General features: G+C 42.5%; 2 protein-coding genes across 9 annotated transcripts; one reads left to right on the plus strand and one right to left on the minus strand.

Moving 5' to 3' along the window:
* The first annotated feature begins 33,569 nt into the window (after positions 1–33,569).
* On the plus strand, positions 33,570–102,153 carry TPP2 (tripeptidyl peptidase 2). Of its 8 annotated transcripts, none has more exons than XM_047853403.1 (31): positions 33,570–33,812; positions 40,954–41,082; positions 49,491–49,586; positions 51,333–51,437; positions 53,400–53,524; positions 56,433–56,596; positions 59,948–60,102; positions 60,717–60,793; positions 62,799–62,926; positions 64,990–65,089; positions 68,412–68,560; positions 70,347–70,462; positions 70,970–71,138; positions 71,822–71,979; positions 72,262–72,338; positions 74,306–74,412; positions 76,317–76,471; positions 77,840–77,956; positions 78,197–78,297; positions 78,915–79,011; positions 80,291–80,428; positions 81,758–82,002; positions 82,259–82,337; positions 84,499–84,537; positions 90,009–90,160; positions 91,295–91,391; positions 92,435–92,565; positions 96,793–97,000; positions 97,094–97,165; positions 98,728–98,847; positions 101,184–102,153. In XM_047853403.1, exons 1-31 carry the CDS (start codon positions 33,648–33,650, stop codon positions 101,271–101,273), a joined length of 3,861 nt encoding a protein of 1,286 aa, XP_047709359.1. In that variant the 5' UTR covers positions 33,570–33,647; the 3' UTR covers positions 101,274–102,153. The 8 variants fall into 8 exon arrangements, 7 of the variants coding, with proteins under 7 accessions (XP_047709359.1, XP_047709377.1, XP_047709388.1 ...); XM_047853421.1 differs by having other exon boundaries at positions 96,838–97,000; XM_047853432.1 differs by lacking the exon at positions 97,094–97,165.
* Positions 102,154–109,287: 7,134 nt separating this feature from the next.
* On the minus strand, positions 109,288–117,349 carry METTL21C (methyltransferase 21C, AARS1 lysine). The gene is made up of 4 exons (XM_047856716.1): positions 117,226–117,349; positions 113,744–113,895; positions 110,694–110,811; positions 109,288–109,682 (listed from the first exon to the last, which is right to left on the minus strand). The coding sequence occupies exons 1-4, from the start codon at positions 117,347–117,349 to the stop codon at positions 109,288–109,290; spliced, it is 789 nt and encodes a 262-aa protein (XP_047712672.1).
* Positions 117,350–144,179: the final 26,830 nt, after the last annotated feature.

The raw sequence follows: 144,179 nt of genomic DNA on the forward strand, positions 1-144,179 counted from the left end.
ATTTCTATATGCCAATGATGAAGCAGCTGAAAAAGAAATCATGGAATTGATCCCATTTGCAATTGCACCAAAAACAATAATACACCTAAGAATAAGCCTAAATAAAGAGGTGAAAGATCTATACTCTGAAAACTATAGAACACATCTAAAAGAAATTGAAAAGGCTACAAAGAAATGGAAAAGAATTCCATGCTCATGGATTTGAAGAGAAAATATTGTTAAAATGTCTATACTACCCAAAGCAATCTACACATTTAATGCAACCCCTATCAAAATACCAGCAGCATTTTTCACAGAGCTAGAAAAAACAATCCTAAAATTTGTATGGAATCACAAAAGACCCCAAATAGCCAAAGCAATCCCAAAAAAGAAAAAAAAACTGGAGGCATCATAATTCCAGATTTCAAGCTGTATTTCAAAGCTGTAGTCATCAAGACAGTGTGGTACTGGCACAAAAACAGACACATAAATCAATGGAATGGGATAGAAAACCCAGAAATGGACCCACAACTATATAGTCAAGTAATATTTAACAAAGCAGGAAAGAATACCCAATGGAAAAAAGAATCTCTTCAACACATGGTGTTGGGAAAACTGGACAGTGACATGCAGAACAATGAGACCAAACCACTTTCTTACACCATACACAAAAATAAATTCAAAATGGATGAAAGACTTACATGTGAGACAGGAAACCATCAAAATCCTAGAGGAGAAGACAGGCAGAAACCTCTTTGACTTTGGCCACAGCAACTTCATACTAGACACATCACTAAAGGCAAGGGAAGCAAAAGCAAACATGAACTATTGGGATGTCATCAAGATAAAAAGCTTCTGCACAACAAAGGAAACAATTAACAAAACCGAAAGGGAGCCTACAGAATGGGAGAAGATATTTGCAAACAACATATCTGATGAAAGGTTAGTATCCAAAATCTGTAAAGAATTTATCAAACTCAACACCCAAGAAACCCCAAATAAACCAGTTAAGAAATGGGCAGAAGATATGAATAGACACTTTTCCAGCAGACACATGAAAAACTGCTCAACATCACTCATCATCAGGGAAACACAAATCAAAACCATGATGAGATACCACTTCACACCTGTAAGAATGGCTAAAATCAGGGCACCTGTGTGGCTCAGTCGGTTAAATGTCTGACTTCAGCTCAGGTCATGAACTCGTGGTTCATGAGTTTGAGCTCCGAATCGGTATCTGTGCTGACAGCTCAGAGTCTGGAGCCTGCTTCAGATTCTGTGTCTCCCTCTCTCTCTGTTCTTCCTCCACTCGCATTCTGTCTCTCACTCTCTAGAAAATAAAAAATTTTTTTAAATTTAAAAAGAATGGCTAAAAATTAACAACACAAGAAACAACAGGGGTGTTGGCGAGGATGGGGAGAAAGAGGAACCCTCTTGCACTGTCGATGGAAATGCAAATTTGTGCAGTCCCTCTGGAAAGAGTATGGAGGTTCTTCATGAAACTAAAAATAGAACTACCCTACGATCCAATAATTGTACTACTAGGTATTTACCCAAAGGATACAAAAATACTAATTTGAAGGGACATGTGCACTCCCAATGTTTATAGCAGCATTATCAACAATAGTCAAACCATATAGAAAGCCCAAATGTCCACCCACTAATGCATGGATGAATAAGATGTGGTATATACATACCATGGAATATTACTCAGCCATCAAAAAGAATGAAATCTTGCCGTTTCTAATGACAAGGATGGAACTAGAAGTATTATGCTAATGAAATAAGTCAATCAGAGAAAGACAGATATCATTATGATTTCACTTATCTGTAGAATTTAAGAAACAAAACAGACGAAAATATGGGACCAGGGGACGGGGGAGAGAAGAGAAGGAAAAAACAACAAGAGACTCTTAACAATAGAGAACTAACTGAAGGTTGCCGAAGGACAGGTGGGTGGAGGGTGGGCTAGATGGATGATGAGTACTAAGGAGGGCACTTGTGATGATCACTGAGTGTGGTATGTAAGTGATCAATCACTGAATTCTACTCCTGAAACCAATATTGCACTGTTTGTTAACTAAAATTTAAATTAAATAAATAAACATAAAAATAAAAATAAACAATAGGAAGATCAGCCATCGGAATTATCCCCGATGATGTGCATTTCATAGCCAGTCCCTACAGACTGACCTCAATTCTGCCCTGCAAGCCAGTTTTCAAGGACTACTGAGACAACTAAAGGTTAAAACATTTCGCTAAGTCTTTGATGCTTAAAGTGTAGTCCCAAAGCATTAGCATCACCTGGGAGCTTGTTAGAAATTCAGAGTCTCAGGCCCAACCCAGACCTATTAAATCAGAATCTGCACTTTCACAAGATTCCCAGGGAGTCACATGCATTAAAACCTGAGAAGCATTGCCTAGATGAAGCTGACAATTCTCCAAAATAGAGTGATTAAATAGAAAGAAATTTAGAGAACAGAAAAGGCCAAAATCAATTCCTTCTACAAACCAAACCAGATCCATTCAAAGAAGCTCATAGATGTTCAGCTTCGATTTAAACCATTTCATTGAAGACACATTGTGTATATTAAACTTCTCTGAATTTTTAGAAACAAAATGATTGCTATTGAGGGGTGGCCTGTAAATAAATGCTTTTTCTTTTCATATTTACTCTTTCAATAAAAAATATATAAAGGCTATACCTAAGATTCAAAGTAGACAATATCATAGCTAAGAAAATTCTTAAGATCCAATCTTAATTTTGGACAAAATTTGTTTCAGAATTTGAGTCTAGATGACTTTCTGGTTCAATTTCGTCTGAACTGAACAGCTAGTTAACTGGATTCATTCATATAGGCAAGCTGGCCATTTAATTTTTATTTTCTTGTTAAAATATTATTTCACTGGGTTTTTTTCCTTCCTCTATATTTTCAAAGTGATATTCAGTAGGTCAGTAACACTGATGTAAAATATCTTGAGGTCATCATGAGAAGGAGCAGTTGCTTTATTTGTTCTACCTTCAGAGAGAAAAAACAGGGATGTTTGTGCAATGCGATTAAAAAATTATTTTGCTTTGATGGTGCTAACTGAAATACAGCAAATCCATTTCTGTTGCATATCTTACTTTTCGGATCTCATTTAACATTTCAAAATCCAAGCATCACATTTTAACAACCAGTAATTATGTAATTAGAGTCTGTGTATGTTTACATGATTGAAAGGGTAATGGCACAGGACAAATGTTTTATAATTAATTGAATGTTTTATATGAAAAAATAGCAAAATGACTCAAGGCTAAAATAAGGAAAACTTGCGATTTTTTTTGTTTTAAATAAATTCACTGCATATTCCATTTAGCTGTATAAGTGTAAGAAGGATGTAAATGGGAAATGGATAATTCAAGCAAATATTTTAAGGCTTATTCATGCAGAAGAGCTATCTGTGCCATTCTGGGTATAAGCAGGTTGCTCTGAAGATTTAAAAACAGGGTTTTTGGGGGGCGCCTGGGTGGCTCAGTCGGTTAAGCGTCCGACTTCGGCTCAGGTCATGATCTCACGGTCCGTGAGTTCGAGCCCCGCGTCGGGCTCTGTGCTGACAGCTCAGAGCCTGGAGCCCGTTTCAGATTCTGTGTCTCCCTCTCTCTCTGCCCCTCCCCTGTTCATGCTCTGTCTCTCTCTGTCTCAAAAATAAATAAACGTTAAAAGAATTTAAAAAAACAGGGTTTTTTTTTCAGGCAAAACTTATTTCCAATACTTATTTCACAATTTCCCTTCTCCTTCAAGTGCTCATCTCCAGGTGCCTAGGGATGCCAAGTGACTACATCAACCCTACTGCTAGCCGACCCACCAGAGAGGTCTGATACACTAATATACTCTGATGTTAGTAGCTCTCTAAGGTAAGTGCATTTTCAAGGCAGTCTTCAATGGTCTGCACTAAAGGAAGTACTTCAGCCCTGGCTCTCCTTGGCTTTTTCCCTGGGCCATTATCTGTACAGACCTGAGCCTCAGACCACTTTGGAGAGCCAGAGGAACTCCTAAAACCCTGTAATTATGAGGCTCCCAATAATAGTGCAAAGACCAGTCTCACACCAGTATTTCCACACAAATAGTTCAACCACTTCTTTTTCTCCTAAAATGTCTGCTGTACGGTTCTCCCCTTACCCCCTTACCAACTGACCATTTGGCTTGTTATCCATCAGCCATGGAAAGTGAATGTAATTCCCTGAAACTTAACTGAATGGGAAAGGGAATCTGAAGACAATTACCTGTTTGACTCAAACAAACAAATGCTTCAGTTGTATTACCTAATGGAAAAGAAACCAGACTAGGTGATTTTTGTGATAACAAAATAAAGTAAAAAATTTGGGCGTTACAATACCCAAGGTGGATTTTATCTTGAATTAGCCATTTGTGCTGCCTATTTAACCTAAATTAAACAAATAATGCTTAATCAACATCTCCCCACAACAGCTTGAATGTTCACAGGCTCCATTGTCTGATTATTTGAGGGAGATTGTTTCTGTCTTACACCATCTACACAATTCCCTTCCTTGTCTACTTCCCACTGGGACCATGGACCACCTGGGAAAGGCATCACATTCCATCAGTCTCCTTCCAACACAGAAATTACACAGAAAATAGCCAGCTACATCGTTAGTCCTTACTAATGTGACATGGAAATCCTGGTACTATTTAACTTGTAAATATTTCAAAGATAACCATGGAAATGTTTAAAGAAAAATTGAGCTAGGAAAAGTACATCGTGACTTCCTTTATTTTGTGTTGTTAATACATGTATTGAACACAACATGTCACAAACGATGCCCATGACGATGGACACAAAAGTACGGTCCAGCCTTTGCCTTCAAACAGTTCATGCTCTAGTAGATAAGATAAAACCAATCATTGAAGATGCTGACTACAAGTATACATAAAAATTCCCAGAGAGCTTTAGGAGTAGATTTGGAGGTCTCTATAAAGTGTTCTACACAGGAGGGTGGTTGAGGAAAAGGAGGTTTGAGTAGAGAACGGGGAAAAGAACTTGAAGATCAAGGGCAAGATATAGAAACTGTAATTAGCCTTGAGGCTTTCACAGTAGTGACTATAAGGGGGTGTCATGTACGTATTGACATGGCTAATTCGTTTTAAGAAGGGAAAGTACATGTAAGGTGATTTAAAGACATCCTTGAACCTGAGGGGTGTTTAAACATGTTAATTTTACCCTTTTAATATTTAAAGCCCAAGTGAGCCTTATTATGTATCAAGTTTCTGTGTTTATGGATCTCCCAAGGCTGTTTATATTAAACACTTTAGTTTTGGAATAGCTAATATTCTCCTGTATTTAAGTCTCTCTGCCATTAAAAAGCTCTCTCCCTTCACACATGGTTTCTCTTCATGTCTCTGCTCCCTGAGGTTAATAATAATGAGTCGATGTGAAACCTTCACAAAACACTTCAAATTGCCCTGGAAATGAAAATCTCAATTATTGTGATTAAATAATCCCTCTATAGAAAAATGAAGAATAATTGGGGGCTGCTAGCAAAGTTAAGCAAAACAATATCCTGAAACATGTTTTTTTAACATATTTTCAATTCCCATTAATATTTCCTGGCATTTTAACATTATTTTTCCTGAGTGTTATAGCCACTTTCTATGTCTCTTTAAAAAACCATAATAGCCTTAGGATATAGTCCAAAGGGAGCAAGCATTGGGATAGAGGCAAATAAGACTGGAAGCAATGGGAGGAATAATTCCAGAAAAAAAAATCACTAAGTAGAAAATTAAACTTGCCAGTTTTACGAGAGCTTTCTGAGAGAATAAATACTATTTTATCAACATGGGAACATAGAGTCCTATTGATGTTCTGATGGAATTACAGTGATGTAAACATACATACAGAAATACATATGTACTCTCTCTACAGAAATATATATACATGAATAGATAACTATATATACAATATACATATACACACATTTATTTACATATTACAATCTATACATACACACAGACATATATATTATATATGTTATACACATACATCATATGTGTGTATAGATATATAATTTTTTTAATATTTATTTTTGAGAGACAGAGTGTGAGCAGTGGAGGGGCAGAGAGAGAGGGAGACACAGAATCTGAAGCAGGCTCCAGGCTCTGAGCTATTGTGGGGCTCGAACCCTTTAACCCTTGAACCAAGAGATCACGACCTGAGCCAAAGTTGGATGCTTAACCAACTGAGCCACCCAGGTGGCTCACACACACATACACACACACACACATATATAACATATATAATGTATATGTCTGTGTGTATGTATAGATTGTATATACTTATATATATATATATATATATATACACACACATATCTTGCTATCATGTCACTGATCAGTTGCACAGACAAAATTTTACAGATTTTTTTTAAAGTTTATTTATTTTGAGAGAGAGAGAGAGTGCACATGCATGCGTACGTGCACGCGAGTGGGGAGAGGCAGAGAGAATCCCAAGCTATCAGCACAGAGCCCTACACAGGCCCAAACCCATGAACCAAGAGATCATGGCCTGAGCTGAAATGAAGAGCCAGATGCTTAACAGACTAAGCCATCCAGGTGACCTCCATTTTCATGACTAAGGAAGAAGAAAAGAAGAAACTATGAAATAACAGGTGGAAACATATCACAGCTGCAGGTTATTTGAGTTCCTGAAAACCATAGAACCGTTTGTTCAATAGAACCGACTGTTCAATAGACGAAACCTCACTCTGAACACAAAAGCCTATGCTCTTGATCACCAAAGTATAGGTCCTGGGATTGATGATAATGAAAGGTGTTTTTAGTAGTTACTAGTTTCCTGTTGCTATTGTAACAAATTACAACCAATGTTCACTGAAAGCAGCATATGTGTTATCTTACATTCTGGAGGCCAGAAATCTGAAGTCAGTTTCACCGGGCTAACGTCAGGGTGTCAGCAGGACTGATTTTTTTCTGGAGATCTAAGCAGGGGATCCCTTTCCTTGACTTTTCCAGCTTCTGGAAGCTGCCTGTATTCCTTGGCTTGTGGCCCCTTCCTCTCCAAAGTGCATTCACGCAGACCTCTGGTGCCGTGGTCACATCATCTTCTCTCTGACTCTGACTTCTCTCTCTTTCATCCAACTCTTAGGAGCCCTGTGATTCCACGGGACCCATGAGAATAATCCGGGACAATCCCCATCTCAACATCCTTAATCACATCTGCAAAGTCCCTTTTGCCATGATAAAGTAACACTCACATGTTTCAGGTATAAGGTGGACATCTTTGGTAGGCCATTGTTCAGTGTATCACAAAAGGACAATAAAGATAAAAGAGATCACAAACCACAGACAATGAAAGAAGACAAATATAAGAGGAACCTGGGTAAGAAGCTTTCTACAAATAAACATATATATATATATATATATATATATATATATTGGTAACTTAGTAGCAGTCAAAGGCAGAAGAAAATATAATGTATTTTGTTACCTGGAATAACATGCCAAGAAACTCAACAATTACAGAAGCAGAATTAATTTGCTTGCTTCCAGTTGCTACATTCATCAATGCCACCTACATTAAAGGTTAGGGTCGGAACTATAGACACGCATCAAATTGCCACACACCATCCCTGCTGACAAGCCTTGTGCGCCTCTGCCCTGACTGGCCCAGAAACCAGTCCCCCACAGCTTGCCAGGCCTGGTGTATGAAGGATAGAAGAGGAGAGAAGCCAGGGGAGGATGAGAAACCGAGCCTGTGTACATCCCTATTTCCTGAAACACCTCAGTTCTCCCCAGAGTCACAGCCTAGCAGGTCACAGAGGGCCTTGTGGGCCATTCTAAGCAATTAGGTGTCTGCTCAGAATGCTCGGTGGGGTGGGGGGGGGCAGGTAAGCAGAGAAGGGAGGCAACCTCAGATGGAGGGGGAGCAAGGGCAGAGCATGGAGAGTTAGGGGAAGCTCCCCGACGACGTGAGCTCTGCCCTTACCCATCCCCTATGCCAACCCATTCCCCACCAGCTCTCTCTGGATGACTGCACACGGTGGGTTTCAAGGTCCAGACACAAATCCCTCACAGCTCCAGTGAGTCTCCCGTGTGCCCCCAGCTTTGTCTTAACACAGACCGAACTCTGTCCCGTCCCCACTCTCCTACTAACCAGCTGGAGTGAGCTCCATGTTCTAGTCCATAAAATCCTACCTTCTTTCTCAGAGAAGACCATTCCCAGTCTGTGCACTATGTGCCCCCACACCTGAATCTGAGTGCCCCTGTCACGATTCTTCATGTCTCTTTATGTTGTTGCTTGTTACACAGAAAGATAGTCACCATCTCACCCACTGTTGCTGGATCTCTAAAACAGCATGGCCCTATGGTGGGAAATTTTGCAATATTTCCAAATTTACAAAGGTACTTTTCACTTCAGCCGGTAATCCCATGGCTAGTAATTTATATCCTGCAAACATATGAAATAACACGTATAAGATGGCTCATTCCTGCATGGTTTGTGATAATAAAAGATTGGAAGTGACCCAAGTGGTCCTCACTAGAAGACTTTAACCCAGAGGTTCTCAACCAAGGTGATTTATTTTTGGCTGTCACACCGAAGAAGGTGGTCCTGGCATCTAGTGGGTAAAGGCCAGGACTGCTGCTCAGTATTCTACATTGCAAGGGACAACCTCCATAACAACACTTATCACGCCTCAAATTTCAGTAGTGCCAAGGGTGAAAATCCCAGGTTAAAGAATCATACACAGAATGGATATTATACAGCTTTTTAAAAAAAATGTAATTCTAGTATAGTTAATATATAAAATTATATTCTGGTTATAGTTATGTTATAGTATGTTATAGTAATAGTTATGTTATATTAGTTTCAGGTACACAATATAGTGACGCAACACCATCACCCCGTGCTCATCATGATAAGTGCACTCAGTTCCCTCCGTCTTTAACCCATCCGCCTACCCACTTCCCTTCTGATAAGCCTCAGCTTGTTCTTTATAGTTAAGCCTGGGGTTTTTTGTTTGTTGGGTTTTTTTCTTTGTTTATTTGTTTTATTTCTTAAGTGCTACGTGTGAGTGAAATCATATGGTATTTGTCTTTCTCTAAGTGACTTATTTCACTTAGCATGATACCCTCTAGGACCATCCGTGTTGTTGCAAATGGCAAGATTTCATTCTTTTTTATGGCTGAGCAACATTCCATTATAGATTCCATTGTATGTTCCATTCCACTGTGTGTGTTTGTGTACATATATCACATATTCTTTATCTATTCATCTACCAGTGGATACTTGAGTTGCTTCCATAATTTGGCTATTGTAAATAAGGCTGCAGTAAACTTGGGGATGCATGTATCTTTTCAAATTAGTGTTTTCATATTATTTGGGCAAATGCCCACTAGTGGAATTACTGCATTATATGGTAACTCTATTTTTAATTTTTTGAGGAACCTCCATACTGTGTTCCAGAGTGGCTACACCAGTTTGCATTCCCACCAAGGGTTCCTTTTTCTCCGCATCCTCACCAACACTTGTTTTTGGTGTCAGGAACACTTGTTTTTGATTTTAGCCATTCTGACAGATGTGAAGTGATATCTCATTGTGGTTTTGATTTGCATTCCCCTGATGATTAGTGATGTTGAGCATCTTTTTGTGTGTCTGTTAGCCATCTGTGTGTCTTCTTTGGAGAAATGTTTCTTCGTGCCTTCTGCCCATTTTAATTGGATTATTTGCTTTTTTGGTGTTGAATTGTGTAAGTTCTTTGTATATTTTGGATACTGACCCTTTGTCAGATATATGCAGTCATTAAAATAGGGTAAGAAGACTATATACAGAAATAAAAAGATCTTTGGAAGACATTAAGTGGCAAAAGTAAGGTAAGACTGGTTTATGTGCTAACTTTTTTAAATTTAATTTTTTAATGTTTATGTATTTTTGAGAGAGACAGAGCATGAGTGAGCGAGGGGCAGAGAGAGGGGGAGACACAGAACTCGAAGCAGGCTCCAGGCTCTGTGTTATCAGCACAGAGCCTGACATGGGGCTCAAACTCACGAACCATGAGATCATGACCTGAGCTGAAGTCAGATGCTTAACCAACTGAGCCACCCAGGCACCCCATGTGCTAACTTTTTATGAAAAAGAAAATAAGAAAATATGTGTACATGTGTATTTGCTTGCATCTATATAATGCAACATTAAAAGGACATGTTAAATTAATAAAAATGATTACCAGCTTGGGATTAATGGGACTTGGAGCCGGGATGAGCGGAGACATAAGTAGGAGCTACACTTCTCAATGTAAATCTCAATACATTGCTTTAACTTGGAACCACATGTCTCTAGTACCTATTTAAAACAATACATAAAGATTTGGATATAAAGATTTTTAAAAATACATGTGAGGTCCTTGAAAATAAAAAGACTATGTCTCATTTATCTTTGTGTCCTAATTATCTGGAATTAAGCCTTCTCTAAAACAGATACTTAAATATTAGATTTAAATTATATTTATTATTTATTTTTATATTTTATATATTTTTTATATTTTATATTATTAAGTATATTAAATTATACTTAAAATAATTTAGTTGAATTTAAGCCAACAGCTTTCATACTATTAAGTACCTATATAAATACATTCATAAGCATGGGGCAAAATTAAAAATAATACATGAAAAGTGTAACCTGTAGCCTTTGACCTCATGAAGGTTACAGTACAGGTGTGGAAACAAACACATATAACAGTTAAAGAACAATACAATTTTTATATACCCAAAGAATACAAAAGTACTAATTCAAAGGAATACATACACCCCAATGTTCATGGTAGCATTACCTACAATAGCCAAATTATGGAAACAACCCAAATGTCCATTGACTGATTAATGGATAAAGAAGATGTGGTATGCATATACATATATATATATATATATATGTATATGCATACACACACGCACGCACAATGGAATATTACTCTGCCATCAAAAAGAATGAAAATCTTGCCATTTGCAACAATACGGATGGGACTAGAGAGTATTATACTAAGTGAAATAAGTCAGAGAAAAATAAATACCGTATGAGTTCACTCCTATGTGGAATTTAAGAAACAAAACAAAAGAGCAAAGAGGGGGAAAGGGGCGGCAAACCAAGAAACAGACTCTTACGGGGGTGGGGGATGGGTGAAATAGAGGGTGGAGATTAAAGACTGCACACGTGATGAACACTGGGTGATTCACACTGGGTGATGAACACTGGGTGATGAATCACTGGGTGATTTACAGAATTGTGGAATCACTATATTGTACACCTGAAACTAATATTACACTGTATGTTAAGTAACTGGAATTTAAATAAAAACTTTATTTAAAAAAAAAGAACACTCCATTTTTTGGGTGATTTAGTGGAAAAAAATGAATTTTTCACCATAATTTTCAGAAAAGTGGAAGTGAGCTAAATTAAGCTGTAAGCCAGTTTATCAACTGCTTCTTTCATTGAACATGCAAATTTGTCCTCTTTTAATTTACAAAGACATCTGACTTTGATTCATATGTTTACTATTTTAGTTAATGGAAGGAAGCATAGAATTAAAACAGTGACATCACATCACATTTGAATAGAGAAGACAGAGCAAACCAGCCAACATGGATTCACTGGAAGCTTACATCATCCCATCTGGGAAAATGACATTAAGTACTAAGGAGTTGCTGCCCCCTAGAGGTCAATCAAAAAACTCCAAAATTAAAAGGATGACATTTAATCATCAAAAGCCAAGCGATTAAAAAGGAATGACAGAGCATGAGACTTGTTTTATACAGGAGTGAGACCCAAATCCACTATTCTGGAAGAAAAAAAAAGGAAGGGAAGTTTTGCGCCCCTAAGAGTGAAGAAGTGTTTACAGCAAAGGAAAAATAAGCAAAAGTTTTTGCTCATTGCATCCAATGAACACCAGGGGCAATGGGGGGGGGGGGGGGGGGGGCGTTATTAACTTGAAAATTTTTACTTTTTTATTGCTTCTGCTTCATATTTCTCCACAGATGCTAGTGGTTAGCAACCACTAAACATAGCTAGAGGGCTCTGTGCTTGCTTCAATGTTTTGGGGAAAAGCTGTGAGCTTTGCTCTACTCATCAGTAGGCCAAAGCAGGGAAACCCCCAGCAAAATCAACTGTTGAATGCACTGGAAAGGAAAGCCTGCAGACAGAAGCCTGAACCACAAAGCTCTTCTTAAAATGGGAAGCAGAAGGAAGAAAGTCTGGGCCCCTAGGTGTCCACTAGGTATCCAATCTAGAGAAAGAATATGCGTTTTGCTCCCCAAAGCCTCGGATCTCTTTCACCTCATTTTTAAGCCCCTGCCTCATCAGAAATCCTACCAAGCCAATCCTACCAAGTTCTCAGATGGCTTCCAGTAATTCAGAGTTCAAGTTTTCCCAAACTCTGCTCTTACAACTGGAAAGGCTCTATTCAAACTTTATCAAATTGGAATTCATACGTGAACATTCATTTATGGCTGTGTAGATTGATGTACAGATACACTGTAGGTTCAATAGGTGTGTAGCAGATATTGTTTCTCTGAAGACCAAGAGCACGTTGTATACACTGTATGTTAGCCAACTTGACAATAAATTATATTTTAAAAAAAAAGAAATACAGTAGGGAAAGTGAATGGTTGTAGGAGGACCTAAGTTCATTCAATTTTTAAAAATGAAAAAATTTGTTTAAATTTCAAATTACTGACTTTTAGAAATTTCTGAAAAAGTGGAATAACCCAGTAGAAAGTCTTCAGGTTTTGGAGTCAAAGAGAGCAAATCCCAGTTATGATTCTGCCCTGTGTTCGTTGTCAGTTACCTTCCCTGAATTGCAGCTTCCGCATTTATAAAATATGGTTAATACTTACCTTGCAGCATTTCTGAAGGGGTTAGAGATGATATATATGATGCACACACAAAAAATATATTCTCAGGAAGTGGTAGCTATTATTACACAGTCAGGATTCACCTGTACCAGGCTACATAATGTGGGATCAAATTTAATTGATACCCCAAAATATTTTCTACGAAAACTGCAAGGCTACAGGCCATTAGGAAGGGGAGATCAATGTTGGCTAGAAATTTGAGTAGACTGTATGAATTACTGAGATGAAACCTGAGCAAAACTATGTAGTTCGTTTGAAAAAAAATGGCATTACCACCTTGAAATCTTTGCAGAGATCAAAGACACAAAGTGTCTAATGCGCTTCCAGGCTTGGCTAAACATTAAACTATTACAAAAAGACTTGTTGGCCATATCAAGAAAATGACTTTCGTCATGAGATTATACCTTCTGAATATGGCCATGATGATGACAAGTCCGTATACTTCTGAAAATGGTACTCTATTTTAAAGAGACATATGATTATGGGTAAGACTCTTTCTCTATTCAATTAAAAGCTATATATTGCTTCCCTGGAGCTTCTATAACAAATTACTACAAACTTGATGGCTGAAAATACCAGAACTGTATTCTCCCTCACTTCTGAAGACCCGAAGTCTAAAATCAAGGGTCAGAAAGCAACACTCCCTTTGAAGACTGGAGGAAATTCTCTCCTTGCACCTTCCAGTTTCTGGTGGTTCTGGAATTCTTTCATGTTCCCTGGCTTGTAGCTACATAACTCCAGTCCCTTTCTTTGTCTACACATAGTGTTCCCCCTGTGTCCCCATGTCAGATCTCCCTCTCTTTTATGGGCCATTGGATTTAGGGCTCCTCGTATGTAGGATGACCCATCCCCAAATCCTTTACTAAGTTACATTTGCAAAGACCTTTTTCTAAATAAGGTCAAGATCACAGGTCCCAGGGGTTACTACTTGGACACACCTTGTAGGGGGTCACCATTCAACCGACTACAAGTCATTTCTGGTGAACCTTGGCATATTGCTCTTATTTACATATACCCTCTTAACACTTTGAGTAGTTTATTTTGCAGAAGTCTCAAAAAATAGCAACCTGTTATCTGTGTAGGAATCAGAAAATCCTAGTATTAACTAGAACTTCCATGCAGTGGGAAAAGCATGTGTAAACACAGGTGGGTGGAAGGGGCCACAACACAGGCAGTGGCTGCTGAAGATAACTTTCACCAACACAATCAAAATGTATTTAGGATTCACGCTTACTGATCCATATCCTTGCCAACTTGAGCACTTTGTTACAAATGATTTTACTCTAATTATGGTTTACTTATGGCTTTTTCTGCCTGCCCTGACACCCCAATCCCACAATCCCACATTGCAGGCTCTGGTTACATTAAGTCCTTTGCTTTTTCCCCAAATATCCCAATACTCTGTTCAGCTCCTGTCCTCCAGGCACACTACGTGCCATTCAAGCTCAAGGCTGTACCTTATTTGCACAAAGACAGCATCCACTAACCAAGCCCAGTGCCAAGGGGAACGCATCTCCCCCGTGAGGTGCCTTCTTTCCCTCCAAAGCTTGAAGGAGGGCTAGTCAAACTGGCTGATGTGAGACCTGAAAACCCAGGACTGCAAAAGCAGAGCAAAGCCAAGGAAGGGAGAGGGGTTGGAATTAACAGCAAACAGATGGGAGTTTATGATGAAGAAAGAAGAAAAGGATCCAAGGAATCCAGAAGCCATGGTGAATTGATTTTAAGACAGATGAATAGATGGTAAGGATGGAGCCAAGAAAGTCAGAAGCAACAGCTGAGGACTGTCTAGGGAAAAAGCCCAAAATGAGTTATTAAATAATTTGCATTTTTAAACTAGTAGCTCACAACTGACTGATTCTAACACGGTTGTTTGGCCCTAACTTCATCTTTATCACATGGACAGAACAAAGAATAGAGTGGGTTATGTTCTTACTTCTACTTCAAAAAAAATTTTAAGGTTTATTTTTGAGAGAGACAGACAGAGACAGAGTGAGAGCAGGGGAGAGTCAGAGAGAGAGGGAGACACAGGATCCAAAGCAGGCTCCAGGCTCTGAGCTGTCAGCACAGAGCCCGACATGGGGCTTGAACTCACGAACATGAGATCATCACCTGAGCCAAAGTCGGCACTCAACTGACTGAGCCACCCAGGAGCACCTTCGTATTTCTACTTTAATCAGTCAGGTTTTTTTTGCCTTGTTGCATGAAGGATTTAGGAAGTGTGGCATAGTGCTTATGGTGTAGGCATCCATGCCAAATAGACATGATGTCTTAAGTTCTGTTTTTTGGAACCTCAAAATGAGATTCATAATATACCTTGCATGGTTATTGTGAAAAAAGTAAAAGACTATAATTTATGAAAATGTCTAATATAGTATCAGACTCATAGCTGGCCTTCAATAAACATTAAATTTGTTTAGGTTTAGGGTAGAAGTTCAGGTTATTAAATATGAATAAAAAGTTAAAATCAGAACCAATTAAAGTTTCATTGGAAGACTGTGCAGCGGGGGGAGGGGGGTGGACACTGGATGCAGGTGTGGAAGCCATAAGCGTTGTGGTGAACACACAAATGCACCACCAAGGTCCAATTTCAGTGAAGAAACTGCGGCCCAGCCAAGAGCAATGCTGTCACATTTTAGGAGTAGTCATCACCACAGTCGAAGGGGCAAGGTCAGAGATCAAGTACTGGAAACCAGAGAGAATAAGTATAATAGAAGAGTATTCTATTCTTCCTTCAGTAGAGGGACAAGGCCAACTCACAGAAATACAGAAGCTGTGGAAGTTGGTACCCTGGCCTTCCTCTCCTCTCTCCATCCCATCCCTGCCAGGGAGAGAAGCCAAAAGATAGAGGAAAGGGGCCCATGGGTGACAAGGTCTGTCTCCTGGAGCACAGAGAAGGACAAAGAAGAATAGAAAGCAGCCTTGGAGGAGTAAATGGAAAATATCCAGTGCACACTGACCCTTCAGTGTAAAAGCAGTCTTTCTTCTCTGGAGCCCTAAAGTCCCTACCCCCCCCCCCCCAAATGACTCTAAGGTTAATGAACCAGCTTCAACAAGCAGCAAGAGTGCCCCCTTATTCCAGCAGGAAAAGCTGTTTCTGAGCACATCTTCCCATAATTCTGGTGGCTTCATTCCTCCATGCCCCCCAGAGTTACCAGCAACCAGTTTCCCTAGAAAACTCCTATAACCGGTTGGCAACCAAATCCAGACTGCTTGGCTTCCAAACAGATGCTGTGTTCCTCATTGACATGGTTGCTTTTCCTCTGGCCTCATAAAACCCCTACTAGGATGCTCTCTGCACTGAACCTCAAACCCACGGTGTGTGTCCAGTGGACTGTGGTCCATCTCTCTTGGGATAATTGGAGAAAGATGAATGGGAGACTCATGCCTTCTCTTCATGACACTGCCTTGTTTCCTTTACTAAAGTCTGTTCCATATGAAGAGCCATCATGTAATTCATTATGAGTCCTGTTGTATGACAGTGACATCCAGTGTGGGGCACCACCCTACTAACCACTTTGCACTTGGTACAACCACCTACTGTGGATTTCAAAAAATGGTAGGTATATACTCTCCTTAATCTCTGCACTTCGCTGGTGTACATAAAGCAAAAGCCAGGAGTAGTGACTATGGCTCCTTACAAAACAAAATTTTTGTGACAGATATGGAAAGGAAATTTGGAATACAAATTTCTGGAGTTCTCAACTATGTATATGAAAATTGTAAATGAAGCTGCTTGTCATAATTGACACGAAAACAAATCCCAGTCAACTTAGCAAAAATCTTTTTAAGTATCTATTATACACTATGGCTTTTGGTAAGGACAAAAGAAACAAAAAATTAAAACTTAGAATTCAGTGAAAATAAAATTGAGGGCATTCAGATACAATAATGAAAGGAATTGACTTCCTGCCTCATGACTTGATACTTCTGTGCTCAAAATCTGTGATGTGTCCGGCAAACCCATGTCCCTCTTCCCAGGGAGCTGGCCAGGGTGGCGGTTCCATGTTCTCAGGAACGCCTCCCATCAGACCACAGCTGATGCATGCAAGGATGAGTTTGTGTGTTGAGCTGTCCAGTGGGATTTCCTTGGGAATTTTGACCGTCTGACTCAGAAATACAAATTAACTGCCACCTTCCCATTCCCCCAGCATTATTATCCAAAGACATTCAACTTAATACTGGACAGACTAAAGGATAATCTTTCCTCAGTGGAACCATGAGACATTTAGCTCAATGGCCATGTGCCCATCAAATGCAGGAAGTATATGAAATAAGAGAGGAGAATGAAGCCAACATACTGAGTAAAACAGAGTCCAGAGCTGGCAAAAATGGCCCTGGTGGCATTTGTGTCCCTGGTTCTGGTCAGTCCTCAGGCCCACCGCATCTCTTCCTTTCCTGAGGTTTATATGGTTGACACTTCCTTAGATTCCTTTGGGTCCTGCATCCCTCAACTAACTTGAAAGCCATTTTCTCGTTAATCTAATGACGTCCTAAGTAACTCAGAGTCCTCTTGTGCACACCTCAGTAAACAGAGGCATGTCTGGGGGTGTCTCTCCATAGTTGTGACACCCAGGGTGGCTGGGGAAATCAAGAATGGTTGAAGGCACCTCAAATTACAAGGGTTGCTTGTGCCCTAGTACAACTAGACCAGACAAGTTGGCCTCCCTCTGCAAGTTTCTTCCCACAGACTCCAGCCATTGCTTCCCTCATCTCAACACACCCCCCACCCCTACCATAACATTCTGCTTCCAGCCCTGCACCTGCCCTTTACTGCTGCACATGGTCCCTACCTCTCAACTCTAGCAAATAGGACACTCATCCCAGTATTGAAAGAGCAGTATCCGCCCAATGGGAGAAATCATAACTGCTCCAAAGCTGGTAGGAACACCACAAGTGTGTGAAATCACCCAACAAATTATAAAATGTAAGCCATGGTTCTGTGTCATTGAGTATTTTCTCATGATAGCAAGCAAAAATAGACTCCCAGAGCCATTTTGGAGAGAGACCTTCCACGAGGAAGATGTCATTACTCCAACACTATTATTTTATCCACCGTATACACCTGTGATGTCACTAGTTACTAGTTTATGAACATTCTCCTTGTCACAGAATAACTCATCTGGCACTAAGCTCCAACATTACTATCGCAGATAGCAATTTGGAGTAAATTCTCTTGTGTCACTAAAGCATTGGAAAGTGACCTGCTAATGCTCCCTTATCAAAGAGTGTCATATATTCTAAGTGAATTTATTACTTTATGAAGACATGAAGAGCTTGAATCATTCTCTATTGCTTAGAAGTAAAATTTCAGTTTATTACAAAACAAATTATGAAAATCCTCCTTTGGGGTAAACTTTGTTAAGTGGTATATTTTTGGCTTAGGGTGGGAGTTGATTTTTCTGCTAAACTAATACATCCATGTGTCTTCATGATCTTGGGAATACATTTTTTTTAATATTTGGTTACACTCTTATCTCTGATAATTAACACAATTTCTATCTTAAGCTAACAAAAATATGTCCTTACCTTCACATTTAAAAAATGCAACGTATAGGGCGCCTGGGTGGCTCAGTCAGTTAAGTGTCCGACTTCGACTCAGGTCACGATCTCACAGTTTGTGAGTTTGAGCCCTGCATCGGGCTCTGTGCTCAAAGCTCAGATCCTGGATCTTGCTTCAGATTCTCTCTCTCTCTCTCTCTCTCTCTCTCTCAAAAATAAACATTTAATAAAAATAAAATAAAACATGCCATGTGTTAAGTCCTGGGATCCAGAGATAGATTATAGATGTGAAATACCTTACTAAAAGGGAAGAGGAAGAAATGTCTACTTTAGAGTATACCCTGTTCCAATAAGCTGATTTAATGCCAAAGTGGAGACATTTTTAGCATGCTTTCCCAACGGAGACCAAACAGATGCCTTCCCATTTGAGGGGGTGTCACAGGGAATCGTCTGAGCAGTCAGACGATGTCACATCGTCACATATGTATGCTCAACAGAATTCAGCATAAACAATTGGGAAATTGCAGTCTGGTAGGAAATTTATGATATTAGATTGTTTCCTTGGGTATTTTCAGACTTAGAAATACAGAGTTGGCCAGTTTTGTCAGAACTTCCATTTCTCCAGCCAGAATGGTGGGCTTGCACTGATAATGTAAGTCCTAGAAACCAGCAATCACAAATATTTATGAAGTATCTATTGTGCTCAAATCCCTTGGCTCAGAAAATCTCTTACATCAAAGACTTCTTACAACACACAGCCCCTCTTGCTACAGAGCGTGGTGTTGCCTAACAGCAAAGAAGAGTCTTCACTGTGCACGCCATCTGCCATGGAAGGCACTTCCCAACCTAGTATGGGAGCCTGTACAACCCCGGAAATTCAGTGAAATGGTCAAATCTGGGAGGGAGGAAGGCAACCATCCAGCAGTGAAGGGCTGTAAACAACAGAAAAGACATAGGAACTGTGGATGACAGTCTACAAAGGAGCACGTGCAGAAAGTACATGGAAATCTCACAGGGACCCTTTCTCGTTCAAGGACTGTTGGTCCCAGTTCTGACACTGAGCCTCTCCCTCTGCCCTGGGAGCTAGATACCAGATACCACAGCACAGCATTCGAATGCTGGCCTCACCTAGGCAGTCACCCTCGGGCACCCATACTTGTTAAACACTTTCCTTACTTCTCCTCAGCTTTAGCCCTTAACCAGCACCTATGGACCTGCTTTACAAGCATCTGAATGCCTTATTTTTAAAAGGAAAGAAAAAGTCCCCACAAATAACACTTTTCCAGCCTATTTACTGTATTTGAAGAAAGTTTCTCCTCCAATCTCCGTTGAAGGGCGGAGCTAGTTTCTCCGGAAATACCACCCATTCTTTCTTTCTTGGCAGTTATGCAAAAGAACATTCAACACATACGGTATTTGTTTATTTTTTATTTTTTTATTTTTGAGAGAGAGAGCAAGACAAAGAATACGAGCAGGGGAGGGGCAGAGAGAGAGAGAGACACAGAATCCAAAGCAGGCTCCAGGCTCCGAGCTGTCAGCACAGAGCCCGATGCAGGGCTTGGACTCACGAGCCCTGAGATCATGACCTGAGCCAAAGTCGGTGCTCAACCAACTGAGCCATCCAGGCGCCCCTTTATTTTATTTTTTTAATGTTTATCACCCGAAGCAGACTCCAGGCTCTGAGCTTTCAGCACAGAGCCCAACGTGGGACTTGAACTCACAGACCTCGAGATCATGACCTGAGCCAAAGTCGAACACTTAACCAACTAAGCCAGTCAGGCACCCCATACAGTATTTTCCCCCTGTGCCTTCTCACTCTTATTATTTTAAGTTTATTTATTTATTTTGAGAGAGAGAGAGAGAGCAAACAGGGGAAGGGCAAAGAGGCGGGGAAAGAGAGAGAATCCCAAGCAGGCTCCGCACTGACAGTGTAGAACCCAATGCAAGGCTTGAGCTCACAAACCATGAGATCGAGACCTTAGCAGAAATCAAGAGTCAGACACTTCACCAACTGAGCTTCCCAGACACCTGTCACTCTTATTTTATCATGCTATACTGTAGATGTTCTCAGAGACTTTCAAAGAAAATCTCTTTAAGTCTCTCTGTTATTAATTTTAATAGCCACATGAGATCATTGAATGGTTAAAGTCATAGAGAATGGTTAAAGGAGGGCAGATAAGGAACTCGCTTTCCTTTTCTTTTTTTAGTTGATATACAACATTGTGTGGTTTTAAGGTGTTGATTTGATACACTATTGCAAAATGATTGCACCCCTAGCGTTAGCTACACCTGCATCACATCACATGGTTACCATTTCTTTTTTGTGGTGAGAACATTTAAGATCTACTCTCTCAGCAACTTTCAAGTATAGAGTACAGTATTATTAACTATAATCAAGGAACTCGCTTTTCTAAAGTAAAAAAAAAAATCTTCGCCAACTTGAGCATCTGGGAAGCTATAAATTGAAAGTAATAAAGATTGATCAACCTTCACTGGAAAAAACTCCCACAGACCTTGAAATACTTTTGTGTAGGAGATAAGTAAGACCTCTGACGAATGATCTCACAAATCCAAATATAGCAGGTGAACCGGAGATGCCTGTAGGTTCTTCTGTGTTTGGAGTATGGCTCAGGTCCTACTTCTCTGAGAGAAACCTATATTTACGTGCTCCCAGATCTGGTTTGTCAAATCCACTTTTAGCTGAGGTGACTAACTAAGATTCAGATAACATGAACGATTTTCACAAGTGTGTGTGTGTGTGTGTGTGTGTGTGTGTGTGAGAGAGAGAGAGAGAGACAGAGAGAGACAGATAGAGACAGAGAGAGAGACAGAGAGGGAGAGAGACAAAGACAGAGAGAGACAGATTTAAGAGATTTGCTTGCCATTAGATTTAGAGAAGGAATAAAAGGAAACAATAATTATCAATGTTTTAATATTCATTTATCAATTCAGGACTCAATTTTGGTTTCTGTGCCTCAACTGAGATCAGCTGGCCCTTTAAGTCAGCTTTATTTTCTGTTGAGAAGTTTGTTTGACAAGTTCAGAAAATAACAACAACAGAAAGGTCAGCTAAGTCTTTTAGGTGTCATTTTTACCTCAGAAAAGACCTCTGAATTATTGTCTATAATTGAGAATTGGTATATGTCTTTTGCTTAAAAGTATCACAATATGACAGAGGATTTCACACACCTAGATACTAGTTTGGTAAGCTGTTGGTGGCCTTAGCTACGGGGAAAATTTGCTTTCAGTACATTGTGAAAGGTTGAATAAATGGGAGTAAATAGTGTAGCTATAGTCATTGAATTTGAGGCATCAAGATAGGAGATTCTCAGCCTGAGAGTCTCAGTGTGATTGTCCTGATTATTTGTGAGGTTTGTCACAAATAAATTGTCACCACTAACAAATTGCCAATTTTATGTTAACCAGGGGCTGCTTGATAGGAAAGGAGTTTCTTATGTTTACCCAGAGACTGGATCCAAGAACAAACGCAGTGAAAACGTCCTTGAGCTTTTCACATTAGAGGGAATTCAAGGGTTTTCCTATAACAAAGAGACTCCCATTCATTCTACAAGTGTCTCTGAGAAAGTGAAGGAAAGTGAGAAATCTGGGGGACTAAACATATCTTGTACCTGAATTTAGCAGTAAGTAACCTTTACTATTGAATCTGAATAGTTATGTTGGGAACAAATTGCTGTAATGCATTATTTTTACCAAAAGTGGGAGAAGCTTTTGTGAAAATCTGGGTAAGCTTATGGCAAATTTTAACTTCATACTTCAAAAGGGGAAAGGTGAGGGGGTAGGTTTAAACACTGTCACTGTAGATGGACTCAAATGGCTATCTTCAAATGCTCTTATGAAAGCTCAGTAGATACCGTAGTGGCCCAAAAGAACTATCTTGGTCGTTCCTGACCTCCACATGTGCAAGGTTTTAAGACAGAGTTTTTTGGATATAATCATTTCATCTGGCCATTTCTGGCGACTTATTCAGTTCTATTGTATCCTTCTAAAAAACTTTTTAATGTTTATTTATTTTTGAGAAAGAGACAGAGACAGAGTGTGAGCGAGGGAGGGGCAGAGAGAGAGGGAGACACAGAATCCAAAGCAGGCACCAGCCTCTGAACTGTCAGCACAGAGCCCAACACAGGGCTCGAACTCACCAACTGTGAGATCATGACCTGAGCCCAAGTTGGGCACTTAACCGACTGAGCCACCCAGGCGCCCCCTATTATATCTTTCTAAAAGAGAATTGGCAAATCAGAAGCAAAGAACCATTCCAAGTTTAGACACATTCTTGGTTTATTTATACGTTTAGTTTCCTGCATTCTGAATGTTTTTTCATAATTTAGCACCTATCAGAGCAGCATCTTTAGTGGGTAGTCTCCGGAGATTGATTTACCATGGCTCACTCAAGTATCCCCTGGAACAAAATCACAATTTACCAGGCAGGATGGAACGAGCGTGAACAAGACACCTGCTTGTAAAGGCAAACTCTTACCAGAAGATGGCACTATTGCAAAACCAATGCTGAGTAGAAAACCCTCCCACACCCCCCCCCCCTCCAAAAATTACTTTTGAAACATAATATTTTCTAGGAGCTACTCACAAACTTCACACAAATAGATACTAAATCAAAGTTTACATGGATAAGAAAACAGAAATTTTTACTCCCATTAAGGCTAATTATAAAGGAATTATAATTGTAAAATTGAACACATAGTTTCCAACCCCAAAAGCATGCTTTCCTATAATATGTAGATTTGCAGTCTACTTTCCACTGTAGCCAATTTTTAGTTGTAAATACGACCACCATTTAAGCAAAGCAGGAAACACTTTTCTAGAAATCTCTCACCATGTGCCGGGAAGAGTTCTAAGCACCTTACACAAAGTCAATTAATCTTAATGGGCCACTGCTGAGGACACTTTTTTTTTGGAGGCATCCAGTGAGGACACACTGTGGCTATTTTCTACTACATTCTCCACTCTACCTGCCGAGCTGTATTCTACTATCTGAAAATGACCTTGGTCCATTTGGCTTGAAATTCTTTCAAAAAGCTGGCCACCACGGTTGTTTGAGAATAGTCACCTAATTAGAACCAATATGCTTCCATATTCATTTCTTGTTGATTCTTGAACGCTTTTTTCCCACAAGGTCAGGTTTTCAGAATTCAAATCTGAAAAATCTTTTCACGTATTTTGAGTAGGAAATGTGGAAATGTATGTACTGTGAGAAATTCCAAAATTCTGGTACTTTTTCTAAGGAAATAATCACAGATACAATCAAGATTTGGGTTTTGTAAGGATGTTTGTTATAGCATTGCTTATAAAGGCAAAACCTTAGAAACAATGTAAATATTCAAAAATAGGGAATGGTTTTAAAACTTTCAACATATTTATTGAACTATAAGTAAATCATGTTTATAAATAAGTCTTTAAAACTGCATATGTGAATAATATAATGTTAAATGAAAAGTTTGTATATGAAATTCTAAAGACAGTCTAATTTTGGTCTAAGAAGAAATCTAATTTTGGTCATTGATCTCTATTTAAGGGGAGTGGATTTAGGATGCTTTTCATTAAAATCAAAATCACAATGAGGTGTCACCTCACACCTGTTGGGATATTAAACAAACAAACAAAAAAAGGTAAGTGTTGGCAAGGATGCTGAGACTTTGGAAGCTGTGGATACTCTTCTGTTTCTCAGATTTTTGTTATTCTTTTTTTAATGTTTATTTATTTTGAGGAAAAGAGAGAGAGCACGTGTGTGTGACCTGGGGGAGGGGGTAGAGAGGGAGTAAAGAGGGGGAGAGAGAGAGGCAGGGGAGGGGCCGAGAGAGGGGGAGAGAGAATCCCAAGCAGGTTCCATGCTATCAGTGCAGAGCCCAGAACTTGATCCCATGGACCATGAGATCATGACCTGAGCCAAAATCAAGAGCAGGACATTTAACTGACTGAGCCACCTGGGCACCCCTATTATTTTAATTTCAGTATAATTAACGAACAGTGGTATGTCAGTTTCAAGTGCATTCACCAATTCTGTGCATCACTCAGTGTTCGTCACAGTAAGTGTACTCAGTCCTCTTCACCTATTTCACCCATCCCCCCTCCTCCCCTCTGGTAACCATCAGTTTGTTCTCTATAGTTAGGTCTGGGGGGGGGGGTGTCCCTTCTTTTTCTTTGTTTTTTTCTTGAATATGCGTGAAATCATATGGTACTTGTTTTTTTTCACATATGCGTGAAATCATATGGTACTTGTCTTTCTCTGACTGGCATATTTCACTTAGCACTATACCCTCTGGGTCTATCCGTATTGTGGCAAGGTTATTTCATTCTTTTTATGGCTGTGCAATATTCCATTGTATATATACACCACTTCTTCTTTAACCATTCATGTGCTGATAGGCACTTGGATGCTTCCATATTTGGGCTATTGTAAACAGCGCTGCAGTAAAGACAGGAGTGCATTATCTCTTGTCAAATTAGTGTTTTTGTATTCTTTGGGAAGTACCCAGTGGTGAAATTACTGGATCACATGGAAATTCTATTTTTAATTTCTTGAGGAACCTCCATACCGTTTTCCACAGTGGCTGCACCTCTTTGTATTCTCACCAACAGTGTGCGGGGGTGAGACCTGTGTGCATTCTCGATGGGAATGATAAATGGTGCAGCCACTAAGGAGAATAGTATGGAGATCCTCAAAAAATTAAAAATAGAACTACCATATGAACCAGCAATCCCACTTCTGGGTATATATCCAAAAGAACTAACACCAGGTTCTTAAAGAGATACCCAAACCCCATGTTCACTGCAGCATTATTTACAATAGCTGAGATATGGAAATAACCAAAATGTCCATTGACAGATGAGTAGATGAAGAAAATGTAGTATAAACATACAACGGAATATAGTTCAGCCTTAAAAAACAAAGGAAATTCTGCCATTTGCATGGATGGACATGGAAGATGTTATGCCAATGGAAATAAGTCAATCACGGAAGGACAAATACTGCATGAGTGCATGAGTCCTTTTATATGAGGCACCTAAAACAAAGATACGGAGGTAAGCAACAGAATGGTGGTTGTCTGATGAGGTAGGAGGATGTGCAGAGCTGTTATTCAATGGATATAAAGTTACAGTTACACAAGATGAGTACTTTCCAGGGATGTGCTGTCCAACATAGTGCTTCTGGTCAACACGAGGTAGTGCGCACTTATCAACTTGTGAAGATGGTTGAGCCGGTCTCTGGAGCTTGTCTAGAGCAGTTTCAGTTTGTTCCTAGAGCTGTTTCACAAAGAACCTTCTAATGGCTGAGACAAAAGGAAGGAAAAGGGTTCTGCCTCGCTGAACAGTATATTTAATTCACAGCCCCAATGCCTCACATCGTGTGGTGGTCAACACGAAACTGCAGTTTCTTGAGGACAGGGACGTCGTGTTCCCCGCGGTGCCTAATGCAACATTTGCATATGGTAGACGTTCTGTAAATATCTGTTGACAGGTCTGCCCTCGGAACAGTTCTAAATGAGATGCTGAGGATGCCCCAGATGGAGTGATAGCAGAAAGCAGTGTCTGGGTTTCAGTTCTAACTTTGTCATCAATAATAACTACTATTTGCCAAGCACTTACTTACTAGGTACCAGTCACAGCTGTCTTCCTTTATGTGAAGCCTCTGACTCAGGGTAAAGCATTTTCTGTGGACAGGTCAGACTGCCAGGTTAGAGGAGAGTCCCACTGGTAGTAGGGACACATTCTCCTCTCTGTGAGGTCTGAGCATCCAATACATGTGATGCCTCTGCCCCAGCTTTGAAACCATTGCCAGTACAGAAGCCATCCCTTTGCTGTGCTGTCTGTGGTTTTCTGTTATCTTGTCATAGCATCCCGCACAGACGAAGACAGAAGGTCATCTTGACAATAGCAGAATCTAGCCTATCATGATAGAGGAGGCTACTGTGTAACCCAGACAGACATCCTGTTGGCTCGAATGAAGGAGTTGGCAGTGAAGGCGATGACAAGAGATCAGACTCTAGGTGGATCTAGAAGATAAAGCCAACAGGTTTCACTGCCGACTTGGATGCATGAAGAAGAGTGAGGAGACAAGGAAGATTTCACGATTTCTTACCTAAGCGACTAGAAGCATGATGTTTCCAATAACTGCAAAGATCACTGGGAGAAGAACAGGTCCGAGGAAGATCAGCAGCTGAGTGTTGGAGCTTGTAAAGTGTTGATGTTTTGTTAGATAACCAAGGAGGTATCAAACAGGCAGATGGAATTTAGGAGACAGAGCCAAGCTGCCAACTCAGACTTGGGAATCTTCAGTGAGTAGACGATAGAGAGCCATGCCACAAGATGTCCTCATCAAGGGACTTCGGTGTAAATAGAAAAGAGAAGTCTGAGGACCAAGTGGGCTGGCATCTCTAATCCAGAGGTCAAGAGAAAAGGAGGAACCAGCAAAGGAGACATAGTGAAACAGGAAGGCCAGGAAGATAAAACCAAGGGTTGTGTTTTGAAAACCAAAGTCTGTCAAGGGGGACACGACATTTGGCTGTGTTGAATAGTGTTGTTGATGGTCAAGGAAAAAGGAAGCTACTTTCTGTTAGCCATGTGGAGGTCCTTGAAGTACATTTTCAAAAGTGGGGGAACTATCCTAATCCTAGTGGGTTCTTAAGAAGCTGGGAGGACTTCACTTGGAAACCACAAACATACACAACCAGCAAAGCTTGGAACGGTGGCAACCGGCAGGGGAGGCACACTTCCGGGGCCCAGCTCCCTTATCACAAAGCAGGGCAGAGCAGGGTGGGTCTGAATCTGAGAGGCAATACATTGATAGTTGGCCCCCTACCCAGTGGAACAAAACATCTTAAAGAAACTTTTCAGTTTTAATTCTCTGTGCTGCTGAGCTATCTTAGAACAGAATAGGGCAAATCTCCTAGAAGTAGAGTTTCCCAAACTTTAGTGATGAGAAGAATCGCCTGGGTCTTTGTTAAAAATACACATGCTCATGGGTACCTCCCCAAATGCCCCCTCCCCCCTAAGCATTCTGATTCAATGAGTTTGAGGTAGACACCAGGTCATCTGCATTTTTAACAGGAGCGCTGGATGATTCGGATCATTGGACCAGTTTAGAGACCTCGGTTGAAGAAATTTTTCCTTCGGTCTTCATGTGATAACTGCTTCCTGGCTTTGAATGTGTATGTGGTGTGTGTTTAAGTATTATGCATATGATGTGCTTTCGTTAAAACCTTTATCTCAACCTAACAAATATGTATTTAAAAGTTTTAGGAACTCAATAAAGACTTTAATTTTTTAAATTTTTCTAATGTTTTTTATTTATTTTTGAGAGAGACACAGAGAGACAGAGCATGAGTAGGCACAGAGAGAGAGGGAGACACAGAATCCGAAGCAGGCTCCAGGCTCTGAACTGTCAACACAGAGCCGCATGTGGGTCTCAAATGCATGAATCATGAAATCATGACCTGAGCCAAAGTCAGACACCCAACCAGCTGAGCCACCCAGGTGCCTCAAAAGACTAATTTTCTTAAAGTCTCTTCTTCCACCTTATTTTCTTCTCGATGCCTTTTATATTTCCTAAAGCTAGCCAGAAAAGCTAAAAGTGCTTTGTGATTTGTTGGGAATCTTTTTTCCCCCAGATTTTAGTCAGTTTCAGAAGACTTCAAAGAATTCTCAGTTTGACACCCCAAAATGCTACCACCAGTATATGTGGGTGCATGTGCGCGCACACACACACACACACACACACACCCAAACACGGATTATTATAAACTGTTCTCCATTTGTGTTTTCTTATTAGAGGAAAAAGAATAGATCAATAAGATTGGAAATATATCGTGTTAAAGAAAATTCCCCTGCTCACATGCGCTCCTCTCTCTTTCAAAATCATAAATAAACATTAAAAAAGGAGAGACAGAGGCATCTGGGTGGCTCAGTTAAGCGGCCAACTCTTGATCACGGCTCAGGTCATGATCCCACAGTTCATGAGTTCAAGCCCTGAGTCAGGCTTTACACTGACAGTGTGGAGCCTGCTTGGGACTCTCTCCCTCTCCCTCTCTGACCCTCCCCTGCTCATGTTCTTTCTCTGTGTCTATATTGTGTTTCACAAATTCACAAACTGACCTCCTTATCTCAAGGAAACAGGCTTTAAGGTTCTACTATATGCTACCTTGATTTTCAAAAACAGTTCTTGCAAACTACATATCCTTTGGGGAAAAAATTGCTTTGTCTACTTTATCGAACTCTCTAACTCCCAACGTTAGGTAGTAGGATGCCAAACGAGACAGCCAGGCCTAGTGCATACCAGCTACACTATACTAACAGCAGTTATTTATTGGCACCGTGGGGGGTTCATTTTCCCATTTAGTTCTGATAGAACCCTCAGATTTGTAGTTGAGGACCCTGGGGTCTTGTTAAATGTCATGAAGCTAATTAGTGGCAGAACTAGTCCTCGAAGAGACACTCCCTTAACTTCTAAGTGCTTTTCCCAGCCTATTTTCTGCCTTTCTTGCTCAAGTCAGGATATTCAGGATCATCGCTAGGATTCGCCTTTCGTTGGAATGCTAAGGCTAACATGTTTTTCTGGCACCCCAAGTCTGAGCCCCTGGGAGGAGCAGTGTCACTGCAAATGCTGCCCAGGATTTCAAAACCCAGCAGCTGGGACAAGGTGGATGCTTTCAAAATCTTAACAAAGTTTTGGAAACTTGATTAAAAAATATTCTCTAAATGGTGTGGTGCCACAATAGTTGCAAAGAAGGTGAGTCATGGGAAACTACTGCCTCTCACGGCCCCTTTGCATTGGCTTGCAGCCTGGATGGGCCGGGTGATGGGAAAGCAAGGAGGCAGACGGCAGGAACACCTGGCTTAGCACTTCCTCCTCCCAACAATGTTGTGTGGGAGGGTTTCGTGTGTGCAGCCTGTTGCTTTACCCCAGATGGGGTAATTGATGCCTTGGTCTGACCCTGTTGTGTCCTGTCCACCCCTTCCTCCTCCTCCTCCCATTCCTAAGCCCTTATTTGATTTATCTGTATCTTCATTGTTCCCTCCTAGTGTCCTCTACTTGTTTCCTTCCCACATCCAAAGAATCAAGCTGTTTGTCAAGTGATGCAAACTGACTCAGCATTGAAAGATTCCTCTTGACTGAGAATGTCATTGAATCAAAGGAAGAAGAGCGTAAACACAGAGTGCAAATACTAAGGATGTGACGACAGAGAATAAATGACTTTGTTTGGAGTTAAAGTGATTTCAGGGGTTATATGAGATAGTGGTTTTCAACTGTGGTGCAAAGTCACAGATAATTTCAACACAATCAATATCTAGACACTTAAAAGTCATGTCTACTCTTTTCTAAACTTCTCTGCTTAAAACTTATCTGCCTGTGGTGGAAGGTAATACCTACTCTCCTTTGCACCTGTGTCACATCTGGGTCTCTCACTTGTTAGTAGTAAAGACATCTTACTACTGGGCAGCGCCCACAGGTAAAAGAGACAGTGGGGCATCAAATAAGGGGACAGTTTGAAATATTGTCTGTGAAAGCGTCTTTAACCAAAGCCCAATAACATGTATGTCATGCACCTTTTTAAAAGCTACATTTTAAATAACATTTTTCTTTTTGTTCTGTAATTTGTAATCAAAGCTTAAGATGTATCCATATCATTTTGATCAACTTCCTAGTAATTAAAAGGTAACTTAATCCAAAAGAAAAATTTTGACACTTTTTTCCAGGAAAAAAAATTAAATATTAACACACATTTTTGTTATAGATCATAAATGATCAATAGGATTTTGCATTATAAATATAGATTTCATTAGAAAACTCAGTACAGAATGGAAATAAAGTTTCAAGAAAGAGTGATGTAAAACGACTGATTTTACATATGTTTTGGGGGTGCCTGGCTGGCTCAGTCAGTAAAGCTGGCAACTAACTCTTGATCTCAGGTTCATGAGTTCAAGCTCCATTTTGGGTGAAGAGCTTATGTAAAAAAATACATTTGAGGGGCACCTGGGTGGCTCAGTCGGTTAAGCTTCCAACTTTGGCTCAGGTCATGATCTCACGGTTCATGAGTTCAAGCCCCACCTCAGGCTCCGTGCTGACAGCTGGGAGCCTAGAGCCTGCATCAGATTCTGTATGTCCTTCTCTCTCTTCCCCTCCCCTGTTCATGCTCTGTTTCTGTCTCTCTCTCAAAAATAAATATTTTTAAAAATTAAGAAAAAAAATATATATATATATGTATATTTGAATGTGTCTTTGAATATGTCCAGATAGTTTATAAACAGACACTGGTAAGTATCAAAGAGTAGCATTCAACTGGATATATTTAAATAGGTGATGTAAAAAGTTTCATGAAAGAATGCCAAAATTTTAACATGTCAGATATTACATTCTTTTTTTTTTTTAATTTTTTTTTTAACGTTTATTTATTTTTGAGACAGGGAGAGACACAGCATGAACGGGGGAGGGTCAGAGAGAGGGAGACACAGAATCGGAAACAGGCTCCAGGCTCTGAGCTGTCAGCACAGAGCCTGACGCGGGGCTTGAACTCACAGACCGCGAGATCATGACCTGAGCCGAAGCCGGATGCCTAACTGACTGAGCCACCCAGGCGCCCCTACATTTTTTTTTTTAACTTTTTTAATGTTAATTTATTTTTGAGAGAGACAAAGACGGAGTGAGAGCGGGGGAGGGGTAGAGAGAGAAGGAGACACAGACTCTGAGCTGTCAGCACAGGGCAGCTCCCAGCTCTGAGCTGTCAGCACAGAGCCCGGCATGGGCCTCGAACCCATGAGCTGAGCCAAAGTCAGACACTCAACTAACTGAGTCACCCAGGCACCCTAGATATTACATTCTTTATAATTCCTTAAGCTTATGACAAATTTCAAATGTTATCTTAAAGCTGTACAAGAAGATACATAATTTTTCTAAAACATTTTTTATAGGACTCATAAGAAAAAAAATTAAAGAACACTGGTACAGGAGGCTAATAAGTATGCCATCTCATAATGAACAGTTCATTCCCCATCCAGTCGTTGGGTGGTACAGTAGAGAACAATGTGATAGGAGAGAAAATACCGAGGACTGTGAGAACAGAAATCCAGCTTTCTCACTCTTTTTGTTACTTACTGCAGTCAACCTTTGCAGTCCAGCTTTGTTTGCTCATCTGTAAAATGACAGAACTAGACTATGGTTCATTAAAAAAAATTTTTTTTAACGTTTTATTTATTTTTGGGACAGAGACAGAGCATGAACAGGGGAGGGGCAGAGAGAGAGGGAGACACAGAATCGGAAGCAGGCTCCAGGCTCCGAGCCATCAGCCCAGAGCCTGACGCGGGGCTCGAACTCACGGACCGCGAGATCGTGACCTGGCTGCAGTCGGACGCTCAACCGACTGCACCACCCAGGCGCCCCGACTATGGTTCATTTTAAACTGAGAGCTATTTCATTCTGTCACCAAATGCTCTACATTGGTTATATTCTTAGAGCTTGTCTTTCTCTTTTCTTTCCTGTTAATTTGAAGTTCTTTTCTAGAGGTAGCATACACAGTTGAGAACAGGAAGGAAAGCGTTAACTACTCTCTTCTTCCTCGCCACTAAAGAGAATACAGTTCTCTAAGACTTATGAAATGAATAAATGGTCAAATAATCATTAAAACAATCACACAGCCATTGTAGTCATTTCTGGGAGTGCATGGAAGATTTTCTAGACCCTGTGGATTGGAAAACGACACACACAGGGCTGGCTTCCCTTCCCATCAGGCATTCTCAGCCTTGGGTCCATGATGGAATCCAAGGGGTTCAAAAACTTGGGTAAGAAAAAGGGAAAAAAATACATCTTTATTTTCATGAGCCTCTTAAATCTGTTTTCTTCGGTTACACATGTAAGCAGTACGCAGAGTAGTTATTAGCAGTTTACTGTTTGTTACTTTGTCACGAACACAAGTATGCCGTGCTTGCTCTGTTATTTAATGTTTATTTATTTTGAAAGAGCAAGAGCATGAGCAGGGGAAGGGCAGAGAGAGAGGAGAGAATCCCAAGCAAGTTCCACACGGTCAGTGCAGAGCCCCAGTGAGGCTCCCTGTCACCAATGATGAGATGATGACCTGAGCCTAAATCAAGAGTGGGACGGTCGCTTAACCCACTGAGCCACCCAGGCGCCCGGGTTTTAATACTTTTGAAAACTATATTTCAACATAATTTTCTTTGTAATCCTACATATTTCATTTTATGCGTTTGAAAACGTTGCTGAAAAGTCCCTAAACTTCACCAGATTGCCAAAAGAGTCTTTGGCACAAACTAAGTCTAAGATTACTCAGGCGTGAATATAGACATAGATCATTAAAGAACCCGTAGTGCGGGCTGCAAGAAGCAATTGACAGCCACTGTGAACTTGAAAAAATGCAAATTGTTTCGATAATTGAGTGAACCTTAAAGAACAACCAGGAACTTCAATTTAAAGGGCCAAAAAGAATGTTGTTTAGAAATCTCTGAAGCCAAAGGTTAGCAATGATGATAGGAGCGGCCCGTTTCGGCCTCCTACCTTGTCACCGCCTAAGAGGCCGACTCAATGGCCAAGAACCCACTTCCTGTTGACAGAGGCTTGGGTCTAATCCACCCTGTTCCTCCCAGTCTGGGCCGCGATCAAAGGGGTACACAAACCCTACACCACAGAATCAAAAAACTGTCCTTCAAAAATGTATATCGGGGCAAATCGCCGATATCCTACGACTCCAGGGGGTTTAGCGTTCGAGAGTCGGCTCCCTTTCCTCGGGGCAGCTGGGACTCCTGCAGCAGCGGACCGAAAACTTTCGTCCACAACTTGAAGTTAGGAAGGGTTTCCGCTACCCCAGGCCGGCGGCTCATTTCCTTCCCTGTCCCTCGGAGAGGGTTTCTCCCGGGACTCACAGACCCTTCCCTCGGAACGCAGCCCTCCCCTAAAAAAAAAAAAAAAAAATCCCAAGTACAGGTCTCTTTAAGACCCCAAGTCTAAGAGCCGAAATCTCCAGCCCCGGAGCCAGACTCCGCCTCCTTCTCTGCGGCCCGGGCAACACTCCGGCCCAGGTCCTGAGAGCGGCGCCGTTGGGTTACGTAGCGGCACGTGATTGGCCGCCTCCCCCTGGCGGGCCGGGATTGGCCGGCGCCCGGCCCCGCCCCTCGCCCCCGCCCAGGCCCGCGGCCGCCCGGGTGTCCTCGCGCCGCTCGTCCACGCGCAGCCTGGCAGTTTGCCTCTTCCTCGTCCTGCAGCCTGCGTCCATGGCCACCGCAGCGGCCGAGGAGCCCTTCCCCTTCCACGGCCTCCTGCCCAAGAAAGAGACCGGGGCCGCCTCCTTCCTCTGTCGCTACCCAGAGTATGACGGGCGGGGGGTGCTCATCGCCGTCCTGGACACGGGGGTGGACCCCGGGGCTCCTGGCATGCAGGTGCGGCAGCCGCGGAGGGCGCGGGGGCGCGGGCGGCCGGCTGGCCGGCGGGCTGGCGGGGGACGTGGAGGGGACGCAGCCTCGCAGCGCGGCAGGCCGAAGCCCGCTCTGCGGCCGAGCGGGAGCCGGCACCGGGAGGAGGCATCGGGGCTCGGGCTGGGCCGTCAGCCCGGCCCAGACAAAAGCGGCGTGCCAGGCGCGGCCGGCCGGGGTGCCTGGGTCCGCCTTTCGCCCAGGAAGCCCCTTCCTGCCCAGGTGCTGCCAGGCCCGGGCCCCGGGGCCGCTTCCCGCCGCGCTGCCTTCCTCCGCAGGTCCCTAGTGTCTCGGGCACCGGCCCGTGCCTACTGTTTTTTAACGGGGATTTTACAATTTTTATTAGTTGTCGGGGGTGGGGGCGGGGAGGAAACAGAACAGTGGCGAACGACCTATCAGAACCTTTTTATTGCTGTTGTTCGGGGGATTTGGTTCTGGGGAGAATTGTTGGTCTTTAGCACCAAAGCCGGGTTTCGAGAAGATAACTCGGTCAACTTCCTCTGGTAGTTTCCTCTGGTAGTTTTATGTGTTCTATTTTTAAACCATCTTCTGCACTGTACTTGTTTAGGGTCATTGAAGCGCATGGCTTCGTCTTTGTTTTACGTAAGAACCCAATTTAGTTTGTTTTTGGCCAACTCTTCAGGCTCTATTAAATTAGGCTTCGTTAATTTTTTTTATCTCCAAATATAAGACAACATACTTTAATTACGATTTTAAAAAATTGCTGAATTTTGCCAGAAGCACCTTTGAAATCTTTAAAGTACTGTACCAAAAGGTAATTTTTTTAAAAATGTGTTTCTTGATTAAAAGTATTCCGTCTAAAGTCTTTGAAGTTTGGCTTCTGTAGATTTCGCCTTAGCATTTAACGAAATACAGTCATAAACAAAATATCACTGTTGAAGATCCATCTTTTAAAAATCTAATCTGGATGTAATCCTCTCCCTCTGGTCAACCCTTCATCTGTGTATCTTACTCTCCTTTCTTCACTATACTCTGAAGTTTAGTAATTCTCTCCCTCCCCCAAGTCCCCTCTGGCCTCTGGATCCTTTATTGTACTTTCCAATAATCGAGGAAGCATTTTGGAGGTTAAGATGTCGTGCTGGGGAGGGGGGGGGAAGGGGAACCAGTCTGACTGTACAGGATCCCTTTAGGAATCTTGCTTTCTCCTGTTAAGTCTTCAGCAGCACTCTGGAGTACAACACACCTTGGGCTTTTGGGACCAGGAAGCTTTGGTGAATCAGAATAGGGAGTCATACTGTTCCCTCCTGGTAGCTCTAGTGATACAGTTGTTGCATTAATAACTCTGAAGCCTTGCAACAGTGACAGCTATCACCTCATTGAGGCTTGATTGCAGAGTGGTCATGGTTTCCATTCTGTCCTAGGGTATGTTTACTTTTTATAGGGATAAGTGGGAGGAGAACAGCTGGGGTAAGTGGTTCACTGGTTCTTTTGTCAGGATAATAAAAGGATCAGGAGAGTTTGGAGGAGTACTGTCTCAGTAAAAATGCTTTTGTAGAATTTCCCAGTCTGCTTATCACTTTGTTCCGTTACTCTCTGTAAAGTAACAGCAGTTCTCAACACAGTGTTGCTGTGGACATTGATTGAGGAGATTAATTACATGTGACTTTTTCAAATGCTCAAGCAGAGTATTAAGTAAACACTGATTTTTTTTTTTAAGCCAGTTTATTTAGGAGTTTAGGCTGGGATTTAAATCACCCACTGTGTGAAGTATAAATACACACTAGATATTGGCATGTAATAACAAATGTTCAAGCAGTAAAATATTGAAATAAAATGAAAACGTAACTCTTGTCTTCCAACAACTTTAACTCTGAGATACTGACATAAATATGACCAGTTAAAGAAATTCAGTACAGTGGCTTGCACATGAGTGAATTTTCAAGGTTTTTTCCCCCTGCTTTTGCCAATTTATTTTGTAGTTCCGTGTATACATCATTAAGATAAGAAAGTGGATAGAAATAGGAAGGAAAGAAAAAAAGGAGTGGACATTTAGAATGCCAGGTGGGGTCTGCATGGAGGACCAGAGATACAAATAAACCCTTTGGACATGGCAATGGGGTGTCATTCTTCAGTGACTGCTTTGGGCCCAGTGGTCTTTTGTGACAGCTGTCTGGGCTTGTGAAAAGCAGAGGGTGGGGGCACTTGGATGCTTCAGTCGGTTAAGCGTCTGACTCTTGGTTTTGGCTCAGGTCACGATGTCACAGTTCATGGGATCGAGCCCCTCATGGGACTCTGCGCTGACAGTGCAGAGCCTGCTTGGGATCCTCTCTCCCTCTCTGCCCCTCCCCTGTGCATTCTCTCTCTCTCTCTCTAAAATAAATAAACTTCAAAAAAAAAAGTAGAGGGCAGACAGCATGAAAGGAGTAATAAGTGCATAAATGATTACATCTTTCCTCATCGAATATCCAGGCACCTGGCAGGTGCCCAAGGGTGAGTTAAAAGCCGTCCTCCTGCAGGCGTCACCAGGATTGATCAGGGGCCAGTGAGAGCTGGCTTTGAGGCCGAGATGGGACTTGCACTGACCTGGAAAGAATACACAGTGGCCAGTTGGTCTCCTGCCACCAGTCTTCTCTTGGCTCCACCCTTTACAATGCCAGATTATTTTCCTTAGAAAAAATAAGAAACTGCTTCTGTAACACCCTTGTGTAATACAAAACAAAGCACTTAATTTTGGCATTCTAGTTGCCTTTGCCTAAAAATTCCAGAATTTGAATTTTGTGTGGCGCTTCTCCGTGCAGCTTGACCTCCTCGTGGTGCTTTGCTTCTCACTGTTTGCCCTATGCTTCCATCCAGAACATTCCACCCTTTCCACTCACCCCGTGTTTCAGGCCTTTCCTCAACACATGAGTTAATCTGCCCGCAAGCCTTCCACCCTCACCTGTAACTTGCTTAATCCTTTAAGACCCACCTGGGTCTTGACCCTATTAGCTTTTGGGACCTCTACTGGCTGAATTAAGACCCCAGCATATATCTACACGTGTGTGCCCAGCATTGTGTTTGACCCGAGGCTTCAGGATGAATCAGGCCCATCCTTACCAACAGTTATTTGGGTGCTTTTTTTCTTTTTGCTTTCCTAGCAATGTGTTCATATCTCCCCTCCCCGCCCCCCTGTAGCGCTTAAAATGTTTCATTTTAGTATTTCTGTTTACGTAACCTTTTTTCCTGCATAAGTTAAAATTCTTTGACAGCATATGTCCAAATGCATTTTGTAGGAGACGTGCCTATCACATTATTTTTGTTGAATGAGAAAAAAAAAAATGTGTGCACAGCATGCATAATTTCCTCATGGAGAAAAAAATGGCTTGGGGAAGGTTACAAGTGGTCCTATAAAAATCTTTGTTTTTACATTTCCTGAATAAAGTAAATCATAGATACATAATTGGTTACAAATGTTGGATGCTATGCAGTTGGTTTTAATTTTTATCACCTTTCTCGCGGTTAGTCTTCCCTAATTCCCCCAAGCTGGGTTTTATATTCTTACATGCTTTCATACACACTGTCCTTACCTTTTTTATTTATTGTCCTGTGTTGCAGTTATCTCTTTACTAATCTGTTTTCCAACTGGATTGTAAGCTTTCTGAAAGCGGAGCCTGTCTGATGCATTCATCATTACATCCTCAGAATAAGTCATTTAATAGTACTTGCTTATGAAATATCTTCCCTTGCTTAAAAGAATATTTTCAAGTAAATGCTTCTACATTCATTTTGTTTTGTTCAGGATGATTTGCAACTCCCCTTTCCTGCTTTCTTCTGATCCTCGTGTTTAATGACGGGAGCTCCCAGCCCTCACCAGCTTCCTCACCATAATCAATTCAGTGGAGACACAAAGTGACTTAGAGTCTTGACGTGGGGGAAACCTTTGGGCAATTTCTGTTTTGTTTGTCCAGCATAGCCCCCTAGGCCTTTCTCAGTCCCCCACCCCAGTGCACACGGAGTACTACCCTAGCTCTGCTCATAACATCTTCCTCCTCCCCCTGCAAAGATGAGGGAATTCATTCTGATGGTAGCAGTTCACTGTCCTACTTCTCCCAAAGCTCCATTGCAAAATCCTCAGCCGGTTTGCCTTTTTTAACACCTCTCCTCCCTAACCCCAAATTCCCTCTTGTGTCTTATTGTCTCCAGTGGTGTGATTTCCTTTACCTAATGGAGAAAGAAGTACAGGGATAGAAAAGTGCATATGTAAGAAGTTGTAATGAAAGAGACAGACTAATAAGTAAAGCTGGTGGCAATAGTAGATGGTAAATAAGTCACCAAATCCCATTAGGTTTTCTTCCTTTGCTCACACACTGATAATGAGGTTTCTAATGAGAGGGATCTGTTGTCTGGCTTGTTAGTGATCTCTTGTGATTCTTGATCTCAAGTCACTGAAGTTGTTTGCTCGTTGAGAAGATAAAGATAGGTGATTGTGTTCCTAGTGCTATGGCTTAGCTTTCAAGTTACAGACTTCTTTGGAATACATTTTGAAATCGATTATTTTCTTATGTGATTTAGCTAGTTTTAATTTTATAAGGGAGTATTTCCATTTTGTATTTTGGTTGATTTTCTTATATTTTCCTTCATTTATTTTATTTCCAAAGATGCTTAGCCAATCCCTTCAAAGCCAGTAGCGGATTTAATCAGTTAATTTTATCATGATCTTATCAGAATTTGGTTTGACTTCCAAAGTCATTTTTTTAAACTGATTTTGAGCCTCCTGAGTATATTAGTTATTTTGTTACTAGTATAGACAATTTCCAAGAAATAAGCATCCAGCTTAAAGTTTCCATTAAAAAATTTAAAAAAGGCAGCTGTACCTGGGAGGCCTTTATGGCCCCAGGTGGTTGTATAGCAATGTAGTTGGAAGAAGATTTGGGGCCCGCCAAGAACCTCTTTGCTTCTGCCTCATAAAGAAAAATGTGTGCCTTTGTTTCCTCTACGTGGTAACTTTCCCTCTCCTCCCTTGGTAACCCTTACCTACAGGGCTTTGAGGACACTACAGTGGGAGAAGTGCCTGGAAAGACACACAGAGGGACACTTAGCTTGATCTTAAAGAGTGTGAATGTGAATTCTCTGGGTGGAAAGGAGTTGGAAGACCTTGTGCTTCTCTGATGCTCTTGGCATTTTTTTTTTGCGTTCCCTTTTTTCTCCGCCCCCCTCCTTGAGGATAGGCAGGGGGTTGTCTTTTTTTTTTTTAATTTTTTTTTTTTTTAACATTTATTTATTTTTGAGACAGAGAGAGACAGAGCATGAGCAGGGGAGGGTCAGAGAGAGAGGGAGACACAGAATCCAAAACAGTCTCCAGGCTCTGAGCTGTCAGCCCAGAGTCCGATGCAGGGCTCGAACTCACGGACCGCGAGATCATGACCTGAGCCGAAGTCGGATGCTTAACCGACTGAGCCACCCAGGCGCCCTGGGGGGATTGTCTTTTTTCGGTCATCTTTGTGTCTCCAAGCCTGACGATTCCCTGCTGGTAACTCAGTACCTCTATCTTGAATGCTACAGATTCCCTTTGCAAAGCAAGCCAAGAAGTGATTTTTCCAACAAAAGCAGTGTGGAAATACAGGACTGCTGTCACCTGTAGTAGTCTGCATGGCCCCAAAGAAAATTTGTGAACTGGCCAAGAAACCAGGCCTTAGAAAAATCAGTCTTAATGCTGAGCAGTTTGTGTCAGATCATTCAGTAATTAAATCTGTATTGAGCACCAACCAGGCACTGCTAGGTTTGGGAGAATTTGGTGAATAAAATAGACCTAGTCCTTGCCCTTAGGGAACTTACTTTCTAATAGTGGAAATAGATGAGGAATCAGCTAACTGTAGAATTACAAATTCTGTGAGGGAAACAAGGCCCAGTGAGGAAGAGTAAGGCTCAGGTTTAGGGTGGTGACTGCCCACAGAAGAGGTCATCATGGAGGCCTTCTGAAGAGGTGACATTTTAGTAGAAGGCCGAAAGATGAGATGGGGATTTCTATGGAACAGCTGAAGGGACAGACAGAGGATCCCAAGCGGAAGGACTGTGTGCACAGAGTCGTGGGACAGGGAAAGGCTGGCACGTGGCAGGAACTGAGAGGAGGCCAGTGCGGTTACAGTGGTCCAGGGCCGCGGTGGAACGGGTCGCTCAGAGGCTTTTGTGCTGAGTGCGGGAGCTCCATGGCAAGGGACCGCATGGGAGCTGGCGGCTGCCATCGCACAGCTTGTCCTCTTGCTTCTGGTGCGGGCCACGAACGCACCCTGGAGACCTGCACAGAGCATCAGTGTCACGAAGGCAAGAGGTGGTGGTGGGGAGAGGGTTGGGATAGTGGTGGCGAAAATCCAGAGAAGATGGACTCGAACTGTATTTTAGAGATGGAATGAAGATGACTTCCTGACAGATTTGATGTGGGCAGCAAACCAGAGAAAGGAATCCAAGAAGGACGTTGAACTCTCTGGTTTGAGCAACTGGGTATGTGCCGATTCCTGAGATGGCAGAGCCTGGAGGGAAGGAAGTTCGAATGTTAAGTTTGAACTTTGAACTTTGGACTTAACGAGGTTTGAGTGCCGGTGGGCATCCTGTAATGAAATGTCATTACATGTTTTCCCCTGAAGGTTTGTGCTTGTCGGGCCCAGAGCTTACCTTCTTCAGATCTTTTCTCAGATGTTACCTTCTCAGTGAGATCTTTCTTAACCAACCTAGTTACTGAAAACCCCACACTACCTCCTCCTTCTCCTTAATTTTTCTCCATAATAATTATCACCATCTGGCGTTAGGTATCTGACATGTTAATTGAGTAGAACAGAAGATCTGTGAGACCAGGGACTTCTAGGTATAGATTACTGTGTGTGTGTCCCCAACACCTAAACGAGTGGCCTGTGGTAAATGCTTAGTAAGTATTTATTAACTGACTGTGTAAAATCACTTGAAGGATTCTTTGTTTTTCATGAGTAATTTTTTTGTAAGTATCTCTCCAGCTTTTGGCTTAAAACAACTCAATTTTCTTTTTTAAATGAATGCAGATTTTATAGGGTATTTTATGTATGTGTACATGTGTGCACACATATATGGGGGTTGGCATTGCTTTTTATAATGATTAAGAAATCTATAATTCATATTTCAATTATCCCTTCATTTTCAGGTCACAACTGATGGAAAACCAAAAATCATCGATATCATTGATACAACAGGAAGTGGTGATGTGAATACTGCTACAGTAGTAGAGCCCAAAGATGGTGAGATTATTGGTCTTTCAGGAAGAGTGCTCAAGGTTAGAGCTTTAATCTTTTAATTGAATTTTTCTTTCCTTTTTTTGTACTGTTGCCTCAAAGCATTTAGTGTTTTTAGCTTATGTTTACTGGTAGGTTACTAGTTACCTGTTGCTGTGTAACAGATTACCCCCAAAACTTCATGCTTTAAAACAACAAACATTTATCATCTCACAATTTCTGTGTGTCAGTAATCTGGGTTTGACTTAGCTGGGTGCCTCTTGTTTAAGATCTCTCCTGAGCTTGGCCAGGGCTGCAGTATCATCTGAAGGCTCAGCCTGAGTGGGGAAGGGGAGTCTGTTGCAAGCTCACTCAAGTGGTTATTGGCAGGCTTAGGGTCCTCTCCACGGGGCTGCTATACGCCATGTAGCTGTCTTCCCCCTGGGTGAGTAGTCCAGGAGAGTACCCAAGATGGAGGCCATGGTCTTTTTACATATTAATCTTGGGATTCACATTCCATTGCTTCTGCCATTTTGTTTTCATTGGAAATGAGCCATGAAACCCAGCACACACTTAAAGGGGAAGGGAATTTTACGAGAGCATGAGGACCAGGGGTCATCTTAGAAGAAGTCATTTGTTGTGTGACAGTGGGCTTAGAATTAGGATATATTTTTCATTGTGGTTGCCAAATTCTAAAAATTTTTAAGTTTTGGATAGAAAGATAGGAAAAGTGACCAGGTTATAGTTTTGCCATGTTTCCTGTTCCTTCTGAGAACTTGAACAGGAAATATTTAGGATTTAATCATTGTGGACTTAAGTGACTGGCTTTGTGTTAACTCTATGTGCTTGGTAGAAAGGTGAGCTAACATGAAAAATGATTAGATTGCTAACATAAAGCAATTCATGAGATGTTAGCTAATGAGCTTATAGATGTCAAGAATTTGTGGTTTGATATTTTAAACCAATAAGCAGAATTAGTTTGGAAAATGAATTTGTGCTTATTTATATGTTTAAAGAGCTGTATTTAACTCTGGCCATCTTTTACCGTCTCTCTGAATTATGTTTAAGCATCCTCTTCTGGATAAGGTTGTTGTGCTATGTAGTGAGTTAACACAAATTCAGCTGCTTAAAGCTACATACATTCCTGCATTTATTATTTTACTGTTTCCACGGGTCAGCACTGCTTTCTGTGGTTCTCTGGTCAGTGTCTCACAAGACTGTACTCAGGGATTGGTTGGAACTGTGGTTTCATCTGAGGCTCAGGATCCTCTTCCAACTTCATTCTTCTTGTTGGAAGAATATATTTTTCTTGCAGCTGTTGAGCTCACCACAGTTTGCTTCTTCCAGGCCAGCAGGAGAATCTCTCTGACCATTGGGATGGCCCCTGTCTCTGTTTTAAGGAGCCTACCTGATTAGGTAGGCTCACCAGGGCAGTCTCCTTTTTTATTAAATCAGTCACCTGATTACAGACCTTAATTGTATCTGCACAATGCCTTCACCTTTGCTATATTACTTACCATAATACAGTCACAGGAGTGCTAGTCACAGGCCCTGCCTTTACCAAGGGGAGAGGACTATACAAGGGCATGGGTCTTCTTGAGAATCTGCTACCATAGGCACACAGCAGGCATTAACATCCAGGACTGAATTGCTTGTATGACCCCAAAAGTCATATGTTGAAGCCCTGACACCCAATTTGATAGTATTTGGAGATGGTGTTAGGGGTAGATGAGCTCATGGGAGCGAGCCCCTCATGACAGGATTAGTCTGTTCTCTCTCTCTCTCTCTCTCTCTACCGTGTGAGAATACAGTGAGAAGGCTGTGCCTGCAAGTTAGGAAGAGTCTCCCCAGAACCTGACCATGCTGGCACTCTAATCCCATGCCCCCAGCCTTCAGAACTAAGAAAATAAATTTCTGGTGTTTGAGCTACCCAGTATTCTATGGTATTTTCTTATGGTGCCTGAGGTAAGACACCATCTGCCAAAAGAAAGAAAGAAAGAAAGAAAGGAGGGAGGGAGGGAGGGAGGGAGGGAAGATTGTAAACTAGAGGGAAAGGAATTTCTGCACATCTGCATTATTCTGAGGTTTTGCCTGCCTTCCCCAAGTCTGTGTTGTTATTTAGACTATATTTCAGAGAAGACACATTGGGATTCCTGTGAGTTACATTCTTTGGGAAATTAGGGAATGCTTCTAGCAGGTTCCAAAGATTTAGAATCCTGTAAAGTTTTGTCCTCAATTGTTGTTGTTGTTGTTTTATAAGTTTATTTTATGAGAGAGAGAGAGAGAGTGTGCATGAGCCGGGGAGGGGCAGAGAGAGAGAATCCCAAGCAGGCTCCGCACATTGTGGAGCCCGACATGGGGCTCGAACCCATGAACTGTGAGATCATGACCTGAGCTGAATTCAAGAGTCGGACGCTTAACCGACTGAGCCACCCAGGCACCCACTCAGTTGTTTATTTTAAATAACTGTAATAGCCCATGCTTTAAACCACATGGACTGATAATACCACTCGTGCTCAAAGGCAGAAGTGGATGTACCATGTATATGGTAGGAAATAAGATCAGAAAATCGACAGATTACTACTTAAATCTTTTCCCAACCTAATGACCTACTTCTTTAGCTCTACTGTTAAGTATTCTCTGCCCATCAATATAGCAGGAGGTTTTAACTTAATTTTTTTTGTATTCAATGTGTCTTCAGAATTTAAAAGGACAAATGCTTGTCCACAGCTTCTAACAGGAGAAGCCGAGTGCGGTGCCCTGCATCTCCCCTTTCACCACCGATTCCCACTCTCCGAGAGGGAAGTCTTTGATGTTAGATTTTCTTCAGGGTTTTAAGTAACATGCCCTTCTTAATTCTTGAACTTTTATCTGTGGAATTAGCAGTGTGGAAGAAGAGAGTTCACTTTCCAGGTCGTTCGTTTCTGAGAAGTTTCCTGGTATTGTCTCTGGGGTTCTTCCTTCCACTGTTTTTGCTGTTCTTTTATCTGGAATCCTGTTAATTGGACGTTGGACCTCTTGAATTGATCTTCCAGTTTTCTTATGTTTTTCCACCCTCATTGCTTGTGTTTGTTTTTTTCCTTCCTGAGAGATTTCTGAGATTTCTTAGTATTCTTTGCTAACTCTCACATTGAATATTGTTAATTTTTGCCTATTATTTTTAAATGCAAGTCTGTTCATGTTCACTCAGAGCATATCTTCGTGTCAGGTATACAACATTTTATGTGGGAATATTGTCTAAATTTTTTTTCTAGTTTCTTCATCCTCTCTTTACTCACCTTCCTCTTCCTCCCATTCTCCTTTCCCCTTTCTCTTCCTTTTTCTTCACCCCTCCTGTTCCCTCCTCCCTCTTCCCTTTCTCTTCCTCCTCTTCTCCTGCTCCCTCTACCTCTCCCCCTTCCTTGTGCTCTACTTTCTGCCTGAGAGCTTTCCCCCAGCTGTCTAGCTACCCTGGCTGTCTCTTGGTTAACAAGGCACCTAAAGGGGACAAAGGTGCTCTCTGCCTTTGCAGGGCCTTGGGGTGTGGGTCTCAGTGATGCTATTGTGACAGACTCCAAAGTGGCAGTATATGGCATACTTTTTCCCATTGAGATATGCTCATTTACTTCCAAGAGGACTTGGCCAGTTCGGCCTGGGGTTTGGGGGAGAGGGAGAGAAGCCTCTCAGGGGCTCATGCCTGGAAAGGTGCCTGGAGAGATCTCTTGCAGACTCTTAAGTATGTCTCACCTCTCCGCTCTGCTGTGTGAATCCCTCAAGAAAGCTGACATTTCCATGTCTCTCTGGTTCAACGTCCAGTTGACTGGCTGGTCAGGTTTGGGCAGCACATGGGATGTGCAGCAGGTGTCTGATTGTTCCTCATACAGGCTTTCCACCAGTCTTCTTGGTGTTAGCTCTTTATCTGAACACAGAACATACCCACATACACGTTCAGCTTGTTTTCTTTCAAGGAAGTGCAGGTGTTCAGATACTTTGCAGTGGGCATCAGAAAGAATAGTGTTACTAGTCGCTGGTATTCTGGCTAGCTTGGATCTCTCAGAGCTCTTTAGCACACAGTTCTTAGCAACATAGCGAAGTGTTCAGGTTTCTTTGACTTGACCATGCCTTAAGATGAATTAAATAGCTGTATTTCAGCTTCTTCGAAATCGCCCATAAACTGTTGACAGTTAATGTCTTGCTTTCCCTGTTTGAGATGAACTACTGGTTAAGTGCTTTGAACATTCCAATAATCTCTTTCTCTAAGGAGGCCATTCCTAGGCCTTCTTGAGAAACTAGTGGTCAGTTACTTTGGAAAGTGACACTCCTATGAGCAAGTAGAGGCAAAAAAGTGAACAGAAGCTTAAAATCTTTTATGATGAAATGTACAGGCATAAAGGAAAGTGCATAAAACACATACGTACAGCTTGATGAATACTGAAGTGGATGCCACTTTATCTCCTACCCAGATGGGACAAAGAATATGACCATACCTCAGAAGCTTCCTGCATTCTCCCAGATCACAACCTACTTGGACTTTTGTGATGATCATTTCTGTGCTTTGCTTTATAGTTTTACCACCTCTGTGTGGATACGTGAAATATATTGTTGGTTTTGCCTGTTTGTGGACTTTATATGAATGACCTCATTTGTGTATCATTTTATATCAGTTGTTTGCAAGATTCTTGCCACTCAAGCCAGGATGTTGCATGTAGTAATGAGTTGTTTAATTTCATTGCTGTTCGAGATACCGAGGTTTGTATATACCAGTTCTGTCCACTCCACTGAGGATGAGCTGTTGTTTCCAGTTTGGGAGTCACTAACAGCTCTTCAGAGAACATTCATGTGTATGTATCTTTTGCACATGTGTGTAGATAACCTCCAGGATGCATACCTAGAATTGCTGAGTCTTAGAGATACAACTTAACTAGGTGATGTCAAACAGATTTTCCAAGTATTTGCACTAGCCTGCATTTCTACTAGCAGTGTGCAAGAAATTTGATAGCTACACTGGTAACAGTTGGTATTTTTAGGCTAAAATCTTGGCAAATATGTGGGGAATCTAGGTGTATCATGTTGTGGTTTTAATTCATATTCTCTAATTACTAATAAGATTGAACTCCTTTTTATATATTGATTAGACATGAGGATTTCCTCTCTTGGAAAGTACGTGTTCGAGTCCATTTGCCCTCTCTCCCCCAGTGAGTTGTCGTGTTTCTTACTAATTTGCAGAATTTCATATGTATTCTGAGAACCTGTCCTGTGATGGACTGTGGGTCAGGTGTCTTCTCCCATTCTGTATGTCTGTGTTCACTTTCTGGGCGGTGTCCTTTGAGAGCTAGAAGTCGTTTAATGTATTTGGATATTAGTCTTTGCCTTTTTGATTAGGGTTTTTCATGTCTTAATGACCTTTGCATGTCCTTCCTGACCCCAAGATCAAGAAGGTATTCTCCTCTATTATTTTCTAAAAACTTTTGCCATGTTTCTTTTCCTGTCCTAGAATTCAGCTGGTATTGATTTTAGGCTGTATCTGTTTTTCCAGCTGAAGACCAGTTGCTATAATCTCCCCACAAATTTTCAGTGTTGCCTTTTACTTTGCAACCTTCACAGTGGGGTGATATAGCTTCAAAGTCTCATTTCCAATTCTCTGTGTCCTTTGGATGTTTTTTTCCTCATTTTCCTTATTCTAACTTTAGTAGCCATTTGGAAGGGAGCACAGTGCTTTTTAAAATTTACCACATTTAACTTGAAGTCAGTCTTTAAATCATCAATATTTATTCATATATATATATATATGTAAAAAAGTCCAGGCCTAGTGAATTACTTGGCCAAATGTGGCACCATATTTAGATGCAGTGATAGCTGGCAAGACCATGAGGCTGACAAGGCTGACATAGAGTTTGAAGTTAAAAAAAAAAAAAAAAAAGGGACATTAACACTTATGATGACATTTGGCTTGTTAAGGAAATGTTCAATTCATTAGGCATCCCCTTAAAAGAGTCAGGGAAAAGAGGTGTAATTAGTAATCAAAGAGATTCTGTTTCTCTTATGAAAATGATCTTATTCCATTGCAGTGTTAACCTTAAAAATAAAACTGCCAGTTATTTACCAGCAAAAGTGGGTTTATTCCAGAATAGCAGAGAACTGCAATCCGGAATGAGCAGCCTTTGGCAAAATCGTAGACAAGTCCCCAGAACAAAGGAGAGGACTGCTATTTCATATAGAGGAAAGAGGCGAAGGCAGGAGGCCTGGTGGACACGAAGCGCCTCTTGCAGTAAACTGCCTCCTGCCTGGATGGGAAAGTCTGTGCACCCGCGAAGTCCCCCTCCATGAGTGGTAGTGCATGAGAGCACCCCCTGCTGGCCTCCTGACTCCATGCGAGCAGGTCTCTAGTTCAACAGTAGTTACCATGTAATAAAACCATTTTAAAGAAACCACTTAAGTGGTCAAAATATAAAGCTTGGATTCTTAAAAGAGACCGAAAATAAGTTCATGTGTATAAAATACTCAAATAGGCAAAATGACATACTCCATAATTGCTTCATAGGATAAAGTTAGCTTTACTCAAATTTGGTTAACTCTAGATAGCAGAACTGTGATTATAACATTTATGATTTTTGTAGTTGAATTTTTAATAAATAACCAGTCTGCCTTTACTATGAGGAAAATACATAGTAGTGATTTGAAAAGTATCTGGTTGTGTGGACACTGCAGATTTTGGTCTCATTTATGATTAAATATAAATTATGTCTATTATTTTTATTGCGTTACATATATTGTAAGTAATTGTGGTTAAATACGTGTTCGCACCTGTTGATCTTGCTGTTATTTCAGTCAGTCACTCCGTTTAATCCTCCGGCATTTCACGGCCTTTTATAATCTCCTTGTGCGAGAAGTTGCCACTAGCCTAGGGTTACAAGACCTGTGTAGTGGGACACCTGTGATGAAATAGTGTTTGAATTTGCCAGCCAGGGATTACTTTTTTTGTTGTTGCAACACTGTATTGTTGTGATGTCAAGGGCTACTGCAGGAACATTAAGAGTTAAGAATTCCTGTTCTCTAAAAGAGATTGGTAAATTGTGAATGAAAAGCACCAGTTTATATGCCATCATATACTCCAGACATCCATTCGATTCAGAAATGTTTACTGACATATGCAGGCTTTTAAAAAGTCGATCTTTGAAGTGCTGTGAATGGTGGGTTTTTTCCTCTATTCAGTCGTGAGAAAATTTCATCCAAAAGTTTCTTTCCTGGGGACTAACTTGATGAGGGACCAGGGGTGAGCCAGTTACAGATAACTACCCGAGTGAGAACTCATGAGTCAGCCACCTCTGGGTGGTTGATAGTTCAACCTCGTGTTTTATACACATTTGAAAGCTGTTTTTGATGACCGGGGGTCCTGTGATTACAAAGAGAGTGAACATTCCACATGTTCTTGATTGACATTTGAAGTTGGTTGATGTTTAGTGTATTTGTGCAAATCATAAGGTGGAGATTATTAATTTTTTTCCTTTTACACACCAGGAAGTAGGAACCTGTGGCTCCACTCTGGTTAGTGGTAGAGTTTGGATTCACAGCCAGGTTTATCTTTACACTGGATGTTTTGGTCTCCATGATAGAGCTAGATTCTAGCTTTCTTTTCAGCCTTCCTGTGGTTTGGGCAAGCAGTGTGATTTCTTTTTGTTTCTTTGCTTTTTCCATTTGTACACTGGGCATGCTGTTTACATCATTCTGTTAATTAGAGGCTTTAAGTGTTATTTTTAAATACTTTGAGATATTTAGAAAGACTATTATAAGATGTTATATATAATTAATGTAATCTTATATAACTTTTTTCTTAAAGAGCTCATTTTAAGTATCTAGGCATTATCCCTGTTGATTGTAGAGAATGCAGTTCTTAACAGGAAATCTAAGCATGGAGAGGGTCTGTTAACTGCTTCTCTTTGCCCCTAGTTGGGCAGTAAGTAGGTCTGAGAAGGGAGGGAGAGGTGAGGTTTCCTTGATGCTTGAGAACTAAAGATTGTAGCAGTTTAATAAGGTAGCTTATGTTGAAAGCACTTTATAGACCATGAAACATTGTAATTCAAAGGTATCTTGGGGCGCCTGGGTGGCTCAGTGGGTTAGGTGCCCAACTCTTGATTTCAGGTCAGGTCATGATCTCACAGTGGTGGGATTGAGCCCTGTGTGGAGCTCTGGGCTGAGCATGGAGCCTGCTTAGGATTCTCTCTCTCTTCCTCTGCCCCTCTTCCTTGCCCCTGCTTTCTCTCTAGAAAGAAAAAGAAAGATATCCTGAGTGAAACATATTACTTATGAATGAGAAAAACTCCAGAGAGATATTAAGTGGCATCTTAGAATATGAGAAATATTGCTCTAATACACAACCTTGCTTATCCAAGTTGAGCCATTAGGATAGAAGTGAAATAACCTTTCTCTCCAGTAGTAAATCATTGGAATTGGGAAGCATTTAGTGAGTCAACAATTTGCTCTTTTTCTATAGATTCCTGTGAGCTGGATAAATCCCTCAGGCAAATATCATATTGGCATTAAAAATGGCTATGACTTCTATCCAAAGGCGCTCAAGGAAAGGATACAGGTAATGTCCAGTCTAGAATCAATGACTTCTTCCTCAAATTTGTTTCCTACTGAAGAAAAAAATTTTTCATAAGATCCTGTTAACTCTTAATTATTGTGGAGACCGGGAGCCTTTCAGACAATGACTGCTTAAAGGTTCTGGTCAGTGGAATGTTACCCATTTAAAGTCACCATTCTTAATCTTGGATACATGGCTAAGTTTAGAGAATGTTGTGAATACATTGAAATTCAAGTTTTTGTATATTTGTGTTTTTCTGGGAGTTCGAATATAGCTTTCATTGGAGTTTTGAAGGACTTTTTTTTTTTTAATCTCCAAAAGGCTAAAGACTGTTTAAAGTTGATTTAAAGCCCTGGCCGACTTATTTATTCCTGGTCCTGTAGCTTCTATGATAATTTGTCCCATTTTTCTTAACCGTTTAAGTAGGCTTCTTGATCCCAGTTAGTCATCATTCAGTACTAAGAAAAGTGTTGCTCAGACCAAAGCAGCTGAAGTGTGGAAAACACAAGTCTGTCATTAGAGAAATAAGAATTGCAAATTGAAGAAGGAGGAGTCTGCTTTAAAACGGAGCTACTGAGTAAATCTTTCTGTGATGATGGAAGTGTTCAGTATCTGTCCATCATGGCAGCCACTGGCCACAAGTAGCTGTTGAGAACTTGAAATGTGACTAGTAGGAAAATTTAATTTTATGTAATATTTTAAAATTTAAATCTAAGTAGCAACACATGGCTCCCATATTTGCCAGTACCACTTTATTAGATTGCTATAATACTGGTAGCTGATACAGGTTCAGAGTTGCAACTGCAAAAGAAGATGTGACCCTTGAAAATGAGCCTGATGGGTAAGACCTATGGAACGTTTCATCTCATCATAGCATTGTTATTTGCTTCTCCACGGGGTCTGTGAACCATAAGAACTACTCAGCATGTTGCATATATAACCTTTACTTATTTGATTCTCATCGTTCTGCAAAAAATGAAGTTACAAAAAATGCATATAACTTACTGGATACTAATTTATTTTAAAATTTCAGGCTGAAATACACATAACAGTATTATGCACTATCTTAAATTTAATCAGTTATATCAATAAGATGCAAATTAACATGCAAATATAGAGTAAGTTAATATCAACCCCCTCCTTAGCTCAGTGGAGTTGATTGTTTTACTGGAAAGGATTTTTTTTTTTAACTAGCAGACCTCCACTGGGTGGCACTATGGGTTAAAGACAGCAGAGATGAAGGTGAGACCAATTTCAGTAACAAAGAACCCTGTCAAATCTAAGACAGGAAAAAAACAAGCCAGGAAGGGAGGAAGTCTAGGAAGCCTGCATGTCCCTCTTGCGGCCAGTCTTACTCTTGTGCTCCGCCTGCACGGCTTAAAGCAGTCCTCAGTTCCCTAAGGGCCAGCATGTAGTATTTGCTTTTATTGTAAATGCCTGGGAATTCGGGTTTTTTACCTGACATGCTGTTATTAATCCTTGGATGGGCTGAAATTGGGACATACGATGTTATCAAAATACATTTGGTTGTGCCGTGGTAAATGTGTTCTCTTAAAACCCACGTGTAGTGAATAGTTTTAGTAATTGACCCATTGCTTTATCAACTTGATGCTAAATGATTTTTTTAGCCTCTGTGTGAAAATTGTGTACCATCACAACTGATAACAATTAGGTCCATATATAAATGACTGGCTAGGTTTACCTGGATATTTGTCAACCTTGTTGTAAGGTAACTTTTCTGTCTTGCAGAAAGAACGGAAGGAAAAAATCTGGGATCCTGTTCACAGGGTGGCCCTTGCAGAAGCCTGTAGAAAACAAGAAGAATTTGATGTTGCCAACAATTGCCCTTCTCAAGTTGGTGCCAGTGGCTTTTATTTACACGTTACCACAGAACCATAGTTCAGTTCTCAGAGAATCGGCAGACTTTTTTCCACAAGTTTTAAATTGCTTAATTTTAGTAATTTTTCTTTTATTCTGAAATCAATTTACACGTTTATTTTTCACAACTTCTCATGAATTACCACAAATTGAACACTCCCTTCCATACCTCTTCCTAATCATTACTCCCTTCCTCCTCCAAAAGCAACCACCATTGCCTGTTTTAAATTTGCAGAATGGAATCCTACAGTGTGTCCTTTTACACGTCACTACTTTCAGTCAGTTATGTTTGCGACATTCATCCATGTGTGAGTGTGGAAGGAGTTTGTTCACTTCTCTTGCTTACGATGGATGCACCACAATTCATGCGTGCATTCTGCAGATCAATACTTTGTTTTCAGTTCTTGGCTCTTGTGGAAGATGCTGTTTTGAACATTCTCACGTGCATGTCTTTGGTGGGTCGTAGAGGGGTAGTAGCCGCGTGCATGTCTTTGGTGGGTCGTAAAGGGGTAGTTCCAGTTCATATTCCCGCAAGAAGGATATGAGAGCTCCCATTATTTCACATCGTTAAATAGCTGTTACATTTCTTTTAATCAGTTAATAAAATGAAGATAATGTCTTGGTTTATAAGGAAAACAATACGTGCTAGTTGCAGAAACTATTGGATAACACGGGTGTGTAAAGTAATAAGCAAGAGCTTCCAAAGTGCCACTCCCCAGGGGTGGTACCAACAACCTGATGTTTATCCTTCTGAATCTTTCTTTTAATGCATACATGTACCTTTTCTTAATCAAAAGTGGAATGGTATTGGTGGTTGTCAGCCCTGGCTGCAGATTAGAATCACATGAAGAGCTTTGTGCCCTAGAGAGGAATTAAATCAAAGCCTTGGAGGAAGGCTGGCATTTTTTAAAGCACCCTGGAGCTTTAATTAATGTGCAGTTAGGGGCGAGGACTACTGGCCTCAATAGATCTACGTACACATTTAACTTGCATTTACTTAATCTGTGTACAGCATCCCCTTTAATTGGGTAATTCACCCTCTTTAGCTGCATTATTTTCTGTTAGGTCACTGTTTGTCCTTCAGCCTCTTACTAGTCACATTAAGTGTTGTACTTCAGGCAGTACTCATATCAAGTCAACTTTATAAGAGGAGGGATCTAGATTTAATTATCCATTTGATTTTGTTTACCAACAATGTCTGTATAATTGTTTTTTTTCCTTTAAGGAGGAGTAAATGTTGAATATATTGAATAACTAAAAATGAAGCGTAACCAGATTTTTGGAACATACGGAAATTACATTTTAATTCAGTAGGACTGTTCAGGTGAATGTAGAGCAGTCTAATGTAGTACGTAGTTTAAACAAAAATCGTTGGCATGTGACAGTTCTCATGGTGATGGATCAGAATGGTTAAATAGTTTATCTGTACAAGGTCAGGAATATAGTATGTGTTTAGCATGTTCTAAAAGACAGAAGGTAATTTGTGGTTTCTCTTATTTATTTGGATTCTTAAACAGATTTCAATGGAAACAATCCTGATTTAAAAAAATCTAAAGGTCAATAGATAACCTATTTTATAGCAATTTTAGAGTTAATTTTGGAAATTAGTTGTGCAGATTATAGATACGTGACTAACATAAGTCTTGGTCTAATGATACCATCAACATGGAACACTGTGTCTTTCCCAAAGCGGATGGAATAAATAAATGAGAGATTGACTAAAAGAAGTATTATTTTTAAAGTATTCAATATATTAATTAATATCTGCATCATTAAATTGAACTACAAGTTGCATAGATATAAAAAAAATTTCTTACATTTTTCCAGAGTAAAATGGCTTTCCTGTTGGTCACACGGTGTCTTTGGTTACATGTTAATATGTTGTGTGTTTCAAGAGCACAAAATGTACTAATATTAATATATGTTCTTATTGATTAGGCAAATAAACTAATCAAGGAGGAACTTCAAAGTCAAGTGGAATTGCTAAATTCTTTTGAGAAAAAATATAGTGATCCTGGCCCTGTGTATGACTGCTTGGTGTGGCATGATGGTGAAGCCTGGAGGTAAATGTCATGTATTATATAGATCTTCACTTAAAGCTGTTTTTATCTACTCTGAAGAACATTAAATTCTCAGAACCGTCCAGAGAATTGGTTTAAATGACATTAATATCCCTAAGCAAAACTGTTGGAGAGACGAATTGGCTTTCGGGTAGTTTTGGATAAGCTCTTTGAACTTCTTGGTATTTTAGGTGCTAAACCTGTCCCTTGTGTGTTTTAAAGAAGCTTGTTTCATTAACCAGACAGTAACTTAACCAGATAACAGTAGGTTAATCATTGGTAGACACAGAAATGTTCCTGACCAGAGCTAGGCAGTTTGGAAAGTAACTGCAAGAGAATACTAGATACAGAACTGAGCGTATGTGGGAAATATTGGACAGGGACTTAAGGAAATATTCCAATATTAGCAGGGATGGGGTAGTGGGACAATAGGTGGTTCAGTTCCAATGTTTCCTGCATGTACTGAAAACACTGCCAACTTTGTCCTGAGGAAAATATGTTTCCAAGGTCCTTAAGGCAGTTGACAAAGGAAGGGATCCATGCAACGGTTTGTTGACATTATTCTAAGACAGCTTTTAGAATTTTTGCGTTGGAAATGAAACTTAGAGGAAATAAAATCTGAAGTCACTGGAGTAACACTTTAGAAAATGTTATAATTAATGAAAAATGGAGCAGAATTGTGGTTTCAGGTGCTACTGGAAGTAATTTTTCTGATTGCATCGTACTGTATACCGTGTAGGGCTTCGATTCCCTGCCCCATCTCAGGGTTAGACACAGAATTTTTTGAGGAGACTCTTAGAGACTCCAAATTACCTAAGGCGAATCTTGGCACTGTCATTTCAAAAATGCCGGCCACTTCTGAGGGGAGGTAAAGTGACCTCAAGTGCCTTGGTTTTTGTTTCTACAGACTGTCAAACCTGCCCTCCTCCTGCCACGCTTCCACTGTTGAACCCACATCACTACCCTTAGCAGGGAACCCAATAGAACCATACTCTTAAGTATTTGTCAGGATGTACAGGGTCAAACCCAGTCACTCTCTGTTGAGAAAACTGTTTACAGAAGATTACTTGAAGGAAAGAACTGTTAGTTGGTTTCTTTTCAGTGGTTTTTGACCTTGTTTTCCCAGGTTTCCTTTGAGTTGGATGAGAGCTGTGGACTTTTTTCATAGAGGATAGGATGAAGAAATGTATTAAAAATGTCCAGGAATTTTTAATCCATGCCCCCTTTCCTGCCCCCCACCTTCCACAAGTACTCTAATCCTATCTGTGAACCTCATCTCCATGTTCCCTTTCTGGTATGCTAACACCTGTTCCTTGAACTGAGCCAACCACCTTCAGAAAGTTATACCCTGCACCAATATGCATACTTGGCCTCTGTGGAATTACTTAGGGGAGTCACTCAGTTTTATGTTGATATTTTGATATGGTGCTTGAAGTGTTGAGTCACTGCATGTTGACGGTGGTTACAAGAAACTGATTTTTGGAATGTGTCACTGTATTTGCTATGAGAATGTTGTCAAAGATGTTGATTCATTCATTCTTTCATCATTGGGCAAATATTTGAGTACTTTTCTTCGTGCCAGGTAGACTCTAAAGAAGCTATTCCGTGGACTCTAGACTCTGTGAAAGCCAGTGTGAGAACATCTGAGCCCGTCCAGGAAGCATCAAGAAAGATTTTATTGAAGGATCAGCTCAAGTTAGCAGACAGGGAAGGGGCAGGGGTTAAAGGTCCAGGAAAAGGTCCAGAGGAGATGGAGAGACTTCCAGGGATGTAGAATGTTTCATGGGCTGGATGAAAATGGGGCAGGACTTCCGAGATGATTGCCGGGATGGAGAACTGGCCAGTTACATCTGTAACTTTTAAGAACCCCAGGTGTTACTGTTTTGGCAAATAGGATTTGGTGGCATACGTTTTACCTGTTGACCTCAGTCCAGATTCCATTTGACATGCTACTTGTTTCCTGCTTGCTCATTTCCATTAGTGTTCAGTCTCCTCTGTCTTGCTCTACTGTATGTCTTTTTTTGAAATGCCATAAATCATTTTAGCCGCACACTGATTGGGTATACATAAAAACAAACAGTTTCAGAGATCCTTCTGTCTAAATTGTCAAAGTTTGTTAATGAAATATATGCCTTAATATTTATAATAAATGTCCTGTCTGTACTAGTGGGCTTCCATTAATTCATTGTAGCAATTGTGATTGACTCTAGCTTGTTAAAACACAATTCTTCTTATCTAGAAAATGCACACAAAGGCCTAATAGCTAAAAACATAATATTGACCTTAAATGATGTGCATTCCACTTATGACTTTTATTTTAGATTTATTTAGTTTTAATCAGACTATTTTGTAGTATTTGGAATACATATTGTAAAAACTACAGAGGTAATAAAATGGGGAAAGAGCAGACAGGACAACCATAAAACTATGTAGAAAATGCTGTTTGTAAAAAGTAAATGTTTGCCTGAGGCTGTTACAACTATGGGGAGGGGATGAGGCAGTTTGTCGTTCATCTAGTGTCAAGAAACCTGCATACGCCATTGGATTCATTAAGCCAATTCTAAAAGAAGGGAGTAAGGCCTAGGCTGTAAATCGTGATCATCCTGAATTAGTCTGAAACTCTAGGCCAAGCTTTGGTGAAGTTTCTTAAGTAGTTAAATGGTTTTCTCCCTGGACTTTTGTGATGGACAGTGTTCCTAAAGCCTTTTATCCATGGCTTCATTTAAGGGCTGGTTCCTTTAAGCTTCTTACTTAATCATTACTGATAACTCTGAGACAGAGGACTCTAAACCTGGCAGTTACTGTGTTTGTTGTCATAAAACAGGGCAGTAAGAAGGTACCTAATAGACCATACCACATTATTTTTGGAAAGCCGAGAAAATAGATGAGTTTCACTATTCTCAATTTACAGAGCCTGCATTGATTCGAATGAAGATGGGGACTTGAGTAAATCTACCGTGTTGAGAAACTACAAAGAAGCCCAAGAATATGGTTCTTTTGGCACAGCTGAGATGTTAAATTACTCTGTTAACATATATGACGATGGAAACCTGCTGTCCATTGTGACCAGTGGAGGTATTTTGTTTCCGATTTGGTAACTAGAGATAAACTTGTAACGTGGTAAGGTGATAAATTTCTGTAGCCAAGAAGAAGCCTTATAGAGAATTTAACTTAGAGATTCCACCTAAAGAACTAGGTGTATGATAATAAATGGGATTTGATTCCCTGGCAAGGTGTTGTTTTCTTTAAAGTTGTAACCATGTAGGATCTATTCCAAGAATACAGCTGTAGTCCAGCCACAAAAAAAACACCCAACATAATTCATCTTATGAAAATTCTTTTGGAAGGAATTTTACTTCTGTGTTGCTGACTCTTGAGCAGTTCACCAAGTACAGAGTCGGGTAAAAAGATCCTCATGTGGCACTCTGTGTAATTTCAAAGAAGTGGGAAACTATCCATATACCCATGGACAAAAAAGTTTGTTTAAAACTGTGTATTGTTGGGGACTATTATATAGCAAAATGAATAAATCTACATATACCAGTATTCATAAATCTCAAATACATAAATTTTAAATAAAAATATATTGATAAAACATTTGTGTGAAATTGTAAAACATGCCAAATAATACCACACAGTGTTCATGGGTGTATGTGTTTGTATGATAAAAATACAGATGGGAAGAATCTACACCAGCTTCTACATAGTGGTTACTTCTAGGAAGGGAGCCAGGATAGCTTTAACCCTTTCTTACCCCCCTCTCACAGTATTATCGAATTATAGTTGAAGTACAATAAACTGCACATACATACACAATTTGATAAGTTTTGATAGACATGTACACCTAGGAAGCCATCACCACTGTCAAGGTAATGGACATATCTATCACCCCTCCCAGTCTACTTGTCTTCCTTCGTAATCCACCCTGATGCACCTGCCCCATATAGCCACTGAACTGCTTTCTGTCAGTGCAGATACTTTGTGTTTTCTGGAATTTTATAGAAGTAGAATAGTTCCGGTATGAAATCTACCCATATTATGGTTATAAATAGCTAATTCCTTATCACTGAGTAGTGGCTCATTGTGTGGATACACCAGGACTTACTTACCCACTCACCTGCTGGTGGACACTCAGATTTTTCCAACACTGGTGTGTAGGTCTCTGTGCAAATATGTTTTTGTTTAATTTGGACTGGTATCTAGACAAACCAGTTGGGTATGGTAAATATGTTTAACCTTTTAAGAAACAGTAGCTGTGCCCTTTTATACTCCACCAGCGGGGTGCGAGGGCTCAACAGCTCCACATTCTTGTGCACATGTGGTGTAGTCAGCCTCCTGTGACATTTAGATGCTCTGACTTGTAAGTGGTGATGTCAGGTGTTTTTGGGGGGAGCAGGGGCGGGGGGGATTACATGAAAATCTAGCTTCCCCCCTTTTTTTTTTTGAGAGAGTGCATGTGAGAGTGGGGGAGGGGAATGGAGGGAGAGAGAGAGGGAGAGAGAGAAAATCTCAAGCAGGCTCCATCCCAGCACAGAGCCCAACACAGGATTGAGTCTCACAACTGTGAGATCATGAGCCAAAATCAAATGTAGGATGCTTAACCGACTGAGCCACCCAGATGCCCCAAGCTTCCCTATTTTTAATTGGGAAAAATGAGAAAGGAAGAATGGGTAATATTGGGTCCACAAAGGGGACACTTCTGCGTAAACACATCAAGAAATAAAACATTGTCGAAGCCCATCATGTCTGTTCCTAAACACGCATCCTCTTAGAGTTAACCATGGTCCTGATTTTTTTTTTTTTATCACTGCATTAGATTGAACCATCCATTATTGCTGTTTTTATAGGTCAGAAATGATTAAATAGTGGCACTTTCACGTAGTTCAGTCTAACATAATGTGTTTCCATTTATATAAATGAGATTATTCAGTATATATCCTTTCGTATGTGGTTTCTTTAGAGCAACCTTATTTTTGTGTGCTTCATCTCATAGTGTTTAGAAGTAGTTGATAATGGGGCACCTGGTAGCTCAGTCGGTTGAGCATCTGACTCTTGATTTGGGTTCAGGTCGTGATCTAACAGTTCCATGGGTTTGACCCACGTCGAACTCTGCACTGGCAGTGCAGAACTGCTTGAGATTGTCCCCCTTTCTCTTCCCCACCCCCCTGCTTGCACTGTCTCTCTCAAAATTAATAAATAAACTTTAAAAAAAAAAGTTTAATATTTATTGCTGTGTGATATTCAATTCATTAATATACTATGTATCCATTTACCATTGATGGATCTTGGGGTTATTTCAGGTTTTGAATTTTGCAAGCAATGCCACCGTGAATGTTTTTGCACGTATCTTTTAGTGTACATGTGCACGCATTTGTGTTGGGTGTATAGCTGGAAGTAGAATTCCTGGGTTGTAGGGTATTCCTGTGTTCAGCTTTCTGTAATGCTGGTCTATATCCTGCCAGTAGTGTGTGGCTGTTGTCAGCCATAAAGTTTTAGCCATTCTGAAAGGTATGCCGAGGTATATCTCATTGTGGCTTTTTTTTTTTTAAAGGTTTATTTATTTTTTTTAATGTTTGAGAAAAAGGGTGTGAGTGGGGGAAGAGTTGAAAGAGAAGGGAGAGGAGCAGAGGATCCAAAGTGGGCTCTTTGCTAACAGCAGCAAGCCTGATGTGGGGCTCTACCTCACAAACCACGAGATCATGGCCTGAGCCGAAGTTGGACCCTCAACTGACTGAGCCACCCACGTGCCCTCTCATTGTGGCTTTGAACTGCACTTTCCAGATGACTCATGAAGTTGAACATCTTTTCGTATATTTATTTGACATTTGGTTATCATTTGTGAAATGCTTTTCAAGTGTTTTACCCATTTTTCTCTAGGATCTGAAAGATAATATGGATTTAAGCTCTTTGTCAGCTGTATGTATTGCAGATACTTTCTCACCTTTGAGACTTGGATCTTGTTCTCAATGGACAGGATAGAATCCAGGGTAGCAGAGTAATTCAAGGTTTCACTTTTTTATTTATTTATTTATTTTTTAATTTTTTTTCAACGTTTTTATTTATTTTTGGGACAGAGAGAGACAGAGCATGAACGGGGGAGGGGCAGAGAGAGAGGGAGACACAGACTCGGAAACAGGCTCCAGGCTCCGAGCCATCAGCCCAGAGCCTGACGCGGGGCTCGAACTCACGGACCGTGAGATCGTGACCTGGCTGAAGTCGGACGCTTAACCGACTGCGCCACCCAGGCGCCCCAAGGTTTCACTTTTTTATAAATTATTGAGAAGAGACTTAAGATGATAGTATACAATTAGATGTTAAAATGAGAGTATTTTTTTTAGATTATTTTATGCTTAATACATAAATTGAATGCTTAAAACTTGGAACCCATGAAAATATTTTGTCATCTTCCCCTCTTGCTGCCTGTAGGAGCTCATGGGACACACGTAGCTAGTATAGCTGCTGGGCATTTTCCTGAAGAACCTGAACGGAGTGGTGTAGCTCCCGGTGCTCAAATTCTTTCAATCAAGATTGGCGATACAAGACTAAGCACAATGGAAACAGGCACAGGCCTCATAAGAGCTGTGAGTGTTTGTGAGGTGTTGATTTAGAAGCTTAACGATGGATAGTCTTGGATATTTTTAGTCTTATGAAGTGTTCTTCAATTCACTAGGAATACCTTAGACTGTATTTGGTATATAGGACTTGGTTTTAAGAAGCAAAAATGCTTATTTCAGTTTTAAATTATTTTTATTAAAAATTACTCGATAAAATTTTTTGGAAAATATGAAAATATTATTTATGTTTTACTTTTCATTTCCAGTAAGCCCCCTGACACACTATTTTGAGATACTTTAAAAACCCCAAACAGACCTTTTCACCAGCTTGCTCCATTGGTCTAGGAAGAATTGAACTCATAGTCTGCGTTTCATTTTAACGTATGGATTAGATTTTACTTGAACTTCAGTGATTTTAGAATTCAATCAGAACCATTCCATTCTGCACCTGCTAGTTGTGTTTTTATTGACTACTTACTATACTGTGTCTCCACCTACCCTTTAAGTTTTTCAGCTTCAAAGTAGAACAGAAGTGGAAGTAGAATATGATTGGTTAAGAAACTGGGAGTCCATGCCTTTATTTTACTGGTCAGTCTTTCTGTAAATTGCTGCCTCAACTAGACTCTTCATCTTTTTAATAGATGATAGAAGTCATCAATCATAAGTGTGATCTTGTCAACTACAGCTATGGAGAAGCTACCCACTGGCCAAATTCTGGGTGAGTGTTCTCAGGCGCTCATGAGCCACAGGCTCGAGCCGACGAAGAGCATTAGATGTTTCTGTGCCTGGGTGGCACGCCACAGATGAAACCGGGCAGTCCCCTGGCTCGGTAATAAGGGCGGGTCTCGTGGGCTCCCGGCCCCCGTTCCCATGGTCCTGTGTGTGATGTGGTCATTCCCTCCCAGCCGCCGAGACCCGCCGGCCCACCCGTCCACTGCTGCACTTCCGCGTTCCCAAACAGTGTGCTTACCTGACGGAACGTAGACCGTGCATCTCGGTCGCTCAGCGTCACCTTTGATCATCTGCATGTACTCTTACATGGCCTGCATGGCCGTTGACACCGTCTATTCTCTTCAGAGACCTTCAGCGACCCTTCCTTTCTTCCCTCAGCTGATGTTCTCACCTCTTCCTTTCCCAGAGACGATAAAAGCCCTGAGAGGGGACTCCTGTCCTTCCTGCAGCCTACCCTGACCCCAGCCCCTCTGCCTTCCCTTCTTGTAGTAAATGAAGTGCCCGGGGTCAGAAGTCCCTCAAGCACTTGCTGTGTGGTTCCCATTTCCCCTCGCCTTAAAAACTCCCGTAACCTTTCCTGGATTAATACCACTCCACAGGCACGCTCTAGAATCTGCTGCCTTTGCAACAGACGGATCTGTTCATTTCACACTGCTTTCCCTCACTCCTCCAGCAAAACTTGGTTAATGGTGTGTATTCACCACTTCTGAGGCTCCTCAGCACATTTTGACACGTGTCCCGGGTCTTCCTGCCTTTCTGTGCATTGGTGTCTTCCTGATGCCAAATCCAGTGGCTCAGCCTTGGTCTGTTACCTCACCTTTTTCCCCCCCCAGGGTAATAACTTTGAAATTATTTAAAGTGTTTACTTACCTAGTCATCACCTCTCCCCCATTCCCATCACCAGCCCATCCATATCTGCGTGTCACCCAGTGTCTGAAGCTCTTTCATAAAGCCCTACCAAAAGGAAAACTTTACCGATCCTGGTTTGCTGTCCTCAAGCAACGTAATTTTCTCAGATAACCAGTATTAGATTTCTTGCGACACGTCCCTCCCCGCCCCACCGCCGTAACAGTCACCCTGTCGTGCTCATTTCTTTCCTGAATGTAATCTTGCCTTCTTCTCTTGCTTCAGTACCGTTGTCACCTAAGTGTGTTTCTTTCTCTCTTCCTTTGTTTGACCTTCATCCTATTAAAGCCACCTTTCCCTGATACTCTTCCCCTCGTACCCCGTGATTGTTGCGTCTTGGCCCTACGCCTTTTTTCCATTTCCTGCATTTCCCCAACTGTCTAACTTCGTTTCTTTTATTTAATACCAGTTTGCTTCTTGTTTGCTGTCAAGTTCTCGCCAGATTCTTTATTTTAAATCTTACTCTTAAGTTCTTCCTCTTGCCCGGTTCCCTTTCATCTTTGCCACTGCTCATAGATCTGCATAGGAATCCCCTGAGGAGTCACTTCTGACCAGATCATTTTAAGGGGAGGTGGGAGTCCAGCTGCCTGTTGCCCCACTGTCTGATCCAATCGCTGCCTGTATTTCAGTGTTTGCTTTTGGTCCTTTGGGTTTATTGTCCCTCCATCTATTCACCGTCGTGTCTAGCACTCTTCCCCATTTACTGCGGTCTCACGACTCCTTCCTTACGCTGAGACCCAGCTGGGGTGTGCCGCTTGGACTGGCCATGTCATGTTCCAGTGTTCTGGGGCTGGGTGTGCCACGGGTTACTTGCCCTGCATTCGAACAGCGTGGGGTGTTACAAACAGTGGGAATAAGGCTAAGCACGTATAGTTTGAGAACGTCCCCAGAGTGATTTTCATGCACGCCTTCTTGTAGCCACTGTTTGAGTTCTACTACTTGGAACCCATATTCTAGTTTGGTTTCTATGTACGCCATATTTGAAAACATCTTCACAGTATACTAAGACATTTTTTTGAAAAGTGGGACAGTTTTCTATGTCCAAAGGAATTCTCTCTCTCTCTCTCTCTCTCTCTCTCTCTCAGGAGAATTTGTGAAGTCATCAGTGAAGCAGTGTGGAAGCATAACATAATTTACGTTTCCAGTGCTGGAAATAACGGTCCGTGCCTTTCTACCGTCGGTTGTCCCGGTGGAACTACATCGAGTGTAATAGGTTAGTTTCCCGTTTCAGAGCTGGGCTTAAGAACAAGCCAGCAAACCCCTCAGTGAATGTGATGTTAATCGCATCTCTACTGCATGCAAGACACCGGGAACCTCCCGCGTGTGCCCTCAGGAAGCACAGGTGTAGCCAGACCCGCTGGTTCGAAGGCGACTGCAGTGAGTGGCTTATGGAAAGTACAGGCACAGCCGGGGCTCACAGAAGTGCAGTTGCTTCTGATTTGAGAATTTAGGTGAGGCTTTCTGAAGTGTGGCAGCGAGGATTTCAGTGAGCAGAAATGAGCAAGGGAAGGGTTTTCCAGACTGAGTGAACAACGTAAACACAGATGCTTGCTTCACTTTTTATTTACGGTGTATGGCGGCTAATTTTAGTGTAGTTTCCTCCTTTTCATTTCTTGTGGGACATACAGGAATAGTCAGATGTTGAGAAAGGGAGCTTTATTAATAAGAGCAGTTGAAACACATTTATTCCATGAATGTGACTTCCTTCCCGCTACTTGGTCTGTCGGATGTGATGCACTCAGTTGTTTGTTTCGCTGTCCTTGGAGGGGAAAAAAATGCCTGTCAACAAGAAGAATTAAGGGAAATCAAAATGAGTTGTGCTCATAATATTAAAGTGGTAAAATTAGCTGTAGCTGCCAACCTGTGTGAAAACACCCACAGAACATAACACCCTCCCTGTTTTGTTTTGTTTTTTTTAATGTGAGGCATGAATGAGGAGGATGAAACGAGAGAACAAATAGGTAGTAAATGATATCTGGAATTATTTTCTTTACTTTCACATTGAGAGCACTATAAGACTTATACCTCTTAGCATTTGTAATTGGATGCATGACAGTAGAAACTGTTTGGTCCCAAATAATTTTTCTGGTGTATACACAGTAACTGCTTGAATAGAAAAATATTATAGTTGTTACTAAAGGCATACAGTTACTGTAGATGTTATCGATACATAGTAACATCTGGGTATCAAAGTTTAGAAACTAGTCCTTTAAATTTTTTTTTTTTTTTTTAATCTCAAGCAAGGTATAGCTTATTTTGTATGATTTAAAACTTCTTGGTTCAGTAATTCTGTTAAATCCTGTGTTGAGACAACAGTACCTACCAGTGATCTGTCCTTTGTATTTTAGTTCTCGAGATATTTTAAATAAAATGAAACCAAATAGGTCTGAAAGGTACCTACAGATCAAAATACACTATTCTCCCACAATACTCAGTATTTTGTCATGTTCTTATCCCCAGATTCACTAGAAATTTGTAAACTAAATTTTACAAAGTGACTACAGTTTTGCGTGTCTGCATTGTTAACCTAAATCCTGTTAACTCACCTATTTTATCCAGTCTTCTACTCTGTGTCTGTGTTTGCTATAAAGAAGAATTAGGAGCTGGTGGACCTGGATTGTAAGTCTTTCTCCACCAGTCCCTGTGAGCTTAGTAAATTTTTTTCAGCCCTCTCGAGGCCCTGTTTCCAGATTTCTAGAATGAGGAAACTGAGTTTGATCCCTATAGGTCTATGAATTTAGAGTCTTTGTGACTAGTCTGCCTTTACACATTTATCTGAAACACCGAAGCATGTTAATGTCTCTGCTGTTTGCTTGTTTTTACAGCCGTTTCGGGGGAGGGGGTACTGCGAACTTTATGGGTAAGAATATTGGATGCAGAGGTCATTTAAAAATGAAGACCAACTAATTCCCTTACTTTCCTAAAGTTATAGTTTATAACACATTTATCTTTCTATCTTATACATACACACAGTTTTAGGTACATTATTATATTTGATTCACATAATAACCCTGGTAGATATTTTTATAGTCAAAACCAAAGCACCTCGTTTAACATCTGGTACATAGTAAACTTTCCTTGCTTATCAGATTTTCTTTCTTTCCATTTATGAGCAAACACTAGGTACAGGGTGACTAAGGGATTTACCCAAGTGAGTAACAGTGATTTGGAATGAAGCAAGTGAACACGTAAGTGACACATAAGCGAGTGAACAGTGGATTTGGAATGAAGATCTAATTTTGTGTCCTTTTGTTAACGATGAAATTCATCCCGTAGGTGTTGGTGCTTATGTTTCTCCCGACATGATGGTTGCTGAGTATTCCCTGAGAGAGAAATTACCGGCCAATCAGTACACATGGTCTTCTAGAGGCCCCAGGTGGGTTGAGAGTGGTGCACGGTCTGTTACATATATTTTGTTGAACTACATGGTGGGGAGGAACAGAGTTTTGATAACTTTACCAGTTCTCTAGGTTTTTACTTTTTCAAGATTATCATTTTGGTAAACAGTCTCATTTCAGGGAAACATCATTCAAGGAACAAATTATAATTATTTCATTGTTAACTGTATGACATACCTGTTCTGAGTGTAAGATTAGAAAAATTGGTTGGAACCTGGTCAAATGTCGTAATGCTAGATTCAAATCCTCTGAGTTCAGGGATCTTCGTAGTCTTTTCTCAATAATTTCTTCTTAAAAAATAAGCTTATTTCAATGGTTGACTGTAACGGTCATTGAAAGCAGTTGGGCTGTAGATCTCCATGGGGATCAGCAAGCTTTGCCTGTGCCATCACTGTAGACTGCCCACATCAGCCCACCTAACTGGCCTAAACGCTGCATCACTGCACAAGAGCAACTGGGGATACAGTTGGCAAAGATTTATGTGTTTTACATTCAGTTAACAAAAGTGTTACTAAATTTACTAACTCTCTTCTAAAGGTGATTTTGAAATGTTTTATAGTCAGTATAACACACAAAGTATTAGAAAATGTTTAAACAGACTTTGTTGTTAGTCTTATTTGCCCATAGAACTATAGAATAATTAAAGAATTATTTTAAGAAAATGAGTCAATTATGGGGGAAACTTGGATTAGGGAGATACTGGTTCACAAACCCAGTTATTCTAGGAATTGAAAATTTGTTTCATGTTTTTACTGTGCTATAAACATGGAATCGTACTTCAAATACATGGTTTAACTGTTAGATTTAATTATTAGGATATGAAGTCTAAAACCTTGACTCATCATCACTGAATGAAGCACATTCTGTGTACTATTTGAAAAATCTTCTTTGTCAGGAAAGGTTGTTAGACATACAGAATTTACTTGACTTCCTGGTATTTGCAAGTATGGCACATTTGGTTTTTCCTAACAAATTTTTTTAAGTTTATTTTTAGAGCATGTGTGCAAGTTGGCGGGGGGGGGGGGGGGGGGGGTGGGGTGGCGGGTACCAAGAATCCCAAGCAGACTCCATGCTGTCAGCACAGAGCCCTGCCGCAGAGCTCTATCCCATGAACTGTGAGATCATTACCTGAGCTGAGATCAAGAGTTAGACGCTTAACTGACTGAGCCACCCCAGTGCCCCAAATATGGCATATTTATTAAAAGACACATTACCAAACAAAGTCTACATAAGCATGTTTTGAATTTGTATTGCCTATTGTATTTTAGAAGAACATCATCACTATTTAAGGATACTTACATAATGTTTATGTAAAGTTTTTTTTTTGGTAAGGAATATGTAAGGTTTATATAAAGAATATTTATATGGGCGCCTAGGTGGCTCAGTCAGTTAAGTGCCCGACTTTGGCTTGGGTCATGATCTTGCGGTCCGTGGGTTCAAGCCCTGCATCAGGCTCTGTGCTAACAGCACAGAGCCTGGAGCCTGCTTTGGATTCTGCGTCTCCTCTCTCTTGCCCCTCCCCCACTCATGCTCTGTCTCTCTTCATCTCTCAAAAATTAACAAATGTTGAAAAATGTTTTTTAATTAAAAAAAAAAAGAATGTTTTTAAAGTAGACTCCATACCCAACACGAGGCTTGAACTCACAGCCCTGAGATTGAGTTGCACGCTCTATACCCAGTAAGTCAGCCAGGAGCCCCCAAATTTTATTTTTTTTTAATGAAAACTGTATTTACATATCATGGAACCCTTTTTGGAATACTTACTAAATGTTTTATGATTAGCCACTTTAACAGAGTAGTGGGAAATGACTACAGAGAAGCAGGAAGTAGTTAGAATTCATGACTTTTCTAGTTCTTTTTTCCAGTTGTGAAATGCCACATGCTCGTTGTGAGTATCGATAGACAATATAGATGGTGCAGATCACATGGGGACATTTTCAAGGACATTCTTTTAGTTACTCTCCTCCTGTACATAAATGCGAGATCACATGATTCAGGCACCTCCATAACCTTTGTTACTCAGTAATACCATATGAAAATCTTTCCAGGTCAACAGATATTTATTTACCTGGCGGTATTTGTTTTAAGGTATTCACTAAAGGGGGGGGGGGTGGGGGGCGGGGAGCACTGGCCTATTTCAGGAGGAGGATCTTATTTGCATTGCTTTCAGCTCTGTATAAATTTGAAACCAAATTGCACTAGTATTCCTAGCCAGGAATAAAAATAGTTCAGTCAGTGGGAGGAAGGGTGGTAGGAGGGAGAGGCCAACAATTTATGGGGAATTTATGGCCACTCTTCCAGAGAGGCCACAGGAGTGTGTCATGTTATTCCTTTGCTTGGGGCACAGGGCAAAGTTTGTGTTTGCCGACTGTGCGATGAGCTCTGTGGACTTTATCTCATTAGATCTTGTGCAGTCAAAGCCCTAAACAAGGTGGCCGTGTTGACTTGAGCTGTCCAGGGTGACAGCCACAAGTCCCACGAGGTTAGTCTGAATTGAGATGTGCTGGAAGGGTGTGTGTCAGATATTCAAGACTTATTTCAAAAAAGAATATAAATTAACTCATTTTTTTCTACCAATTACATACTGAAATTATATTTTGGATACATTGGTTTAAATAAAATACATTATTAAAAGGAATTTTACCAGTTTTCTTGTTAGCTTTTAAAAAAAATTTTTTTTAATGTTTGTTTATTTTTGAGAGACGGATGTGAGTGGGGGAAGAGCAAAGAGAGAGGGAGACACAGAATCCAAAGCAGGCTCTGAGCTGTCAGCACAGAGCCCGACACAGGGTTCGAACTTCTGAACCATGAGATCGTGACCTGAGCTGAAGTCAGACGCTCAACCAACTGAGCCTCCCAGGTGCCCCACATTAGCTTTTTTTAAGTGGGGCTTTTGGAAAGTTTTAAATGCCCCATGTGTCCCACATATTTCTTTTGGACAATGATGTATTAAATTTTAGACAAAGGCAAAGCTTCCACTTATTGCATACAATAAAATACATTCATTAAGGAATCTGAGCAATGACATTTATTTTCCCTCTGTAAATATACCTGATATCTTTTACACATAACCCCAGATACACACGGACACACACACAGATTTTGTTCATTTATAGGGAAAATAATTGCTATATAATGGAGAAATAGCTGTGCTGGTTATTTTTTTCCGATTGATTCTGATACTACAAATTATCCGTGGTATTGTACTCTAGATTTATTTGACCACTGGCATTTTCATGAATGCCCATGTTTATCGAGTCCTCAACCATCATAAGCAAACTTTAATGGCTTTTCATTCAGTGCCGATGGGGCCCTAGGAGTGAGTATCAGTGCACCAGGAGGAGCCATTGCTTCTGTCCCTAACTGGACATTGAGAGGAACTCAGCTAATGAATGGGACATCCATGTCTTCTCCTAATGCGTGTGGAGGCATCGCCCTGATACTTTCTGGTAAGGACGTTGCTTAGTGCTCTGCTCAGTCTGACTTGGTACTGTTTCTAAATTCCAGTAAAGTGATGGTGAATCTTAAGTCTATAGCATAATATGAAGTCAGGTATTAGCCATAAAAAATAATTGAACAAATTTACCTTTTTGCAGACAGATGTTTGTGTTTTCTGAAGTTCTCGTGGTGAGAAATTGTGTAGAATTGGTAATGTTCTGGCCCAAAGTAAAGTTTAAGGTGGAGAAAAATTATGTGATTATAATTATTTAAATGTGCATTTGTTCATTCAACAAATATATTTATTGGCTGTTAATGACCATTGAGCATTATTATGGCTCAAAAGTACTTGCCCCTGTGGAGTTTATATTACAGCTGTGGGAGACAGACTATAAACAGAATTACCAGTAGTTTATCTTATGTGTTAAAAGGTAATGAATATTGCCGTGGAGATAAGTAAAGTGGGAAGGGTGGTAGGAGTTCCTGGGGTGGTGTTCGGAGGCTCACAGGATAAATTGGGTGGCATGGGCATTGACTGGGACTCAGTTATGGTCACCGGGTTGTTGCAAAGATTCCACTTCAGGAGTGCTCCTCTCATGAAGTCCAAGGACCCTCTGCCCTCATTTCTAGCCCCTTTCAACCACATCAGGTATTTAAGTTTGCTCCATGCTTCCGGTCCTTGCACGTATTATTCTCTCTGCCCAGAACTCCTTTGTGCCATGTTTTGGCCTTACAGACTCATGTGCGTTCTGGTAAGATTCAACTCACATCTTCCTTCGCCTGATAGAGCTTCACCTTCTTTTGGATTCTCACTGACAAAATTAGCCACTTTCTTGATTTGCTCTGGCAGCAGCATCTTTCCACATTCTCATCTCCTACAGTATGATAAGCGCACACATGCTTGATGAGCTCTGCGGTTGGCAGGAATGCTATATTACTTGGGGTTCCTAGGTGGCTTGGTTAAGCGTCCAACTCCGGCTCAGGTCATGCCCTTGTGGTTTGTGAGTGCGAGTCCTGTGTCCGGCTCTGTGCTGACAGCTCAGAGCCTGGAGCCTGCTTCAGATTCTGTTATCTTTCTGTCTCTGCCTCTCCGCTGCTCATGCTCTGTCTGTATCTCTCTCTCTCTCTCTCTCTCTCTCTCTCTCTCTCTCTCTCTCTCTCTCTCTCTCTCTGTGTCTGTCTCTGCAAAATAAATAAACATTAGGGGGAAAAAAAAAAGGAATGCTATATTACTCACCTTTTATCTCTAACAACAATCTTCAACACAAGGCTGACAAATTGGTGACCTCCGTGTCCTTCTCACAGAACAGTCCTTCCCAGCTAGCTACTCCTGGCATCACCCGGGAGGCTGTTAGTATCAGTGCCTGGGATCCAGTCTCAAAGATGCTGAAGTAATTGAGCTGTAGTGAGGCCTCAGCATCTTGTCTCGCTTGTTTGTTTTAAGCTCCCTTGGCGTTTGTAACACGCAGGGAGGCTGGTGAGTGTTGGTACTGCTGGCGAGCATTGGACCAGCAGTGTTTTAATGAAAGTGTCACCTGAATGCCTTTGGCATCTCCTCTGCAGAGAGGGCACTAATGCCACAGCATAATGGGCATCAAGTGATTTTTGTTGAATGACATCTGTGCGTGATGCTAGCAGCTTGAGTCAGACTGTTGTAGTTCAGGTTTTTAAAAAAGATTAAGAAATGGGCATGTTAAAGCCGAGAAATGTGTGTGTTATTGCTGCTGGTGAGGGAAAGAGATTTCAAGTAGCAGACTCTCTAATACTCCTTTTCTTGCTTTTGCTTTGTCATTTCAGGTCTGAAAGCTAATAATGTTAACTATACGGTTCATTCAGTCAGAAGGGCTCTAGAAAACACTGCCGTGAAGGCTGACAATATAGAAGTATTTGCCCAAGGACATGGTATTATTCAGGTAGTGTTGTGTGTGTGAAAAATGGATTGCTAATCAAGATGCAGCCTTAGCTATTACTGGATAATATTTCATATAATAACAGTGATTGAATTGATCTAATTCTACGTTACGTGATCGTAATAGTTTCCGAGCTGGTAAGCAAACAGGGTATGAAGCAGATTTTGTAGCTAAGACAGATTTGTTGCAGTAAGAGAAATACAGTAGATGTAGGACACACAGGGTAGAAATTCAAAGCGAAGAGGTCAAGGGCAGAAGCTGTCACTGTAACGGCGTATGGAGGAGTCCCTAACTTTGGTCACTTGGGAATAGTGATGTGAGTCCAGAGAGTGGAGTGGGGTTGCGGGGGTGGTTGAACTGGTGTTGTGTCTGAAAAGGTAGACTTGTCCTCTTAGGCGAATGTACAGACTTTTTGCCTGTACTTTGCTACAACCGAAATCAAGTTGGTGATTTGTTAATATTTTCTTGACCCAACCATTGATGTTTTACTTTTTTTTTTTTTTTAATTAGGTTGATAAAGCCTATGACTACCTCATTCAGAATACGTCATTTGCTAATAAATTAGGTTTCACTGTTACTGTTGGAAATAACCGAGGCATCTACCTCCGAGATCCCGTTCAGGTGGCCGCACCTTCAGATCATGGCGTTGGCATTGAACCTGTATTTCCGGAAAATACCGGTAAGTAATAAATGGACAGTAAGCTGAGGTGCTCACATTTGTGGTTTGAATGAATAGTATCGTACGAGAGAAAGGCCATTTGGGTTAACGTTCTAAAGAGAAAACATGAATTGCCAATATTATTATCTTAAATCTTACATAGTTTAGGGAGATGCGATTGCAGGTAGGGTCCTGATATCATGGCAATTCAGTGAGTCTGGTGACTACAGAGGAAAACAGTAGCCTAGGCCTTCAGTGACCCAGAGTTGTATTAAATTGTGGACAATCAAGCATCAGGTTCCTTTTCTTTGCCACTTTGACTGCTTGGGTGTAAGACAGAGAGGTTCGGTCAGAGAGTGGGTGGCAGAAGCAGCTAGCCAGAACCACAGCTCTTGGAGGTAGGAACAGAATGGTCACCACTGTATCCTTGGCATCTTCCTTTGGGTCAGATGGCACATAGTCATGAAAACACCCTGTCGTGAGGCTGTGGCCACGCGGGTAAAACGTGAACAGATCACAGGTGCACTACAGCCTAGGAAGGTCCTGTGGCTGTTATTTAAGCTGTGTTTTAGAAGCCCATGTCCTAGTGCATTTTTACAATTGACTAAACTCATTCGTTAGGTTTTAAGAGAAGGTAGAACTTTTGAAAATGGAAGAAAAGGAAAAAAGTACTAATCTTTAATTTTTGGTCTTTTTAATGCTAGAAAACTCTGAAAAAATATCCCTTCAGCTTCATTTAGCTTTAACTTCAAATTCATCTTGGGTTCAGTGTCCCAGCCATTTGGAACTCATGAATCAGTGTAGACACATAAACATACGTGTGGATCCCAGGGGCTTAAGAGAAGGATTGCATTATACAGAGGTATTGGTGCATCTCCATTTTCCTTTCTAAATACTCTTTAAAATGTGTAAAAGTACCTTATGTGGCAGTCTGTGTTCCCATTGGTCTGAATTAGTTAAGGGTGGGTATGCATGCATTTGTTATTTTGCCATTAATTATGTGACCCGACATCAGAAAAGTGGTGTCCGCTCGTGCTTAAGGCTTTTAAGTTTTAATATTCGATTACTTTACTCTGTGAATAGATTTTACCTTTTTTTCTCTTGTAAAGGTTTATGGATACTGAAACTTCCTCTTTTTTTTTAGGTGTGTGGCTATGACATAGCCTCCCCTAACGCAGGTCCTCTGTTCCGAGTTCCAATCACTGCAGTGGTAGCGGCCAAGTAAGTAACGAGTTACCGCAGCTGTTGTTACATGGAACTTTTTCGTGGCTATTTATGGAAATAGGGTGAACTTTTAAAGGATTGATAGACCAGAATCAGGTAACTGGGCTTTAGTTCTGCTTCTTGCTCGAAGTTCAGGGTGGCACATAGTCTTTGTATCGCTTGTTGACTGTGAGAATACCTGGGGACGTCTCATGTGCCCTGCCCCAGCGCTGTGCCCGGTCTGATCCGTCTGCGGTTGGTGGTATTGTTTCGTCCCATCACCTACTGTTTCCAGACTCTTCCCTTCCCATCTTGTCTTTCACCCCAGAACCTAGGAACTCTGATCTGATCGTACCGCTTCCTGTTTAAGATATATTGGTGGCATTCCCAAGGATCAATGCTCTTTAAAACAGCAAGCACTGATCCTTCAAAACCAGCATTTCCTATCACCCCATCCACCCAGCTGCACGTTTCCACTCACTGGTGCCGTCGCCCAGGTTTCCTCAGACTGGCATGTTCCTGGTCATCCCCAGGCGAAGGCAGTCCCTTCTGGCTGCCTCATGGCACTTTTTACGTGCCTGCAGTACAGGCTTTAGCCATTATGGTCAATGTTAGTTTACCCCATTGGACTGTGAGCCCGCTGAAGACACAGGGACTGTATCCTACGAGTTCCTGTGTGGAGCCCATTACATAGTATATTCGGAACAAAACAAATTGTTTAGTAGATGAAGTATGAGATCGAGATGGGAATTCTGGAAACAACGGGAAGTTCTCAGTTAATGGTTTCTACTGAGTTAGTTACACTGGTAAATATTAAATATGCCCTAGGTCTCAGCCTGTAAGATACCTAGGATGAGATTCTGGAGATAAAAAGTGACATACACATGGAGAAATTACAGAACACTTAAATTCTCAGATTTTCCCTGGAAGTCCAGTAGGAAGTTAGACAAAATAATATAGAAGATTCAGGAATTTGCTGAGACATCATCTCCTTCAGGAAGCTTTTCCACGAACCAAGTACCTTTTCTTTCTTTACTGCTAACACTTCCTATCTACCCCAAGCATATTATGTTAAATGTTTTTGGTGGTTTTTCTGTCTCCTCCAGACTGACTAGGGCAAAGGAAAATATTTTATTCAGTGTTGTATTTGAAGCTCCTAACAACAGGACCCCATAGGTATAGTAGGCACTCATTAAATGTTTGTCACACTGACTACAATTTATCCTTAGCATACTCTTTAGGTTTCCATAGTGGGTAATTACATATTTGACTTTTATGTGTCATTGATTTCTTACAAAAATGCTGTGAAAGTACTTTTCTTCTTTACTGTGTCATTATAGCATGGCGTATTTTGAAGCTATATAAAGAGGTTTAATACCAGTCTCAGAGCTATAAGACAGTATCGGTGACGAGGCACCTGAGTGGCTTAGTCAGTTAAGCATCCGACTCTTGATTTCCACTCAGGTCATGATATCATGGTTTGTGAGATCTAACCCTTCATCAGGCTCTGTGCTGACAGCCTAGAACCTGGTTGGGATTCTTTTTCCCTCTCTGCCCCTCCCCCGCTCACACACTCTTTCAAAAATAAATAAATAAACTTAAAAAAAAAAAAAAAAAGACCATATCAGTGACACAAAACATTACGTTTGATTTTAATATTTAGGACTCACGATAGTTTAGATTCTAGTAATTGGGAAATCCTGTGAATGAAGGACCCATGTATGTGTGTCTTCCAGACAGATTGTAGCAGACAAGTAAATAGGAGAAAAATCACTATCCTGGGCTATCCAGAGCTTATCACTACTAACATGTTGCAAAAATGAGGCTACTGTGCTAACTGTTTTGTAACCAGCTTTTAAATCCCTGTGTTTATTTCCAATGAACTGTGTTTATTTCTAATGTTAAAATCTAGAGTACCGGTGGGCTTATAATATAAAGACATTTTTGTGACAGTGTCACATTTAGCTGTTTATTTTTATTTTCAGAGTAAACGAATCATCACATTATGATCTAGCCTTGACAGATATACATTTTAAACCTGGTCAAATTCGAAGGCATTTTATTGAAGTTCCTGAGGGTGCAACATGGGCTGGTAAGTAACATTTGAGTCCGTCCTGACCACTTACCTTTATGTACATTCTATCCTTGCTGGGATTGGACCACAGAAAGTTTGTGTATCTCTAGTATGGGCCTTTCTCCTGACAGTACTACCTCTGACACTCTAGATTTGCTGTTAGATTTAAAACATTAATAAGATCTTGTACTATTTTGCATTGATTCATACATCAAATCATCTAGGCTATTTTAAGATGTTTTAATATTCAAATTTTCAGCTTAGTTTAACATTTTTTATTCTTTGAAGAGACAGGGACAGAGCACGAGCAGGGGAGGGGCAGAGAGAGACAGACAGACACAATCGGAAGGAGTCTCCAGGCTCTGAGCTGTCAGCACAGAGCCCAACGCGGGGCTTGAACCCGCGAACTGTGGGATCATGACCTGAGCTGAAGTCAGACACTCAACTGACTGAGCCACCCAGGCGCCCCTTTTTAACTTAGTTTAGAATAATACTTTGTCTATTAATGATTAGAGTCAGAGCTGTATTGTTGAGAACTCTGGGCTACCGCCCATATAGGGCCCATGGAATTGTCTAATACTGAGCTCTGATAAAATGTACACTAATAATACTAAAGGAAAATCTATGGTTGATTAGTATTGAATCTGATATCTTTTTAACAGTTAATGCCAGTAATTATAATGCTCTAATTATGATTTGTTCAGGTTGCTATTGAAAACAGGGTTATTTTTATAGGAATTTATTGGATGATCCAGAATGGAAGTAGCTCAGAGCATATAGCAGTCTTAGATCAGCAGTTTGCTGGGGGAGGGCAAGGAAACGGGAAGATGGCAGTCAAGGGTACAGACTTTCAATTACAAGGTGAATAAGTTCAAGGAATCTAATGTCTAACACAGTAACTGTGGTGAACTGTTCTTTATTATGTATTTGAAATTTGCTAAAAGTCAGGTTTGAAATATTTTCACAACCACAAAACAAATTGGTAAGTGTGTGAAGTGATGGATGTATTAACTAGCCTTATTGTGATAGCCGTTTTACAATATATGTGTGTGTATCAAATCCCCACAGTGTACACCCTAAACTTACACACAATGTCATTTGTCAATAACAAATACACTGTATCTCGGTAAAATGGGGTGGGAGGTGGGGGGGGGGGCAAAAAACAACAAAACCCAGAAATGTACAACAGATGATTCCTATTTCAAATAATTAGAAATATTGTCCTAACACTAGGTTTTGTATTCTTAGCAATTGATTAGGTTCACAGAGCTCTGTGCCCACTTGACCTTGGGAACCAGAGACTAAGCCTTGCTCTAAGTTTCCTGTATTAGAGTGGGTGTTCATTAGATAAGATGCTGATTCTGCCTCACAGGGATTGTGGCTTTGCCTCCAGCTCAGCCTCAGAATAAAGCTAAGCACATGCAGTTCTGACAGTCATACTTTCTAGAAGCAGACGGGAGGGAGAGACTAGGAAAAGTTGTCAGTGAAGTTGAAGAAATAGATACTAATGGACTTTAGGTATGGTAACAAGTAGAGGTTTCCAAAATTAAAATCCTTTATCAGGAATTGATTGGTCCTCAGCTAAAGCAAGTTTCCTCATAGCAACAGAGGGGAGCAGTGTTTTGTGTAATCGTGTCCATCTGTGGACAGCTTGCTGTTCCATGGTGTTTGGAGTTTGCAGCATGGCGGCTGCTCATTTTAATGCTGTTCTGTTTCTTTTCCGTAGTCGAGTCTTCTACCCTTTTATCTTTATTCATTCTGTTGATTCTTTGTTTTTGAGAAAATCTGCGCATTTCCTTTGAGTATATTATTTTATTGGCAATAATGTCGTTTTCTAAAAAGTTGGCATTATTAAAATACTTGTATGTCTTTTTTTAAATCCTATCAGTTTAAAGCTTTGCTCTCCCCCCATCTGACTCTAGAGGTGACTGTGTGTTCGTGCTCTTCTGAGGTGTCGGCCAAGTTTGTTCTCCACGCAGTGCAGCTGGTGAAGCAGAGGGCGTATCGAAGTCATGAATTCTATAAGTTCTGTTCCCTTCCGGAAAAAGGGACATTGACTGAAGCTTTTCCTGTCTTAGTAAGTTTCAATTAATAGTTTGAAATCCTAAAATGATGTCGTTTTTTATTTTTGTTGTGGGCCAAACCTAAGTATTTGAATTTGGTTTTATAGTTTGTATAGAGCATATTGGGACTGCATATTTTATTGATGCTGAATAAGTAAAGTAGGAAGGTGGGTAGTCTTGGTGGGTTAGTGGAGACCAAGCAGGAGGTAAATATTGTTTGAACTCTTCGATAACTTAGTGAAGAAAAGTGCTGGTCTGCTAGGTTCTGATGCCTTGCGACATGGACCCCGAAGTGGATTGTTTTCCTTGTCACACAGATCATTTCCTCATTTACGTTTTTCTTCATGTTTTCTACTTGTTGCATTATTAATGCCCCGTAGTTAAGAATCCATGAGGCTGTTTTGCTGTAGAGGTGAAGCTGTTGCCACTTCCCACCCGCAGGGCTGCCGCGTGGCAGGGCCCCTCCTGCGTGGTGTCATTTGTCCTCTGCAGGAGCCGGCGTTCTTTCTCAGACCTGTTTCCGTAGTGTTTTCAGTTAGTTGTATCATCTTTCCTGGATCTTATGTTTCTGATTACTTTTTCTTGTATGTGTTAGTGTCCTGTGACCAATCTTTAAACTTTCTAACGCACCGAGTACTAGAAAACCTAATTTAAAACTCAGTGCTTCAAATAGTTTTTGCTTTTAATTTTTCTAAGAGAAAGATGTAAATGACCGTAGTTTCATTTTGCCTTGATTGCCAGGCAGCTCTGAGCCTGCAACTCAACTGTGGGTATTGAATAGGTCTTGCAAAGCTGAAATACCCCTCTTATCATTGTTCTTATAACTTTTCCTTTGGCCCTAAGTTTTTATTCCAGTTTGTTTTCATCATTGTTTTATTTCATGTACTCTGAAAAGCTGCCTCAGATCTTTTATGACAAGCACTGTAGGATTCTGAGTAAATAACTGTGTATTTAAATGCCTGTACTCTGGGGCGCCTGGGTGGCACAGTCGGTTAAGCGTCCGACTTCAGCCAGGTCACGATCTCGCGGTCCGTGAGTTCGAGCCCCACGTCGGGCTCTGGGCTGATGGCTCAGAGCCTGGAGCCTGTTTCCGATTCTTGTCTCCCTCTCTCTCTGCCCCTCCCCTGTTCATGCTCTGTCTCTCTCTGTCCCAAAAATAAATAAACGTTGAAAAAAAAATTTTTTTTTAATAAATAAATAAATAAATAAATGCCTGTACTCTATCTCTGCAACCATAATCGTCTAACTCCACACATAGCTGTACAAACAGGAAAAGTTTGAAAGCTAGAATTGCTTTAAAACACCTACTATTTACATTGTGTACTTTGAAGGAAAGTGAGAGAAAGGAATTATACATCTCTGATTTTCATCTTTCTTCACAGGGTGGGAAAGCAATTGAGTTTTGCATTGCTCGTTGGTGGGCAAGTCTCAGTGATGTCAATATCGATTACACCATTTCTTTCCATGGAATAGTGTGTACTGCTCCTCAGTTAAACATTGTAAGTTCCATGTTTCCATCATTTTTAACGTCACTTATTTGCATTAGGGAAAAATAATCTCACTAGTTGGGTTTAAATGTTAATGTGCAGATTACCTATGGTTCTGGAAATAACGGTAGTCTTTATTCATAGGTGTTTACAGACTTTGCGTTAGACTGTCTATTTTAGGTCCAAATGTTTAAAAATACGGTTTATTATCAACAAAGTTTGAGAATCTAACTTGATAAATATCCTTTGTAGCATGCGTCGGAAGGAATCAATCGTTTTGATGTTCAGTCCTCCTTGAAGTATGAAGATCTGGCTCCCTGCATAACCTTGAAGAGCTGGGTCCAGACACTGCGGTATCTTTAAATGTTTTAGGGCTGCAGATGTTGAGCATCGGTGTGGTGGGGAGTGGGGACATCTCTTACACTCTTTGAAAGGAGTCATCTTCTTAAATCATCTGAGTGCTGGAAATACAAATGCACTTTCTGACTTTCCAGCCTAGGAATCCTGGCAGCCCTCAAGGAGGCAGCCCCAGCAGTAGCTTCCAGCCTTAAATAACATGGAAGTAAAGCTCTGGGTGTGGCCCCTACGGGACCCAGCCTGTGATGTGTGCGTTGCCATCTGCAGTTTGGACAGGAGGGTGCGAGTCAAAACCTGTCTCTACTTCGACAGTGTTAGCAGTTGCCCCAATATTGGGATCTGGTTACGTGTTGACTATGTGTTGACATTTGAAAATGTTTTTGTAACCTCACAAGATTTAAACTATGTATTGCTGTGGTTCAGTCAGTAGAGAATTCTCTACGTGAATACTATATTAAAATACTATAAGATATACTGAAAATATAATAAGATATACAGAGCTTAAGAATGTTCATTGTCACTTATTGTGACACGTCATAGATTTTGTTGATTATAGTTTCATTGGTCTCAGTGAATGAACTCTTAAATCAGTTACACATTTGTCTAATTACAGACCACTGAGTGCAAAAACAAAACCTTTAGGATCAAGAGATGTTTTGCCAAATAATCGTCAGCTTTATGAGATGATCCTGACCTATAACTTTCATCAAGTAAGTGTTTATATAATGAAGTATAACCTTAAAATGAACTTCTGGGTTTTGTTCATGAATCATAAAGTCAAAAATGGAAGGACAAGGGATTGAGTGTGTGTGTGCATGTGCGTGTGTGTATCAAAGAGTCAAGTAATTAACTGTGGCTAATTTGGAATTATTCTTTGGAAAGTAATGATTTGTAACGATCTAAGTCCCATTTGGGTCTGAAGTCATAAACTCTAATTTAGTGGTAACTTTGCCTTTGAACCTTAGTGTTTGTAATCACTGATAACTGTTCAGTGGTTAGACGTCTCATCAATGCCAGATGCCTTCTGATTATGGCAGATGGCCTGACTGCTTTCTCTGAAGCATACATTAAAACCATGAGAAGTCGGAATAACTCTTGGGTTGAATGAGTAGTAAAAGGTAGTTGAGACTAGTGTAAATGTGGGATCTGAGAATTTATGTAGGACCAGTAAGATTTCAGCAGAATGCTTATTGGAACATAATATGAATTTGGTTTTAGTGTTTAGGAGATGATTGATTTCGGTGAATTGTCAAATTTCAGTTTTATCAAGTAATTAGAGGTCCTGAAGGATACATATTATATTCATTAATGCATACAAATAGCTGGGTTTGTATTTTTAAAAGCTCATAAAGGAGAAATATTTTTTATTACTGCCAAAATATTGGATGTTCTGCATTTTAAAAATCGGTTACCAAAAGGAAATGTTTTTAATACTTTTTTTTTTTACTTTTTTTTTTTATTGTCTATTTATTTTTGAGAGAGAGAGCACAGAAGAGGGGCAGAAAGAGAGGGAGACACAGAATCCAAAGCAGGCTCCAGGCTCCAAGCTGTCAGCACAGAGCCCAACACGGGGCTCGAGCTCACAAACTGAGATCATGACCTGAGCCGAAGTCGGATGCTTAACCGACTGAGCCACCCAGGCGCCCTGTTTTTAATACTTTTTTTTTTTTTTTTTTTTTTTTACATTTATTTATTTTTGGGACAGAGAGAGACAGAGCATGAACGGGGGAGGGGCAGAGAGAGAGGGACACACAGAATCGGAAACAGGCTCCAGGCTCTGAGCCATCAGCCCAGAGCCTGACGCGGGGCTCGAACTCCCGGACCGCGAGATCGTGACCTGGCTGAAGTCGGACGCTTAACCGACTGCGCCACCCAGGCGCCCCTGTTTTTAATACTTTTAATGTAAAAATCTCATCAATAACAGTTTTGCAGATCTACATCAGAAATCACGTAAATCATGTCAAGTAATCATTCGTATTTTTTTTGTAGCCCAAGAGTGGGGAAGTAACTCCAAGCTGCCCACTACTTTGTGAACTATTGTATGAATCAGAATTTGACAGCCAACTGTGGATTATATTTGACCAGAACAAAAGACAAATGGGTTCGGGAGATGCCTATCCACATCAGGTATGAAATCAGTAGTGATTTTTAGAATTAACAGAGGCTGTTTCCTGAGATAATGAATTTCTGATTTCTTGTTTATGGTAATTTGTGTTTTTCTGTTGTTTTTTTTTTTTTTTTAATCATATAGTTTTGTATTTACTTCTTTGACATACCAGTCGAAGCTCAGTTAGTTGTCTTGTATAAAATAGACTGTGACAACCTCTCAGCCATGTAAAGTCAGCTGATTCAAGTTTTGGGGTAGAGGAGGGCACGGGTGATGCCTGCAGACGCTGGCTGGCATAGCTTTTTATTTTAAGTATTTCTCCTTCCTTCCCACTGCTTCCACCCATCTGAAGGCTGAAAGCGGATCATCTAAGGTCATATGAGCACCTTGAAATGATCCCAGGTCTGAACTTGGTGAAAAGCACTACAGCAGTGTCTTCAGTTTACTAGAACTTTGACATTCATTTCTTCCTGACATGGCTGTTTACTCAGCACTTACTGTATGCCAAGCACTGTGCTTGGTACGATTGTCTCAAGGGGAAAAAATCTTTTATTCAAACAGTTTGTAGAAATTTCATCCGATTAAAATATCGTTACCAAGAAATGAGGTATTTCCTGTAACATCTATAATCTTATGCCAGATAATGAAAATAATTTGCGCAGGTTTTTTTCAATTCACTAGTCAGGAAATGATTTCCTTTTTCTCAAAGCAATCCCAGCCCCCCCCCCCCCCCCCCACCTCCTCAGTGCAGACTGGGTTACACGGTGCCATTACTTTATTGTTTACAATCTCCTCGAGAGAAAGTGCCGATGCAGGATATGGCGTTCCACGCTCCTGAACAGGCTGACTGGGTGAAACGTAGTGGATTTGTACTCCTCGATCTTTGCTGGCTCCCTGTTCTCCCTGTTTGGGATAAAGAGGCGCGGCGTTCTGGCTGTAAGATAAAGACGACCCGCTGTGTACGCACACACGTGCGCGTTATTGGTCTTAGATATTATACAGCACCTCAGTTTTGCTAGGTTTGGTGACGTTTTATCCATGTTCTAAAGACTCACAAACTAGAAAATCATGGCTCTCGTCAGTCTTGAGCAGACACTGGTGTAGCTGAGAGAATGAGCATAGCCTGTTGTCGTGGCAAAGTGAGGGCTTGGGAGGCATTTCCGCCCGCAGCTCCCTTACCCTTTAGTCTGCACGTGGCCGTGGACGGTTCACATGGTGCTCTCAGCCCTGGTGTGCAGGCAAGTGTGTGCATGCTCTGTGTGTGCTGATTGTTCCTGCTTATTCTCTTACTCTGAGTTCCATTTACTTGGCTAACCCGTACTTTTCCCAATGTTCTTTGTCTTTTTTAGTATTCTTTGAAACTGGAAAAAGGAGATTATACAATTCGACTACAGATCCGTCATGAGCAGATCAGTGATTTGGAACGTCTTAAAGATCTTCCATTTATTGTTTCTCATAGGTTGTCTAATACCTTGAGCTTAGATATTCATGAAAATCATAGCCTTGCACTTCTAGGAAAGAAGAAATCAAGTAATTTGACATTACCACCCAAATATAATCAACCATTCTTTGTTACTTCCTTACCCGATGACAAGTAAGTGGCAGCGTTGCTTACAGTTAATGTCTGTCCTAAATACTGTACTGTTTTTATGTGAGTTCATTACATTGGGCTAAATTTACAGTATATTGTCACATACTGTTTTAGACTAAGATGATTTCTCCCTTTGATTTTTGAAATCTGAGCTACGGGAATTATTTCAGATTACAGTTGTTTTGATGGTTTACTCCGATTACCTTTGTGAGACTTTTTCTTTAGTTCCTTTTTTTTCTCTTTTAAACTTTTGTATTAGAATACCTAAAGGGGCAGGACCTGGATGCTACCTTGCAGGATCCTTAACGTTATCAAAGACTGAACTTGGAAAGAAAGCTGTAAGTATCCATTTTTTTTAATACTGAAATTACCTATTCCAAAATTTCCATTTCTTTGAAAGATGGGAATTAATCCCACACTTTAGAATGGGTAAAAGAGAAAAAAGAGAAGATCTCCTTGGGGGGGGGGGAATTGGTAGTTTTTTTTCCCAAATTACTGGAAAAGTCAATTAATACTTGATTATATTTTAAAATACTTACTATTCTTTTTCCTAAGCCTAAGTACTCGGGTTCAGAACTGACCCTACGTTGCATGGCTAATACACTTGAATTTCCTGTGACTCATGTAGGTTAAACTTGGCTTAAGTGAATGGGACGTTTAAAATTAGAACATTTTATATGATCTTAACCGACATAATATTGTGGATCTAGAAATAAGTCAGATCTTCTAGGGTTACTTTGAGAAAACAGAATGATTATTTCTAATGAACAGTATTTTTTTTTCACTAGTCCACACCTTTCTTTCTTGGAATTTTGCATAATTGTATAGATAATTACAAGATACTTCTTTTGGCATTGCCTTTATAGTTTCAAAATTATGTTATTAAAGACATACTTCTGGTTGTTACATTTTAGAGATAAATGTTACAATTTGATAGGTACCTGTTTTAACTTTTCCATCTGTTTTCATTACAAATTTATTATCTATATGGGTCTGTCACCTTCTGTCATCATGTTAGCTCAGTGCCAGTGAAAGTTGTCATTCTTACAGTTTTGCTTTTCTCCCTAGCATTAGTTCTTTAATAGTAGCCTACCACCTGACACTGGAGTCCATAAATGCCGTTACCAAAATGAATAGATCTCATGCATCTTAACAAGTATACTTAAACTTCTTGCCACTGTTGAACCAAAGGTCACTTATCACTGTCACAGAAGCATAATTCAGGAATTTTGTGCTTTGAAAAACTCGTTTGCCCTGATATTTCTTGAGTCTCATTTCAGTGGATACTGCAGTTGACCCATGAACAACACAGGTTTGAACTGCACGGGTCAAATTCTCTGTGGGTGTTTTGTTTTGTTACGTTGCTAAATACAGTTCAATCCTGTAGACGTATTTTCTCTTCCTTATGATTTTCCCAGTAACATTTTCTTTTCTCTAGCTTACGTTAATGTAAGAATATACACAAAATGATATGTTACTTGTTTCTGTTATCATTAAGGCTTCCAGTCAACAGGAGGCTGTTCGTAGTTAAGTTCTCGGGGGAGTCAGAAGTTATACAAGGGTTTTTGACTGGTGGGGGGTTGGTGCCCCCAGCCCCCTGTCGTTCAAGGGTCAACTGTACTTTTTTATGTATACACTTGAGTGTCATTTGAAGAGAATCAGTAGTCACTGACATTGGAATTCATAGATGCAGATTTAAGAAGTCCTAGCGCAGTCTTTTCTTGTGGGCCTCGCTTCCTGGACAGCAGGGCTGTTTCCACTGTGGGGCTCCCCAGATGGGGAGACTGGGATGCTCACCCAGATAACTCTTCTCAGACATCTGCTTCCTTGGAAAACCATTGTTATTAAAAATGCACTTTTAGCAGTTCAGAGAGAGATAGTACTTCCTGGCTACATCCTTTCAGAGGCAGTTGTGAAATTAAATGATAAAAGTGTGGGGTTAACTGTATTTACTACTTCCGAGGTAACTCCTTGAGGGGTCGATGGTTCTGAAAGAGAGCAAAAACCTAAAAGTGCAGAGTTCATACACTCGTAGCACATTGTTTATACTCTTACCTCCCTAGTTGCGTTGCTCGCCGGTGTGGTAGTTGGGAAGGTGACTGCTGTTACACTTCTGCCTTTCATGGTCACCTTGAATGAGGATGCCTGGGCGTGTGTGATTGTGATGTCCTTGAAATCAGACTCTGGACCGTCCACTAAATTTAATGTTTTTCGAGAGTGTTTTGATAACTAATGGATTTTGCTGTCCTCAATTTTTTGAATACAGAGTTGAAAAACATTTGCCCTTAGGAGTAACGTATTGGAGTGCGTTTTTATTAAAATGAGAGTGGCAGTGTTGCTTTCTTGAAAAGCCTGCCTTTGTGATCGTAGACCTGACCCTTCTAAGCACTGTGACACATGCAGGTGAGACGTAAACCGGAAGACAATTAGACCGAGGTGGTGTCTCCATCCTGTGTAGACTGTGCATGTTTTCTTACAGAATGTCGTTCTAACTCCCAGGGGCAGTCTGCAGCAAAACGACAAGGAAAATTTAAAAAGGTACTGATTGTCAGTTCTTAAAAAAGATGTCTTAAAGCCTTATTTGCGTATTAATTAAACTTTTTTTCTGTCACTACTGTAATCTTTTTTAAAAAAAATCTGTCCCTTAGTTTCCTTTCTTTAAGTTCTGCGGCGTAGTGCTTTTAGCTTATCAGTGTTGACATACTACTTTCCTGAAGTTTTCTTTCCTGCCATCAGTTGCTGGAAGACCCCTGTTTTATATGTGTGTAGAAAAAAAATTAGTGCTATTCATTTCTTAACTACAGATATACCAAATGGTCATATTTGAAATTTGCATATCTAAAATCCTACAGAGAAATGAATGTAATTGTTTTTTGTAGTTATATAAGCCAAAACAATTATTTTTAAAGTCTAAAAACATTCTTAAATTAGATTTGATCATTAAAATATTAAGGTATTTGAAAAAAAAAAAAAGTGTATTCCCTGCTCTGGTGTCGTCTTAGTTCTGGAAGAACAGACACAGAGCAGTGGGCAGGAGGAATGGAAATATGGACCATCAACCCAAAATTAAAACTTATGCTAAGAGCACGAGCAGGTTTAAGACCATAACTCGTGTGTGACTGATAGACTTCCCTGCAACTTATTAGACAATGTCTGATTGACTGCTGGAGCCAAATTGAACTCAAAAAAGGCAGAATTCAACTTGGGGTGTACTTAGAGAAAGGGATGTAGGTATTCAGTGAGCTCACTGATGAAGACCTACTGGCCTCAGTCAGCATTTTCATGATTTCTCATGTTCAGGCAGGAAGCATTGCACGGAGAATTTGTATTTTAAGATATAAACAAAAGATAACACTGTTTCTTAATTCATAGTGATGTGAAACGGAATCACCATTTTAGAACAGGTACAATTCTTTCATTTAAAAAGACTTATGAAATGTATATGTTATTATGCAATGGTAAACACTTTGTCCAAACAAAACGCCCCACTGGGAATCATCTTTCCGGAGAGAGACTATCTGCTTCACTGTAGACCAGTATTTCTAGCTGAGATCTTGACCCATCTGTGGGCCACGTACATTCATTTAATGATGTAGCCAGCTTCAAAATGAAAACAGAATAAAGTAAGAAATGCCGTTCATCAGACTCCTAAAATGAGTTTCTTTTTATCTATAGATTGTTTATCTTTGGGTCGTCCTGAAAATGGCTTGAGAGCCACTACTTCAAAAAATGAGAAAAAGGTCTTCTAGAAGCCCATTAAAAATAGAAGGTGCTTATCACAGAGGCATAGCTGGGATTTTTTTCTATTGTATATTTTGGTTGCTCTTCTGGGAGTTTTGGTGGATTTTGTTTGGATTCGGTTGTGTAAGGAAACCATTAAATGAGTAAGAAGGTTATTATTACTTGGTTAGGAAAGCTTTATATAAAGGATGTGGCAGCTAGAGTTGCCTCTTCCCATTTCTCCCTATCTTCAGGGCAAATACGTGTGAAGCTCTTATTTTAAAAATAATCATTATTATAGTTTTATAGTCCCATTACCAAAAAGATGTATATGTTAATTTATTGCGTGAACAAAATACCAGCTAGCTTTTGGTGCATAGCCCTCAGTGTATAGTTCTTCTGTATTTCAGTGAGTTTTGATTTGAAAATCTAGGTTACCTTTTTTAAGTTCATTGTCGTATGAAAGAATATGGTTACTTTCAACAGATGATAAATAGCATTCAAATATGATAACTAATTTTAAAATAGCTAGTTTGTGTGAAGGCATTAAAGTTTTGAGTTTAGCCATTAATAATCTAAGAAGAAAATTATAATTTTTGAACCAAAATTTAAATGGCAGTTATGTTGCCCAAAGAATAATTATCGGTTTTGCAGGTCGATTGGACTTTCTAAAGGAAATGGTTCATTTCAGACACTGTCAAAGTACTTGGTGAATAGCTGAAATGGATGTTTTTTTTAAAAAAAATTGTTAAGTATCAACTATAGAGAACTTCAGCATTTCTGCTCTGAAGATTCATCTTGCCTACCTTTTTAAATCATAATCAAGATTTCTCAAGATTTAATGGCACAAAATGATTTCTATTAAACTGACCCTGTACTAAGTCCTTGAGAAGTGAGTTAAAAAAATATTGACAAAAAGAACAAGTGAACATGATAAAACAAAAAATAACTCAATTTTTCTGTTGATTAGGAATTAAAACTGCCATGTTCATAATTTTTAGTAATAAAAAATTACTGTCCCAAAATATTTTATAGGATTTTATTAACACTTAAAATAGCTAATTTGGCATATTTAATATTTAATAATTAAAATGCTGATCACAAAAGCTTGATTTCCCCCCACTTCAAGGTCATTCATCATAAATTCTCCGTCTCGTGCTTTTACTGATAGTTTATGGTTGCCATGGTACCCCATTTCTTCCTATTTATAGATCTTTGTTAGAGTTCGTTGTTAATCGTACATTAAGTTAATGGGTTGCTCATTTTAAATTCAATTCTGTTTTCTCTCTTCTGTACTAAAATGTAATAGCAAATGCCTTACCTTTGAGCTTCAGAGGAGGAATTGCCTCACAGCAGAGACTCCTTCCCATCCTGACAGTTGCCCCTGTCCCTAATCAGGCAAGGAGGAGGGGATTTAAGGGAGGCTCACGTTAGAGTAGAGTCAACATGGCCAACAAGGTTGCCTCCTGCAGGCAAGTGTCCACATTCTAGTGCAGTGGGTTCCAAAGAGAATAGGACTATAGTCAGAGGGTCAGCGTTCGAGGCTGTCTCTGCCCCTTAACTCTTCAGTGGATTGTCTGTGCTGCACGGATGACACTGAGTGAGTGATCCTTTCCCAGAAGAACCTGATGGTTAATTAGCAACTCAGATTTTGCAGATGCTTGAACTCGGCTTTGCCCGGGCAGTGCCCACTTAGGAAGGCGACCTCAGGAGGAGGGGGGAAGAAGGATGGGTAGCAGGGTCCTGAGGAGCTGGCCCAAGCAGAACCCCTGCTTCTTTTCCCCCGTCTCACTCTGCACACGCGACCTTGGCTCGCCAGTGCTGGCTCCCGGCCTCCTCCGAGCGGGGCCCTGAGATGGCTGCAGGTGGATGTGTGTGGTTCCGTCCTCCCAGTGGTCCTAGCGGGCTTCAGACGGGTCCTGTCGAAGTGTGGCTCCCGTTTGACGTCGGAATGCTGTCAGAACTGCAGCAGTAGTTGCTTATAAAATTTAATTGTGAGAATTGCTAACGTGGGGATATCCGTGTTGTATTTACACCTGAAAATCCTATTTGGGGGAACGTGGGGGCTTGCAATACTATTTTCTTTGACTTAACCCGTGTAAAGTTTTTTTCTGAGATTACTGTGATTAGGGGAGTAAAAGTCTTCTTGATAACATAATTTTTTTAGTTTTAGAAACTTTTTGTTAATTAAAACAAATAAAAGGTTTGAATTTAGCAGCATTTTTAATATAAACCTGAAGATAGAGCTGGAGAAGTTGACCTAATAAATAATGACTTAATTAAGGGCACCTGGTTATTGTGCCAGAAACAGATTAGCCAGTGTAATATGGGGTTTGATTTCCCAGATAATGCATTAGTTTCCATCAGTAAAGACTTCTGTGCTTTCATAGAATAGAGGGAAATAGATGTAATTAGAATTAACATTTCTCTGCTCTCTTCCAAGCGAAGCTTCTCGAACCGTCTGTGCCTGTTTACTTCCCACTCTGTCTGCATCTCTCCCAGGCAGCCCTTATCCCCCGCTGTCCATGGAAACAGCTACTCTCTTGTCATCTCTTGCCGTGGTAGCAGCCACTGCTGCCGTTTGGTTCTTTGGGGTTCTGTGGCAGGCCCTGCCCCAGCTACAGGCCCTGGTTGACCACTCCTCTCTGCCTGCTTGTCCTCACAGCCCCTCTGGGGCCTGTCTCCCTCACTCCCAAGCATCTTTGAAACCGTAGAATGCTTTGGATCAAGGCCTGGGCTTCCTCTTCCCCTCCCTCAGCCCTGCTCAGTCTTATTTGTCCCCAACTTGCAACCCCATCAACACCACTGTCAATTCTGCATCATGGATTTCTAATCCATCCGCTTCTTCCTCTTCTACAGCCTCTTCTTCACATCAGGGCGGTGCTGGGAATTCTAGCTTTGCTCCCTAACTTGTCTCCCTCCTTCTTGACTTCGGCCATCTATCATCCATTCTCCAAATAGTATGAAGAGCTATTAAAAACAAACCAACATTTTTCATCTGTGTCGGATCCAAAGTCATTAAACAAAGAGCAGAAAGAAGTCTTTAATCATGCCACTGCCTTGCCTACAGCTGTCCTGTAGGCTTCCTCTTGCATTTAGAATAAAATCTGTATTTTTGTGCCATATTCCATCAGCCCCACTTACTATGGTTGCTGCCCATTTGCTCTTGCCGTGTCCACAAGCTAGGGTTTTTATACGTCCTCCTCTTCTGTCTTCAGACTCTTCTCCCTCTCCTCGTTTGGGTCGGTTAGGTTCATTGAGGCTCTTCCATTTAGGTCATGTGGGTTGACTTAGACGGGGTAGTCCCTGTTCCAGCACCACTGTGTCTGTGCTGTTCCCCCACAGTACTGAGCAGCTGCTCTCTGTCCCTGCATTCTGTTTCATTTTCTTCCTATCATGTGGGATTAGCTGAAACTATTCATTACTTGTATGTTGTCTGTCTTGCCCCACTGGGATGTGTTCCCCAAGGGCAAGGAAGGGCCTTGTCTGCTTTGTTCTTCACCTTGTAGAGCCTCACAGGGCCTCAATAAGTCCAGTCGATTGAATGAAAAAAGAAAATTTTTCTTTAAATTTTCTTAGAAAAGAGGGTCTTTTTTAAAATTCTAAGTTATTTCCTTCCCTTCTCAGGTATAAGATGTGAAAGGTCAGTAGACTTTCATAATTAGTACTTTTTGTAATTAGTCTGTTAGGTAAAACTAAGAATACAAAAACACTCAAATGGAGGAAAGTTTGTTCTTACCTCCTTTATTTTTTTTAAGATTTTTAAGTAATCTGTGCACCCAGCATGGGGCTCGAACTCACAACCCCAGGATCAAGAGTTGCATGCTCCACAGACTGAACCAGCCAAGTGTCCTTTACCTCCTTTATTTTAGAGGAGATTTAGAAGCAACAGTACTTTAAAGTTTGAGAGAAAATTCCTTTGGTCACAGATTGGATTTTGTTTTTGAGTTTTTTTGAGGGAGGGAGAGAGAGCAAGTGGGGAAAGGGCGGGGGGTGGGGGAGAGAATCCCAAGCAGGCTCCACACTGAGCACAGAGCCCAACGTGGGGTGCAGTCCCACGAACCGTGAGATCATGACCTAAGCCGAAACCAAGAGTTGTGATGCTTAACCAACTGAGCCACCCAGGAGCCCCACAGATTGGAAATGTTTATGTATTGTGGCCCTTAGGATCTGGAATATAATGTAGTACAACTCAGTGCAGCCTGTGTTATGTGATATTCAGGTACTGAAGATGATTGTAATTATGTAAAATGAAGCATGTTAATCTGAGACTCTTTCCACATTCATAGGATGTGATCCCTGTTCATTACTACCTAATATCTCCGCCAACAAAGACTAAGAATGGCGGCAAAGATAAAGAAAAAGAGTCAGAAAAAGAGAAAGACTTGAAAGAAGAGTTTACTGAAGCATTACGAGATCTTAAAATTCAGTGGATGACAAAGTAAGTTTTTAATGGATTTTGATCCTCTGTTCACTTATTTTTCCGGTTACGACAGTGTCACGTACAGGTTCATAGGCCATATTCAGGAATGTTAACAGTGGGTGGAAGGGTTAGCGTGCTTTTATTTTAATCACTTAATCTTGATTTGCTCTCAGAAGAGAATTTTATTAGGATGTGTGAAGAAAATAAAAATCACTTTTTTGTCTGCTCTCCAGTGGTGGTTGTTGTCCTATCATTATTTTCTCTGTATTTACACATGTAGCAGTATGAATGATGTTGTGTCCTAGTTTTCCAGTGACTGTTTGATGATGAGCATTTCTTGGGTCATTTGATAGTCCTTTAAAATACCATTTTTAATGACCACGTAGGAGGTGGTCCTGTTGATGAAATGTAACCTACTTAAATACTCTATTTGGCATATACTTTGGCATATACATTTATAGCTTTTCTCCATAATGCTGTGCCAGACATTTTTATACATATGGTGTTTTAAAATAATCCATTAAGAGCATCTGGGTGTCTCAGTCAGCTAAGCGTCCAACTTCAGCTCAGGTCATGATCTCATAGTTCATGGGATTGAGCCCCAGGTTGGGCTATGCGCTGACAGCATGGAGCCTGCTTAGGATTACTCTCTCACCGTCTCTCTCTCCCTCTCTGTCCTTCCCCGAAATCAAGAGTCAGACGCTTAACCCACTGAGCCACCCAGGTGACCCTGGATCATTCTTAAAGGTCATAGGTCATAGGTGCAGAGCCATATTCCCCAAAGTGTCTCCTCTGTCAGCGCAATTGTGATGTGGAGCTCTAACTCACAAACTGCAAGATCATGACCTGAGCCAGAATCAAGAATCGGACGCTTAATTAACTGAGCCACCCAGGCGCCCCTCTTATTGAACTCTTAATTGAAATAATTTTCAATTTGATTTGCTTCTCTGGGGTTTTTTATCTTTGTTTTTTATTTATTTTTGTTTTTTATTTATACTCCTGGCAAATAATGATAATCCTTGTCAGTGATTACATTTCAGATTGATGCCTTCCTTATGTTATGGATTGGGACTTCAAAATAATGTTAAATAATAGAGAAGACAAATTGTTTTCTTTTTAAAAGAAATGTTTCTCTCTTTCTTATATACATAGGCTGGATTCTAGTGACATTTATAATGAATTGAAAGAAACATATCCTAATTATCTTCCTCTGTACGTTGCAAGACTTCATCAGTTGGATGCTGAAAAGGTTGGACATATTCAATCTTAATAGGAGTATTTTATTTTATTTGTAACATGAGATACAGTTCGTATGTTTAGTGAAAATGCAGTTTTCTATTTGTTTTGTGCTTCTGCCAAATGAAAACATGTTTCCTCAAATTGAATGTTGTATTGACTATTTTCTTGAAGGTAATTACAGAACGTACTCATTCCTGTGAGGTCAGCCTAAGACTCCCGCTCACAGTTTTCATCAGTGGGAGGAGGAATAGATAAAGATATCCTAAGGATCACTTTTCTGACATTCACCTCAGGAGCAGTGGTCCTGGCCTGCTGCACATGTAAACACTGTCAGCAAAAGAATTCCTGCTTTTCATGAACTTTGCTCATTTTTAAAATTGGCCATAGTTCCAAGCTATCTTAACACGGACCAGCTCTCGCTGGTAATGATGGCCGGTAGGAAGGTGCTTGTGGCCAATCAGAAATTGTCAAGGGTGCAGAGTGAACTTGAAGGTGTTGAAGGGAGACCTCTGAGACTAGCAAAAGAGAAGACCGCTGAGAGCACCTGGAGCACCATGGCGACCGTATAGTTAGACTGTTGGGTACATTCTCGTTTATTCTCACCTTCATGGTTTTAGTAATAAGTTAGGAAGAATTTGTTCATCAGCCCGTTTTTTTTTGGGGGGGGGGGTCTTTTTGGGTTTGTTTTGTTTTGTATTGTTTTACTTCTCTTTCCGTGTGGTGTGCGGCTAGAGTAACATAGCAGGTCATGTTTCTAAGAGGCCCAGAAAAGGAGTTGCCTGGGTAGAAAGCTGTTTACATTTCTATGACCACCTTTTACCTCCCTTATTTGCACCATTTAACATCAGTGAGGAATGTGAATGAGGTCTTTTCTAGAGATGCTGACACTGCAGCCCCCACACTATGAGGCAGCACACACCCCCTGCTGCCAGCAGAGGGCTCGGCCCCTGACTCTGGAGCCGCCACCCTTGCATTTGAGACGGAAGTGAAGGGACTTGGATGGACTCGCTGACACCATTTCTTTTCTGATTTCTTCTTTTTCTTCCTCCCTAGGAACGAATGAAAAGACTTAATGAAATTGTTGAGGCTGCAAATGCTGTCATTTCTCACATAGACCAGACGGCCCTCGCAGTTTATATTGCGATGAAGACTGACCCCAGGCCCGATGCAGCTACTATAAAAAAGTACCTAACCAGTAAATAATCTTTCTTGCATCTCATTTCTTAGTTACTTTTTAAAATTATGGAGAATATTCTTTTCTGAGAATTGTTGTGTCCCTAGAATTATCAGTATTTGAATATCCACCCATAGATAGTTTGTAAGAATTCTTTCCAGTTGTTGGCGATTTAAGCAAAAGAAAAGGACTTTGCCTTCTCTACCTTTTGGTGCTGCTGGTCTGGAGAGATTTGAGTAGCTGTGACCTAGCGGTCCTCCCATTTGGGAATCGGTGTGAATGTGACATGTGCAGAGGCAAACACCTAACACCCTGCAAAATCAGTTTCTAAACTGCTTATTGACCAATAGTGTGAAAAGCCCAGGTTTAGTATGTAATGCCTGGTAACCCAAATAGAAATAAAGTTAGATTGAAACCATCATAGCCACTTGAGTTAGGAACCGGCTTTAGAGTATTCTGTGCGGTAAAGGGAAAGGGAGGTTTAGCTTTAATAAAACCCAGTGCGAGGCACCGCTCTGTGGTGGGTGAGCATGTGGCCCCCATGTGTTGTGTGAGGGTCCCTCAGCCTCACCTCTGCCTTCCCTGAACTCTCTTGTACCACTTTCCTCTCTGTCACTTTGGTTCATGTTCACCCGAGGGTCATTACCTGCAAGGGGAGAAACACCGCCTCCTCTTACAGCTGTTGTAACGAATGAACCAGAAGTGTTGAGTCCGCCCAGGAAGTGCTGTGATTCTTCTTCAGGATTCTGTCTGCTGGGCAGAATCCTCCTTTCTACATGAAGTTTCTGATTCTGAACTGCCGGAACTCTTGGCATTACGCTACGTTCTAAATTGCTAGAACTGTTGGCAGTACTAATGCTGTAGCTCTTACGAATGTTACAGTTTTTAAGCAGAATAAGATTTATTCAGGTTAGGTTGTTGGCATTGTGCGCACCCTTTCCCACCTTCTAAGGGAACAGTCTCAAAGAGTGCTGTTTTGTCCATTTCTGAAGTGCCAGGTATGTACAGGGAAATCTTTGGGGTATGTTAAATACGTGACCTTATTTAAACTTAATCTTCTAAAAGACATACCAAGTAGGAGTGTTTTTACCCTGTATCTGCAGAAGAGCAGACAGGCTCAGAGACTGCGTGGCCAGCCTCGGGTGCCGGAGCCGGAAGTGGGAGAGCCGATCACACCTGCTCTGCCCTGGCCTGGGCCCCTTCATGTCTTGATAAGCAGCCCCTTGCATTCCCACTCGTCGTGAGAAGATTCCCACGCCACTGACCTTTGTCTCTCGGCCCGACCCCTCCCCTCCATCTCCTTCATAACTGCCGTCTGCTGACAAGCCCCTTGTCCTGGTCCTCAGGCATCCACATCTCAGCCCACAGCCATATCCCAATGTCTTCTGTCCCCTGTGGGGCCCCTGGCTTCTCGCTGGAGTAGTCTACACTGCACCCTACTACCTGAATTCCACTCCATGTTAACCCTTTTTCAGGAGTCGTCTGGGCTTGATCACCTGTGAGAAGCTCATTGCCAGAGACAGTGGCCCCTTTGAGGCTGCCTTGACCTCACTGCGGTATCTGTTATCAGCTCCCCCCATCCTTCCTAGCATCTGTTGTTTCTTAGTTTGGGAAAATAGTATCTCTTCAGATTTGTGTGTGTAGGAAATAACATGCATGGGCTCATTTTGAAATTTCAGTAAATATTAAGGTCCGTTTATCCCTGCTCATACTTTGGCCCGTCTTTCCTAAATCTTACTGTCCGTGGATAAGCTCTTAATTCGCAGTTAAAGTGAGCTCACAAGACCCAGAGTAGTTGTGTTTTCAATCTTGTTAGTCCCTTTTTTCTCAAGTTTTTATCTCAGGTGCTGACTCCAGTAACTGTCAAAAAGTAACAGTCTGATAGGATCCTGGCTTTAAAGATTGTAGCTGTAGTGACTTTCACATCTGCTGGGATAAAACTAGAAAGGAGGCGTCAGATGTGAAAATTAAGAGAAGCTGGTTAGTCTTTGGCAACCTTAGATCGGTTTGTCCACGCTTATAATTAAGGTATTTGCCGTGGCCCTTGCTTTGGCCAAACCACGATGGGCTCAGACACGCCACGCTGAGCAGAGGGCCTCGTCCAGGCCTGGGGCTCCTTGTTCTGGGCCGAGGGCCTCAGGAGCGGGCCGCATTTCTTCCATTTCTTGTAGCAGCAGCCGGCGAGCAGGAGCAGCAGCCCAGCATTCATTTCTCATTTCCATGCAAAACTGTTTTTACTGTGGTCACTCATGTGTCAGAAATTGCGATAGCCATTTTGTGATCTTAAAAATGATACGAGCTTTTCACAGGTGATCCGGTATCAAGTTTCAGTTAAACTTAATTTATTTAGGCCATTAAAGTATCTGATTGAAGCTCTTCCTAAAATATGGCTATCGCCACTTTGATCGGTACCTAACTAGATTTGATTCAAAGATGTTTGTGGAGCAGACACTGCAGTAAAGCACCACTGAGAGGAACGTGAAAAAATGAACAGGACGCTCTTAGAAAGCGTGCGCTCTGATACAGAAGATGCAGTTGCTAGGTGGGGTAAGATTGACAGTTACAGTGAATACTTTAAAGTGTGAAAGCCCATGGGAAGCAGAGCTGACTTCCTTTTGAGTGGAGAAAGCCTCGTGGATGAAAGTACGTAGTCAGTTCTAAATTAGATGAGGGTGGGGAATGAATATTCTAGATATGTGGGATTCAGGTTACTGGATCAGAGAACACTGAAATAGGGGTCTTGTGGGTAACTTAATCCAGGCCTGGCAAGTACAGCACACCTGTGCCACCCCTGAAATTCTGCCTCCTTCCAGCCCTTCCCAGGGCAGCTGGGTCCAGCCAGGACTGCTGTGAACGATCAAACCTGCCTTGCCGATCCACTTCTGTTCCAAGGCCCCCTTTCTCCGGCACAAGACGGGGACGGTGATTGTGTCCCACTCCTCACCTGCTGTAAAAGCATAAATGCGGTGCTGGTGGCAAGACATTTCAGACGGCGGCTGGCCGGGCACCGGGTAGAGGAGAAGCTGCGTCCGTGCCCTACAGCTCCTAGATCTTTTTGTTCCTGAGTCTGGAGTAACCAAGCAGTTCCCAGGCGCATTTCCACAGAGAGAGTGAAAAAGTTGGTTCTTTTAAGCTTTGCAACTCTTGGCTGAAAGTCTTAGGCACCTTTTTTGGCAAAGTTTTATTTACTTTGCAGATGTATTAAGGAGGGTGACTTTGTTGGGTTGTAACAGGTTGTTTTGGCTTCTTATCTTAATTGTCTTTCACGCTATAATTCCTGTTGATTTTAGAGTGCCTGCAGATTTCATATGTTGCACATTTCACTCTGGGTCCTTCAGAATCATTCTCACTCTTACACAGTTTGTTCACCGGTGTCTGAGTGCCTCGGGGACACGCGCCCAGCGCTTGTAATCCTCATTGCCCTCACACGTGCGGGACATGAGTTGGACAAAATGCCCAGATCAGCAAGTATCCTAAAGACTCACACTGTCCCCTGGAGTGTAGGTTGTTACTGTATTTCATTCAGCGATGATTTATTGAGTTTCTGGTCTCTGCCAAGCATTGTCTGGGCACTTGAAATACATCAGAAGGACACGGCTCCCGCCCTGCAGCAGGACCATGTTACCATCGCGACTAGGAGCAGGCTGTCCAGAAGTAGCTTCAGGTTCTGCGTCTGTTACTGCCTAACTGTAGGACCTTGAACAGATCTCTGTGCCTCAGTTTCCTCCTTGGCAAAATGGGGATGATTACTAACTAGTATCTTACTCACAGAATTATTCTGACTGCAGATGAGTTCTGTATATAAAAGTGCACGTCCAGGGTAAGCATCATATAGTGTTTGCTCTGTTTATAAATGAAAGTCTACTTCTGAGAGAACTTGTGTGTGTCTGTACAGAAATCTGTAATGATTGCTATTTATAAGAAATCTATAGAAGAGCTCCTTAGCTGACAGAACTTAGAACTGAACTGTCCTTCATTTCTGTTGGTTTATGGCCTCTGTTTCAGCCAGATACAGCTGTCGTGACTCAATCTGTATGTGTAATGCAGTGGCTCATTTGACGTTTGTTAGAAATAAGGACTTTTATTTGATGGATAATGCAGATGTAAATACACGGCTGTACAATATCTCTGCGTTGTAAATCTGAGGCAGAGAACGCATGAATTCAGTTTCAGATAAGTCTGTACTTTTAAAAAATGATTTACTGATCTGTGAGTTATTTTTTGGTTTGGAACACAGTGATATGGACAAACAAAAATCTACCCTCGTGGATGCCCTTTGTAGAAAAGGATGTGCCCTAGCTGACCACCTGCTTCACGCACAAGATCAAGATGGGGCCGTTTCAGGTGATACGGAAGGAAGAGAGGAGGAAGGAGAGAGCACTCTGGATTCTCTGACGGAAACATTTTGGGAAACTACAAAATGGACTGATCTTTTTGACAATAAGGTAACCTGTCTGCCTCTTGTTTGGGCGCAGTTCTTGGGGGTTGCTTCACAAACCTTTCTTGGGCCCCATTGCCTCCTCTTTGCTGTTCCTCAGCTGCCTGGCCAGAAGAGGAAGACAATACATGGAATGTGGCTAAGCTGGGCTCTGAAGAAGACTCTGTGTTTAGTGAGACCTCATTTGTCTTGCCTGTTTTAAACCATTCTACCATTCTCTTCTCTGTCTGCATAGCAGCCTTTTGGTGGAGGCAGTTACTTACAAAGCTAGAATTAAGAGCATCTCGAGGTCATGTTTGTGCCTTCCCGCATCTGTCTATGTGCTGATTTGTCGGAGGTGGAGGGGGGTTGCTGGTTACTTTACATGTCATTTTTCTCAAAACCTCTTTGACTTTTAAATAATTATCACCTGGATTTATAGCTCATCAACTTTAAAATCCAGTTCAGAAAAGGTCACATTGATGAACTTTTTGGATGTGGGTTATAAAAACATTTTAAATCTCTTTTAGCCCTCTACTAGAGTTCTCACGGTAGGGATTATATAACTCCCAAGTTGCTGTCAGTCTTCCTTTCTTCTGGAGATAAAAATAAACTAAATGAAATCAGTGGAAATCTCTTGACCCAGCACAAGCCCTTGTTTGTGTTTTACTAGACAGATGCTTGTTTTCTAGATGCACTGTGATCCTGTGTAGTACAGACCTCTGAGACAGGAGAAAAGTTTTCACCACAGCACAGTCGTGCTCCTGCCGCGGAAACGGAGTCCTAGGCAGGAAACTGCAGGAGCCAGTGTCACAGCAGAGCTTGAGAATTTGGATCTGAAATCAGGCCCTGGAGTGCAAATCCCACTTCTTCCATTTTTATCTGTGTGACCCTCGGCAAGTTTCTGAAACCTGCTGAATGAGTACTCAGTACAGGGAAGGGCCTCCATGATACTTGCTCTTATTCCGAACACACACCTGTTGCACGTCTGCTCCCCACCCAGTGCTGTGCTTGCTGCTGGAAAAAGATAAGAGCCTGGTGGATAAAAACTTGACGAGCCTCGTAATAAAACCATTACGAATAATCCCGTATCTCCGTATCTGCCGCAATACTGCTGTATCAGGGGCCAGGCACTGTATTACCTGTCTGTTTAGCACCTTTGTAAAGGTTGAACACCTTGCTTGGCTCTAGAACACAAATAAATTTGATAGGATTGCTTTCTTTGAGGTCATTCTCCATATTCTGAAGGTGGACACCAAAAACGTAAATAAATGGTTACAGGTATATTTGACAGATGCAGTAATTAAAGGCACCAACGTATACACAAGGAATTGACAGCGTAAGAACGTGTTTGTATAATAAAACACTTTTTTTTTTTTTTTTTTTTTTACTTTTATCCCCTTTTGCAGTTTTGGTAATTTATAACGAGATTTCATAGTTCTGTACTTCCCTCCTTACTCGCGTTTTTGTGATCACTTCTGTCAGCTCCCCTTTGCATAAAGAGGTGTTTTGGTATGGATGCCAAGAACTAGTGATTCATCAGAGCTTCATTTTTTTCCCCAACACAAGTTACCTGTTTTGTGGCATATTTAACTTTTATTCTTTCAAAACATTTTTGAAATTTGCTTGATGGATGGAAAATGTTCATTTTAAAAGTTACACTTCTGTTAAGGCCTTCATCTTTTCCTTATTGAAGCTATAAGCCATACAGTGTAAATATTTCATAGATAAGCTTTATCTTGTTTTACCTTATAGGTTTTAACATTTGCATACAAGCATGCATTAGTAAATAAAATGTATGGGAGAGGCCTTAAATTTGCAACTAAACTTGTGGAAGAAAAACCAACAAAAGAAAACTGGAAAAATTGTATTCAAGTAAGTGATATAAAATTGTCACTGTTAAGTGTCCCCTCCATATTGCATAGTGACAAGATAGAGCCTTATGGTAGTGATATAGCGATACTGACTTTATCATGACAGATTGCTACTCCAATTAATGTAATGCGAACTATAAAATGAAAGCATGAGAGACCGCCAATAAGCTATTTAAGTTTTTTAAACTTTTCTTATTAAATTTTAATTTTTTTTTAATGTTTATTCATTTTTGAGAGACAGAACGTGAGCAGGGGACGGGCAGAGAGAGAGGGAGACATAGAATCTGAAGCAGGCTCCAGGCTCTGAGTTGTCAGCACAGAGCCTGATGGGGGGCTCGAACTCCCAGACCTCGAGATCATGACCTGAGCTGAAGTTGAACGCTTACCTGACTGAGCCACCCAGGGGCCCCATTATTACTAAATTTTTAAAACTCCTGTCCAGGGGCGCCTGGGTGGCGCAGTCGGTTAAGCATCCGACTTCAGCCAGGTCACGATCTCGCGGTCCGTGAGTTCGAGCCCCGCGTCAGGCTCTGGGCTGATGGCTCAGAGCCTGGAGCCTGTTTCCGATTCTGTGTCTCCCTCTCTCTCTGCCCCTCCCCCGTTCATGCTCTGTCTCTCTCTGTCCCAAAAATAAATAAACGTTGAAAAAAAAAAAAATTAAAAAAAAAAAAAAAACAAAAAAAACCCAACTCCTGTCCAGAAAAGGACAGAAGGGCTGTACTTAGCCTCAGATGTTTACAACGTAGGCAAAGTGCATTATGAATTTTAGATGTATAGTCAGAAGACAGTTTTCTTTATGAAGAAAACAAACAGAATTGCTTTTCAATACATGTTGGCTCAGTTCTAAAATGGTTGAATTTTTAGAGTTTATATTTGAATATTCTTCATTTGAAGTGATAGGCCATTTTGTGATTTTACCACATTCTGTATTATATGCAGAGAAATTATGTGGTTGATATTAGAAACAGGAGGTAAGAAATGCTGTTCTTTCTGTACAAGTTAATTGTCAAGTATAAAGTTTACTGAATTCCAGAGAAATCACTGTAGCCTCATCCTGTCTCTGGGCCTGGTTTGTTCCTGAAGGATATATGGGGTTGGGCAGCTTGGTCGTGCCAAATGTGGCCAAGGCTCTGGTCTCCGTACCCGAGGTATTCTTTGAATGTAAAATTAATCAGGTTCCTAGGGAAATTTTTTATAATTAGAGGAAACTATAGGTTATCTTTACTCTTAGACCTTTTTCTGGCATACCTTCACCAGTCCAAATTGTAAGACATTTGAACTCAGTTCTTCAGATGTTTGAATAAGTTAAGTCTTTCTGCAACTCACCATAAGGTGTGTAGTGTGATTCTTATCACATCAACTATAATTTGTGAGCTCTCCCATCCGTAAAGCCCGTGACTCACCCAGACATTGACACCAGGGGGTGTTTCATAACTTGTGTCCCCTCCACTCTGTTCCTGTACTGCCCGCCCTCCACACTGCTGCTGGGAAAGATGGCTTTTGACACCTCCTGGTGAAGCCCCGGCGCATGTAGGATAAAATCCAGACTCCTCCCCATGGCCCATAAGGCCCATGTGATGTGGCTCCTGCCTTCCTCCCCAGCCACATCTCATCACACTTCCCTGGAATGGCTCTGCTCCCATCTCGAGAGCCGCCTCTGCCTGGCCGAAGCAGCCTCGGCCCTTCCCACCGTGAGACCCAGCTCGTCCAGCTGTGTGGAGAGCTCTTTCCCCGACTGGCAGAGTAGGTCTCTTCGTCAGGTTTCCTCTTAAATGTCATCTCCCCGGAGATCCCACTCGTGACCACTCACTTCCCAGCCCCTCTGTTATGTCACCATTGTATACCTGACATGTACCTCTTAATTATGGACTCGCTTATTCATCTGCTCATGGATTTGCTTTGGCACTCTTTGGTTTTCCTGAACAGAACTTTCCTGAAAGTGAGAAGTGAGTTTGTTCAGTGCTGTTTTCCCGAGGTCTAGAACGGTGCTTGACTTCCAGTCAGACAGAGACTGAAAGGCAGCTAGGTTGGTAGGAAGGAAGGGAACAAGTATGTCAGGATTGAAGAAAGAAAGACAGGCTAGTAGAAAGACAGGAAAGAAGGAAGGTTGGGCGGGATGGTCATAAGCACCCGTTTAGGTTGGTTGGTAGTAAAATGAGTAGGTTAGTTGATGGTAAGGAAGAACAATTGGTAGGAAGGGTGGTGGGGTGGTTGGGTTGGGATGGAAGGAAAGTTCTATGTGCTACTTTATTATCATTAAATATTTAATGCAGAATTTACCCTGTATATTGAGCTTGAAAAATCTGTTCTTTAATAAATTTTTGTGTTCTGTTCTAGCTGATGAAGTTACTTGGATGGACCCATTGTGCATCTTTTACTGAAAACTGGCTTCCCATCATGTATCCTCCTGATTATTGTGTATTCTAAAATAGGAACCAAGACTTTAAATTTTAAAAAAGAAAGTTTTATAGTGAATGGATATAAAAACAAATTTGTGGCATTTTTAGTCTAATGCATGTTTTCATCCGCTATCAAATACTGATTATTAAAATGATGTGTATTTATCAGAGAATTTGCTGGCGTGTGGCTTAATACATGTAAATCTAGACCTCTGACATCATGGTGTTTTTTTAATGACTCACATGGCTGGCACCGGGCTGTGCCCTGACTGCCAGCACCAAGGACTTTCGGTTGGGTTGCAGATATCACTTGCATGATAGGTTTTGAACAGTGACTTTTAACTGCAAACCTGTAAAATTCTATTTTTTATTTTATAAACGAACAGGGTTTTAACATGCTCAACTTTAATTTTTTTCAATTGTATGAAGGCCTTAAAAAGCTACATTAAGCGTAGCTAAAATTATTTATTGGACTAAAAAAATAGCAGAACTTCATTTCCAGATTTTTTTTTCTTTTCTTTTTCTTTTTCTTTTTTTTTCTTTTGGTAAAGGTTTACATTTGATTAAGGGGAAAAAAACCGGCACAAATGAGTGTGTGGCAATTGCTGGAGCATAACTGCTTCTCACTAAATCAGTCTTCATCTTGGAGTTATTTCGGGTCAGTCATTTTTAACATCCTTTTGACGTGCAGAGAGCATCAGAATGAACTAATAATACATGTATAAGTGCCAGACTGCTAAATCTTTATCAGGTATTGTAAAGATACACATATGGTATGTTTGTTAAAGTTGAAATAATGTAAACACGTGAATACATGTGCAAAACCAAGATCACAGTATATACCATATGCATTCTGATACCTTGATTTTTTTTATAAATAATAAAAGTGAATATTGAAGCTTCTTAAAGTTGGTCTTAATTTTTCATAAATAAAATTTGGGGTTAAAACAATATATTAGATCAAGACAGAAAAATTCAGCGTGAGGTAATTTATATTTCCTATAGGCTTGCAATTATTTGAATATATTGCCAGTTCTTATTATGTGACTAATTTTTGTGTATGATTTTTGGCTTTTTATCTTTCTGGCTACCATACTTGCTTCTCTCATCCATCCTCTCTCCATAAAATAAAAAGACACATGTAGACGATATTGAAAAGCCTCTACTCACTTAAGCAAACGTGTTTGTGTTTGTGGTTATGGTTTAAATCTTGTTCCTTTAGAATTTACTACTGCAAAAGGCCTCCGAGTTCATCCTGTCTGGTCACTCATAACTGGTTTGGGGCAGTTGACCCCTTTATCTGATAAAAACAGAGCCTTTAGGAAAACTACAATTATGCTTGCAAACATTTTCCACACGATTTCTGCGCCATCTAGAATTCAAAGTCCCATCAGTGAACAGCCACATGCATATTCTCACCAACACACGTGCTTTCATGCTCACTCCTGCGGGTTCCCGTGTGTCCATACAGTCCATGAGGAAACGGAGAGGCTCGGAAAGGGTAGGGTGACTGACTGACTGGTTATTAGAGAATCCGTTTTCAAACCCAGGTTTTGCAGTTCCTAGTTAAGTGCTGCCTGCATGCACAGAGCCGGGGGGGCGGGGCAGCCACAGGTGGAAGCTTGGGTCCTTTTCAGGTCTTTCGTGAGGATGGGCACAGCCCTAGAATGCACGGGGTCCTCTACATACCCAGGTCTCGAGGCCCGTGTGACATCTCCTTTCCCAGCTTTTCCTCCTAAGCCTTTTGATTAGCCCCAGCTCTTCGCCATCTCAGGCAGCCACAAAAAATCACACAGTTGCCTGTAATTATCCAGACGGCCCCCCCTTGGGAAAAGGCTTCTGGGCCTGAGATCGGAGCCCCGTTACATTCAGATAGGCTTGCACACGGGGTTCTCTGGGGAATAAGCGTTACAAGCTTTGAAGGAGCTCCCAACCCTATTCGGCCCCCTCAGGTGACTGCCAGGCTGCTGGTGTTCAAGGCGACCATGCAGCTGGAGACGCGATGGGAACGGGGCAGTTGGACACGTCACAGGGTATGCTGTTCTGACTGACGTCCGGCCACCTCTGAGCAAACGCCTCGGGTCGCGACATGCATGTGGTCAATTCCACAGTTCTGAAAAAAGTTGCCTCAATTTTTGCCAGTTTTCTCATTAGTAACAGAAAATCTTCAAGTGCTTTTTCACTGACAAAATGGTCCCCCATTTTCAAGGACCTCACACTTTTTTTTAGAATCCAATTTTAACATAAATTTAAGGTTAGAAACTTTCTGGTGGTACGTTTTGATTTTTTTAATTTAATGTTCATTTCTTTTTGAGAGAGAGCGAGGCAGACAGAATCTGAAGCAGGCTCCAGGCTCAGAGCTGTCAGCACCAAGCCCGACGCAAGGGCTCGAACCCACCAATCGCGAGATCCTGACCTGAGCAGAAGTTGAATGCTTAACTGCTTAACCGTCTGAGCCACCCAGACACCCCAGGTGGTATGTTGAAGTACTACCTGCTGAGTTATGTGAAGATAGAATTCTAGGATCCTTCAAATGTGACTTATTTTTACATAAAATGCCATCGTTCCAGAGCTTTTGGATTTCTCACTTGATCCCTCAGGTTTGGGTCTTTTTGCTATATTTTTTAATGTGGAAGAAGAATTCAGCCCACGGTGGATTTTCGCTATCCTAATCTGCAAACACAATGTGGAGCTCCAGGTATAGGAGGCGGCCGGGCCCTCCCAACAGGCTGGTTACTGGCTGTGTGTGTGTGCGTGAGGCTGTGAGTTGCTGGCCTCCCTTTGGAACTGAAAAGCAAACAAGTGAGTTATGTGTTTTCAGGGGGAGGTAGCAAAATAACAAGAGTTTTTTAATAGTACGCAGTAAAGCATGAATATTTTCGGGGAAGTTTTGTTTTTGGGTTTTTTTTTTTTTATAAGGCTCAATAAGCCCTACTAGTTCTCAGTTGGAACAAAAAACTTCTATATCTAATTACTACATATGTCTTCTGTTGGAGCTAACGTCTTCCACAGATGATAGAATTTTGCAATGAAGATTGGTTAGTTTGCTGTGGAAGTTAGACATCACAGACTGGCAGGATCTGCTTTGAACTGTGTGATTCATAGACCAGCTCTGAGGGTGAAACCTGGGTGAGAGGCCGTGACCATGATGGGGGGGGGGGGGGGGCAGCCCTACAAAGCTGTCTTGTCAGCCTCTGCTTTCTGTCCCAATCACACTGTCTCCATGGTGACAGCTGCACCCACATAAGTTCTAGAAGAAAGTGTCCTCAGTAAAGTCATTCTTGTTTCTTTGTGATTTGGTTAATACAGGAGGAAAATAGTACTTTAAAAAGCCAGGGATAGGGGGCACCTGGGTGGCTTAGTGGGTTGAGCATCTGACTCTTGATGACCTCACGGTTTATGGGGTCGGGCTCTGCGCTGACAGTGAAGATTGGGATTCTCGCTCTCCCTCTCTCTCTCTGCCCCTCCGCAATCTCTCTTTCTTTCTCTATCAAAGTAAATAAAAAAAACAAAGCCAGGTACACTATTTCTGTTTCCCCTTTCTGATAATGGTGGCCAATTTTTGCTCCACAGACACCGAAGGCAACTGAAAGGTACTTTCTAAAGAAACAGAAAAGGAGGTGCCTGGGGGGGGGGGGGTGGTTTACTCAGTCAATTGAGCCTCCGACTTCGGCTCAGATCATGATCTCATGGTTGTGAGTTCAAACCCCACACTGGGTTCTCTGCTGTTAGCACAGAGCCCACTTCAGATCCTCTGTCCCCCTTGCTGCACCTCCCCCACTCGCGCTCTCTCAAAAATACAGAGCACGTGCTCAGTACTAGGTCTGTGGCCCCTTCCCAATGCTAAGGGACTGTTCCCAGTTGTCACTGGCAGGAGCTTTGCCATCATGGGGTTTCTCACCCCTCCTGTAGTAGCGGCTCCCTCAGATAACTTCTCTTTGCCCTGGAAGAGCATGGCCCGGTGCTCTCCCTCCCTCCTGGTCCCTCTCCTTCTCCCCTGTGACAGTGAGACATCCAAACGTAATGGCTGGAATCCCAGCCTGGGTCTCTGCTCTCTGGTCCTGGCTCAGGCACTGACGAGCCACATCACTTGACCCCCATGGGTCTCATCTAGAAAATTCAGCTGGTGTATTCAGTGTGTCTGTTTCAACTCAAAATCCATTGAATCTGAATTAACTTGAGTCTTCCTCTGCAGCGTTTCATACTCTCAATGGTCCAGGATTAAAAGATGCGTTTTTGTCTTTCTCTGCAGGATCTAAGAGAAGCATGCATAGAGAGATGGAGAGGAAGGAAATGAAATCCTTTTCATTTCCCCAATCTTCAAAAATCCTCTTGAACAGAGAGAATTTCTTAAGGAATAAGAAAGTAAAGAATAAGCACTGGCCTTCATTGGTCTGAACATAATTAACCGGAGGAGAAAACCACATTAGTGATAAGTGAACGAGGGAGCCAGGAACGAAGAGGGCGGTGGGCGTACAGCTCCAAGGTAAAGGGCCGGGGGGTGGAGGGTGTCACAGGCAGGAGCAGCCTTCCCGAGAGCCCACAGACAGCAGGCAGGAGCAGACACGGTCCCCTGCGCCATGCGGCACGAACCCCCTGCACGCTCCTGCAAAGGTATCGTTTTAGTTTCCTTTAGAACCCCTGCTTTTCTGAGAGGATTCCAAAGAATTAACCAGCAAATGCATAATTTACACAAGCCGTGTCCGCTCGAGGGTCACACGTGAAGAATTTGAGTTCCAGAAGCAAGGAAGGACAGATGTCAGTTTCCACGATGCAGTTAGGACCACCTGCATTTCCAGTCCTGAAAGGGACGTGATTCTAGAATCTTGACCATGCCAAGCCCTATCCAAGATGTGACTAGAATATCAAGTGACTGGACCTGTCTTCCACAGTTCTCCTTTTACGTGTGATTTTTAAAGTCCCTCGCCTGTATCTCAATGATTCCGTGTACTGAGCTACCTCAAAACTCAGTAGCATCCAGGCAGCGATCCTCTCTTTTCACTCATGAGTAGGACTCGGCTGGAGTTCAATCCAAGCAGCGCTTGGCCCAGATGGTTCCACACCGGAGCCATTTAAATGCACGTTACACGAAGAACCGGATAGAGGAACATATGGAAGGGATACCTTGGTGGTGCTGTCAGCATCATGCGGGGGGGGGGGGGGGGGGGGGGGGAGATGCTATGGGACACACAGCTCAGATTCCTCAGCAGATACGTGGCACGAGGAAAAAGCAAGAGGTTCAAGCCACAGGTTGAAAGAGACTTCAGGTACATGCCAGTCAGTGAATCAAATTTGTGGACCTTCCGTGAGTTCGAGCCCCGCGTCGGGCTCTGGGCTGATGGCTCGGAGCCTGGAGCCTGTTTCCGATTCTGTGTCTCCCTCTCTCTCTGCCCCTCCCCCGTTCATGCTCTGTCTCTCTCTGTCCCAAAAATAAATAAACGTTGAAAAAAAAATTTGTGGACCTTGGCTGGGTCCCGCTTCAAACAAACTCTAAAAGTAGAGGTCATGGCATTTAGCAAACAACTGGAAATTGGAACGCTGGATTTTTCAACATGTGAATATACAGTACTAAATTATTTAGTATAAAATTTTATATTACATCAAATATATTTTTGGATGTGATAAAGTCCTGTGGTTGTGTGTCATATATACGTGTATATATATTCATGTATATATAGAAGTACATGTATATGTATATATACGTGTGTGTGTGTGTGTGTGTATGAACCAAATATATAGAAGAAAGGAGATCTGCTATTTGCTTCAAATTAACACAGAAGTGAAGATGAACAAGGTTTGCCAGGAGTTGAAATCCACGTGGGGATGCGGGTTCATGATTCTTTCTTTTTCTTTTTTTTAATTTTTTTTTAATGTTTATTTACTTTTGAGAGAGAGACAGAGTGTGAGCGGGGGAGGAGCAGAGAGAGAGGGAGACACAGAATCTAAAGCAGGCCCCAGGCTCTGAGCTGTCAGCACAGAGCCTGATGCAGGGCTCGAACTCACAAACCGTGACATCATGACCTGAGCTGAAGTCGGACGCTTACCGACTGAGCCACCCACGTGCCCCCATGATTCTTTCATCTACTGAGTGAAGAACATTACTAAGCTGTAGTCGTTGTACAATGAGCTGCACATGATTAAAGTATATGGTTCGTCTACCTTCAGTATATTTAAATTTTCCTAGGAGAGTTTGAAGACAAAGAGTCTTTATAATTGTAATCAATCTGGCTTTTCTGAAAAGGCAGACTTGTATCCATTTAGAAAATAATAAAATAAGCATATTTTAATAATAAGCATATTTTAATAATAAAATGAGCATTTAGAAAATAATAAAATAAGGGATATGATCATCATATCCCTTTGTCCTGGAAATGTGAAAGAAATCCACTTATAAGTCTAAGAAGAGACACAGGGGTCAGGTCCCATTGCTATAATACCATGGGGCTTTTATATGTTAGCATTTGGCAACCTTGATGAACTTTTTTTTTTTTTTTAATTTTATTTTAGAGAGAGAGAGAGACAGCACAAGCAGGGGAAGGGGCAGAGAGAGTGGGAGATACAGAATCCAAATCAGGCTCCAGGCTCTGAGCTGTCCGTGGGGCTGGAACTCAGGAACTGTGAGATCATGACCTGAGCCAAAGTCAGACGCTTAACCGACTGAGCCACCCAGGTGCCCCTCCTAAACTCTTGTAAATTCCAATTGTTCCACTGTAGATTATCTGTCGTTCCAGGGCCAGCAAACCATGGCCTACTCAAGTTTAATCCATAGCCTGTTTTTCACAGGGTCCACAAGCCAGGAGTGAGTCTTGAATTTTTATAAATGGTTGTAAAATATATATGTGTATATTCCGTAGACATGGTATGTAGCTTGAAGATATTTATTAGCTGGCCTTTACAGAGAAATGTTTGCTGCCCCTGGCCTCTATCAACCATCATATCACCCACGAATAGGGTCCCTTTTCTTTCTTCCATTCTAAATGTGTGTGTTTTATTCCTCTCCTTTATTACATTGGCTAAAACCTCCAGTATAATGCTGAGAAATGGTGGTAGCTGAATTTTTCATTTTCCCTCATCTCAGAGAAGAAGCTTTTAACATTTTATAGTCGTGATGTTAGTTTTAGATTTTTCGTAGCCTTCCTTTATCAGAACAAACAAAAATCCCATTCTTTCCTACTTTTCTAGGAATTTTATTTTTTAAATTTTTTTTTAACATTCATTTTTGAGAGTGAGAGAGACAGAGCAGGAGCGGGGGAGGGGCAGAGAAAGAGGGAGACACAGAATCCAAAGCAGGCTCCAGGCCCCGAGCTGTCAGCACAGGGCCCAACGTGGGGCTGGAGCTCATGGACGGTGAGATCATGACCTGAGCAGAAGTCAGACGCTTAACCGGCTGAGCCACCCAGGCGCCCCTTCTAGGGGAATTTTAATCATAAATCAAAGTTGAGGGGGGAAAAAAGCAGACAATCCAGAAATCTAACTTGAAATGGTTGCAGGCAATTAATTGGCACAGGAGCAGGATATTTGTAAAGTAAATTATCTTATGAAGTTCCTAAGATAATATCCCTTTCCACAATCCAGTATTTTTCACTTCTAATTAATGGTAAGCCTAAGTTCACTGTCACTCAAGATCCTCTCCCTTCACTGCAGCTGAAATTGTATAAGTAGATTCTTCAAAATTGTTAGAAGGACCCTGTCAAGCTCAGTTTCAAAAGGCACGTGACCAAAGTGCATTGACAGATTCACAGGAGAAATAACAAGGGGGAAGTCCACTCCTTAACTAATGTATTCGTATGAAGTGTATTAAACAATTGAGCCCTTTTGGAAGCCAACAAAGGTACTTTTACGTTTTCATATTATCCTTTGTAGATATTTAGATTAACCAGTTCATCTTAAATAGGTTCTTTTAGAAAGCTGCTACACCATTATTCTAAGCATACAGGTCATTTTTATGCACTAGCTTCTCAGTCTTAGAAAAGCTCTTTCACTGACAGTCCAATTTCTAACACCACTCAACAGACACACTAACGTTTTGAAAGGCATTCTGTCTAATCCCATTTTAGTATTCCTTGGAAAATTTTGACCGATGCCTCTGGAAATTCAGCCAAGAGCGTTGTATCAAAAACTTGCTTGAATTTATCTAAAAATTCGTAGTCGGTGCTGAACCTGAATTTGTTCGCCCAAAGCAGCACCGTCCCCGGCTGGCAGAGGTGCGCCATGGTGGCGAGCAGCTTGTCCAGGAAGTAGTGGTGATAAACCACGTCCGAGGCTAGGACGTAGTCGTAATGAAACGATGACCTGGGGAAGCGTTGCTCCAGACTTTCCCCCCAAACCAGTTCTCTCACTTCGGGCAGATGCGCTGTACGTTTTAATGTGTTCTTCAAGAGATTGTACTGAAGGTTTCCTAGGACGTCGGGCAGATCCGTCGCCGTGACTTGCGCTCCTAAGAGACAAAGAGAAAAATTGTAGGAATCACCTAGAAACGTTCAGGCAGCCACAGCAGACACGTACACTCAGGGAGAACACAAGAAATGTAACCGGGCTTCTCAGCTTTGTCCCCACTGACATGCGGGCTGGACGTAGTTGACCCAGTCCCGCCGGTAACTCTTGCCTGTGGGGGGTCTGAGCTGAGCACCGTGCGACCTTTGGCAGCACCCGGGTCTCTAAGCCCGACTCGTGGCGATCAGAAACGTCTCTAGACGTTTGTGGGGCAAAATCCCCACTGAAATAGAACAACGTTAAGCATGTTTTAAGAAACAGTGGTGCGGTGTTGGAAGATTTCAGGATAATGAGCTGCTTAATAGAAGAATTCATAGTGCTTTTCCTTCTACAATTCTCTTTATCTGAAGATTTGTGTTTTCTTTTATATGAAGTATTCAGCACCCAGTTTTCTTTCTGTTTTGTATGACTCTCCCCAACCTAAACTTGTTAACTGTTAGGCATCTTCAAGCTAGTGACAGGAGTCCCCACAACGGACCGCCACGTTTCCCAGGTTGGCTTGAACAGGAGAACTGTAAAGGCGTCGGCAGAATTATGCCGCACTTGTGCCCACCCCCTGCTCAGTGCTCAGGAACTCACAGCCCGCATTTGGGGTATAAGTCTGTCTTCGCCTTGGATTAACTCGCTTGTGTCTCTTCAAAGGGTTAGTTACAACATTTCCGGCGAGAAATAGGAGACATGTTCCCAACAGGGGCTGGAGAGTCATACCTCCAGGATCTGAACTCCATCACCTGGTAATCGGTGGACTGGGCGAGGTAACGAACCTCTCTCAGATGCAGTTATCTTTTCTCTGGGCTAACAGCTGTCACTCCTCGCTCGTGACATTTTGGGGGACTCAGTGAGTGAAATCGTGACCCGGCACCTGAATCGCAGCTGGCCGGACAGGGGGCCCTCACTATCACTGCTGCCAAAGTGAGGGTCTTTCTGAAACAAAGTGAGCAATAAACAGACAAACCTAAAATACTGGCCACAATGGAAACCAGGCCTGGTCCAGCACCAATTTCAAGAATTTTAGCGTCTTGGAGATTCAGTTCCTCTGAATGTTCTTCCAAATACTGACACAAAGCCGTAGCCTAAAAGAATACAGTTGTCACCTGAACATCGGAGCGCTGGAAACCAGTAGCGACCCCCCGCCCCTCCCTACCCCTGCGAAATACCCAAAGAGACGTTATTAATAGTTTCAGTTTATGAAGGGGTTCGTAAGGATTGAAATCTACATTCGATGCCGTATCTGGACCTCCGGAACCTGAAAGGTACAACAGGCGTCACAGGAACTGGAAGCAGACTTTCTCGGTTGCCTCTCTCAGAAGACCCTGGATCAGTCCATGTCCAGCAACGGGCAGATCAGCTCAGCTCTCAAGTCCAGGAGACGAAGCCTCCAGAACTGCTCCGGTCCGGCCGGGCCGTCCACTCAGCAGCAACTGCGGTATAGTGAGGGGCCTCAGGCTCAGCGAGTTCAGGCTGCTCGGGGCTTCATCCGCTGCTCTGGACGGCGGGGCAGGTGTTCATTCCGTAAGCGGACGTCTAAGAGACAGACACCAGAACAGAGCTTGTCCGGCTGCGGTGTGCGCCACAGCCACCTGGGGCCCGGCCAGGGTGCCCATGTCCAGACTGCGTGTCTGCGAGCCTCGGGGCCCTGGCGGCCCTGCGGGTCCACGGCCACACCTCGAGTCGCAGCAACGAGACGCTAGAAAGCATGTGACTTTTTACACGGCAGCTCAGATGTCCTTTCCCTCTTCCTTCATTCTCTTCTGCTTCCACCTTCTCCCCACCTTTCTACGAAGAGATAAAGGGTATTGGGTCTGCATGGACGGGTGAGGTGTTTACTCTGAGGGGTCTCGGTTAGCAACACCACGGACTCCAGAGATCAGGAAGCTTCCGCAGAGGAAGTCCCCCGAGTTAGGAACGTGAATCCTGGGATGAAGAAGCAAGTCGAACTCCAGTTTGTGCACAGTGTTAGCTCTCTTCTTCCTGTGGCTGCTCTGGGCTCGTTATGACGCCACTTTTGTTTGGGGCCCGGTTGGAGTAGGGGCGGCGGGACCGTGTGAGACGCGCCCCTCGCCGTGGCCGGGGCAGGGGCCCCAGAAACCTACCCCACAGGCTGCTCCCTCTCATCCCCCCCATCTGTTCAGAGTGAATAGTCACACGCACAGATGTGACTCTCCGTGTCTCCTCTCTAGGGACTCGGCGGGGCTGGGGGAGGGGCATGTAAACGGATCCTAAGACAGGTGAGGGGTGTAAAGGAGGCCCCCTCCAGGGACCCAGGGGTCCAGTGAGAGGTGACCTCAGTGCTGAAGGATGAGGGAGCACGGATGGGGCTGGGGGTCATCCAACGAGGAGTGGCAGGTGGAACAGCACCATCGCAGGTACACGGCACAGAGTTCTCTACTCGGGAAGGGAGCTCTCCGGCTGAAGACAGATAATGATTTGTGGTGCAGGGAGGATGTGAGGACGTGTCACCCAGAGCCATCACAAGGGCGTGCTGTGGAGGGGTTCTCTGAAGAGGCGGCTGCAGGCTTCCCTCCGTGCCCTGCCCTGGGAGCTGACCCCTGTGGGTGCCATCCGGAGACCCAGCTTGATGAACCCCTGCATGGTGAACACCCCCCTTCCCACTCCTGCTAGCAAACTCCAAAATGTGGACTCTTGGGCAGAGAGCTGCACTGGGCGTCACACAAGGCGTCTCCCACCTCCCATAAAGCCTGCTTTCCCAGCTTTCAGGAAACCCAGGTGCCGAGAGGCCAGGTTCATGTGTGAAAGGTGGAGGCCTTACTGAGAATGAAACAGTCCCCGGGGGCAGATGTTCCTCCAGCCCCGATCTCCCGAACCCCCCGCTCCCCTGCCCCCCCCCCCAAGCTGTCCATTCGCCGCCTCCATTACACCAGGAAGCTGCGGGGAGTTGGCAGTTTTCAAACGTGTTATGAAGCCAAAGCTTCCCAGGAAGCACATCGGGCTCCCATGCACAGGGGACGAACACCGAGCTTCCTTATCTGGGGGAGAGCAGCTCCAGGACCACCCTCCTGGGCCCCCCTCACCTGCCCCCCCAGGACCCAGGACGCCCTCCCCAGGGAGCCCCATGGCGCCTCCACCCACAAAGCTCAGCATGTGGGTCTGCCTTTGAACCCAGACCCCTGTGCCATCCCCCAGTAACTACAGAACAGCTTGGATCCGGACCCTCTCGGAGCACAACCAGCTGGCATTGGAGGGCCGCTGTCCCGAGCCCCGGTGGCACAGCTTCCCCCAGCGGGTCGACATTTCTGAGCCCTCAGCTCCCCGGCTGTCAGGTGAAAACAATGTCGCCTTAGCAATTACTTCAGTGAGTACTCAGGACCCTCCCAGAGTGATCATGCACCACCCATTGTGCCCAGTACACCGCCCAGTGTGCCCCTTACTCCGCCCAGTGTGCCCCATACTCCACCCAGTATGCCCAGTGCACCTCCCAGCATGCCCAGTACACCGCCCAGTGTGCCCCTTACTCCGCCCAGCGTGCCCAGTGCAGAAGGAAGATCAGGGAGGGAAGTGGGCATCCACAACCACACAGCAGGAACTAGCAGGGCTCCTGACTCGAAATGCACAGCATCTGCCCCATTTCCATGCCGCCCTCGCAGGCTGCTGCAGAAAGGACAGGGAGCCCGGCTTCCACACGCTTCCCCTGGAACACCCACGGCCTGGAAGGGAAGCCAGCCCTGGGCTCTGATTGTTTTGGGTTTTTTCCCTCAACGTTCATATGAATTTTTCATCTTCCTGACATGTTCAAGCCTATCTTCATGTAGAAAATACTGTTTCAAGAAACACGGCTTGGAGGGAAGTGATGACTCCTGCAGGAGATGCTGTGCCTTTGCGGAGTCCCGGTGCACCCCCGCGCCCCTGGGGGCCCAAAGCGACCCTCCACTGGGGAAGCACAGAATGCAAAAGCACTTGGCACATTGTCCCAGGCAACCCTGATGTATGGGATTGTCATTGTCGCCCCCAGAAACCCCGCCATCCCGAAGGTGACAGCTGTCTCACCCCCGGCCACACCACCGCGCCGTAGCTCTCTATCGACTCCTGGATGACAATCTTCGTGCCTGCAAACAGATAGTGCTCCTGAGTGTAGCTCTCATAGTCTGTAGGAACGAACTGCTGGAGGCTGTGAAGGGATGGTTCTATCTTGTTAGAGCCTGTGGGGCAGAAAATAAAATAGGTTCCGTGATTTGTGGATCCAGCACAAATACACACTAAGCAGAGCTGGTAAGTCGGGAACAGATTGGGCAGTTTTCCCACAGAGGGGGGTTGATGCTGGCAATGACTGTGGCTTTAAACTGGCACAAACCCGAATGATCTGGGGTGATAGGGACACCGAGTTCGGACGTGACATGTTTGTGACACGACGAGATGCCAGAAGATGCCCTGGGTCCTCTCCTCCATGGAGCGGAGGACAGAGAGGCGTGGCTCCCCTCCACCCCTCTGTTCTGAGGCCCTCTGTAGCCAACCAGCAGAATGGCACGGACAAGCTGTCTCCATGAGGACCTAGGCAAACACGGACCCGACTATTTTTAGGTCTCGAAGTGAAGTAACATTCCCGCGTGTTGGCTGGAGCGTGTTCCTTAAATCCTTCCTACGACTCCTCTGCAAAAGGTACGGGTCACCCGAAGACGAGCCAGCTCCACGGTCCTGGGGTGGTTGTCAGATGAACCCTGGCTATTAAGTTACTATTGCTTTAAATACCCATTAAACTCATGAGCAGCTCTCGAATATCACATAAAATGAGCGGAAAAGAGCACCTGATCGCGGCCGATGTCATGGAAGCACAGGTCGTGCAGATTTTGCAGAGTTCCAGAATAAAAAGAGCAGCGCGCGGAAATGTCAGGAGTGGGGATGCCAAGCACACGCACAGCAGAACGGAAGCTGCTGGTGCCAGCGGTGGGCAGGAGTTAGCAACAAGGAGCCGGGGGGGGGGTGGGAGACCCCCACGAAACCTGCCTTTGCTCCCTGAGGCTCGCCTGGGACATTTATCACCACAGGTGGAAGATGGGCTTTGGAAAGGAGCTGACAGGGGCAGTCGGTTCACATTTGAGCTGCTCTCATCAGAAATCTGCACTTGAGGCGAAAGAGGAGGAGGTGGGGGCAGGGCGCGAATACAAGGTGAAGGGTCAAGGGTCTTTGGAGAAACCCAGTGAGGAGCGCACCCTCCGAGGCAGGCGGGGACAGAGGCGATTTGGGGTGTCCCTGATTAGCACGTGCACCGGGGCAGATCTGTGCTGCTGGTCTGCTCACTGGAACAGGCTCACAGAAGACCACAGACATTTGGAGTCAGCTCTTCCAAATGTTTACAACCATGTGACCACGCCTGTTGAATCCAATTGTAAGCAAACTGACAAAACCCCCCAAAACAGGGCTGGCGTTTTGTCTTCGCATGTGTTTTCATTTTGTTTTTCTAGCAATTAATTTTTGTGGTATTTTACCAAAAAGGGTCAGCGTGCAGCGGACTGAGAAATGGTCTCAGAGCCCAGCGGAGCACGGGGACTGGTTTGTAGACTAGCATGACGGGCGACCACAGCCCTTCCGGGAGCACTGCTCTTGGCCCCTGGTTCTGATGGAGTGTGGGCTCCAGCCCCCGGGGGAGAATTCTGCGCCCTGACCTAAAGGTGAGCTTTCCAGAGACCTGGGCTTCACCGAGCAAGAACCTGCTAATACATAGTGGCCAAGTCAGTCGTGAGACGTCATCCTTTCCTGTCCCGCACCCTGGTAGTGGGGGAAGGAGACTTATGGCCTTCACCCGCCTCTTGTTATGGGAAGCTCCTGACATCTAACACCACCAACCCGTTATCTGTGAATGACCAAAGAGGCCCTAGCTTCTCCCAGGGAACCGGAGGCTGACTGGGCTTTGCAGAGACGATGAAGAGGCAGAGGACTAGACCGTGGTTTGCCGGTAAATGCTTAACAGTCGGTGTGGGGTGAGGGGAGGAAGCACCGACTTTAGGGTCTGATGATTATCATGGTGTCGGTGCTCCCACCATGGCCATTTCCAGCCTTCAGCAGACGCCCTGGGGAAAACTGTGCACCTGCTGACCATGGCGGGGTATTTCCACCACGCAGAGTGATGGACACCAATAACCTCAAGCACATAGATAATCTTAACGATCATCTTATAATGTAACAAAATAGGTCATGATGAGTTGTATTTACTACCTTAGCCTTTAAATATACCCTTGGCTTTTATCTGATCTATTGAGTGGTAAGTTTTCATAACTTACATTTCAGTAATGGCCATGTTTAACAACCACCCTCAAAAAAATCCTTGAAATTCAGGAGCTGGTACAGGCCAGTCAGTACAAGGAGCCAGTCCAGGGCAACTCCTTTTTCCTCTGAGGTTTCGTCACTGGAGTAGGTGACTCGGAGCAGCCAGACCAGCAGGGACTCATGCCAGCTCCTGCAGGCTTCCCTCTGCCACTGTGGCTCAGACGGCTCCTTCCCTTCCTCCTGCGTGTCACCAGCTGGGGACTTACTTTTCACTGACCGCAGGAAAAGTCAATGGGCTGATTGGGAACGGCTCACCGGTTCATAGGCTAATGAGCTGATAAGTCCTGTTTTCCCAATCAACCTTGGACAGTAACGCGAGCATACAAATATTGTCCCATAAGACCCTTCCACATCCTACAAAGATACTTTGTGTTTGTTGCACATTAAACATTTTCACTTATTGTATCGATGCTAGTCTGAGAGTGTTAGATCAGGATTTAGAGATACAAATGCCTTTCTCTGTAAACTAGTTTAGCAAAAATAAACAGTCCTGATTTAGTTGAGCTGGAACATAATTTTACCATGTTAAATGGTTATAAAGGTTTGAAATGCTGTATCTTGGCTTTTCTGACATTCATCATTACGTCTACCATTTATTACTACTGAGTCCCTCTGTGCAGAAATGCAACCCACGTATGATACAGTTGCCGGGGAGAACATTCTGGCGAAAAGCCGAAGCAAATCAAGATTTTGTTTCTTTTTAAAAGTTCTAGGGGCTCCTGGGTGGCTCAGTCGGTTGAGCGTCCGACTTTGGCTCAGGTCATGATCTCACAGTTGATGGGTTCGAGGCCCTGCGTCAGGCTCTGGGCCGACAGCTCAGAGCCTGGAGCCTGCTTCGGGTTCTGTGTCTCCCTCTCTCTCTGACCCTCCCCTGCTCATGCTCTGTCTCTCTCTGTCTAGAAAATAAATAAACATTTAAAAATATTAATAAATAAATAAAAGTTCTTATTAACAAAAAGTATAACCATTTGAGATTTACAGAAACGCCAAAACAAATTTGTGGACTTTGATAAGTGCATAATAAACAAAAACAAGGATTTCTTTTAATGCTATGCCTCTGCTCGCGTTAAGGCACTTTTCTACCACGCTTCACTATAGGAACCATCTAGAGTTAATAGGAAACGGGAACTCTTGTCACGGAAGTTAGCTGGAAAATGCCGTGGCCAGGGAGACAGCTGAGAAGGTGCTGCGGTCTGGAAGGAGGTTACCTCCTGGAGGGCCACCGGTGTCTTCCTCCCGGGGAGCCCCCTCCGGCGCGGAGCAGCCATCCGGGGTGCATGGTCCTTCCTGCAGGTGCTGGGACCGCTGCTCGGAGCTCAGACACGCGTCCATGACCGCAGCTGCTGGAGACCAGAGAAGCGGACAGGCCCCCCGCGCGCTCAGCCCAGGCTGGCTGAGCCTCCCAGAGGCTCTAAAAGGTGCAGCTTATCGCCTTAGCATCTGCTGAGCCGCAAAGAACCCCTGCTTTTCAGCTTTAGCTCCCCCCGTCGGCAAAGCAGCTGCCCCAAGGCGCTGCCATCCTGGTTTCGCAGAGCAAAGGAGAGGGGGACCGTTCAAACATCACCCCGCACCTGTTCCGTGCATCAAGAAACGCAAACACAGAGCGAGCGTAGCCGGACAGGCATGACGTGGCTGGGTTCTAAACCACATCTCTAATAGCTTTTGGAACCGAATCTTCATGAAGAAAATCTGATCTAGCAGCGCATCGTACCGTCACGGGTACCGTGTGGGTTGAGGGCTCAATGACATCACGGATGAGAAGGCAGGATTTGAACCAAACCCAGGGCTGCTCCCTTCTCAGTGGAGGCTTTATCGCCAGATCTAGAAAGCGCTGGGGGCCCGAGCCAGGCGCCTGACCTGGCTCCCCGCTGGGGCGCTTGGCAGCCCACCTACCCCCCTGCCTGCCGTTTCCTCATCAGCAATGATAGTATCTGCCTGCTTCCTTAGGGCCGAGGTGAGAAGCAGGAGGGTGAAAGTGATGAGCCCGGAGAGGAAAACTACCAGCTTTAGAAAAGGAGAGCGGGCTGTTGCGATCACTGATGGGCATCAAAATAGTAACTGCAGGACGTGTACTGGTTCCAAGCCCCGCTCTGGTGCAGTGCATTGATTCTTCCAGTCCTGGCAATAGTCTCTGTGAAGTAGATGCTATTATTATGCCTCTTCTCAGATACGAGCAGGCCAGGCACAGCCAGATTGAGAGGCAGCCCGAGAGCAGGGGCAGATCCGAGAGTCAAACCCAGGCCGTCGTGCAGCAGAATCTATCTACGGGCTTCCCCACCAGGCGGGCTCGGCTCGGGTTTCCCTGCCCCCTCTGCCCTGAAATCACTCATAACACTCAGCTGTCACAGTGACACTTTCGAGTCCTTTGCACAAAACGTGAACGGTCTGCCTCATCTGTGTTGACCATCCTGAGTTCCTCTCTGCACACCCGAGCTACCCTGTCCTGTCGTCCCAGCTGGGGGCACCGGCTTACTCCAGTGAGCAGACAAAATGCAAGAAAGCATAGCCCCCAAAGCAAATGGCATTGCATCGCACACCCGGGACGGGCTGTGTGTGCCTCGCATCAGTGTGCCACAGGGCTTCAGACAAATGAGATTCCTGTGAAAGTAATTTAACATGCTCCTTGGCTCTGCAATCGAATAACCAAATATTTGCCCCAATTCTCCCAACTCCCCACACCAGCCACAGTGCTCTACCGGGCTGTGCGTCAGAGCAGAAGTTCTTTCTCTTGTGGGTGCTTACTTGTTCATTCCTTTCAACCTACCCCTAAAAGATACTGCCCAGCTGTTTATCAGTACACACAGCGTCTTCAGGGAGGAAGCCTGGCACCGTGGTGAGGCGCCCGCATCTGAATCTTGGCTCTGCCCTGTGCATGATGGGGGTACCTACCTCTTCTGGAGGCTGTGGTAATTAACAGAGATAAGCCACGCAGAGCATCTCATGTACAACAGCAACCGTTTTGTCCGAAGCCAGAGCGTGGTCGTGCGATAAATCCAACACTCCACGCAAACCACCCTCACCCAGCACCATGGGACTCTGTGCATTAAATTTAAGACATCTCCCCATTTTGCATGCAAGCGAGGGAGAATTATTCCCAAATGGCAGCTGTACTTTTCCTTTTGGAAGGAAATGGCTCCCTCCCCCATCATTGTAGTTCGCATGAGAATTTAATTTTTTCCAAGACATCTCTGCACTGAAAGTAATGCACCGTGCATTGTAGTTATTCTAGAAAATAACTACAGGAATCTACCTAGTGTTATTAGTCAGACGTAGCATGTGGTATATATCGTGTGTTAGTTATCTAATAAAGATTTGGGAAGTTTTTAAAATGACTTCTTGTTAGTACCCTCAGAATCATTTCAAACTGTTAGTTTAAACATTACCTTATGTAGCAGAAGAGATTTGAGATTTCTGTGCACCCTTTAATCCCCAATGTTTTATATAGATGTGCACCTGAAAGGATTAGCATTTTATGAACAAAAGCCAGCCAGTGGAAGCCCAAGTTATTTAGGGTAGCATGACCCACCAGCACGCAGACACATCTCTATCTCTGAATCTCTCTCTCTCTCTCCCCCTCTGTGCTACACACACACACACACACACACACACGCATACTCCTTGCAACATGAAATGGAATCACCCTCAAAAGATCCAGAAAATGCCTCCAGCAGAACAAAGGCTGTCCTCTATGGTATCCAGTTGCTGTGATGTAGTTTGAAATGTAGACGTAGTTCACTTTAAAAAGAAGTGAGGATTGGGTAGGTGGGGTTTTGTACAGACCTGCAAACTTTCTTTGTGCTCATTAGCCAAAGTCCTGTCTGTGGCTGAGGAGTGAACTGTCCCGGACCCTGCTTCCAGCAGCCGGAAACAACATAGGACTCTACCAAGAGAAGACAGAACATCTAACTAGAAGGGAGGTGAGTTAAATGCCTTAACATTGCATTTGGGGTATTTAGTTGGGGCCCCAGGGGAAACCAGGAAAAACTCTTCCAAGAAGAACGCAAACCATTGCAATTTATTGCGTTGAAAAAGAAGGGGGCAGTTACAAAGGAAAGAGGAAAATCGTGTGCTCATTTGGGAAGCCTCAAACCCTTAAAATAGAATATAGGGCATGTAAATCAAACCCTTGGGCAAATGGGAATCAAACAAGCGCTCGCAATTTATGAGGGGTTACGTTTAGCCGGCAAGCTGAACGAACGGTGGTTTGGCTTGAGTGGACACAATAGCCTATGTTTATTTTTTCACCCAGGCTTGGTACTCTCTTCCCTGCTATCACTTTTTCTTTAACTCAGGTCTTCATCTGGATGTGCTGTGGTCCCATGACCGCTAGGTGTGCTTCCCCACTCCCTGAAACGAGGGAGGTGACCTGGAGTCTAGCCCAGATCGGTCATTCCAATGCTTTCGTATTCCTGGAGTGGTCCAGGTCTCTGTGCCCGGCCCTTCTGTAACTTGTTTCCACCAAGAGTCAGCACCCCTGTGTATGACAAATAGCAAAACGGTGGTCATCTTTACAATTATGTGAGTAACATTTAAAAACTGATTGGAATACATATGAATACATGTACGTGTATGTATATATATGTATGCACACAGATACTCGTTTGATAAGCTTTAACATGACGAAAAGGGCAAAGAAGAAATATTTTAAAATCTCTTTTAATCCCACTATTTGGAGAAGTAAGCCTGATATAACAATTTTTATATCAACTTCTAGGCTCTTTTTGTATAAACTTTATAAAAGCTGTTTTACTGACAATGAAACTGGACAGAAACAGGTACGTCTTTGCCCTTGTATGGAATAACCTATTATTTTAAGAGTTTCTTTTCATACTTTTTTCAAAAACCATTGACTGCATCACTGCTTTAAAAAACAAATTGCAGGGGCGCCTGGGTGGGGCAGTCGGTTAAGCGTCCGACTACAGCCAGGTCACGATCTCGCGGTCCGGGAGTTCGAGCCCCGCGTCAGGCTCTGGGCTGATGGCTCAGAGCCTGGAGCCTGTTTCTGATTCTGTGTCTCCCTCTCTCTCTGCCCCTCCCCCGTTCATGCTCTGTCTCTCTCTGTCCCAAAAATAAATAAACGTTGAAAAAAAATTTAAAAAAAAAAATTGCAGGGGCACCTGGGTGGCTCAGTCGGTTGAGCATCTTGACTTCAGCTCTGGTCATGATCTCATGGTTTGTGAGTTCGAGGCCCACATCAGGCTCTGTGCTGACAGCTCAGAGCCTGGAGCCTGCTTTGGATTCTGTGTCTCCCTCTCTCTCTGCCTTTCCCCCACTCATGCTGTCTCTCTCTCTCAAAAATAAATAAAAACATTAAAAAAAAATCACAGGAGAGGGGATGCCTGCCTAGCTCAGTCAGTTAAGCATCCAGCTTCAGCTCAGGTCATGATCTCACGGTTCATGGATTCAAGCTCCCCATCAGGCTTCGTGCTGACAGCTCAGAGCCTGAAGCCTGCTTCACATTCTGTCTCTCTCTCTCTCTCTCTCTCTCTCTCTGCCCCTCCCCCACTCACACTCTGTCTCTTTCTCTCTCAAAAATAAAATAAACATTAACAAAAAATTTAAAAAGAAACAAATCAGGGGGCACCTGAGCGGTTTAGTTGGTTGAGTTTCTGACTCTTGGGTTTCTGACTCTTGATCTAGGCTCAGGTCATGATCTCACAGTTCATGGGATCGAGCCCTGTGTCAGGCTCCATGCTGAAAGTGTGGAGCTTGTTTAGGATTCCTTCTCTCTGTCTCTCTGCTCTCTCTCTCTCTCTCTCTCCCTTCCTGTTCATGCTCTTTCTCTCTCTCTCTCTCTCTCGCTCTCAAAAAAATAATAGGTAAACATGAAAAAAAATTTTTTTAAAGAAACAAATCAGAATTCTATAGCCCAGAGCTGGAATGAGTTAGGTCCAAGGTTTGTAAATACTGGACTATCCCTAAATACTGTCTACATCAGAATTACCTGGAAGCTTTGAAACACAGAGACTCTAGGCTCCTGGAAATTCCTGCTCAAAGGTTGAGAAAGAGCCTAGAGGTTTGAAGCCCGAGTCCACAGCTGTCCCCTGGCACACGGTCGGTGCCGATCTATAGGGCAGAGGACACATGAGTGATTTTCACAGAGCTGAGATGTCAGCCTGTGACGGGGGATTAGGCTTTGGGCGTGGCTCTGCAGGACACACAGATGAAGTAAGAGCCGGGCAAACGCATTTGGTCTCAATAGGAAAGAACTTTCTAACAAGCAGAGCAGTGGAACAATTGATCTCAGGGAGCCAGCATGATGGAAAGTGGGCCAGATCTGGAGTCAGAATGCGTGCGATTGGACCAAAGGTTTACGCAGGGTCAATAAACAGGCCATGAGTGTGCTGTCACTCGCTTTTCTCCAACGGTGTAGACCCCAGATCTCTCACAGCGTTTCTCCAGCTGAAGCTGACTCTCTCAGCCAAGTGGTCCTCACCACGGAGGAACCCCCCCCCTCCCCCAGGGATGTGTGGCAATTTGGAGACTTTTTGCTTGTCACAACTAGGGCAGGTGCTCCTGGCGTGCGTAGAGGCCACGGGTGGTGCCAAACATTGTGTGTCACGCGGGACAGCCCTTCACAGCAAGGAGCAATCCTGCCCAAAATGTCACCAAGTGCCAAGGCTGAGAACCCCTTGCCTCGGTGGAGGGCTGGAGTTGCAGGGTAAATTCTCAAGGCACGTTTTTTTGTTCTAAGGAAACTCTACCCCCAATGTGGGGCTCGAACTCATGACCCCGAGATCAAGAGTCACACTCTTGACTGAGCCAGCCAGGAGCCACAGGGCAGATTCTAATTTCCATCCTCCATACACCCATCTACCAGGCCAGTGATCCCTGCCTCCTCAGCCCCAGTGTCCTCGCCTATAAAATGGGGTCGATTAGCTTTTGCAGACTGTCTAATAGATCTAACATCACACCCTCTGGCTTCCTCGGGTTTCTCCCAGGAGCAGACCTAGAGACAAGGATTTGAGAGAAAGAATTTGGGGGGGGGGGGTGGCGGGGGAGGAAGAATAACTCAGGGAAAGGGTGGCAGCCAGCAAAAGGTGTTCCATGAAGCCGGCTGCTGTGGTGGGCAATCAAAGCTTTGGCCCGAGGGGAAAGGCTGGGAGATGATGTAGAACACACAGCTCAGAATGATTCCATTCCAGGTTCAGAGGGCTTCTGGGCTCTTCCCACACCAGCACCTCAGCCCGGATGCAGGAACCAGCAGCTGCAGGTGTGTCTGAGAGAGGCCTCCCACAACTGCAGAAGGTGATGGAATTTTCTATGTGAAGAACCTGGCGCAGGGCCTGGTGCCTAGAAGGTCATCAATAAATAAATGTCTTGTGTTAATTACATGCCATTGCAGCAGAGGGTTGAATGAGCAGTGTTCCTTGGAAGGATTCACTCACTGAATCAAATGCAAATACTGAGTTTGGGGCTTGAGAAATAAGGACCCAGGGCTGCTTTGGCCCCAGAGATTTCAGCAGCAGGGATTCGGGGGCCTTCTCCACAAATAGTGCTGTTGGGGGCTTCCAACGACAGTCACATCCCAGCCTTTGCTGTGGCTAAGCTTCGAGATCTGGGGGAAAGTTCTAATTGATCTAACTGCTCATAAGCTCTCCCTATAGTTAGGGATGGATGATGTGAGAAGCGTCTCACAAAATCATGGATGCTGGCCCTGTAACAAACAAGAGTTATGGATGGCCCTCTTCCCCTTCCTGGCCACCCTGCATGTACATACTTTCTTATTTCCAGAAATACAGTTTCAAATTGGACACCTTTTCTCTACAACAGAGGACGGCCTAAGTCTCACTGGCTATTGCTTCCAGAGGGAACAGAGTCATTCCCCTCCAACTGGAAACCTCCAGATGACGTGCATTTCTTCACTAGTCCCATGCCTCTCCTTCAGCGGGCATGCGCTCCCAGAAAATACCCTGATCGGTGATTTCATCACTGCCTGCCGTGGGCTGCTGCAATGGCATACAATTTAATACAAGACATTTATTTATTGATGACCTTCTAGGCACCAGGCACAGCTGCTTTGCACATGCCCTTCGCCAACATTCTGCAGAGGAAGGGTTGCTGACCAGACAAATATAAGATATGCCCACCATACTCACTTACAGGGGAGACGGCGGCGAGACTCCCTTCCAGAGAGATGGGGTTTCATTGCAGAACTAGATGTTCCCTGAACACACTGCTAACCAACACCCAAGAATGTGTGGGATTTTCAGTGTGCAACGCAGAAAATGTCTGGTCAAAGGGAAATGTAATTCTATAATTTCTGCCCCCTCATTTTGTCTGGTAGCACAGTGGCTCTGAGTCCATAACCCTCTCTGTGGAGTGATTCAGAGCTGCCCTGAGAGGCCAGGGGAAGAGGTCCACCAAGGCTGCCGGGGGATGGAAGGATTTAGACCACGCAGCAGTGCAGAAGCATCAGACGCAGAAAGCCTGTGTGGCAGGACATTAACAGGACTCTTCTTGTGGTTTGGCTGGGACACGAAGACAGTGGCTTCCTAGTGCCAAAGCGAGACCACCGTCAGAAATTTTGAAGCAGGTGTTCAAAATCCATTCCAGCAACACTTGTTTCGCCGGGCTTGTGGACATAGAAGAATTTACTTCTGTTTCATTTTAAATGCCTTTTAAGTAATGACAGACATTACTAGTGAAGGGGAAAGAGGATGAGTGAAAGAATCCAATACATTTGGAAACGGCAAGTGATGCGATAGTCATTTCATCTTTAAAAAGTGCATACCTGCTCCCCAGCACCTGAGGCTGTTCTCAACCACATTTGAAGGCACAGCTCTGCTAAAGTATCTGCCTTGTGGAGTCGCTCTGACTGCAAACCCATGAGTGGCCTCGATGGCCTTACGTGCATTTCGGAGAAGAGAGGTACATAGTTGTTTGTTTCTCTTTTTTATTTCTTTGTATTTTCTTTTAATTTTTTAAATGTTCAATTATTTTTAATATACTTTTTAATGTTTATTTTTGAGCGAGAAAGAGAGAGCTTGAGCGGGGGGAGGGGCAGAGAGAGAGGGAGGCACAGAATCTGAAGCAGGTTCCAGGCTCTGAGCTGTCAGCCCAGAGCCAGATGCGGGGCTCGAACCCACAAGCCATGAGATCATGACCTGAGTGGAAGTCGAATACTTAACCAACTGAACCTCTCCCAGGCACCCCTCTGTTTTCCCCAAGCCAGTTCCTTTTTTTTTTTTTTTTTTTGAGAGAGAGAGAGACAGTGTGAGGGAGGGGCAGAGAGAGAGAATTCCAAGCAGGCTCCTCGAGGTCAGCGCACAGAGCCCAGCACCAGGCTTGAATCCACAAAACTGTGAGATCATGACCTGAGCCGAAATCAGGGGTCGAATGCTTAATCGACTGAGCCACCCAGGCGCCCCCCAAAGCCAGTTCCTAAAACAGATTTCCCCTCAAAGAAATTGTATTTATTTTAGAAGCCTCTTCAACTGCAGCCGCGTATAAATCACAACTGTAATTGCCAGGCTTCATGTCAGCAACACAGCCGAGAAGGCCGAGGAGCCGAGCAAGAAGCCTGTGATATTAATTACAGGGAGACACGTTGTGCTTGGGAAACAGGTTTGATAAGAGATTCTGACATTCCTCCTAATCCAAAATTTAATAAATGATGGCTTATGGAACCAAGCGAAACTGTCAGTATGGAAAAACCTCCCTTCAGTTACTCAGCTTCCAGACTCAGGGTGAGAGATGATCCCTGGGTTCCAGGGCTCCGGCCAGACCCATGAAGCAGCCGTGACCGCGACCAGCCCTCGAGCCCTCCCCCAGAGGCGGATGCCTCCGGTGCCATCTGTCCTTTCCACAAGCCATCAGCTGCTTGGAAACGGCACTTTTTAGAGGGACTTAGTGGTAACGCATCATGCTCTGATTTTAGCAACAGCAGTTGACTTGCGTTGGGGAAGGTACTAATTTTTCACCCCAGCGGATTTCTATTAGGAAAGAATGTTTACCTGGTGGGACTATTCTGGGATGTGCCATACTGGGGGAATTCCTTTCATTCCTTCCCCCCATTCCAGGGCAGACTCGGCTTGAGAAACACGTGTTTTGGTCTGTGGCTGCGAGGTCATGGATTGGGGGAATTAGACCGAGTTATTTCAGTAGCGATCCAGGTGGAAAGCGGCGAGAGAGGAATGGGCAGCTGCCTGGGAACCTCGCCCTCCCAGGCTCCAGCTGCGTCATCTCAGAGAAGCCACATCTCCAGGCTCTCTGCTTCCTTCATCTGTTTGGGACGATGGCACCTCTAACATGCCCCAGGTTCTTGTACAGGTCAAGTGAGACAAAGCATATTGGAAATTACAGGACCTGTGTAGGCGTTGTCATTAGTTTATTCAAGAGGAATTTGGACCCTATGATATGTGAGCATCAATTAAGTTACAGAAGAAAATAAGTGTTCACTTCCAGCCACGCAGCTGACAAAGCTGATACAAGACATTCCTTCCTGTTCTGAACACATAAGACACTGGATCAAGTGTTTTCAAATATGCTTTATTTTTTTTTAATATTTTTTATGTTTATTTTTGTTTTTGAGAGAGACAGAGCACAAGTGAGGGAGGAGCAGACAGAGAGGGAGACACAGAATCCGAAGCAGGTTCCAGGCTCTAAGCTGTCGGCACAGAGCCTGACACGGGGCTCGAACTCACGGACCACGAGATCATGACCTGAGCCGAAGTCGGACACTCAACCGACCAAGCCACCCAGGTGCCCCAAGAAGAAAGGCTATTTTCAAATATGCGTTAAAAATGCATGCCCAACCTTGATGGGAAGGAAGGCCCTAGATGCCATCACAGAGGGAATTAAAGCCACATTAGTAAGTGAATGAATTCATGCCACCACAAGCCTGGGGTATATCAGATTTGGGTGTAGGCCCCGGAATCCAAAGGCTTTGGGGTTTTGATGCATACGACGGACAAAAGATATGTCCTTGGGCTGACGGGACATGAGATATGGGTGCAGAGTAAATCCTGGTTTTGGGAACCTGAAGTTTATACAAACCTATAGGGAGTGTCCTCTTTAAGAAAAAAAATTAAAATTGCAAACACAGAATTTGATACAAAAGTTAATATTTATTTAAAATGAGAAGCCATCAAAAATAAAATTTTAAAAGCTGAAAAATAACAAAGTCATTTTAAAATAATATATTCACAATATATTACCAAATAAACAGTATAACTATATAACATAATTATTATGACAATATAATTATTACTTAATAGTATTTTAAACATTATATCAATTAACTTTTTGCAATACTTTAAAAATATTATTTCCTAAAATTCTGACTCCCTACTTTTGATTATTTGATAATAATTTATAATCCTTTTTTTTTTTTTTTTTTTTTGAGAAGACAGAGAGAGAGTGCACACGTGCTTGTGGGGAAAGGGCAGAGACAGGGACAGAATCTTAAGCAGGAGCCATGCTCAGTGTGGAGCCCTATGCAGGGCTCGACCTCACCACCGTGGGATCATGACCTGAGCCAAAGTCAAGAGCCGAATGCTTGACCGACTGAGCCACCCAGGCGACCCTATATCATCCTATTTCTATGGGAAAGATAAGCCATTAAAGAAGTTTTTTTTCTCCTGTCATGGTTTATTTAAGTGTATTGTAATTAGTGATACTTCGATAAAGTTTCTTTTATCTTTACAACCCATATCTGGCAATGCCATGTGAGTTTTCAGCACTGTTGTAAAAGTTGCTTTTTTCACTTATGAGTTGTAAGGTCACAGGGCATTAAATTTTTCTTATTGAGACGAGCCATAAATATTGTTCGAATGGATGACCATCACCTGCTGGATGTCATCAGTGCCCTTGTCTCTGTAGTGTGCTGTAAGTTTTACTTTTGTCCTTCTTCAGCGTCAGTATTTCGTATGAAACAGAAAGAAGTTTAATCTTTTCCCCCAATGTGTTCACTTTGTCTATTCCTTTTTGTTGACTGGTAGGAGCATTATGTCTAAGGACTTGAACCCCAGGTACTTGTGGATTTGGACTCTGGAAAGCAGAGAAAGCATTAATGCACTTAAGGGGACATGTGTGACGAAGGGAGAATGGACACAGGGAACACGCACACATACTCGTGTATATGCGGAGTATAAATATTGGAAATGGAGATGCTGTTAAAGGAAAAACACACGGGGGGCCACAGTTCCCAAACCCTCATAGTCACTTAAACAAGATTCAAACTGTCCCAACTTCCCGGAAATACTGGCTCTGACCTTCAACAAAACTCCCATGATGACGGGATAGAGGTGACATACCACAAACCACCTGGTTATGACAGTTGCCAATAATGATACCTTCCTTTCTATAGTTGTTGACTACATCTGCAGCAAGAAAACTCCCTCCTCCTCTCTCCCTCTCCTCCCTTCTCTCCCTCTTCCCCTCTTCCTCCCCTTTCCCTCTCTCCCCCTCCTTCTTCTCTCCCCTTTCCCCCTCTTCCTGTCCCCACCTCCCACTCCATTTCTCTCTGTTTTCTTTTGTTGCTTTCAATTATTCCAAGTACACTGCAGTGTTATTTAGTTATGTCAAAGTAAATGGAGAGAAAAACCTGGAGCACGAGATCAACATAAATTGGGGAAATCGTGCAAAATCACAAAATAATTCTTGGTGCTTGCAGACACAAAGGCACTGAAATAGACCCACACTCTCCCTAAGATAGTGAAAGTTGACAACCTCTGGAATTAAAAATGATGTTTGCTGCTTCTTATCTCTTAGATTCCAAAGAATACTGTCCATTGTAATGAGAAATTTGTCTCTTTTTAACTAGTATCCTGAAATTAACTAGCATCAACTGTAATGAGAAATTAGTCTCTTTTTAACATGCAAGTGTTTGCATGTGCAAGAGACTGTGCGTGTGCTATCAAGAGACTGGTAATGCCACCTGACATGTACAGCTGCTTTCAGTTTCCAAAATCTGTTCAAAAACATTACCTTGTTTAATGCTAATAGCAATTCGGTGGGATCTAGAGAAAAGGCATTGGCGGGGGCGCCTGGGTGGCGCAGTCGGTTAAGCGTCCGACTTCAGCCAGGTCACGATCTCGCGGTCTGGGAGTTCGAGCCCCGCGTCGGGCTCTGGGCTGATGGCTCAGAGCCTGGAGCCTGTTTCCGATTCTGTGTGTCTCCCTCTCTCTCTGCCCCTCCCCCGTTCATGCTCTGTCTCTCTCTGTCCCAAAAATAAATAAACGTTGAAAAAAAAAAAAATTAAAAAAAAAAAAAAAAAAGAAAAAAAAAAAAAAAAAAGAAAAGGCATTGGCATCGATGCCAGGGGAAAGAACAGGAGGGAAGTTCCAATTAGTCGCCTCTTCCAGGCAGCAGGATGCTTAGGGGACAGCAATCTTTAGCAGAGTGAAATGGAAAACAATGAGTCAAAAAAACAAATTTCAAACATGAAGGAAATAATTGGTAAGCTGGACTTCCCTAAAATTAAACACATCTGCTCTGCAAAAGACAAATATAGGTCAAAAAATAAAACAGGCCATAGATTAGAAGTAAATATTTGCAAAAGACATATCGATAAAGGACTGGTATTCAAAATGTCTTTTAAAAAACTCTTAACAACCAAAATACAACCTGATTAAGAATGAGCCACAGACCTTAAACAGCCACCTCACCAAAGAAGATCTATAGATAGCAAGCGAGCATATGAAAAGATGCTCCACACCATCTGTCATCAGGGAAATGATGAGTAGAACAACTATGGGTATCGCTACACACGAGACATTACTACACATCTATGAGAATGGCCCAGATCTAGGACGGTGGTAACACCACACACTGGGGAGACCGTAGAGCAGCAGGAACTCGGGACACAAGATGGTCCAGCCGCTTTGGAAGACAGTTTGGCATCTCTTACAAAACATCTTCTTACCATGGGATCCATCAGTTGTACCCCCTGGTATTTACCCAAAGGAGCTGAAAACATGTCACACAAAACCTGCACACACATAGCACAGCTTTACACATAAACTCATAATTGCTGAAACTTGGAAGCAACGAAAATGCCCCTAAGTAAGTGAATGGACAAATTAACTGCGGTACATCCAGGCAATGAAATATTGTTCAGCAACAAAAAGAAATGAACTATACCCAAGCCATGAAAAAGCATGGAGGAAGCTTGAATGTATATTACTAAGTAAAAGAAGCCCATCGGAAAAGACTATCTACTGTATGATTCCAACTATATGACATTATCGAAAAGGCAAACCTATGGAGACAGTAAAAATAAAAATCAATGGTTATGAGGGTTTGCAGGAGAGGTAGAGATGAAAAGGCTGAATACAGAGGATTTTTAGGACAGTGAGACTATTCTGTACGATACTATAATGATGGCTACATTGGTCGAGACCCATAGTATGTACAACACCAAGAGTGAACCCTAACGTAAACTATGGACTTTGGGTGACAGTGATGTGTTGATGTGGGTTCATTAGTTGTAACAAATGTACCACTCCATGGGGATGTTGATGTAGGGGAGTCAGCGCATGTATGGAGACAGGGGGTATGTGAGAATCCATGTCCTTGCCCCTCAATTCTGCTATGAACCTAAAACTACCCTAAAAAATTCAATTACTAATTTAAAAAAGTAAATGGCAACAAAAGTCCTCAAGATTTAACATTAGTTAAGGGACTGTAACTGCCACAACTAGGGTGGGGTTCATCTCTGTTTTGTGGAAAGCATGTCACAAGTCAATCTTTTCCAATCCCGTCTCACAATGTTAATAGAAAACCCTGAGTGGAAATCAGAATTCAATCGTCAAGTCAGTGCAAGCTGAAACCCTGAATTGCACGGTAGCTTAAGTGCTTTACACATGTGTCAAAGATCAGCTGATTTAGTTACAGGCTTGGTTCTCTGCCCAGCACAGCAATAACGATGGCATTATCAGTGGCACCAGTATGGGATCATCTTTTCGTTCCAGACATATGAATCACTTCAGGTATTGGAACAACAACACAGTGCCTTCTCCCAAGGGAAAGGTTTGCAGCATGACTTAACAAATAGACAATAAGATCAGAAATATTCAATTACACATCCATGGAAAACAGTAATCTTCCCTTGTAGTATCTCTTGGAAAAACCCAGGATAAACAGGGGAGAACAACCAAATGCCATATTACTTTCACTGAGGAGATGAATGTGATAAAGTGCATATTTCATGAAAGAGATCCGTGTCCCCTGTCCCAGAATACTTTGCTTCTAGTCTGAAATGCATGCTGAGTTACCTGAACCACTTCAAACCGTTAACATCGCAGATAGCCAGAAATGGACTGTGCCCCAAATACAACCTTTTGTAAAGTTCTGTTGGCATTATGAGAGCTGTAGGACCAGAGATCGTTAATAAATGCCTTAACTCCATCAAAATTATTATTTTATTTAGCTCTTTCTCCCAGACATTTCTTATGTAGGATCAATTTTTTTCCACTCTCTTGGTTTAATTATTTTATAGGTGAAAATTGAGCTAGACTTTCTATTTTTTTCAAACAACTGCTGCCTCTGAAAAATCATTCCAGCCTCTCTTTACCTGGATAATTCATATTATCTCTTTCAGCACAGTTCAGACGTCCCTGTGCCGGGAAGACTTCCAGAACGCCTTCCCAGCAAATACCGCACTTACATTCTCTTCCCTTATGGTCCAGTTTAACTGTCTGAGGTTTGCATCTTGCACAAAGACTGGGCTGTGAGGAACTTGAGGGTAGAGAGCCTGTACCTGGTACGGTTACAGGAATGGAGATGTTCATTAAATGTTTAATGAATAAATGATTGGTGAGTGAACCATGGGAACAACATCTTACTTCTCCAACAGATATCAGGTCATACAAATGTAAAAACTTGATGGAGATCAGTTTCTTTAGATGTAGGGGGATTGAACTACCAGCTCAGCTCTTCTCAAGCTTAATAGATCAATCCCTTTTTCAAAGACTTCTTTGCTTCACTTGAAATATACAGAAAGTTACAAAGCTGAAATAACACACACCCAAAGTCCCACCACTTAGAGTTTTAACTTTACCTTTTATCCTATTTGTTTCTAGTCACTGTTCAAGAGAGAGATGCAAATAAAGGTCCCTGTCAACAGATACCTTGTGCAGATCGTGGACTTTCTGCCCCTCGGCTCCAAATTCACCCCTCTTTACTTGCTCTGTGAGGATGGATGTGGGCCCTTTGTCTATTTGTCCCCTGCCAGCTCCACGCAGCTCTCTCTTCTCTCTGTGACTCTGTTCTTTGAGCTTTAGCTGCCTTGTCTCCTCTGGTGACTCCCAGAGTCTGTGACTCCCATCTCTTCACCTCATGGAGACCGGTGAGGGGTGCAGGTAGTGTTCCACCTGGTTTCCCCTCTCTTCCCTACGGCCTGGCAGTTTGATGCGGGAAGTGAGCTGGGCTAAGCATACTGAGCACCTCTTTGTTTGCTGTCTATCCGGGATTACTTCTCTTGTGGCCTGATGCTCAGTATTTGGGGAGTCGCTCTGTCCTGTATGCTGTCCAGTGTCTGTTGTTTCAGGCAGAAGGGTAAGTCCAGCTCCCATTACTCCATCTGGGCGAGATGCAGAAGAATGCCTTTTCCTAAGTTTTTAATTGAAATGCTTATTTATTTTTCTCACTCTTTATTTTTTTCCTGATATAAACATTTAAGGCTACAAGTTTTCCTGTGAAGATTTTTTCCACACCTCCCCCCCAATTTTGATATCTGGTTCCCTTGTTATTCATTTTCAAAGTTTCTAACTTCTATTCTGTTACATTGCTTAATCGATTGCCTAAAAGGCTTTGAATCATTGTATTATAAAATATGCACAAAATTGCAGAGACTAGTGCAATGAATCCCTATATACCGTTCCTCCAGATTCAAGTTATCAAGATTTTCCCACATTTGTTTCACCGTTTCATTTCTATTTTCTTTTTCTTTGTTATTTTCAAGAAAATCCTAGACATTGTGTCATTTCCCTCCCAGATATATCAGAACATATATGAACCTTACCTTCCTTGCAATCCCTATCAAAATAACACCAGCATTCTTCACAGAGCTGGAACAAACAATCCTAAAATTTGTATGGAGCCAGAAAAGACCCCGAATAGCCAAAGTAATCCTGAAAAAGAAAACCAAAGGTGGAGGCAACAGAATCCCAGACCTCCAGATGTATTACAAAGCTATAATCATCAAGACAGTATGGTACTGGTACAAAAACAGACACTCAGATCAATGGGACAGAATGGAGAACCCAGAAATGGACCCACAAATGTATGGCCAAATAATCTTTGACAAAGCAGGAAAGGATATCCAATGGAATAGAGACAGTCTCTTCAACAAATGGTGCTGGGAAAACAGACAGCAACATGAAGAATGAACCTGGACCACTTTCTTATATCATACACAAAAATAAACTCCAAGTGGATGAAAGACCTAAGCATAAGACAGGAAGCCATCAAAATCCTCCAGGAGAAAGCAGGTAAAAACCTCTTTGACCTCAACCGCAGCAACTTCATACTCAACACGGCTCTGGAAGCAAGGGAAACAAAAGCAAAAATGAACTAATGGGACCTCATCAAGATAAAATCTTCTGCACAGCGAAGGAAACAATCAGCAAAACTAAAAGGCAACCAATGGAATGGGAGAAGATACTTGCAAATGACATATCAGACAAAGGGTTAGGATCCAAAATCTATAGAGAACTTATCAAACTCAACACCCGAAAAAAAAATAATCCAGTGAAGAAATGGGCAAAAGACATGAATAGACACTTCTCCAAAGAAGACATCCAGATGGCCAATGGACACATGAAAAAATGCTCCACATCACTCATCATCAGGGAAATACAAATTAAAACTACAATGAGATACCACCTCACACCTGTCAGAATGGCTAACATTAACAACTCAGGCAACAACAGATGTTGGCAAGAATGTGGAGAAAGAGGATCTCTTCTGCACTGCTGACGGGAATGCAAACTGGTGCAGCCACTCTGGAAAACAGTATGAAGGTTCCTCAAAAAATTAAAAAGAGAACTACCCTACGACCCAGCAATTGCACTACTAGGCATTTATCCACAGGATACAGGTGTGCTGTTTCGAAGGGACACATGCACCCCATGTTTATAGCAGCACTATCAACAATAGCCAAAGTATGGAAAGAGCCCAAATGTCCATGAATGGATGAATGGATAAAGAAGATGTGGTATATATATATATATATATATATATATATATATATATATACAATGGAGTGTTACTCGGCCATCAAAAAGAATGAAATCTTGCCACTTGCAACTATATGGATGGAACTGGAGGGTATTATGCTAAGTGAAATTAGTCAGAGAAAGACAAAAATCATATGACTTCATTCATATGAGAAATTTAAGATACAAAACAGATGAACATAAAGGCAGGGAAGCAAAAATAATATAAAAACAGGGAGGGAGACAAAATATAAGAGACTCTTAAATATAGAAAACAAACAGAGTTGCTGGAGGGGGTGTGGGGAGAGGGGTGGGCTAAATAGGTAAGGAGCATTAAGGAATCTACTCTTGAAGTCATTGTTTCACTATATGCTAACTTGGATTAAATAAACAAACAAACAAACAAACACATAAATATAAGAACTTTACTTTCCTTAACCATAATGTCATTATCACATTTGACAGAATTAGCAATAATTCTTCAGAATCATCATCTAATCAGACCATGGTCAGTTTCTCCCGGTTGTCTCAAAAATATTTGTACAGATGGTGTATTCAAACTAGGATTGAATCAAGGTCCACTCATTACGCTTGGTTGTTATGCTTTCTTAAGTCTCTTTTAATCAAACAGAGTTCCTCTCCACGCTTTGTCCTGCCACTGGCTTGTTCAATGAGCTCGATCAGTCGTCCCATAGAATGTCCCACATTCTGATTTGTTTCTCTGCTTCCTTGTGATTTTACTTAACTTTATTATCTATCCCCTGTATTTCTTCTAGCTCACCCTAGAGACTTGACTAGATTCAGGTTTAACCTTTTTTTTTTTCCAAGAAGAATATGTTACCGTTGGTGCTGTGTTCTTCATATTGAATTACATCAGGGGGCACCTGGTTTCTATTTTTAGTGATGCTAAGATTGATCAAAGAGTTTGGGTGGTGACAGCCTGATCCCTCCATTATATCTTTCCACCAACTATTGGTCAAGTGTTATTATCCTTTGATGATTGTTGCATGACTCAATTATTTCGTTAGGGGTGACAAAGTGATGTTTTTCTCCTTCTGTCATTCCTTACATAATTATTAGCTGGAACTCCTCTGTAAATAAGAACTTTCTCTCTTCAACTAGGGATTATCCTAAAAGGCAAAGTGAGTGCTTAATTCTTTTCCTTCTTTTTTTTTTAAAGTTTATTTATTTATCTTGTGGAGGGGAGAGAGGCAGAGAGAGGGGGGGTTGGGGGGGAACCTCAAGCAGGCTCTGCACTGTCAGCACACAGCCTGATGTGGGGCTTGATCCCAGGAACTGTGAGATCAAGACCTGAGCTAAGATCAAGAGTTAGGCGCTTAACCAGCTGAGCTACCCAGGTGCCCCAATTCTTTCCTTTTAACTGCCAATTTCCAGAGGAAGAAACTGGTACCCTGGCACTTCCAGAGATATCCAATGAGCTGGGTCTCTCTCTCTCTCCCCCATATATTCATTCATTAAATGAATTGAAGGAATATGTTGCCTGTTCCACAATTGTGCCCCTTTGTGAGTTGAGAGCCCCATGGAGCCAGAGGCCTGCTTCCAGAAGTGGGGGATAACATTTTCCTCGGAGGGCTGGCAGCCATCAAGACAAGGTTAAGATGCTGCTGGAGCCAGGGTGGCTGGATGCCGCTGCTCGAGCAAGGCTTGTTGGGTCTTTCCCACCCTGTTAGTCACAGAGTCTGAGTTTACACACGCCCTGATGGGAATTTCAGGCTGGAGAGCCATAAGGTCTCCATGAGTCGGGTGAGCAGCTTCAGTCAGAGCCCCAGAGCAAGTCATCAGTGGTTTTCAAAGGGGGTGTGCTTGGTGGTCACACCAGGGAAACCACAAGTCCAACACCACTAGGTTGGGCATTGAAGTGGGACTGTGTCCCTTTGCCCATTGGGCATCACCATTGGCCACAGTGACACACAACTCAGAGGAGTTGGGAGGCTGAGTCCCCAAGAGTATCGTCACTTCTCCACGTCAGCTCTTCCTGGTCAGAATCATCCCCCTTGGCACCAACGGGATGGGAAATACAAGCATAGAACATATAAATTCCTACCAGATATCCAGATGTAAAAGTAGCTACACAAGCAATATTAATTAACTTGATACCTTATTAGAAAAATACAGGGGCTTCTGGGTGGCTCAGTTGGTTGAGCGTCCGACTTCAGCTCAGGTCGTGTTCTCACAGTTTGTGAGTTTGAGCCCCGTGTTGGGCTTTGTGCTGACAGCGTAGAGTCTGGAACCCGCTTCGAGTTCTGTGTCTCCCTCTCTCTCTCTCTCTCTCTTTGCCCCTCCCCTGCTCATGCTCTCTCTCTGTCAAAAATAAATAAATATTAAAAACAGAAAAGAAAAAGAAAAATTTAAGATTCTTGTTGAAAAGGACATTTGCTGGTACCTAGTTGGGTGCAATAAAGAGAAAGAAACCACACAGCACTTTAACAGGGAAGCTAAATGTACGGAATTAAGAACTGTAACAGGGGAGTGGGACAATAGGCATTGGCTAGGAAGAAGACAACTCTGAACAACATAGAAATGGCAAAGGGAAGGAGCTGCCCAGACACCGAGGGCTGAGATAAAACTCCCTCCCACGCTGCTCGCCCACACGCACCGATGGCGCTGAGGTCGAGCTTTTCATGAGAAGACACAGGTGGCTGTGGCTAGATGGCAGGTAAGTGGCCCCGGTGTTGTTGTGCTGGGCATATTGCTGGACATCTGCCCCGGGCGGTGCCACAGAAAGCTGTTTGCAGGGAAGGGCCGAGCTACGAAACCACCCGAGTGTTCGCTGTGAGCTCCGGTGTGTGCACTGTATGCAGAGCCCTGGGGAAGCGGCAGGCTGGGCCCCAGGGAGGTCCACACAGCTGCTGGGCACGTCCGAACTCAGAGGCACAACTCTTTCCTCCTGCCTTCTCTACTGACAAAGCTCAGTACCATTCCAGCTGCAGAAGGAAAGATTTATAAAGGACCCACATATATTTTCACAGCACTCAAGAAAGGATTGATTTGGAGCTCAGAGGCAGAAAGCCCGAGACTGCCATACTATATCTGTGCAAAGAGACCTTAACTGGGGCTCTTGGGTGGCTCAGTCGGTTAAGCGCTAGACCCTTGATTTTGGCTCAGGTCATGATCTCACAGTTTGTGGGTTCAAGCCCCTCACTGGGCTCTGTGTTGACAGTGCAGAGGAGGATGCTTGGGATTCTCTCTCTCTTTCTCTCTCTCTCTAAAATACATAAACTTTTTTTTTTTAAAGAAAAAAGAAAATAGTTGTATTTCTATCTTGAATAAAACCTGGGAACAATTATGATAAAAGGTTAAGTTAAAATTCTAAGTGGTGGGACTAGTGGTATTCGCTTCTTTGTAAGACACTGTAAAATAATTAAATACAAGCCTTGGATGAAAGAACATATGAGCAAAGCAAACATCTGATAAAAGACTTATATCCACTTCTATAAAATATTCTAAAAAATGCAACTCTCAAAACTCAATAAGAAAACAAAGTAAAAAATGCACAAAAGATTTGAATACAGTTTACCAAAGAAGATACACCCATAGCAAATAAGCACATGAGAATTTGCTCAAAATCATTGGCCACTAATTAACTATAAACTCAAACCAAGGAATACCACTAAGCATGTATTATAACGGCTGAAATGGAAAAGATTGATACTACCAAGTGTTGCTGAGGCTGTGGGAGAACTGGAATTCTCATACATTGCTGGTGTGAATGTAAAGGGTACAATTACTTTAGAGAATAATTTGGTAGTTTCTTAAAAAGTTAAAATAGGGCTGACATAAGACCCAGCCATTCTCTCAGGTGTTTCTATAAGTGAAATTAAAAAAAAAATATGTCAATACAAAGATTTGTACATGAATGCTCAATTTTATTCATGGTAACCAAAAAATGAACATAACTTCGTATCTAGAAATAGGTATGGATAAACAAATTATGGTATATCCATACAACAGAGTACAGCTTAGCAATAAGCAGGAGTGAGTGATTGATACCTGCCACATCATGGATGAATAATTATGCCATTTACATAAAATTCTACAAAACCCAGACTAATCTATAGTGCCAGGGAGCAGATCACTGGTTCCCTGCAGAATGGGGGCGGGTGGCTGAGGAGGGCACGGTGGGGTTCTAGACGGGAGCACAAGGGAACTTAGGTAGTGACGCATATATTCATTACCTTGTTTGTGAGGATGGCCCGTGGTGCATAAATAGGTCAAACTTAGAAAATGTTATACTTTAAGATTATGTAGTTTAGTGTCTTCAACTATACCTCAGTAAAGCTATTTAAGGAACAACAATGAGATACCACTTAACATTCATTAGATAGAAAAAATTTAAGGGGTGCCTGAGTGGCTCAGTCGGTTGAGTGTCCAACTTCAGCTCAGGTCATGATCTCACAGTTTGTGTGTTCAAGCCCCACATGGGCTCTCTGCTGGCAGCTCAGAGGCTGCTTTGGAAACTGTCTCCCTCTCTCTCTGCGCCGCCCCACCCCCCTCATTCTCTCTCAAAAATAAATATTTTTTTAACGTTTAAAAAATTTTTTTTTAAATATGGAAAAATTTTAAGAGATTTGATGGTATGTGATAATTGCGAGGGTGTGAAAGAAAACACTACCATATATTGTTTATGGTACATGAATAGGGAACGGTATTTGGGGGAGTGATTCATGCAAATCCTTCAAGATTTAGTAGTTTCGTTAAAAAAGTGCTGGTAGGGGGCTTTCTGGGAAGGTGGCGACCTACATGCAGCCCTGCCACCTTCCTCTTCCAACCACTTCTTTTTTTTAAGTCAATTTATTTTGACAGAGAAAGAGAGAGAGAGAGAGAGAGAGAGAGAGAGAGAGAGAAGTGGGGGAGGACCAGCAAGAGAGGAAGAGAGAGAGAATCCCAAGCAGACTCTGCACTGACAGCGCGGAGCCTGATGAGGGACTTGAACTCACGAACTGTGAGATCACGACCTGAGCCAAAACCGAGAGTCTGACGCTTAACTTACTGAGCCACCCAGGTGCCCCACCAACTACATCTTTTGAGCAAAGTAGCTGCTGGGCATCCAGACTCCATGGTTTGCCTTGATATGCTGAAGAGGACTTGGGACCTGCCAGGGTGCAGAGGGGGAGGGACCTTGCTAGCTTCCCCCCTCACTGGTCTACAAGAGAGCCTGAGGACTAGCAGGGAGAGTGCGAGATGGTCTAGATAAACGGGCTCATGGAAAAAGCGTGGCTGGTGCAGATCTACAGATCTGAGAGGGGAAGATGACTTTTCGTAGGATTACCTGCTCATGCTTCTGCCGCTGGGGACCTGCAGAGGAAGAGCAGAGCTGGGCTGAACCCTCCAAAATTCCCAGGCTGGAGAGCCTTGGCCTTGTAGCTGAGAAGAGTAGGAGACAATAGACTTCTCCATCTCAGCAGGGAATGGCCAAGTTGCCACCGGGGACGAAGCTACTCCACTTCCCACATGTACAGAACTGTTGCTCAGGGCACATCGGGCGCTGGATCGGAGTCCCCAGGGATGACCAGAGCCACAGGGGAGCAAAAGAAAATGCTATGGGTGCAGCAGCCGAAGATGGGAAGAACCAGCAGAACACACTGAGCCCGCAGCGCCTAGTGACAGAGAGCTATTTCTAAAAGGGCACAGATGGTAATGCTGACATAAGTGCATAAAAAGAACATCCAGAGAGATTCGAATATAGCATACAGATTCACGGCGGAACTAAGAAACAAAACCAAGAAAATGCTGTTTTCAAATTTAAAAAAATCAGTAGTGTATTGAAGGAAACGAAATGATAACATATCAAGGTATGCATGACAAGAGCGTACATTATGTCGAATGGGTTTTATTCCAGGAATGTAAGGGTGATTTAATACTCAAAATTACAGTAACGGAGCGGGGGTGGGGAGGAGAAAAGTTGTATGATCATCTCATAGATGTAGAAAAGCACATTTGATAACACGTAACACCTGTTCGTGATTTAAACACACTATTGGAAACTAGGAATAGAATGACACTTCTTCATCCCAATGAAAGAGTCTACAAAAAGCCTCCAGCACCCATCATACTTCCCAGTAAAATACTGAAGGCTTTCCTTCTGCTATTGAAAATGAGGCAATGAGACCAGCTATCACCACTCCTATCATCATTGCACTAGGAGTTCTAGCAAGAATAAATAAAAAATATATAGCGTTGAAAGGAGGAAATAAAACTACCATTATTTTCAGATATGGTTGTGTATGTGGGGGGCAGGGAACAAAAGAATTTACAGGCAGAGTATTAGAATTAATAACTGAATTTAGTAAGTTTACTGGATACCAGTTTATTAAGCAAACAACAATTGTGGAAATGCAAGTTAAAGTCATAATATCTCGCATAAACCATCGGGAGGGTAAAATGGGACAAACATGATCATATAAAGGCTAGCAGTGCTGTGAAGCACCTGGATTTCTCATAACTGTTGTGGGAGGATGAACTGGTACAACTACTTTGAACAATCGCTTAGCAGTATCTAGGGAAGCTGAGCCTACTTGTACCCTTTGCGCCCACAACTCCATTCCTGAGTATGCGCTACAGACGTGCACAAATATGTACCCCTCCACAAATGCATATAACAGCATATTTCACAGGAGTGAAATAGCCAACAAATGCAAACAACCTGTTTGTCTATCAGTAGTAGAATGGATAAATAAATCGGAGTGCCTTCAGACAGTGGAATATTATACAACAATGAGAGTAAACCACCCAGTTCTAAATAGATGAAGGTCACAACAACATGTTGAACAAGAGAAGCCTCCCACAAAAAGTACATATTCTATGGGGGTCCTGGCTGGCTCAGTAGGTAGACCACGCAGCTCTTGCTCTTGGAGTAGTGAGTTCAAGTCCCACGTTGTGTGTAGAGATTGCTTTTTTTTAAAAAAGTACATATTCTATGACTCCATTTGTATAAAGTTCAAAAGAAGCCAAAACAAATCTATAGTGATGAAAGTCAGAAGACTGATTCTATGTAGGGGTGGTAATTTCTGGAAGGGGTCATGAAGACCCCTTTCTATATCTCGATGAGGTGCTGGCAGCTTCCTATATCTTGATTTGGATGATGGTTAAATGAGAGTGTTCTTGCAAAAATGTTTCAGTCAGACACTTATAATCTGTGCATGTTTATGTGTGATCCTTTAATTAAAATGTTATAAAGTCCAAATAAAAATAACCATTCCTTTACAAAAAAAAATATATCAATGGATGCATTGAAGGAGAGGTTATTCATTGCTAAGACACAAATTTGTGGCCCAGGAGATCAAGTGGAAGATAATCTCAAAAACAAATATAAAGCATGAAGGTAAGGATGAGAAATGTGGAAGAACACATCTCAAAACCCTTCTGTGCAGATAACAGGTGCCCCAGAAGAGACAAAAAACAAATAGCAGGGCAATAATAGACTATACATTGGGGCTCCTGGGTGACTCAGTTGGTTGAGTGTCTGACTTTTGCTCAGGTCATGATCTCATGGTCCGTGAGTTTGAGCCCCACATGGGGCTCTGTGCTGACAGCTCAGGGCCTGGATCCTGCTTTGGATTCTGTGTCTCCCTCTCTCTCTGCCACATCCACCCCCCCACCACCACTCATACTCTGTCTCTGTCTGTCTCAAAAATAAATTAACATTACAAAATTAAAAAAAAAAACAATAGACTATACATTGATACCCTTAAATGAGAGAGAGACCCAGATTGTGAATTGAGAGGGCCGTGCTACTCCAGAGAAGACCGAGGATCTAGACACAGCCATATCCTGGAAAATCTCTGAACTCCAAGGCTAACGACAAAACTGAAAAGCTTCCAAACTAAAAAATAAACCTAATGAAGAAAAAGACTTAGAATAGTACTGAATGTCTCCTCTGTCATCACTTCAGGCTAGGAAACAGATAGTGCTTATGAATTGCGGCTAAAAAAAGGTTGCAACCCAAGAATCCATATCCAGCCAAAGTAGCATTTAACCAGGTGGCAACAGAAACACATATGGGGACACGCATGGTTTCGAGGCCATGACAGTCATAGCCCATGTGATGAATACACTAGAGAAAGCTAGTTACCATAAATGACAAATAAATTAGAAAATTGACTTTATGGGGCACCTGGGTGGCTCTGTGGTTGAGCGTCTGACTTCGGCTCAGTCACGGTCTCACAGTCCATGAGTTCGAGCCCCACGTCGGGCTCTGTGCTGACAGCTTGGAGCCTGGAGGCTGCTTCTGATTCTGTGTCTCCCTCTCTCTCTGCCCCTCCCCTGCTCATGCTCTGTCTGTCTCTCTCTCTCAAAAATAAATAAACATTAAAAAAAAAAAACCTGACTTTAAGATGGAGAAACATGAGGTGTAGAAGAAATGCTTTTGAGCCAGGACTCTAGAGATATGTGGTTAACTCCAAATGGTTGATTGCTTAGATTTCTAGAATTCTGCATAAATGCCCAATAAAGAATCTTGGAACAGAAAAGGTATTGTGCAAAGAAAACCCTGTCAATAGGCTGGAAGTAAGAGATCCAATTACCTTACCTAAATGATAGGAAAAGTCTGGGACCCACAGGAAGCAAAGCTGTCTGAAAATCTTATCTAACAAGAAGACAATAAGGGAGATAAAAGAACAGATAAAAGCAATGTCACAAAGTTAGTACCACCCTTAGATGCCCATGGGAGGGTCCCGTGCTCTGCATCCAGGTCTTAGAGCCCCCAACTTTGTTCCAGGCAGAGCCCACCTTCCAGGCAAGGAGTGCCCGGTGTGTGTACTGGGAGGAGGAGGAGGGTGGGGAGTAAGGGTCATACCCACCCACTTCCTTCTGGACTGTGCTCTGGGTTCCTGGGACTGTATAATATCTCGTCCAAACAGGCCTGAGCCAACTCCTGGGGTCTGAACATGTTTTTTTCCAAGTCTGTTCCACAGGGAATGATCACAGAAGGCAGGACTCAGTGGTGGGGCAAGGGACAGGTCTGTGTGTGTGTGTGTGTGTGTGTGTGTGTGTGTGTGTGTGTGTTGGGAATGGTTGATGAAGCTTGTATATGTGTGTTGATGTGTCCACACCCACAAGCATGATGCTCTTTGTGGGCATGGAGCCAGGTTGAGAAGGAAGGGGGGTGGGCTTGGGGCCAGCGTCCTAGACCAAGCGTCACCCTCCCTGCACTGTCACTTTCCAGAGCAGATCTCCAAGAAGTCTGAGAATTCTAAATTTGAGCCGGGGCTTCTAGGGTATTATGAAGATTTATTTGTCACAGCAGAAGGATAGAACATATTTTTTATAACAGCTTGTTAGTTTGATTTATAACTTTTATATATTTAGACAAATGGTATTTGGGTCTCCTTTTGAATTCTTCTCAGGTCCTGGGGCAAGAATAATGTCAGGACAGCACTCTATCTGGCAAATGATGAGCCCTGCATTCAGAGAAGAGAGATTGGGAGGTATGAGCTGCCAAGCAAAGCTTCATGAGAATTCACGGCAAATCATGGAATATTAGACCGAAAGGAGACAGCTGACATTATGCTAACTAAAAAGTCAAGTATCTTTTTTTTGGGTTGGAGAGGGCTCTTGGACAGAGACAGGGAAGATCACAAATCTGGCTTATTTTATAAAGGAAAGCCCATGGGGGTTCTGCAGATAGTAACAGAACTGGGCCCAACCCCACGTCTCCTGGCTGTCAACTCCATGCTTCTCCACTTTCCTGTTCGCTCCAGCTGGCCTGGGAGGAACAGCAGCTTTGGAAAAACACGAGTGTAGAGGTCGGGGGATGGGGCTCAGGGAGAGGCAGAGAGAAGGCCAGAGCTCCCCGAACTTTTCTAACCAGACACAAATGAATGCCTCCCCAGCCTGAAGTAGCCACCTTTGAAATCTCAAACCTGATCTTTAAAAATGTTGTGAATTGTATATTCTCTGTCCCTTCCTTGGTAACTTTGGGCATGTTATTGATACTTTGGGCCTCAGTTTCCACATCTGTACAATGGGAAGAGTCGTACTAC

This window comes from Prionailurus viverrinus, chromosome A1 (genome assembly GCF_022837055.1).
Source record: "Prionailurus viverrinus isolate Anna chromosome A1, UM_Priviv_1.0, whole genome shotgun sequence".
Classification (NCBI taxonomy): Eukaryota; Metazoa; Chordata; class Mammalia; order Carnivora; family Felidae; genus Prionailurus; species Prionailurus viverrinus.

What these genes read in the sequence shown, in the direction of transcription:
- METTL21C (XM_047856716.1), bottom strand. Translation starts at nt 117,349, where the DNA reads ATGGACGCGTGTCTGAGCTCCGAGCAGCGGTCCCAGCACCTGCAGGAA. An exon ending in CACCGGTGGCCCTCCAGGAG is followed by an intron (nt 113,896 to 117,225) that starts GTAACCTCCTTC and finishes TCTGCCCCACAG; the next exon opens with GCTCTAACAAGATAGAACCA. An exon ending in GCGCGGTGGTGTGGCCGGGG is followed by an intron (nt 110,812 to 113,743) that starts GTGAGACAGCTG and finishes GTATTCTTTTAG; the next exon opens with GCTACGGCTTTGTGTCAGTA.
- TPP2 (XM_047853403.1), top strand. Translation starts at nt 33,648, where the DNA reads ATGGCCACCGCAGCGGCCGAGGAGCCCTTCCCCTTCCACGGCCTCCTG. An exon ending in TTTCAGGAAGAGTGCTCAAG is followed by an intron (nt 41,083 to 49,490) that starts GTTAGAGCTTTA and finishes CTTTTTCTATAG; the next exon opens with ATTCCTGTGAGCTGGATAAA. An exon ending in AGCTGGGTCCAGACACTGCG is followed by an intron (nt 78,298 to 78,914) that starts GTATCTTTAAAT and finishes GTCTAATTACAG; the next exon opens with ACCACTGAGTGCAAAAACAA.